This window comes from Dysidea avara, chromosome 6, assembly GCF_963678975.1.
Source record: "Dysidea avara chromosome 6, odDysAvar1.4, whole genome shotgun sequence".
NCBI lineage: Eukaryota > Metazoa > Porifera > Demospongiae > Dictyoceratida > Dysideidae > Dysidea > Dysidea avara.
The window spans coordinates 17758665-17902843 of NC_089277.1; the positions used below are offsets into that span (position 1 = coordinate 17758665).

Genomic DNA, 144179 nt, shown 5'->3' on the forward strand with positions numbered 1-144179 from the left:
TAGTCATCTATCATTTTTATTATTATTATTATTTGTTAATTGGTACAAGGAAGACAAAGTCTTATAAAAACCAATCTCAAATACATCTAAATAAAATCAAACCGGCGGTCATATAAAAATACATCTACTTTAGTCTTAAAGATCAGTACATTAGGTGCAGATACAATTTCGTGGGGTAAGGTGTTCCAATCATTGACGATTCTCTGTGAAAAACTATGACCTCTAATAGCAGTGTTGAAGCGATTTTTGTAAAGTTTGAGTCCATTTGATCGGGTGGGGGTTGGTATTAACAGTAAAAAAATAGTCTTTGTCCACAGATACTAAATTGTTCAGGATTTTGTAAGTCATAATCAGATCCATTCTGGTTCGACGGTAAAGTAAGCTGGGTAGATTAAGTTCTTGGAGTCTTTCAGAGTATGTCAAATTATAGAAGGAGGGTATAAGTTTTGTGGCTCTTCTTTGAACTGCTTCTAATTTACGAATGTTTTTCATAAGATGAGGGTTCCAGACAGTTGACTCATAGTCCAAAATTGGGCGAACAAGAGTAACGTATAATAATCTTATTGTGTTGGCATCCCTGGAGGCAAAGGTACGTTTAATAATTCCCAATACCCTGTTAGCTTTCATCACAATTTGATTAACATGAGATGTAAACTTCAAATCTTTATCAAATACTACACCCAGATCTTTTCCTCCACAACCATGGAGATCATATTTGCTTCATTTTCGGATGGGAAATAATACTCTGTGTTTGGTGAAGAATGTCCAATTGTGCTGTAGTGACATTTAGGAAGGATAGCCATGTGTCACACCATTGCAAAGCAGAATCAATGTCTTCTTGCAGAATGGAGGAATCTTCAGATGAGCAGATGGGGCGATAAAGTTTTGTGTCGTCAGCAAAGATACCCAAATAGCTCTGTATACAGTCAGGTAGGTCGTTGACATATATAATAAATAAGATGGGACCGAGCACACTACCCTGCGGGACACCACTAGAGACAGTAGACCACTCAGAGAGTGCTCCACGAACAACTACTCGTTGCTTCCTGTTTGATAAAAAAGCTTTAATCCAATGAAGTATCGAGCCATTAACACCATATGCTTAATTTGCACGCTTACAAGGTTTTATATAGGGGGGTAGTGCATCATAACCTGAGATTATATCTAATCATTTTTGGGTACCTGAGAAGGCACCAGAAGCAGTTTGTCAAACATTTCCTGGAGAAGAATACCCACACAGATCTGCAGAGGAGGTATGACACTCTTTAAGTGTCTTCAATAAGAATTTGTGTTAATTGTATAATTATTTTTGACTTTTAAACTACTGCTGCTTAGTCTAGGTATACTGGATTGTGGAGACCTTGAATACAATTGCTTTCTTTACCTTTTCAAACATACTTTGTTGGTAGGATCAGGAATCCTATAGGCCTTCTTCAACACTTGTATTGTAAAGCTTTAATAAATAAAATTGACAGTGCTGATCCCTTCCATTGTTGCCATTTCATGCAGTAAGCTCTTTATCACTTGATGACGTCTCCAATTTCCTGGGGTTCAGCGAGGTCAACCAGTTTTTATTGAAACCCTTCTAAAGTAGCTTTATTACTCTGTACAAATCCTATGAGCTCACATGAGTGTGTTGTACATCCTCTGGTTCACTTATATGTCAATGAAAGTATGTGAAATTTTTATAAACAGTTCATATTTAAAATAATACTTGGAAAGTACTGCTTCTACCTTTTGCTACCCTGTCAGTACTCAGCAGCAGGCTGCAACAATTTTCAAAGTCAATGGCAATAAATCATCAGTTTTTTTCCAGTTTTAAGAGTCAACAATTTGCAAACACCTCAGAACATGAGACATATTGTGTGTAAATCAACAGCTGTAATTTCAAACAGCTATACTGTATTTTTTTACATCTGTACAGCAAACTGAAAAACACACATGTGCATTGTGTGATGTCACTAAAGTCTAGCCTCACTATATTATGTTTTTTTGTTTTCTTTCCTTTTTAGTTGTCTCCTGGTATACACTCACAAACTTGATGTGGACATTCTGACAAATCACAAAAGAAACCCAAAACAGTACGTTTCTGAGCTCTGACTGTGGATCATCGATAGCGAGTTGATGAGCAACTGCGTACTAGGTAGACCTACATACGAAGCAAATACAGTGGAGTAGAATCTTACACTGACACTGCACCTTTTAGTATTATGCTTAATTCTTTGTTCCACTACTTGAGAAACTTTGGCAATGGTGAAATTGATTGTCACCAAAGATCTGCTGTAGTGATTTCAATGGTTGCATACTTCATACTATTTAATTAATAAAAGGTTAAACATTTTAATGTTTAATATCAGTACAAAATACATAAGTACTGTACACATGTGTAACTCTGTAGCTGCCAAGCACAGATAAGATGTGCTTTATTACAAAAGGCCATCTAAGAATAGATGTAGGGGTGCTCGAACACTTTCTTTTTACTGTGTAGTAACTACAATAGGAAGGTACTGCTATAAGCTACAGGTGCACTTGTATTTTATAAACGCTAATATCTTTTAAAAATTAATGTGCTTGTGCCAATTATGTTGGCATGATTGTATATTAACAGGCTAGCAAAAGCATCAAGTATTATGCCAGCAAATAATACAAGATTTTAAAGCAATGTGAATGTAAGAAATACGTGCAGCAAAACATGAACATACTATGCATAATGCTGCATTTGATATCAAATGCACAGTACTCTTATTTTTACAGTTTTGGGCTGATTTGATATACTCTAATACAGCAGTCGCTTACTCTAATACAGCAGTCACAATTCTAATAAAACAGTCAGCTCTCAAGCACATTATTTAATTGCATGTGATGGGGCATTTAGAGTGTAACAATATCCTCTCAACCAATCAGTTTGGTTTCCACCAAAAACATTCTGCTGATCTTCAACTACTATTAACTGTCCATGACTTAGCATCCAGTTTAAATGACAAAGCACAAACTGATTGCATACTGCTGGATTTCAGCAAGGCATTCGACAAGGTTTCCCATAAACTCTTACTGTTAAAGTTAAGGTACTATGGAATTACCAGAGAGACAATTAGCTGTATTTGGTCTTTTTTAACCAACCGTAAATAGTAAGTTTTTTTTGTGATGGTTCTATTTCAGAAGCTGTCAACGTTACCAGTGGAGTACCTCAGTGCTCTGTATTGGGCCCCTTACTGTTCTTGTTTTTATAAATGACTTTCCCAGCTGTATTAAATCTACTTGTTGCCTAATTTGCAGATGACTGTCTGTTGTAATGTATTAAGACACGTACAGATAGGTATCTTTGGAATAAGAAGGCCAATAGCTAGCTAGCATTCACAGTACATTAGTCATCTTGCATACCGTATGCAAGGAAATTTTGACAATAGAAAAATTTAACAAAATTGACGAATCAATTAAATTCATCAAACTTAAGTTCGTCAAATGTCTTTAAAAATGCAGGTTTTGTCTATAATTTTTTGATTTCGTCAACATTTTATTTATCAAATCTGCTGAAATGTGAATTTGTCAAATTTTTCTTGCGTCAAAATTTCCTTGTGTATGGTACAGCAGTGTAGGTAAAGTACACGAAGTGATGCATACACATTTTTAAAAGTCGGTATATAAAAGTGTAAAAACAAAATACAAGAATGGGGTATGGTATCAATGAGACAGCAACTCATTTGCAGCCATATACATATAGTGCATTTTTGAGCTAGGTTTTGAAAATATGTTAGGTAGTTATTCACCTGGGTCAGTCAAGCCCATGAAACAGCTAATTTAAATTGCCATGTAATAACAGTACATGTAAATGGTATAGTGTCAAGACCAGTATAAACCAAGATTTGAACTGTACTAGATCCCTTCTTCTCCCTACCCAATTGGTCTGGCCACACAAGGCAACCCAACATACACCACGCATGCACAAATTAAAGTATGTAGCTGTCATTGTGCACAAATCCTGTATGCTATAGAGTCTCTAGACCCTCGTTCACGTGAGAGTCTGTTTCTGCCAGACTGAGTTCTGTCACTGGAACATTGAAAAGCGAAAAACGTGCAGTGTACATGCTGTCACATTTACAGCTTTAGAGGCTAACCCCATACCTCGTATCCTCACAGATGAGTTCCTTCCTCTCAGTCCAACTCGTCGCCAACACAGCAACATTAACCTTAACAGATGCGCAGCATTAAAGGAGGTCCGAATGCCTAATGAGTCACGTAGTACCACAGATGATTCATCTACAGTCGCAAGCAGCTAATCAGCAATTATTAGTATTGTACGCGCCTATAATATTATTATAGTAAAGGATCCGCAGAAAATTAAAACGCGAAAGCAGCTGAGTTGCTGAATATCGTCGATGTTTAGCTAATGTCATCAATGTTTAGCAAATGTCGTCGATGTTTAGTAAATGTCATCAATGTTTAGCAAATGTCGTCGATGTTTAGTAAATGTCGTCGATGTTTAGCAAATGCCATCGATATTTAGCTAAATGTCGTCGATGTTTAGTAAATATCGACGATATTTGGTTTAGATCTCAATTTTTGGGATTTTGAGACAAATGGCACCCCATTTTATTTAACATCGATGTTTTGAATTCTATAAAAACCGTCGCATCGATCTTCTGTAATCGATGTTTTGTAATCGAAGTTACAGCATCGATGTTTCGCATCGATCTAAAAACATCGATGATTTTGCATCGATGCAGAAATCGAGGTGTCAAATTATTGCAAATTTTTTTAAATCGCGAATCTTAAAGTATCACTTTAAGCGCTCTTAAAATAATTCTGGAATACGAACATGTGTGAGGCGTAGGCAGGGGCGGATCCAGAGTCTGGAAAGAGGGGGGGCACCTTGCTGAAAAAAGTTGAAGAGCAAAAAAAAAAAAAAAAAAAGGTCACAACAATAATAGCTAGTTATCCTTTACCAAATATATTATATCACGTATGTTATGTAAAATAAAATCCTATTTATACCTTCCTAAGTAAGCTACACTTCCCAATGAACACTGTGACTGCTTTATTAGAGTGATTGACTGCTCTATTAGAGTATCTCGATCTTATATACATTTTTTTAAGGGGGGGGGGGGGGGGGGGCACGTGCCCCCTGTGCCCCCCCCTGGATCCGCCCCTGGTAGGCAACCATAAACTCAACCAGAGTGTGCGAAAGATTGCACAAACAGGTACAAGAGTAGCTTAAGGCCCCTATTTGGTGATTATTAGTTTCTCATCCAGCCTTTCTAATTATTATGATGCGGCCGGGAGGGTATTACTATTATGCCATTATTTTATAATATTAACACACTGATGTACAGACCTTGTCCAAATTGTCTTTCTTTCTTACTACAAACATTTCCTTCAGCAGCTGCTTCTACTTTTCGTGATCGCCAACTGTTTTTCGACAGTCAACTGAAAGCCTGCTCAGTTGATGAAGTCGATAGAACACGTGCAGCAATTTGCTAAGGAAAACAACAGTATATAGCGCATTGTAGCGTTCATCAACAAAAAATTATAACAGTTTGGTATCACGTGTTCTTCTAAGCATGCACAGAGTAAATAATGGCTTACCATGCGGTAGCTTAAGAAGGATGCGGGCGGTGGATGAGAAACTAATAATCACCAAATAGGGGCCTAATGTCGTTATCAGGGTTGTGATATATTGGCTGGTGGAATATTTCTAAATAAAGAGCTCCCAGTCCTCACCATGTAAATTCGATTACAAGGGACCATTAGTTGGTCCAGGTTGCTTAATATCATTTGGGTACTTATGACCATTTGTTGTTATATGAGTAGTATTAAGTAGGCTTTGTAATAATAACCTGGAACAGATTGTTAGCTGCAACCCGGGTCTTTTCTCTTTCATTCTCCGTGCTGCTTCTGACACTCTTCCCACTGCTGTAAATTTACAATGTTGGAATATACAATGTGGTACAAATGTACATTGTGTGGCAGTTTTCAGCCTACCACAGCACATGTATTGGGTGGCTGCCCTGTTGCATAGACACAGGGCCGCTTTACGTATTGTCATGACCAAGTTTTACACTGCTTAAGTAGTGAACTTTCTAAACTTTTAACTGATGGTCTTAATTTATGCTGACTTACCTGGATTGTGAGCTAGTGACTCCCTACAGGCTACAGTTTCCTTATCACCCCATATCGCCCTGACGTTGTCCTTTACAATTGGAGAAGTAATTCAGTTGCCCTGTTAGAACTGACATGTCCCTTGGACTTGGTTGAATACCTTGAATTTGCAAAGGATCACATGCAGGGAAAACAGAATACCAAGAATAGTTGTCTGAATTTGACTGCCAAATTTTTATAGCACCATTGAATTATGTGTTTTAGGCCACTCCTGCCATCCCCTTTATCTTCTTTCCAAAACTGTGGCACCTCTTTATTCAGAATGAGCTCAATATAACTAAATCCAGCTACAGACGTGTCTTTGATTTGGCAGCTGGAGTAGCAGTTTCTTCTAGAGTAATCTTCTTGACAAGAGATAGCCCAGAATAGTTAGGGGAATGTTAATGTTGATCTCTATTTAACTATTATTTTGTGTGTAGTTAAATTTCTTTTAGTTTTATCTTTAACTGTATTTCCTTGCCATGTCCACTTCTGGGGTAATTTGCTGGGGTAATTAGCTACACCCATCTGTGGCTGTGTGTGTCCAAGGACTCACTCACCATACTTATGTACATTTTATTCAACACTAATAATGTTGGTTTTCTCTCTATGCTTTGTAATCAGCTTGTTATGTGCATGTCTTGTTTAGCTTTGTTTTTCATTGTAGCTGTAATTGTATATTTATTTCTTTGTTGGTTTTTGTAATGTAGATGTATGTGTTTTCACTCCGGTAAGGAAGAACGGCTGTGCCAGTTACCGTGAGGTTAAATCAATAATCAATCATTCAATTCAAATACCGTAAAGTCGGGTTGTTAGGTGCATGCGCTTATAATTTTTGGAGAAAATTTTTTGTAAAAATCACACTATCTGTTAGGCGCATACGCCTAATAAATAATTGTGGTGAGTGTAACACGGAGTTGCTACATTGTAATAGAGTAGTTAGTTTGTTCCATTCACCAGCCAGAATTTGACTCTATTTCTGGGTGAAATCCCTCGTGATAAACAAGATTATCACTATCCAGATGGCTGATTTGCTGTATACATAGCAAAGGGAGACTTCAGGGAAGACATAAACGCTTGAGAAGACATTAATTTTTTAGTACTTTCAGCTTTTCTTGCTGTGTATAGCTCTATCGTCACATTTAGCCATTTGTGCTTATCATCCATGGTTAATTACAAGAAATGTGTATGTGCTTAACAAATAATATGCGCTTAATAGATACATGCACTTAACAACCCGACTCTATAACTGCTGCTCATTAAATGACCTAATGAGCAGCAGTTATACTGGAGTGAAGAAGCTGAAACCTCCGGTATGCATACATGTGGTAGTCTCGTGTGGCCAGACTCTAGACATCATGGATAATATAATCAAAAACAGCCAAGCTGTAAAAAAAGGTGCGGCCCCCAAAAAGGCCATGGTGAAAAAAGATGTGAAATCCAAGGTGGCGGCCAAGAAATGGCTGTGATGGTAGGTTAATGGTTACATTTTAATAACGACAATTCAGGTGAATTTGGTACCAAGACCAAGCGGCACAAAATTCACCTGAATTGTCGTTATTAAAATGTAACCATTAACCTACCATCACAGCCATTTCTTGGCCGCCACCTTGGATTTCACATCTTTTTTCACCATGGCCTTTTTTGGGGCCCGCACCTTTTTTTACAGCTTGGCTGTTTTTGATTAGATATCACTTCTTTTTGTATTTGTATACTGCAAAGCCGGCCTATGGCTGGCTTTGGGGCTTTTTTAACCCATGTGTTTTTTTCTTTAACACAGGAAGAAGAAAAGAACTTAAAGAAAAATTTTAGTACTTCAATTATTTTTGATTTTATTAGTAATTATACAAATTATATACATATATTTATTACATGCCCATTATTCCCCACAGGATTTTTTTTGCAGCTGATCTCTCTACTGGGTGACTTGAAATGTAGCTGAACTATATACAGGATGGTTTCTTTGTAGCTGAACTCTCTACAAGGTAACCTCTTCTAGCTGATCTCTCTACAGGGTATTTTGTTTCTAGCTGAACTCTCTACAGGTGATTTGTTTGCAGCTAAACTCTCTACATGGTGGTTTCTTTGTAGCCGAACTCTCTACATGATGGTTTCTTTGTAGCTGAACTCTCTATAAGGTGACTTCGTCTAGCTGAACTCTCTACAGGGTGATTTTTTTGTAGCTGAACTCTCTGCAGGGTGATTTGTTTGCAGCTGAACTCTCTACATGATGGTTTCTTTGTAACTGAACACTCTACAAGGTGACTTCTTCTAGCTGATCTTTCTACAGGGTGAATTGTTGTAGCTGAACTATCTACAAGGTAACTTCTTCTAGCTGATCTCTATACAGGGTGATTTGTTTGTAGTTGAATTCTGTACAGGTGGTTTCTTTGTAGCTGAACTCTGTACATGATGGTTTCTTTGTAGCTAAACTCTTTACAAGGTGACTTCTTCTAGCTGAACTCTCTACGGGGTAATTTCTTTGTAGCTGAACTCTCTATATGATGGTTTCTTTGTAACTGAACTCTCTACAAGGTAACTTCTTCTAGCTGATCTTTCTACTGGGTGATTTGTTTGCAGCTGAACTCTCTACATGGTGGTTTCTTTGTTGCTGAACTCTCTACAAGGTGAATTCTTCTACCTGATCTCTCTACAGGGTGATTTGTTTGTAACTGAACTCTGTACAAGTGCGTTTTTGTGGGTGATCTCACTGCAGGTTGATTTGTTTGTAGCTGAACTCACTAAAGGGTGATTTTGCTTGTAGCTGAACTCCTTGCATTGTATCTAGTTTCTAGCTGATCTCTCTACAGGGTGATTTGTTTGTAGCTGATCTCTCTACAAGTTGATTTGTGTGTAGCTGATCTCTCTGCAGGTTGATTAATTTGCAGCCGATCTCTCTACAAGGTAATTTGTTTGTAGCTGAACTGTCTATAAAGTGATTTATTTGTAGCTGATCTCTCTGCAGGTTGATTTGTTTTAGCTGAACTCTCTACAGGGTGATATACTTGTAGCTGAACTCCTTACATTGTGTCTAGTTTCTAGCTGATCTCTCTACAGGGTGATTTGTTTGTAGCTGATCTCTCTACAAGTTGATTTGTGTGTAGCTGATCTTTCAACTGGTTGATTTGTTTGTAGCCGATCTCTCTACAGGGTAATTTGTTTGTAGCTGAACTCAGTACAAGGTGCTTTTTTGTAGGTGATCTCACTACAGGTTGATTTGTTTGTAGCTGAACTTACTAAAGGGTGATTTGCTTGTAGCTGAACTCCTTACATTGTGTCCCGTTTTTAGCTGATCTCTCTACAGAGTGATTTGTTTGTAGCTGAACTCTCTATAAGGTGATTTGTTTGCAGCTGAACTCTCTACATGGTGGTTTCTTTGTTGCTGAACTCTCTACAGGGTGTTTTGCTTGTAGCTGAACTCTCTGCAGGGTGATTTGTTTCTAGCTTATCTCTCTACAGGTTGATTTGTGTGTAACTGATCTCTCTACAAGCTGATTTGTTTGTAGCTGAATTCTCTGCAAAGTGTTTTGTTTGTAGCTGACCTCTCTTCAGGGTGATTGTTTATAGTTGATCTCTCTACAGGGTGATTTTTTTGTAGCTGACCTTTCTTCAGGGTGATTTGTTTCTAGCTGATTGCTCTGCAGGTTGATTTACTTGTAGATGAACTCTCTACAGGGTAACTTGCTTGTAGCTGAACTCCTTACTTTGTGTCTAGTTTGTAGCTGATCTCTCTACAGGGTGATTTGTTTGTAGCTGATCTCTATACAAGTTGATTTGTGTGTAGCTGATCTTTCAACTGGTTGATTTGTTTGTAGCCGATCTCTCTACAGGGTAATTTGTTTGTAGCTGAACTCTGTACAAGGTGCTTTTTTGTAGGTGATCTCACTGCAGGTTGATTTGTTTGTAGCTGAACTTACTAAAGGGTGATTTGCTTGTAGCTGAACTCCTTACATTGTGTCCAGTTTCTAGCTGATCTCTGTACAGAGTGATTTGTTTGTAGCTGAACTCTCTATAAGGTGATTTGTTTGCAGCTGAACTCTCTACATGGTGGTTTCTTTGTTGCTGAACTCTCTACAGGGTGTTTTGCTTGTAGCTGAACTCTCTGCAGGGTGATTTGTTTCTAGCTTATCTCTCTACAGGTTGATTTGTGTGTAACTGATCACTCTACAAGCTGATTTGTTTGTAGCTGAATTCTCTGCAAAGTGTTTTGTTTGTAGCTGACCTCTCTTCAGGGTGATTGTTTATAGTTGATCTCTCTACAGGGTGATTTTTTTGTAGCTGACCTTTCTTCAGGGTGATTTGTTTCTAGCTGATCTCTCTACAGGGTGATTTTTTGTAGCTGACCTCTTTTCAGGGTGATTTGTTTCTAGCTGATTGCTCTGCAGGTTGATTTGCTTGTAGATGAACTCTCTACAGGGTAACTTGCTTGTAGCTGAACTCCTTACTTTGTGTCTAGTTTGTAGCTGATCTCTCTACAGGGTGATTTGTTTGTAGCTGATCTCTATACAAGTTGATTGTGTGTAGCTGATCTCTCTGCAGGGTGATTTGTTTGTGGCCGATCTCTCTACAAGGTAATTTGTTTGTAGCTGAACTATCTATAAGGTGATTTGTATGTAGCTAATCTCTCTGCAGATTGATTTGTTTTAGCTGAACTCTGATTTGTTTTTAGCTTATCTCTGTACAGGTTGATTTGTGTGTAACTGATCTCTCTACAAGCTGATTTGTTTGTAGCTGATCACTCTGCAGGTTGATTTGTTTCTAGATGATCTCTCTGCAGGTTGATTTGTTTGTTGCTGATCTCTCTAAAGGTTGATTTGTTTGTAGCTGAACTCTCTGCAAAATGTTTTGTTTGTAGTTGATCTCTCTACAAGGTGATTTTTTGTAGTTGACCTCTCTTCAGGGTGATTTGTTTCTAGCTGATATCTCTACAGGGTGATTTTTGTAGCTGACCCCTCTTCAGGGTGATTTGTTTCTAGCTGATCGCTCTACAGGTTGGTTTGTTTGTAGCTGAACTCTCTACACGGTGATTAGCTTGTAGCTGAACTCCTTACATTGTGTCTAGTTTCTAGCTGATCTCTCTACAGGGTGATTTGTTTGTAGCTGATCTCTCTGCAGGTTGATTTGTTTGTAGCCGATCTCTCTACAAGGTAATTTATTTGTAGCTGAGCTGTCTAAAAGGTGATTTATTTGTAGCTGATCTCGCTGCAGGTTGATTTGTTTTAGCTGAACTCTCTACAGGGTGATTTATTTGTACTGAACTCCTTACATTGTGTGTAGTTTCTAGCTGATCTCTCTACAGGGTGATTTGTTTGTAGCTGATCTCTCTACAAGTTGATTTGTGTGTAGCTGGTCTGTCTGCAGGTTGATTTGTTTGTAGCCGATCTCTCTACAGGTAATCTGTTTGTAGCTGAGCTCTCTATAAGGTGATTTGTTTGTAGCTGATCTCTCTGCAAGTTGATTTGTTTTAGCTGAACTCTCTACAGGGTGATTGCTTGTAGCTGAACTCCTTACATTGTGTCTAGTTTCTAGCTGATGTCTCTACAGGGTGATTTTTTGTAGCTGAACTCTCTTCAGGGTGATTTGTTTCTAGCTGATCTCTCTACAGGTAGATTTGTGTTGATTTGTTCATTGCTGATCGCTCTAAAGGTTGATTTGTTGCAGCTGAACACCCTGCAAAGTGTTTTGTTTGTAGCTGATCACTATAAAGGGTAATTTGTTTGTAGCTGAACTCTCTCCACAGTGACTTGTGTGTAGCTGAATTCTGTGTAACTGAATTCTCTAGAGAGTGACTTAATTGTAGCTGAATTCTCTACACAGTGCATGACTTGTTTATAGCTGAACTTTCTTCAGTGTGACTTGTAATGTTCTGAATCTCTATAGTGATATATTTGCTTAACTCTCCTCATGGTGACTGTCTTCTTGCTGAACTGTCTATAAGATTAACTGTTTGCAGCTGAACTCCCTACAGAATAACTTGTGATGTAATAAAATTCTATAATGGACTAAATAAATTAGCCGAATGCTCTATTAGGGTGACTGTTCTATTAGAGTATCTCGATCTCGCATTTGCTACACGGAGTTGGCTTTCGAATCTGAACTCAGTGGTTTGTAATCCGATTCTTCTGTACTACTGCAAGGACTTTCTATGAAGATTATTCCAGCTATACACCGATTTTCAGCTCATTGCTCTAAGCGGTTTGCCTAGTAGGCGTGAAAACTAATACTTTTTTATTCATAAAAATCGATCGCGTAATTGTGACACAGGTTGGGTTTTGTGTCATATCTCCGTGGTCTTTATCTCGATTCCTTTCAAACCACCAAAAGGCACTCCTACGATGGTTACTCCATCTACATAGCAATTTTCAACTCATTCCATGAAGCGGTTTACCCTGTAGGCGTGACAACAAATCGATCTTGTTTTACGCGAATAATCGGTCATAACTCCTGAACCATTCATCGGATTTGTACCAAATTTGATGCTAGGATTCGCCTTTGGACTCCCTTTCTGTGTGCCAAATTTCAAGGCGATCGGAGTACGCGTTTGCTTGTTATAGCAATTTTTGCAAGTGTGCGAAAAGACGAAGAAGAAGAAAAAACGAAGAAAAAAAAACGAAACTTTGGCAGCTCGTATCTCGGAAATGGCTGGAGCGATTTCCTTCAAATTTGGAATGTAGACTCCCTTGGCTGGCGGGCAACTGTGTAGCAAATTTGGTTCCAATCAAATAAGTGATCACCGAGATACAAAGGTGTGAAAATGACGTTTTCGTTCTTCCTGTCAATATACTCACGGTGTGGCGCGCCGGCTTCTTGGGCCGCACGACACACTACCGTGTGTCTTGATGTTGCACATGGATTGGAAATTCGCGTATAAAATGTATTACCAATAGTATACGGTCCTTACAATACGTCACAATATTTTACAGACTGTAGTGGAGAATAACATGATTCTTTCACAGTTTCAGAACATTTTTGAAATGTATAGGACCTTTTCATCAAGTAGTAATGTCTTGTTATCATCTCTAAAGTTGTTTGGTTGTTGGGCATTGCGTAGTTTAACAGATTAATATGCTGTTTGTGGTTAATATGTTGCTCTGGTATGTTTGTGTAGGGTAATCTCTGACTAGGTAATGGCGAAAGAAAGGATAGCCACTCAAGTTAAGAGCATAACTGTGTTTTATTTCTTTAGCTATTGAAACCCAATGTGGGATAAGTCAATACTGAATTATCGAGTGGATGAAGCACAAATGTAACAGAAGGTTTGTGTAGACAAATCATGACAGTCGGTGGGAGCGGGTACTTACACATGCTTGGCACACACATGAAAGAGCAGTATCTGTTCTTTCTGTTTCTTTTTCAGCACAATGCGGTGAGTTAGCATTGTGTGAAGCTATACCACAGTGAAACATTTGCACCTGGCAACGGAAACTATCAGTACGCACTCACAGAAACTCAAGTGGGGCTCTTCATTGCATTGCTCACTAAAAGAATAAGTACTAGAATCAGTTTCATATAAAACAATGTCTTCCTATGTGTAAATGGTTATTTCACCATGAATTAAGTTTTCCCCGTAAACTTTATTACAAGGAATGTTTACTGTTTTGTGGAGTTGTACAATACTTGTGCAACATATATATTATCCGTGCTATAGATATTGCACTCCTATAGCCAGACTATGTTATTCATTGGGCAGAGGAAAAAAAGATCTGGCCCACCGTTGCATTTAGTGGTTACATCACAAGTGCAGTTAGTCACTACCTTCTTGGGGTACAAAACAATGTGAGTATTTACATAATCCAAGATTATGACTTATAGTTCTCAGTAGCCTTGGTACTTTATCACAATATATAATCATGATATAAACACTTGATGTCTTGTGCAGTGTTATTAACAGTCTCTATATTTATCCCTGTTTTTGGTCCTATTTCGCGTTTACCCTTATGGTTAGAAATGTTCAAATTTAATATACTGCTGTGACTGATTCAGCCATAATATTGGCTGGCCAATCAGAATCAAGGAGTTGCACAATCACATGAATGTATTGGAAATAGATAATAAAAGAAAGCAGACAATTTAAAGCCATTTATTAGAAGTTATTGACCCCAAGAGGTTAGTTGTCACATTATGCTTTCCGATGTTACTTTAAAGACTGAAGAATCATGACTCAACTTTTCACCAGAAATGAAATTCTACCCTCTATAGAAGAGAATGCATCTACTAAACGCCCTGTTCTGAGTTTTACTTTATTCCTAGCCATTTTAGAGTGGTTTTCACTATTTTGTAAATGATTATACAACTCCTCAATTCTGGCAAATACCATCTGGTAACAATGCTTGAATTGTTTGGGCCCCGGAAGTGCAATCCATGCTGGGCACGGGCCCATGATTGCTTCTATAGCTCACCACTATGATTCATTTGTTGTATGGTTAGAAATGTCATGTACTCACACACTTCTATGACTTCTTGTGTACATAGCCTTGATTGCTGTATAACAGAGAGCATATGGTGGGTCAATCATGGCGAAATATTATTTGTTAGATCTTAAGTCAGTTTGTGTATCTATATTATGGATTTTCATTTATGGAGATCAAACAAATAATAGCCAAAACTTTCTTACACCACAGTAGTAGTCAGTCACTCATCAACAAAGAAGTCGCATACAAAGTATGGCTAAATGTGAACATCTGGGTGTGCATGAAATAGGGCAAAAATCACACCTTGACTACCACTCAAATGGTTAATATAGAAATTTATGGTGTAACCATAAGTATAGCTAGCAGCAAGGTCAGGAGCTTAGCTAAAACAGAGCTGTACTGATAAACCAATACATATCGTATCAGTGGAAATTTTGGCAATATAAGTGGGTCCTGATATTGTTACCAAAAACCAGTATGATGTACCATCAAGTGTGCTCTCATGAGGAAATCTACCTTGCCAACCAAACTACCAATGCTCACACAAGAAGGTTGAACTCCAGTACAGTGGAACACTTCATTTATCCAGATTCTTGGTTAACTGAACTAGAAAATGACTGCTCTATTAGAGTAGTGACTGTTCTATTAGGGTAGTTGATAATACCAATATTTTTGAAAGTTTCTTTAACATAATTTATATGCAGTTTCAGAGATATGAACTTTTCAGACTTATGGACTACCCCTGGTCCCAAGGGGTTCGGGTAACTGAGGTTCCACTATATTGTGATTTGTGATAAAAGATCAAGGCTATTGAGAGTTACAGCTTGTAGTCTCACATATTGCAGATATTTTGATCAATTTCTACAAAAGGATTTATCGCCACTGCAGTTGTATTCAAGTGAGAGTTAGTCTGACATGTAACATCAGTTAGCAAATTATTTTGAAGATTTTTTACATTGGAAACCCTATCCATTGTCTCGAATAGTGGCCTGTCATGCAAGAAACCAAATAGCATCCTAGGCAAAAAGCCATTTACACATTTATTTCTTTGAACTATTATTATTATTATTATTATTATTATTAGCACTTTACAGTGACCAGCACTGAAGGTCTGACAGCAACATGTGCAGCAGCCTTAGGATTACCTAACCTACAAGGACTTAGACCTAGTGACTTAACTTACTGACTGAATAAGGTGTAACAGAAAAGGGGCCAAAGTAAGGAAAAAAAATCCCTCCAGCCCCAGGATTCGAACTGCAGGTCACCCAATGGTCAACTATCTTAATCCCAGGCTAGTGGGTCTTGGTTAGAGTTGTTTGAAAGCATACAGTAATACTATTTTGCTGGCGGATGAACTAGAATGTACATAGTATGACCCAGAAACCTGCCCATCATTGACAACCCACATTGCAGCAATTTTATTCAAAGTGTCTCTTCAATCCTTTTAATGCAAAAACTGCAAGCAATGATCACAAAATGAAATTATTACAGAAGTGCATAATCATGAAACCAAACAATAAACTCTTCTTGCCATGGGGAATGATGACACAAGGGTTTTGTCATTCGCACTTTCCCTCACAAGTACTCTAATATTTTGCTCATTGTGGTTAATGCACTTTATATACTGTGAAGTGCTCAAAAAATCTAGTAGCCACCTTGTTATAGTGGCCAGGTCCAGAAAGATCTCCGTAGTATTCTATTGATTTAACTTTTGTTAATAGGGCCACCTCATTAATAAGGCCAGTGGCCACATACTGCAGGACCAAACTGGTAAAACTAACACAATATTCCCTCAATAAAGGGACCAGCTGAGCAGACAGTCAAGGTGTCACTGCAAAAGTTGCTGCTCCTAAGTACCTACCAAAAGCTATGTCAACAGTTTTAGTAATGTGCTTCATGCTTTAGCAGCCATTATACCTGATATTGAATAAATCTGTGTAATGATGAAACCTGTAGTAAACAGCAGTATGTGACTGATCACGTGATCAACTTGTTAGCATTGCGTGGGCTTGCTTGCTGCTATAGGTGTTTTTCCTTGCTGTGCCTGTAAATAAAGAATGATAAAATAGTGAACAGCCTATCAATCAACAATACACAATTGTTATAATTTCAGCGCGACAAAACTTTCATGTAAAAATATTTTCATGGGTCCAGGAACCCATGAAAAATTATTTGCACGAAAATCTAACTCGTGAATATTTTCATACACAAAAATAACCCGATTTACAGTATAACTGTTATAGCAACTATAGCCAGGTGTTGATTCATTGAAAATCTTGATAATAAGGCCACTTTGTTTATGGCTGAATTAATGAGGTTTTCGTTAATAAGGCCACCTCACTAATATGGCCACTTATTGTGGGTCCCAAAGGTGGCCCTATTAATGAGGTTTCACTATAAGCTCTTTTTGTAATCATGTGGAATTCTCGTAGATCCAGTAACCTGTAATGGATATCGTAACTCCACAAAATTATATTATTTCGAATGTTTTGTATTTCCTATGTCTATTCCATCCAAAATTATTATTTTACACAGGTCACCAAGGCGTTCATGATGAGTGAAGAAATCCAATAAGCAGGTGATGATTTTGGATCGGGTGGAACATGGATTTGACTCAGCAAGGGGCAACAGGATGATATGAAGTAGTCATACGTGACACACAACATTAATTTTGATGTGTTTCTGAATGTTCATATTGACTCAACCATTAAGCTAGATTTTAAATCAGTCACTTGAAAAATGTGCAATTAACAATAATAATCATCATTAGCACTATAGTGGGGAGAGTATCCTACTCTAGTACAGTGGAACCTCAGCTATCCAAACTCCTTGGGACCAGGGGTGGTCCATAAGTCTGAAAAGTCCATGTCTCTGAAACTGTGTATTAATAACCTTAAAATAGCATAAAGAATTTTTTTTGAAATATCAGTATTTTAAACTACTCTAATAGAACAGTCACTACTCTAATAGAGCAGTCATTTCTGTAGTTCAGTTGACCGAGAATCTGGATAAGTGGGGTCCAGATAGCTGAAGTTCCATTGTATAATCTATACTGGTGCAAATGTGCAGTATGGTGCAATCTATACACATTGATTTTTTGACATTTTGATAGTCTTAAGCTACTGTGGATATGGTTTTAATAAGCAGCATCAGACAGATCTCCTTGCAACACTTGTCTGCAGTCAAAGTCGAGTTGAAGGGTTAACTAGTGTTTTTATTTACTGAAACGCTTCATGCTACTTAAATATGCTACTATAATTCCAGTAAAAAAAGATAGCTTGGATTCAGGGGCTAAAAAGGGCTATAGTTGTGGCCAGAAAGCTAGTTGTAAATGACTTGGCTAATTTTCTTTTTAAATGGTGATTGCACTAGCTGTAAAACTTAGACAAAACAGTCTGGTGCACCACAGAGAAGTAGCTATTAATTATTAAGACTTTACAGCACAAGTGCTGAAGGTCTGTAGGACTCCTGGTCCTATAGCCTATAAAGTTGTATGTTTGAAACGGTGGAGAAAGGAGAAAAAATCCATGGTTGGAACTGGGCAGCCTCGAACCTGCAGCCATCTGATTAATGCTCAAATGCTTACAGGAGTATGCCAGGTAGTCAGGATGTCTTCTTGTGAATTTTAAGTATATGTATTCATAGGAAGCTTAGAGAGTGACTTTCTTATCTCAAGGTACCCCAAGTGGAACTAAGTGAACATTATTTTATTTATTAAGACTTTACAGCACAAGTGCTGAAGGTCTGTAGGACTCATGGTCCTACAGCCTGTTTAAGGTTGTCACAGAAAGTTTATGTTTGAAAAGGTGGAGAAATGAGAAAAAATCCCTGACAGCCTCAAACCAGCAGCCATCTGATTAATGCTTGAATGCGTACAGGAGTTTCAGTCTGCCAGGCGGTCAGGATGTCTTCTCCTTGTTAATTTCAAGTATATAAACTCAAAGTTGGTATACCCAGCTATGTGTTGTGCATCGTAACTCTTGCAATTCACTAAAGGGCCCAGGGATTTGACTAAAAGCATCTCAAAATCCAATCTTGAGATAGCCATTTTCACCATTTTTTGACTTTGTCTTACAATCCAACTACGTAGTTAATTTTCTTTTTTACAGCCAAATATAAAATTGAATTGCTTTAAATTGCAATAAACAAGGCTTGCATTGTGTACATAATTATTTACATAGTTCTTAATTTTAAACATTAATCATTTAATAGTTATACCATGGTCATGAGGGATTTGCCTGATATATATGCCCAAGCCCGAGGGTGCAGGCATATATATCAGGCAAATCCCGAGTGGCCATGGTATAAGTAATATATACCACTCTGGTATGCTCAACTAATAAGTGAAGGAAGACAAACCTGCATTCACCACATTACTTTTATAAAGAGGTTTGCAACATCAACTGTGGGCACAAAAATGAAATGATTGTGAGTTTCACTGGTTGTAGTGATGCCATTTTAAACCAAATAACCACTTTGTGGATGAATAAAGCAACTTAAGGTGCTCAAAAAACACCTAGACATATAGGTGTGAATGTTTGAGGCATCTTTTCATGCAGTTAAAATGTACTCTGTAGAAAAACAATCCCAACGTTACAAAAATGATTATTTAGTGATGCTTAGTAACTGAGCTATGCAATACTGACTCACTCAATTCTTTTTGCTCACAACAATGCCCCTAACTAAACCAACATGTTTAACTCAAACCCACAATACAAAACTTTAAGTAGCTGTAATTCAAGCCTACAATGCAAAACTTTTAGCATCTCTATATAAACAACCGAAGGGAACTAATGCTTTGTAGCTGTCTCAGCATCAAAGGCAGTTGTGGTCAGGGCTATTGCCCTAACTACATGGCGATATCTAGATATCGCCCTATGGTCAGGGGAAATATGTGATATATAATCCTGTGGTTTCCTTTGATCTGAGGTGTCAAAGTGGTATATAGCAATATACACCCCCCACTGCCTAGTTTAGCTGAGATATCGGAGAGTATAAAAAGCTGTATGGCTTCATATGACCCTGTATTAAATGGGTAAGGCCATTATGAAATCTCTGCCCTTCATCTAGTACTCAGTTTGTGGAGATCATGTGATTACAAGGGTTGGTGGGGATAATCCTGTAATTAGTGAATTTTAAGTGTTTGGCGTAAAATATTCCCTTTATGTGTAGTGCATATAGTGACTTCATAATGCTTTTTACGCCAATGACTTTAGCGTAAAAGCTTGTCATTAAGTACTTAATGGGAAGATTGGCGTAAAATCTTCTCTTTAGGTATAAAGAAGTGATCGGCGTAAAATCTTCTCATTAAGCATAAAGACAATATTTATCAAAATACGCCAATGTCTGCATAACCGATGCATAGCTTAGAACGAGGCGTGGAAGCCGTGGATGAAATAATAATTGACAACCGCTGCTACCAAACGTTCAGGGACATCTTTTGCCATAGTGTTAGTTTATAATTGATGATTGTTGTGGCTGCAGAAGCGCTCGAAATGGCTAGAAAGCGCGACACAATTCTTTGATGCTGCAGAAAATTTTGACGCTCGTCACCCAGATGGTCAGATCTTTTCCAAACTAACAGCATAGACAGACTATGCACCCAACCGTATCGAAATACTATGAGGAAGAGTTGGCTTCTCTTGCCCTGGGTGATAGGGCAATTTGAATTCAAAACTTCGTATCTCTTTGTCTGTTTTTTCAGCAACCCTGTGCCGGGCACCCGGCAAATCATTTACTTATTTCTGTGCGTACTTTTCAACTACAACAACTCTGGATACGATTTGGCTAAGTAGCAAGTTTCATCCGGTCCTTTGTGTGGAGCACGAAATTTTAAAAATAAATTTTGCATCTTGCGAGATACTGAAAACAATATTTCTGTGAAGACAACGATCGTGCCTCCGGTTTCATGGTGGATCAAGCAATGGGATACTACAATGAACATCCCACAATGGTAGGGGGATTGATGTGTAGAAGTTGATTTTTCGGATTGCGGACCCTAAATTAGTTGCCCCCCCCCCGTAATTTGCTCTCTAAGAATTTTACTCGGAATTTAAAGAATAACGCAGAGCACAACTGCGGTCACTGGGTATTGATGAACTGGCACTCTATGTAGTTAATCAGTGCATATAGCCACAAAGAAGTGTGTTGCCATAGATTATAGTCCACAGATAGCTATAATCTATCATCTCTGAATCTATGGTGCTGCATACCATCGTTCGTTTTTAAATTTGAAATGAGTCGCCCCCACCGTTACGTAATTTGTCCTCAGGGCGCGGCTTAAAGAGTACAACTGCGGTTACCAGTTGTTGACACAAGCTGCGAGTAATTAGCACATGTAGCTAGCCAATTGTCACCATGCATTATTGCATTTTATACAGGCCTACCAACCTAGGAAACAGAAAAACCTTGAGACTCAGTCTTGACATCCAGAATGGACTGCTGTATCTGCACATTATTATAGGCAGACACAGCAAATCGCAACAGCCTGTGTTGAAACAGTTACTCTTTTATTGCTGTGAAGTTGTAACACGTGACCGGACTATGGAACGTTCTTGATATAAGCCACTAGGTGCTTATAATATCACGTGATGAATTAGAAATGTGTCAATTTCATCCTAGAGGCTGAAAGCAAATAAAATACTCCAAACACATAGAACATACCATTTGTATATGCTACAAACCCAGGAAAGCAGGTGCTCTTGTGTGACGTGCAAACCAAGCGCTTCAGAGTTGGTATTCTGATCAGAGTTCTGACCAACTCCAGATCTTGCTCCAAATACTCTCCAATGTATTGGTATTAAATAGAAGGCCGAAGGCGAATCCATGCCTTTATAATCACGTGATCTTGCTTAGTTGTACCACAATTACGTACCTAGGGAAATCACCTGAGAACTTCAAAAGGCCAGGTAAAGGGCATTCTGAGAGCTTTGACTCTGGCCTGAGCTTGAAAGAAATCGTGAGTTTTACGGTGATGATCCGTGAAAATTGGTAGGCTGAACTAAAAATCCGTGAGTTTAGGGCTACTGCTTGTGAGACCTTGAGCTTGGTAGTGAAATCGTGAGTCTCACGGTAAATCCGTGAGGGTTGGAAGGCCTGTTTATAGCACCTCCACACAATAACATGTTAAATGAACTAAATTGGCCATCTTTACAAGAACGCAGAAAGCAAGCACGCCTCATCCTATTGTACAAGATAGTTAATCATTTATTATTGGTCCCAAATCGCTGCCGGTCTGCCATCATTAAATCAAACTGCTACCAGAGCCCATCATGATCAGAAATTTAATCATATACAGTCTTCAGTAAACACGTATCTCTATTCATTCCTACCCAGAACTATTCCCCATTGGAACGATCTATGTATCCCTAATCTATCTACCATTGATCTTGAAACATTTAAACAATCAACTACTCCTACTTTGTAACTGTAACTTAGCACTTATTGTATTTATTGTAACTTAGCCCTCACTGTAATTTAGTATTCATTGTAATTCTAGCACTTATTGTAACTTACCACTTACTGTAATTTAGCACTAGTTGTAACCTAGCACCTATTGTAACTTAGCACTCATTGTAACTTAGTACTAATCATTATTGTAACCTAAATTATAGGCACTTATGTTATTGTAACTTAAACTAGGCACTTATGTGTACGTACCTTGTACATTAGCGTAAAAACCCTGTTGGGTGTTTGCTAATCAATAAATAAATAAATAAATAAATAAAATAATTACACATGTAATTACAACATACAGAGGACACATGAATACCAAACACTTTTCACAACAATAATGTAAGAATTGTACAATAATGACTGTAATATAACTGCTATGAAAATGTTTTCCAGTGGCCCGCCATGGTAGCAAGTCTCACATGACAGCATGTATATTCATCCAAGCACAATGGGAGTAACAAGTAAGTACGATGACCAGTTGGTATGACTCCATTTGTAGAATCCAGATGAGTGGGTGTGGCTCCAGTATGTCTAAACAGTTAACAAACATTCCTGTTATAAATACGTACTAGACTTGTAATATAATAGTATAGTATTTAAATGCAACAATACATAGTTTCCATTACATCACTATCAAACGACACTAAGTGGAGGATATTGTTGCATCATTCTCTAGTATGTACACTCTATCAATACAACCTGTCTTAATGGCCACCAGTATAGAAAGACAACCTCTCTTGAAAAGCAATTCCAATTGAGAATTTATACCCTGTTACCTGCTTATTGAGTGAAGGTGGCAATAAACAAGTTCCACCGTAATTTATACGCGTGATCTGATCTGTTTATTCTGTCAGTGGATGAGATCCACTTGGCCAGGACAAAATGTGACTCAAATGTCCTGGATGATCCATACTCAACCCACTTATGACCCAGTGGCACAATGGAACTGAGTATAGAGAATACAATTATATTTATTTCTAAGAAGTGTGGATGTGTGGACACATTACATGTACATACAAGACATGCTACGTACTGTTTTAACATTTCAAGTCACCACATTATGTACGGACCAGTCAACAATGCTTCATAGTGCCCATCAGTAAACCTGAAGAAAAGTTACGAAAAATAAAAATTCACATAAGCACAATGAAACCTCATTACTATGGCCAGCTGTGGAACCAAAAAATTTGCCCTGAATAACAAGGTGGCCTTATTAATGAGGTTATAAAGTACTGCTTAGCTATATTTGGGATCTACTAGAGGTGGCCAATATAATGAGGTGGTCTTATTAAAGAGGTGGCCGTTAAGTGAGGTTTCACTGTGCATACAGTTCACAATGGTGAACAATATTAATGGTTAACAATATACACTGAAACCTGAAGGTCACTTCTTGTGAAAGATTGCTCTCTACACAAAATAACACATTCAGAGATTGTATTTAGATGGATGATACAGTAACGCATTGTGACTTCAATACTCGCGATGTGTCACTGCTAGGCAGCAACCTTATACACGGCACTGCCAATGCACAACAGTGCACTTGCTCACACACACAATTTTGCTCAAGGTTTTAAAAATTGATAATTAAGGGGTGTAGAAACTAGCTGTTCACTCGAAAGACTGTGTGGCAGCTGTTTACAAGTGGCCACCAAGACAGATCCACTGTGGATGAAAGCCAGGCATTAGATATTTGGTATTTCATGTGTCGAAGGCATTCCAGGGCTTCCGGTAGTCTCAAATCTCACCACAGTTTAACTCAGGCAGTGTTGTGGTCACCACTAAACCACTGGAATGCTGTGATATGTTCATCTTATGCTTGGCTACTATATTGTAAAACTGAAATGGATACTCTGAAAAATATATCCTATGGATAATCACTTCATCACTTTCTTCATCAGGAGCTTATAAGGACCAATAGTGAAACCCCAACTGTCTAAGTCTGAAGCAGTGCCTTTGGTGCTCTAACAGATTGCCTGCCCCCTTGCTGCCAGCACTTACTGTCTCATACGCTGTCACACACTAAATCCATCTCTATAGCCAGTTAGAACAGCATGCTTCTTACCTTTTTTTAAGGCCGCAAAATGCAGCCACCTCTTTAAAAAGCTAGGTCAGAAAATTTTGTCCCTACGGCCTGATGACCAGTTTTCACTGTACTATTAGTGATTAGTGATCATGGAGGATTATTTATTAAGATACTAAGATATACAAACGCTACAACCTCTAAATATAGCAGTAAATATTTTACCCTGGTCCAATGTCTAATAATCGCGAGAGACTCTACTGTGACAAATACATGTCGGTTTATCATGATATGTGCTAATCGCCTTTTTACAATTAAGTTTTACAATACAAATACCGAGAAATACATGTATAGTTAAACTCACCAATTGTGACTAAATCCTTTCAACACGAAAAGACAAGTAATGAGACAACCTTGGAGACAACAGCCTCACAAGCCTATTTTGGTGCGCTTATTTAGTAGTAATATAAATTTTAAAGGCGTTTATTTACATGTACAACAGGACATAATTACGCGCCCCTCTATTGTCTCTGTACATACTTGCCTTTTCTTTACTACCGTAGATTCCCTAAAAATTCGGAAGAAATAAATTAATTCCGTTCGTGTCTGGCCAAACAATTAGGAAAAAAATGTACCAACACGGTATTATTGTCGAATTTTTAGGGATCTATCCCTAATACAGTCTGCACGCTTCATGGCTATGTTATTTGCGATCTGCTTACTGGTTACTTTCTGGATTTCTTTCTACAGGGACTAACAGGAACGCCTTGTGGCGGAACTGATGATACTGGCCGCAACACTCACTTCGCTTCAGCACTAACTTATATACCGTGATTACCTACATTATCACCACAGACATGACTAAATACCAACGAGAGAAACATAGGAAACTGGTACAAGAACTAAAACAAAGGAGAGGAAAAGGTGAAAAGGGTCTGATGATATTAAATGGTGAAATTGTACTTAGAAGATACAATAGCCAAGGTGCTGCAAGTAATGCTCCCTCTACGGAAGCATTACAGAGTTCCTGATGGTAAAGATAAGATTAGTCATTCTTGTGAAAATACTGATATTTTAACTACCCCAGATGTCCATGCTACTCAAACAAGTGATTCCAAGCTAAAAATTTTAAGTCTTAACTGTTGCAGTTTGAGAAGTGACACCAAAAAGGCAATGTTCTTGGCACTGGTGGATGAACATAATCCAGATGTGATAGGAGGAAGTGAATCTCACCTTGATCAATCTTTTTTCACACCTGAGATATTTCCTGATTATTATAATGTGTTTAGGAAAGATCGTACTATGGGTGGTGGTGGTGTCTTTTTGTGTATAAAGAAATGTTTAAATGTTGTAGAAGAACCATCGCTGGATACAGAAGCTGAACTAATTTGGGCCAAAATTACACTGTTGAACCGATGTCCTATTCATGTATGTATATTCTATCGCCCACCAAATACTGATTCATATCCCATAGAACAACTCCGTTTATCTATAACCAACTTACTGAACCGATCAAACTCTCCACCGAACATCCTACTAATAGGAGATTTTAATTTTCCAGGTATTTCCTGGAGTACTGGTTATGGCCAAATTAGTGTACCAACTTATGGAAGTGGACTGAATAACTTGTTCATAGATGTAATTAATGACGCTGGTCTTGAGCAGTTTGTACAGTTTCCAACACGTCAGAATAGTGTATTGGACTTAGTATTTTCTTCTTACCCAAGAATTTCTGATCTTGACATTGTACCTGGTATTTCTGATCATGATGCTATAATATTTGATTTAGACATAATTCATAAACCAACATCAAGTAGAAACCAACACAAAGTTGCTTTATACCATAAAGGAGATATTCAATCAATAAAAGATGATCTCATAACCTTTAGAAATGCTTTCCTGCTCAGTAACCCTCAGTCTAGATCTGTTGATCAGCTATGGCAAGAGTTTAAGCAAACAGTTCACAAGGCTGTTCTTGATCATGTTCCACACAAAGTAAATAAATCAAGTAATAGACTGCCATGGATAAATAGACAAATGAAAAAGGATATGAAAGTTCGAAAACGTTTGTACAACAAAGCTAAAAGAACCGCTTTACAATCTGATTGGGATGCTTATCGTAAATTAAAGAATTCTATAAATTCGAAAGTGAGAGCAGCACACAATAACTATTACAGCAGATTATTTAATAACTCCTTCAGTGGAAATCGTCGACAATTTTGGAAATACATCAGAACCAAAAAACAAGATAAACATGATATTCCGACATTACTTATAGGTGACCAAACAATCCATCATGCAAAAGACAAAGCAAATGCTTTGAATAATCACTTTAAATCTGTGTTTACAAAGGAAAACTTGTTAACAATGCCTACTATGGATAGTAATACTGAAGTACCCAACATGCCTGATATATCTATCTCACAATCTGGAATACATAAGTTACTTATAACACTTGATACAAATAAAGCTAGTGGTCCAGACCGTATATCCCCTTACATCTTGAAGCATTGCGCAGATGAAATAACACCAATATTACACATAATTTTCAATCATTCTCTGTCAACTAACTCATTGCCATCTGATTGGTTAAAAGCCAATATATGTCCAGTATTCAAGAAAGGTAACCACAGTAGTGTTAGTAATTATCGCCCCATATCTTTGACCTCCATTTGTGCAAAGGTTATGGAACACATTATATATCACTCCATCATCAACCATCTAAACGAAAACAACATATTAATTGAAAATCAACATGGGTTCAGATCTAATCATTCATGCATAACTCAACTAATTACTCTTACAGAAGACATATCCTTTGCTCTAGACCATCAGAAACAAATAGATATCATCCTATTGGATTTTTCTAAAGCATTCGATACAGTACCACACCAACGCTTAATGACCAAACTAAGATATTATGGAATTAATGGCAGTACTTATAACTGGATCCAAACTTGGCTTACCCAACGTACTCAGTGTGTTGTTTTAAATAGTGAATCCTCTAGTCCAGTGTCGGTAATGTCTGGGGTACCACAAGGCACAGTTCTTGGACCTCTAATGTTCTTATTGTATATAAATGACATAACTAAAGACATCAACTCACCACTCCGCCTGTTCGCTGATGATTGCTTGCTTTATAGAGTTATCAATAGTGTAGAAGACATCAACAGACTTCAAGAAGATTTAAATAAACTGTCAGAATGGGCCGATACTTGGCAACTTAAGTTCAATATTAGTAAATGTACAGTTATACGTTGCACGAGATCCTTATCACCACTCACTTACGACTACACACTTCACAGTCACATACTAGATATATCTGATCAACATATGTACCTAGGAGTCTTAATTCATAAATCACTGTCTTGGTCACCTCACATATCAAATGTTGTCAATAAAGCATCTAGAACACTCAATTTCTTAAAACGCAATCTAAACAAATGTTCAAAACAAGTTAAAGAATCAGCTTACCTAACAATGGTGAGACCACAACTAGAGTATGCATCTGCTGTCTGGGATCCCTACCACATTGGAGATATTTCAGAGTTAGAGAAAGTACAACGAAGAGCAGCGCGCTGGGTGTTGAATGACTATGGCAGATTCAGTTCAGTTTCTCTAATGTTGGATCAGCTGAAATGGCCTACATTACAAATTCGTCGGAAATTATTTAGGTTACAAATATTGCATAAGATATACTACCAACAGTTATCACTCCAAATTCCTCATTATTACCAAAAACACGACCAACAAGACAATACCACCATCTTCACTATATTTTACCTACCTCATCCACCACGGCATACCAAAACAGCTATTTCTCAAGAACAATAAACGAGTGGAACATACTACCAACTGACACAATTGAAATTGCAGATACTGATCTATTTACAGCTAGACTCCAATCATATTATTGTACCTAATGTATTTGTTTGTGTGATTCCTGAGCACACCAGCAGGGCTGACTGCTCAGTAAACAATAATAATAATAATAATAATATCCAGAAGAGATGATCAATGTTATTACTGCATTGCTTTTGTTACTCGACACTAATAATAATAGAAACCACAATCAATACTATTAAACTAGCTATCTCGTGATAATTAATTAAATCTCGCTAGCTCCCAGTTGCTGCATGAAGTGTTCCATGACTTAACAGAGCGTTATATCTGAGGATGTATCATGTTTTTTTGTTGTTTTTTTTTACAAATTAATGACATAAGATAAAACAGTACATAATAAACAAAAACAAATTATCTTACATATGGGCCTCAGCGACCTACACAGCAATCGGTGCCTCAGCAATGGGACAGCGCAAACTGGACCTGGCACCGCGAATGTACATAATTGCAGACCTGAACAAAGAGAAACTCAATTTACATCTCAGCCATCCCATCACTATTCTATAGGAAAGACTGTGCTTTGCACTCAAAAGGTTGGCCAATCTCTTATAAAACTGAGTAGCAGCATCACCCATTCCACCAGTAGTAGTAAAAATTAAGGGAGTAAATGAGGCATTCTCTACTTCATGAACCCGTTGTTGGTATTCACGTCTCTTTTCCTTGTCATGACGTCGGTATGCAGAGTGTAGGGGTTGAATTGAGGGTGCACTAGGGTTAAAAATTCTGACATCAAAGTATGACCTCTCAAATCGTCCTCCCCAAAAACCATTAGCTGCAATGCCAGCCTTGCGTTATCATCACGATTAGCTGTTTTGTATTGAAGGGTCTCACCAGAAAGAGGCTGAAGGTGGGGTTCAGTGACAACATTGTTACAGACCTCGGAAAGTAAATTGGCAGTTAGATCACGCACTTCATTATGTCTCAGAGAAGGAAACCCACCCTTTGGGCAAGACAGAGCATGTTCTATGGTAAAAGAGTGACCACAGGCACAGGAAGTAGGGCAGGCAGATGGTAGCCAATGATAGCGAAGCGCAATTGCATCACGAAAAGCAGTTTTATGAAGCACAAAATTATGCAACTTCAATGGAAGACAAGAGAGCCAATTCGATGCACCCTTCTCCTGAGCCAACATGACTGAGGAATGCATGCTAGGAGGAAGTTCATCGAACAAATGATTGGCAGATTGAAGTTGCTCTTGATGGCTCCTAGAGTGAAACTTGGATCGCAACTGAACCTGTGCATCAAGACAGTCACCTAGTTGATGTACCTGAGAGATAATCAAGCCAACGAGACCAGCATTTACTTCTACAGAGCAGGAACGCTGCTGTGACACAACAATCGAAGGATCAAACACACCAAGGCCTCCTAGCCGCACAGGCAAGGCAAATAGCTTTCTCTCAACATCACCAGGGACAGTTCGACCCAATAGACTAGGAAGGAAAACAGATTTAACAAAATTTTCAAGAGGAAGGAAAAGGTCTGTAGAACAAGAAGAAACACGAAAAAAATAGTTCCATCGGAAAGAGAGACCATGACGAAAAGCAGCATAGGAAGCATGAGGTTGTGTTTCGGCAAAGAGGCTCAAGGTCTTAAGATCATCAATCCAGCCATCCACTTTACGTCTCAAAAATAGCTGTTCAAAGGCACAAGTGCCAATTACACCTCCCAGATAATGGTGTCCTTCAGCAGTAACCTGAATGTCACAGTCTCCAAAAATTGTTCTAGCATCAGTTAAAACAGTTTCCTTGACTATCAAGATAGTTTTAGTAGCATTTGGAAAATAGCCATAACGGGGCCCTACGGAAGATAACAAGTCCCACCACTGCTTAAGCTTGGAAAGCTTTCCACCAGCAGCAGAGTCATCAGCATACCAGCACTGCTTTACTAGACCAGTAAGACGAGAAATCAAGGGCAAAGTACCGATAGTGTACATAGCCATAGTTAAGCATTCCAGTATCCGAGATTTTTTAATAAAAAAATTCTCCGTATATTCCCCAATAGAACTCTGGCACAAAATAACAACTCATGTTTAACTTGGGATTGCTCCGTCGTCCGAGCTCCAATCAGGATGAAAATCACTGTGGGGTTTGTCCACACGCTGATCATCATGAAAATCTTAGTTTTATCGTGCGCGTTACGTATAAGTAAGTTTTGTGTTGTTTTGTAATCTTTTCAAACCATGCAATGTATGTAGAATACTTTAAAACTTTTAAAAACGTACTGTTGGGTGGAAGGTAGTCACTGGTGCTTACTTTAAAGTGCGTAGTTACTTCGCTCGGGTTAGCGGTTTTCAGCTCCAGAGCAACTTTCTGATGGCTGTGTCATCAGCTCAAAAGTATAAACCACTTCAAAGTCAGCATAACTATGCCATAATTGAAACCACAACTCCACCTTAAGTATTGTTGCATCATTGTGGTACCTCCACTTTAGTTGTTTACCTTTATAAGTTGTTAACTTGATGTTTTTACTTACTTGAGATACTATGGGTATACACTGTTGTATTGAGAAGTGTGCAGTGGGTGAAACATATTTGCTCACCACAAAGCATACAAAGATCACTGAGATCCGATACGATCTGAAGTTACTCTCATTACATGTACAAACTTGCAGCTAGAAGCAACTGTAGTTTCAAGATAGTCCAGATTGCTAGATGGCTTCTTGATTCAATTGTGCCATTTTCCCCTTTAAAATGTATGGGGAGCCCTGGAGAAAAAATGTACCTTTTTTCAATTTTTAAGCACTGTGCATGCCAAAGTAGCTAATTCCAACCCAACAAACTATATATTTCTGAGATCAACAATCAATACTCTATCTATTGAGCATATAAAAAGCCCATTTTTCCAAAATTAAAAATCGGGCTGGAATGCCTACCATAGTGTAGGCCTGAGCCTATTATGCTTTTAAAATTGCCTATTATGCTTTTGAGCATTGCTCCAAAAATTCCCCTATTATGCTCCAATTATGTACCATTATGCTCATATAAAATTGTGTTTTGACTGCTCTATTAGAGTACCTAATGCATCTGTGAACGTTCTATTAGGATATTTCATTATGCGATGACTGTTCTATTAGAGTATATCGATCTTCAACTAATCTTTTCTTCACAACGTAGCTGTAAATCTGATTTTTACCATGTTTGCACACTATCCTATTCTGCATCATGCAAAATAGGCAGAGTTTCAGCTTCTCATATAACCAATGCACTAAAATTTTGCCTAATATGCTGATGCTTTTGGCTTCCCATTATGCGCCAAATTATGCTGGCATAATCGGCGCAGGCCTACCATAGTGAGAGGTAGTCTCGCGTAGCCAGACCACTATTTCTCCCCACGGCGCTTATCGATTAGAAATTATAAGCGCCTGCTCGAAATAGGGTCTGGTGCACTTCCAATAGGCCAGTTGTGACAGCACCTCATTTAACACTTCGAGACTGTGGACAGATTCAAGCACGTTTTAAGTCGCCAGTGCGCTTATAATTAAGAGATGTCCTTTTCTCTTGCCGAGCAATCACTGATAGGATGGAATACTGTTAGGGATGCGTCGATTTCGCCAGCAAAATTATTGGAATAATAGGAATACAAGAGCAACAAGCAAAATGCTGGCAAAATAGGAGCAAAATCGAGCAAAATAGGAGCAAAATCGAGCAAAATAGGCGCAAAATAAGCAAAATTTGTTAATCTCAGATCTGTTTCAGACAGTGTGAATGTAACTGCATAACTAACACAAGTAACAACTTACCATAGCTACGTTTAACACTCGTACGTTTAATGAGTATGGCTCTAGCTGAACTTTGACCCGAAGGCGAACCCACAATACATGTTAGCGAATAATCACGTGTGAAATAGTGTCTACAATGGATGTGATAGAACGCATTGACTACAGTTCAAGTGCTGAAAGCGATGTTAGTGAAGTAGATGACAGTCTTAGCATTGTTAGTAATGATGATGACCGTGAATCGTCTCGCGAGTCAGATGTTACAACAACTTCGACTAGTACAACTTCGAGGACTCGTTCTACCGGAAGTGCCAGCAACTCAACGACGCCAACGTCTAGTGGAGTGTCCTTGCTTAGTGTGCTAAAGGCACCAAGTGCATCTGACTTCTCTCGTAAGAGAAAAATTGCCAAAAATCCACCAGCTGGCAGGAAGAGAGCATTACATTCGAATTCGCAGAGCAACCCAAAAACGATCAAGCCCCAGCAAAGAGTAACCGAATATTCCAAGGAACCCTTTACTGTAGCTACTGGAAAGCTTTTTTGCCAAGGATGCCGGGAAGAGTTACCCCTCAAAAAGAGCAGTATTGAGTATCACTTAAAATCTACTAAACATGCTAATGGAAAGAAAAAGCTGCAACAAAGGAATGTTAAAGACTCAGACATTGCACAATCTCTGCAAAGGTATAATGCAGAAGCTCATGGGCGAGGTGAGACTCTTCCGGAACAACAGCAGGTTTTCCGAGTCAAAGTGGTCAAAACATTTCTTCAAGCGGGTGTACCACTAAGTAAGGTTGACCAGTTTCGTAGTCTTTTTGAGGAGACAGGCTATCGCCTTACAGATCGCAGATTTATGTTTGACCTTATTCCTTTTATTTTAGAAGAAGAAAAGGCACGTATTAAGCAATCACTCCAGGGTCAGTTCTTGAGTGTCATTTTTGATGGTACCTCTCATAGTGGAGAGGCATTAGCAGTCTTAGTGCGCTTTGTAAATGATTCTTTTGAAATTCAACAGCAGCTTCTAGCCATCCAACTGCTTTCAAAATCTCTCACTGGGGAAGAAATTGCACACGAATTGGTACAAGTGCTTTCAGTGTTCTACAGCATTTCTTCCAGCCATCTTATTGCTGCTATGCGAGATAGAGCATCTGTTAACAGTGTAGCAATGAGGACATTGAAGATTGTTTACCCTAATGTAATAGATATTGGATGCTTCAGCCATGCTTTTGATCGTGTTGGAGAGCACTTCAAAGTACCAACCCTGACTGAGTTTATTGGTAATTGGCTAGCACTTTTTTCACATAGCATTAAAGCCAAATTTCTATGGAAACAACAAACAGGAAAGGCAATGGCATCGTATAGTGCTACCAGGTGGTGGAGCAAATGGGAAATTTTTAAGCAAATAATGCTCCAGTTTGGTGATATCGAACCATTCCTAAGTGAAAATACAGACTTAGGCCCTGCATCTCGTCCAAAGTTACTAGCTATTTTAACTGACCGTGAAAAGCTTGAACACTTAAAGCTTGAGCTTGCTGCTGTTATTGATTGGGGGGAGGTGTTTGTTAAGGCTACATATAACCTTGAAGGAGATGGGCCACTGAGTTTCACAACTTATGAAATAGTACAGACTGTTGTTGCAGCAGTCAGGGCAGCTCATACTCCAAACACTGAAGCTGTTATTCGCAGTATCACTACTCAATCAACTGCACAGCAGAGGCATCGCAGCTATGCTCGAAGCTGTATGCAACCAGCTCTAGATTACTTTCAAGAACTGCTAGATTCTTCCTTAAAGGAGCAAATTTTAGTTTTTAAGGCTGTGAGAGTTTTCAATCCGCACAAGATAGTAATGCTTAAGCCAGATGTTTCTCATGTAAATGCATTGCAGGTTGTTCCCTTCTTTAAGGATGACGAGCTTGAAAATTTGAAGGCTGAACTTCCTTCTTATGTAGCTAAGGCGGATGGTATTAGTGATGAACTTGCTGCTCTGGAATGGTGGAAGCTCAATGCAACTGATTTGCCTTTATGGTCAAATGCTGTAAAGAAGGTCTTGACCATACAGCCCTCCTCGGCTGCTGCAGAAAGGGTGTTCTCACTATTGAATTCAGGATTTGGTGACCTACAAGGAAATTCACTAAAGGATTATATGGAGGCATCAATCATGCTAAGATACAATCACTAATATCTAAACACCATAGTGTATGTAAACAGTGCTTATTGATTATTACATGTAATTATTATTATTACATTGTACACCAACTATGGAGCAAAATAGATTGTTGACAAGCAAAATATTGAGCAAAATAGGTAGGTAAAAAAAGAATTGCTGGAAAGAAAAATAGGTGAGAAAAAAAGCAAAATAGACTCATCCCTAAATACTGTGGATTGTGTCGAAAGCCAGTACCTTCAAGTAAAGACCGAAGACTGCTTCATTGAGGAACCTGCGATAAAGAGGTAGCCATCCTGAACTTTTTGATTTCTGCTACATGGCCAGGGCATTCGTTAAGATCATCGTTCGAGCTGAGCAGAGAGAGAACGTTTATTTGTTCAACTTGCAAAGGAACTTGAAGAGATACAACGACGCCTGTGACAAGATTTCTGAATTGTCTTCACAGATTGTTTCCAAGATAAACATCTGTGTTCCATCTCAGGCAACTTCAAGCACTTGTGTGCCACAGACAAGGTTTGTAATGTGATTATGTCTTAATTCAGTTAAGGTATGCACCACATCTTCATGGTCAAGCTCCAGAGTATGTACTGGTGAGAAGCGATCTGCTGAAGCTGCTACGCTAGACAATGATGAAGAGGAATCGGTGTCATGCAATGAAACGGTAAGATATTGTAATTATTTAATTGGTTATTAATTTGTTTCTTTAATCAGAATTCTGTTGCTGCTGCTACGCCATTTTCACCAGAAGTATCTGTAAGGATTGTGTTTGAATTCTGTATTTATGTGTAAATTTTTTTTTTTTTTTTTTGCGTTATAGATATTAGTCAAAGGCCGTGATCGAACAAGGAGGCATTTGATGACTCCAGTACGAAAACCTTTTGCTTTGTCTCTTTCAAGAAGGAGTTATAATGCCTGCTCTGAGAAGGCAGTTAATTCAAATAGTTTTCAAGAGCCCATAATTGACTCATTGGCCTTCAAAGCCAAAAAAGAAATGGAATGCTTGAATTCTCAGCCATCACAGCTCAAAGATTCCCCAAAGGCATTGGAAAAGTTTAGCTGGAATTTATTAAGTTTAGAGTTAAAGGAAACTGTCCCTACATTATGGTCTTTCTTGGAATCATTGTTACCAAAGGCTAAACAGAAGTTTATTTGTTTTTTAATTTCCATGCTATTAAAGATGCAATGCAAGCAGCTTTGCCAAGTGCAGAAGGCAGTATCAATGCTATTGTATGGAAATGGTGTTCACAAACAGGTACTTTTATCATTCTATGCATGTGTTAACTCATATGAAAACTTTATAACAGGTCTTTCATTGTTTGCAACCATTTATGGTTACTTTATCTGTGTCAGTAACTGCGCAAGCAGTGAAGCAAATATCAGATAGACATGACGCAGATGTGATAAGTTGGGCTAATGATATCTTGGAAAACAGAGAGGTTATTTTATGGAAATATGATTATTATCATTTATCGTGTACCTTAATGCACAGGTTACTAGTGATATGTTGCCAGCCAACAGCACTTCACCAATATTTTTCATGGATGAAAATCACGTTTTCTTTAGTAGCTCAGATGATGTTGAAGTTAGCTCCGATGTTGTTAGCAGCTGTTCTAATGATGATTCCTCTGTTGGTGATGTTTCTGAGTTTACTGAAGAAGATGAAGAAGATGACGATGATTATGACTTGAATGATTTTGTAGATATCCAGGATGATGAAAGTTGTGGCGAATTACTGTGTGATTCTATTTGCCAACAAGTGTCTTTGCCTGAGCAAAGTAGCCCCCTTCCTATAGATATGGAACAATGTTCTGCTGTACAGAATTCTTCTCCGCTCTTGGTTGCAGCCAGCAATCAAGTTATAAACAATCAGACACACACAACTCAATCTGCTTCACTTAATGTGTCAAATAATTGCTCTGGATATGTGATCGTAGGAGATAACATTGACAAAAATATACGTCCATCATACCAGCGTCAAGATCGTACTACCCAATCCTTACATTATTTCCATTCATATGCTGTCTTGAACAGATTGGATACTTCTGGATTGTCGGACAATCGCCCCTCACATATTACCATATCTCCAGAGAAGATTATACCAGATTTTTCTGAACGTCAAAAATTACTTGGGGATTTTGAGACTTTAGTTACCAGGTATGTATGTATAAGTGTATGTTTATATCTATCAATGATTGCACAGGATTTTGGTGGAACATATGGATGAGTTTAAAGCTCAGAAATGTGAAGTTCAGTGGCACGTTAAGAGTGACTATTCTGAAGAAATGGCCAGTAAATCTAGAGTGGTATGTGTAGCAATAGAATATCCAGTGTATTCCTGCTTGTGTTGTCTTTCCATTATTAAAAATTCTTCTGTTTATAGGTGCCACTTGGACTGGTTCTCAAGAATGAAGCAAAGCTAAAAGATATGACTGAGATCTTAGACGACCTAAGTAAATATGTACCAGTTCATGTGGCATCAAGGACTGAAACCATTGAAGGCAAGTCATTTGATATAGATGATTCCAGATTGTTCCAAATACTGCTGTTTGGAGATCAACTTACTGTGGCACGTGCTAGAGGTGCTATAGGATTAAGGGATGATGACACCGATGCACTTCACCGTTTAGAGGGTTTTGTCCCAGCTGTAGCAGACTGGCATACTAGGATGTGTTTACTTCAGGTATAGTACATACACAATACTTATGAAGTGACTGTATGATAATTCACAAACCTTGTAGGAAATGTGGAAAAGGCTGTATTCCAAAAAAGGATCAAGGGATAGGGGTACCCTATATCAACTTAAAAACCTTTTGAATCGGACTGCGGTGAAACAAGACCCTTCAAAAGCAATGAAGGCTACTGAAGATTTTTTGACGGTTCTTTTTGCCTATGTTATAACTGCTGCAAAGAAGCTCATCGAAGAAAGACCAATGCATTCTCACCAATGCAATGATATTGCCAGACAAATTGTTAGCAGGTGGGTAAAGATCAACTTGTCCTCCGATGTAACCGACATGCCACCTAAAGGAACAGATTGTAGTTACGCTATTGATTTTATAACTTTGGGACTACTGTGGCATGGATTTCATGATGCTGTGAGAGAAGGGGAAGGAAATCGCATAATCAGATACTGGCGTTTCCTGCTTCCTGTATTCAAGCAGTGTGGTCGTAGAAACTATGCCATAGAAGCATTCAATTTGCTTGCACAGATGCTTTTATTGTCACCACGAAAAGTAGCTGAATTAAAGTGGTGCAGAACTGTAAATACAATTGGAAGAGTAGGCCACAATATCCCTTGTGATCTCCACATGGAGCACCTAAACAAACGATTAAAGTTTATGATTGGAAATCTGGGATCAAATACAATGCCACAATGCATGAAGTCAATTGGAATGTCCCTTGGCATTATTGCTAAGGTTTGCTCAACTTTTGAACATGGGGCTGAGGTGCATGAAAACAAAGCGTTTCACACCTATCCGAAGTTTACAAAGGATCTTAAATCCATTGTCGACCAGCTTGTTTCAGACAAAATATTTGATGGACAAGGTCATTTGTTTCTCTCATATAAGAAGCACCCACTACTGCAAACTATAAATTGGTCTTCCCTCACTAAGTGGGTTGTAGAAAAAATTGTTGATTTAGATTTGTAATATTTTTAGTTAACTGATGTTTCTTGAACAATCAACACACACACACAATGGTGTACACAAATCACAACATTTACATGCAACTATGGACTGTTTATCTAAGTCACTAAATAGAAAATTTTTGAATAATAGTGTTCTTCTACAATTGGTTTTGTTCTCTCCATACTGCTTAACTTGATTGCAGATATGTTGATGTGCTCCTTTACCGTAATAAAGTATGGCTTCAGATTGACTCCCATTTCTATCAGCTCTTCCCGTTTCTTGGACCAGTTCTTCCAATGAATTTGGTACACCCCAGTTGATGACACGTGTAATGTCACGACAGTCTACGCCAAGACCAAATGCAGTGGTGGCAATGATCAGTCTCAAGTTGGTTTCCTCACGACAAAATTCCTTCAATACTTCTGCCCGTATTACTGCTCTAGATGCAGATGTAAACAATGATATCATCCGAAATGGAATGACACACGGGGCTCCTGGTGGCTCCGTTAAATTTATTCCCAACTTTCTCTTCATTTTTGCATTAAATTCAGAGCACTGCAGTAACGTTTGACAAAATACAACAGTTTTGGGTGTATTGGCACGATGTTCTATCAGCTCCAAGGCTAGAGTAGAGCAAAGTTCAGTCATAGTAGGCATTGGAACAACACAGTACTTGATATTAGGCCTTTCTGGTGCCAGTCCTATTATATTCACATCAACCATTGATAATCTTTCAAATATAATTTTAGCTGTTTCACTGCTGGCTGTTGCTGTCAAGGCAAGAATGTTTATGTCTTTATTAATCAAACTTCGCACAGTTCCAATCTCAGCAAATGCTTTACGGAAATTGTCCCCCCTATGTGTTGCATACCAGTAAATGCATATGTGGTCAAATACTATAACTTACCACATCCTGACACAGTGAGCTTCATCAACAACAAATCCAGCTAAATTATTTGTATACACAGAACTGAGCAACATTCGTCTGATCCTCTCATTACGTAATAAGCTTTCTGGACTCAAAAAAACAAGTTGAACTTTCCCCTTCATTATTACATCCAAACAATCCTCATGTCCTTCTCCATAATATTCCACAGTAAGACCTTTTAATGATAAATTAGTTTTCTGGTCCATCATTAAAGCCGTTAAAGGGCTTATGACCACAACAATGCATCCTTCACGGCCTACAAAAAGGACAAATCAGTATATCACTGGCAATCAAAAAAGTGACGGATCTACACGTTCAGTGGAAACTACAATCTGTTATCTATCTATAATCTCAATACGATTATTACCTCTAAGCTTATCAAAAATGATTGGAAGAGCTGCATACACTACAGATTTGCCGTATCCAGTTGGCAGCACAACAAAAGTGTCATTTCCTGAAATGTAGCTCTCTATTGCGTCACGCTGTTTTGGTTTCAACGATTCTAAACCCAGTTGATGTATGGCACATTCGATAGCTTCACTCTGGTCCGTAGATAGCAAGTGTTCCTCACTGTTGCTGGCACCGCTCTGCTCGAAACTTGACATGTTACTCTAAGAACGTTAACGCAATAAATACTACAGGCGCTATGGTTTGGTTAGGCAGCCTATCAACACCTCAAGTTCCTACCGGGTGCTGTCACAACTGGCCTATTGGAAGTGCACCAGACCCTATTTCGAGCAAGCGCTTATAATTTCTAATCGATAAGCGCCGTGGGGAGAAATAGTGGTCTGGCTACGCGAGACTAAGTGAGAGGATCACCCTGGGTAGTCCCTTCTGAGGTCCCTTCACTAGAAAAGATGGTACGACCTCCAGTAAACAAAAAAGCATCAGTACGATAAGTGTTAATTAAAATGGAAGCAAGAGAAGGGCAGAGGACCTCAACGTTTCGGAGTGTTACTTGACGATTTAACTCATTGAAGGCATTCTTAGCATCAACAAGGAGAACACCATCAACCTCAGGCAAGTCAAATATTTGTTTCATTGCATGGACAGCAGCTTCACAACCACCCATTTGACCAGCACATAATTGAGAGGATCCTGCAGCCTGCTGTAAATCACGCCCTATAATTCTCGTCACAGCCTTTCCAATAATTCTTCGCAAAACTTCACCCACACCAATAGGGCGAACACCAGGACGCTTGTCAAGAGGAATTAGGCGACAAGCACAGTAAGCAGGTAAATATTTTGGATTAACATAAGAGGTGGAAATACGATGGGCAAAAGCAGAAACAGCTGCACACAAGTCATTAGAAGCATCACCAAACGCTGTACAAAGATGTCTCCAAGCATGAGCATCAAGACCAGAAGGGACTGCAGAGCCACTTATCTGCATGACCACTGATTTAATTAAAGCAGCATCTAAGCCATCAAATAGAACTGGATGAAACGATTGTTTGTGGGCTCCAGGAGAGATGTTATTCTGTGAACAGAAACGAAGATCGTTTTGCGGTAGCCGTGATGTCACACGATGATATCGTTGGACACGTTCCGTGAACAATTTCACACTTGGTGCTTCATCCAGCATCGAGGTAGCATATTATGTGAGGTCACTGGGAATCCTCAGTACTAAAGAAACCTTCGTCAACTAGTACTCCAAGTGCCGAAAAATTAGCGCGTTTATAATAGAAACTTTCCGTTTGCCGAAATTTAGAGCAAATTGCGTTCAAAGCACGGGGAGCGAATATTTAGAGATGCCGAAATTTTAGGGAATCTCCGGTATTCTCATTTCATTTCACAAGATCTCTTAGCACGGGCGTAGCTTCTTCGCTTGAATTAGTCAATGCTTGAAGTAGATCGAGATACTCTAATAGAACAGTCACATTTCTACAAGTGCCATATTTTTATATTGTAAAGTCTGTAAGTAGCTACTATCTAATCCAAAACAGCCAAGCTGTAAAAAAAGTGTGTGGCCCTCAAAAAGGCTATGGTAAAAAAAGATGTGAAATCCAAGGTGGCGGCCAAGAAATGGCTGTGATGGTAGGTTAATGGTAAAAATTTTAATAATGACAATTCAGGTGAATTTGGTGCTGCTTGGTCAATTGGCACAAAATTCACCTGAATTGTCATTATTAAATTGACCTACCATCACAGCCATTTCTTGGCCGCCACGTTGGATTTCACATCTTTTTTTCACCATAGCCTTTTTGAGGGCTGCACACTTTTTTTACAGCTTGGCTGTTTTGGATTAGATTTCATTTCTTTTTGTATTTGTATACCTCAAATAGGCCGGCTTTGGGACTTTTTTAACCTATCTTTTTTTTACCACAGGAAGAAGAAAAGATGAAGTAGATGTACTTTAAATATTTTATCAGTAAATGTACAAATTATATATATAATACATATATTGATTACAGAAATCTCCATGGTGGTTTCTTTGTAACTGAACACTCTACAAGGTAGATGCTCTCTCTACAGGGTGAATTGTTTGTAGCTGAACGATCTACAAGATAACTTCTTCTAGCTGATCTCTCTACAGGGTGATTTGTTTGTAGCTGAATTCTGTACAGGCGATTTGTTTGCAGCTGAGCTCTTTACAGAATGGTTTCTTTGTAGCTGAACTCTTTACAAGGTAACTTCTTCTAACTGATCTTTCTACAGGGCAATTTGTTTGTGGCAGAATTTTATACAGGGTGATTTCTTTGCAGCTGAACTCTCTACATGGTGGTTTCTTTGTAGCTGAACTCTCTACAAGATAATTTCTTCTAGCTGATCTCTCTACAGGGTGATTTTGTTTGTAGCTGAACGATCTACAAGGTAACTTCTTCTAGCTGATCTCTCTACAGGGTGGTTTGTTTGTAGCCGAATTCCGTACAGGTGATTTGTTTGCAGCTGAGCTCTTTACAGAATGGTTTCTCTGTAGCTGAACTCTCTAAAAGGTAACTTCTTCTAACTGATCTTTCTACAGGGCAATTTTTTTGTGGCTGAATTTTCTACAGGGTGATTTCTTTGCAGCTGAACTCTCTACATGGTGGTTTCTTTGTAGCTGAACTCTCTACAAGGTAATTTCTTCTAGCTAATCTCTCTACAGGGAGATCTGTTTGTAGCTGAACTATCTACAAGGTAACTTCTTCTAGCTGATCTCTCTACAGGGTGATTTGTTCGTAGCTGACTTCTGTACAGGTGATTTGTTTGCAGCTGAGCTCTTTACAAAATGGTTTCTTTGTAGCTGAACTCTCTACAAGGTAACTTCTTCTAAATGATCTTTCTGCAGGGTGATTTGTTTGTAGCTGAACTATCTACAAGGTAATTTCTTCTAGCAGATCTCTCTACAGGGTGATTTGTTTGTAGCTGAATTTTGTACAGGTGATTTGTTTGCAGCTGAGCTCTTTACAGAATGGTTTCTTTGTAGCTGAACTCTCTACAAGGTAATTTCTTCTAGCTGATCTCTCTACAGGGAGATCTGTTTGTAGCTGAACTATCTACAAGGTAACTTCTTCTAGCTGATCTCTCTACAGGGTGATTTGTTCGTAGCTGACTTCTGTACAGGTAATTTGTTTGCAGCTGAGCTCTTTACAAAATGGTTTCTTTGTAGCTGAACTCTCTACAAGGTAACTTCTTCTAACTGATCTTTCTACAGGGTGATTTGTTTGTAGCTGAACTCTCTACAGGTGATTTGTTTGCAGCTGAACTCTCTACATGATGTAGTTGAACTCTCTACAAGGTAACTTCTTCTAGTTGATCTTTCTATAGGGTGATTTGTTTGTAACTGAACTCTCTACAAGAAATCATCTTCTAGCTGAACTTTCTACAGGTGATTTGTTTGCAGCTGAACTATCTACATGATGGTTTCTTTGTAGCTGAACTCTCTACAAGGTAACTTCTTCTAGCTGATCTTTCCACAGGGTGATTTGTTTGTAGCTGAACTCTCTACAAGGTAACTTCTTCTAGCTGATCTCTCTACAGGGAGATTTGTTTGTAGCTGAACTCTCTACAGATGATTTGTTTGAAGCTGAACTCTCTAAATGATGGTTTCTTTGTAGCTGAACTCTCTACAAGTTAACTTCTTCTAGCTGATCTCTCTACATGGTGATTTGTTTGTAGCTGAATTCTGTATAGGTGATTTGTTTGCAGCTGAGCTCTTTAAATAATGGTTTCTTTGTAGCTGAACTATCTCAAGGTAACTTCTTCTAGCTGATGTCTTTACAGGGTCACTAGTTTGTAGCTGATCTTTCTACAGGGTGATTTGTTTGTAACTGAACTCTCTACAAGGTAACTTTCTCTAGCTGATCTTTCTACAGGGTGATTTGTTTGTAGCTGAATTCTGTACAGGTGATTTGTTTGCAGCTGAGCTCTTTAAAGAATGGTTTCTTTGTAGCTGAACTCTCTACAAGGTAACGTCTTCTAGCTGATGTCTCTACAAGGTCAATAGTTTGTAGCTGAGCTCTCTACATGGTGGTTTCTTTGTAGCTGAACTCTCTACAAGGTGACGTCTTCTAGCTGATCTTTCTACAGGGTGATTTGTTTGAAGCTGAACTCTCTACAAGGTAACTTCTTCTAGCTGATCTCTCTACAGGGAAATTTGTTTGTAGCTGAACTCTCTACATGATGGTTTCTTTGTAGCTGAACTCTCTACAAGGTAACTTCTTCTAGCTAATCTCTCTACAGGGAGATTTGTTTGTAGCTGAACTCTCTACATGATGGTTTCTTTTTAGCTGAACTCTCTGCAAGGTAACTTTTTCTATTGATCTCTCCACAGGGCGATTTGTTTGTAGCTGAACTCTCTACATGGTGGTTTGTTTGTAGCTGAACTCTACAAGGTGATTTCTTCTAGCTGAACTATCCCTTTCCATAGTTGCATGAACTCCCTACAAGGTAACTTCTTCTAGCTGATCTCTCTACAGGGTGAATTGTGTGTAGCTGATCTCTATACAGGTTTCTTGTTTCTAGCTGATCTCTTGAATTCTCTTCAGGTTGACTGCTCTATTAGAATGACTGCTCTATTAGAGTGTCTCGATCTCGCACTTGCTGCACCAAGTTGGATTTCGTGTTATAACTCCGTGGCTTTAAGTCTGATTCTTCTACACCATTGATGAGCCTTTCTAAGATGATTACTCCATCTGTTCAACGATTTTCAAAGTATTACCCCAAGCGGTTCATCTGGTAGGCGTGGCAAGCAGTCGCTTTTTTATTAGCTAATCTCGATTGCATAATTGTTACACACTGTTGGTTTTTTCGTTGTATCTTCCTGTTTTTTAGCTCGATTTCTTTCAAACCACAAAAGATTTGAGGTTCAATAGTTAACCTATTCACCCACCGATTTTCAGCTTCTTCCCATACGCGGTTTACCCTGTAGGCGTGACAACATATTGGTGTTATATTTCGTGAATAATCACTCATAACTCTTTGCCTGTTTATCGTATTCCAGCCAAAGTTGGAACCGAGATGCGCCTTTATATCCCCCTTCAGTGTGCCAAATTTCAAGGCAATCGGATGTGGCGTTCGCGTTTTATAGCAGTTTTTGTAAGTGTGCGACAAGAGGAAGAAAAATAAGAAGAAAACGAAGAAACTGAGCCAATTTTTGAAGTCGCATATCTCGGGAACGCGTGAAGCGATTTCGCTCAAATTTGGAATGTAGAGTGCTGCAGTTGGAGGGCATGTCCACAGCAAAAATCGTCTTGTTTCATCAAGGAAACACAGAGCTACGGAGGTGCGAAAATTTAGTTTTCTTTCTTCCTGTCAATATACTCACGGGTGTTACGTGCCGGCTTCTTGGGCCACACGACACACTACCGTGTGTCTTGATACAATCCGATGTTAAGCAGAAGTTGAAAAAAAAAAAGTTGTAACTATGCTAAATATTGATTGCTGTGTTAGCTGTTTTGTGACTGCTCTAATAGAGTATCTTGATCGTTTTAATGCAGTACAAGATGAAAGGAAAAGTGTTATGATTATGATTATATACTGGGGGAATTAGTAAAACGTGGAATACGGAATTGCGGAAATAAAATAACGGAATTGCGGAATAACGAAATAAGCAAAATTAATATTTTGCAGATTGTACAATTATTATATGCTATATAATAATTATGCTTTATTTACCTTGTAACAGCTTGGCATGGCGCACCACGGCGATGGATAGAACAGCAGCCGGCGAGCATTAAATGGGACAAGCACACAACCAATCACCCTAGCACGATCTACCTTCGCTAACTTTACTTAGCTACACTCTTGATTCAAACCTGAAGAGTTTTGAAATCCATTTAAAGACACACAACCACTGGACTTCCCTACTGAACTCTAGCGTGACTCTAATAAATTCGGTCGTATGCACATGAAGGGCAGCTAGTTTAACCTAAGAATAGAACTAGGTCTTGGCGTTTTGTAGCTATATCAACTAAGGAGTGTAGATAAGTAAGTTTAGCGAAGGTAGATCGTTCTAGGGTGATTGGTTGTGTGCTCGCTCGTCCCATTTAATGCTCGCCCAGCTGCTGTTTAGCTATCCATCGCCGTGGCGTGCCATGCAGAGCTGTTGCAAGGTGTAAATAAAGTATGATAGCTATAGAGCATGTAACTATTTGTACAATCTTCAAATGATAAGTTTTGCTTATTTCGTTATTCCGCAATTCCGTTATTCAGTATTCCGCGTTTTACTAATTCCCTATATACTGGGTCGAGACAGCACAGCTGATAATTGACCCAGGTAATTACAAACAAAAAAGCATTTAACACATACATGCATACATAAAATTATTTATTGTGTGATGACAAGGTGGTTGGTAAAAATTTCTGTGGATTGCTCTTCAATAAAGTTGTTAGGTAAAGTGTTCCATTCTCTTAAAGTATTCGGAAAGAAGCTCTTCTGATACGATATAGTGGTACTGACTGGGATAATAAATCGATGTTGACAGAGCTGTCTAGTTGGATACTGAGTTGGTGAGAAATAAGATGGTAGCTGTATGGAAGGAGTAAGCTGATGAACAATTTTGTGAAATTGTTATTAAGGGTTTACTAGTTAAAATGGGTGTTAGTTGACTGCAGTTGGATGCCACTAACAGGGCCACCGAGAGAAATTAGGGGGCCCAGGGAAATGAGTTAAAGAGGGGCCCAGGGGCAAGGAAGAGTCTAGATCCTGACTGCTCTATTAGAGTATATTGATTTTTCTCAGGTATTCAAAGGGGCCCTTTCGGGCTGGGGCAGGGGGAAAAGTACCCCAGTTGCCCCCCCCCCCCCCCCCATGTGGGGGGCCCTTGTCTCGTAGATTCGCCTTATTTGCTTGCTTTACGGGTGACTGAGTATTTTCATTTAAAAAGTTGAATTTATATACAACAAGCTCTATATAGTGCACCACATATTACATCATTAGCTCATTATATGACACTGGCGAGACAGAAAAATAGTATAATAATAAAAATAGAGTCTAATTAAATATTATAGTCAAAGCATTAGTCTTTAGAAGCTCATTGATTCTTTTCCTTGCAGTGATAGCTGCCTTTCTAATTGATATTTCACGCCCAGCGTGTTGCGAATGTTCACCCACTCTGTCAGACACTTGATTGTCTTCCTCAGGAGTTTGTAAATGTTTAGTGACTTCTAATGGATGAAGTTGATTGATAGCTTTTTGCACATAATGACCATTGGACAAGCAAATAGTTACTGCTCTAACATTACCACTGGCCATCTTTTCCTCTGTTTAGCTTATCAATTTTTCCTAGTTTCCACATCCCTCGAGGGATTTTATCTTCTTTAATGAGAACAACTTCACCTTTTCTGGGTTCCACCTAGATTTGATTTTTCAAAGTTTTATGATAAGGTGAGGCTTCCCTTAAACTAGCAAGGTATTCGTTCCTCCACATGTCCCAAAACATATTCAGTTGTTTTTGACCTTTCTTCCATTTGTTAAGTAAAGTTGTCATTGAATCTTCAGAAGGACAGTAGTCAATTTCGGAGTCCATCAGAGGAAAGCATCTCAAATTGGAATTCAAAAAGTGTGCAGGGATTAAACTAAACCCAGATTTAAATTCCTCGTACACATATGTGAGTGGTCGGGTATTTACAACTGCTTCTACTTCAGATAATGTAACAATGAATTGGTCCAAAGTAAGTCTTCTCAATCCAATTCCTTTCCTAAGACATTGTTTCACCAACCTGACAAGTCGCTCATAAAAACCCCCTTGCCAGGGTGCTAACGCCGTAGTAAACTGCCACTTGATTCCATTACTTGAAAGGTAAGTGACCACCTCGTCATGTAAAGCTATCTGCCTCCATTGTTCATCAATCACTGTCTTCACCAATTTAAATTGAGCAGCGTTGTCAGAGATAATTGTCTCTGGTCTCCCCCTCCTTGCCATAAATCTCCTTAAGCATTGTAAAAAATGTTCACCAGAAAGACTTCTAACCCATTCCAGGTGAATTGCACGAATGGCAAGGCAGGTGAATAAGTAAATCCACATCTTCATTATCACTGCTCCATCTTTCACAAATACTGGTCCCAAATAATCTAACCCAGTAAATTGGAAAGGTAAAGATTCAGATACTCTTTGTTTGGGCCAGGGTGGCATCCTTGGTAAAGTAAATGATGGTCCTTCATGACGTCGACAAACTAAGCAATGGGACAGACAAGCTCTGACCTCCACTCTCCCTTGATGTAGCCAGTACTCCTGTCGCAAAGTAGAGAGTGTATGGGAGATGCCAGCATGTATCAGCCGCTCATGTATCTCTTTAATCACCAATCTAGTGAAATTCTCTCGCCGTGGTAGTAGCTTAGGATACTTAGCATCTTCAGACATCTCAGCATTCAAAAATCTGCCATGGCATGTCAGTATTCCAAATTCATTTGGTGCTAAGCCAAGTTGCTTCTGTAAACCATTTCTCTGTTTCTTAACAATAGCTTGAAACACATCTGAAAATCTTCTATGTTGAATTACATACACCCAAAACTAACCGATAGCTCTTATATCCTGAGAATAAACACCATAGTCTGTCAGGTTATCAATAATTTCAAAATCTTATGTTTGCTGTACATTCTCTTTTTCAACTCATCAGAACATTTATCCCACACTCTCTTTTTAATGAACTCAAACAGAACACTGTTACTCGAAGCAATTTCCTCAAAGAAGAGTATTTTGTTTCATCAATTGTACACACTGATCCTTGATCACTATTCTCTTGAACAACATTAGCTGCTTCAAGAAATACATCACCTGCACTCCTTGCCTGATGAAACAGTTGATCAAGATCATCTGATGAAATCTCAGGTAAATTCCAGCTTGGCCAATTTCTTTCAGCAGATTGCAACCAGGATGGACCATGCCACCATAACTTTGACTGTTTAATTTCTAAAACTGTAAGTCCTCTAGTCGCAAAATCTGCAGGATTATCTTGAGAGGGAATAAACCCAAAACTGACATTCTTCAATTGTCGTATTTCATCAACTCTGTTTTGCACAAACACTGGTAGTTGCTTATCACTCTTTATCCAATGTAAAACACACTGTGAATCTGTTAGGATCACTTTCTTAGAAATGCACAAATTCAATTCATCAACAACAAATTTAGTAGCACGAGTCCCTATCAACACAGCCAACAATTCTAGTCTAGGGAGGCTTAAAGGTTTCACTGTAACACCCTTCTTCCTCTTATTACCCAATGGTGAAAGCCTCATATTAGAAAATATCAGGTTCACCTTAACTGAATGTTGACAAACAACTCTTAGATAAACTGCTGTAGCATACGACTTAGCAGAAGCGTCACAAAAGGTCAAAATCTGGTAAACAACACCTTGACCATTATCACAAACATATCGAGGAATTCTCAGTTCTGACAACTGTAAGTTGTAATACCTCAACAATCCTTTTCCACTCTTGAAATAAACATGGGGTCAAACAATCATCCCAACCCAATTCATTAGTCCAAAGTGTTTGTAGAAATACTTTACCAAAAAGGGTAACTGGTGTCACAAAACCTAACGGATCATAAACCTTGGCTACAATGCTAACAACACATCTCTTAGTAACATTAACCATACACTTCACAGTATCTTCCTTAAACCCACATATTTGTAAATAGTCTTCTACACTGTTCCATAACAGCCCAAACACCTTCATTACAATTCCTGTTGACCTTTCCTTTATAGGTAAATAATCTAAAAACTGTTTACAATTGGAAGACCATTCTCTTAAATTCATTGATGCCCTTTTAAAAATGATTTCGGCCTCCTCATAAATCTGACAAGCCTCTTGAACTGAGTCAACCCCCACTGACAAATTGTCAACATAGATATCATCACACTCAATGAGGCAATATCAGAACCATCTTGTTTTAAATGATACTGTAATGTTGCCTCCAATAAGAAGGGACTGCATATAATGCCAAATGGCACTCGACAAAAACGATACACACATAAATTTCCATTTACCTTATCAGGTCTGGTGGGATCCTTGAACCACAAAAATCTAGTCACGTCCCTCTCACTTTCTTGTATTCCCACCTGTAGGAAGGCCTTTTCAATGTCTGATAGAATTGCTATGTAATAAGTACGGAACCTCAACAACACACCACACATGTCTGGTAAATTAACTGGGCCTCTATATTAGTGTTGTTTCAGTTAACTGTAACTAAAACTAAAAGTACTTTTAGTAAGGTGAATATGTTTAAGTTAACTAAAACTAAAACTATAACTAAAAACAAATGTATATAATCACTAAAACTATAACTAAAACTAAAACAAACGTATAAAGTCACTGAGACTATAACTATAACTAAAATCAAATCTATATTATTACTAAAACTAAAACTATAACTAAAACAAACGTATATAATCACTGAAACTATAACTATAACTAAAATCAAATCTATATTATTACTAAAACTAAAACTGCTTACAATATAGCAAGTTGATCTTATAATTACTGAAACTGAAACTGCTTGTTAAATGCATTTGATACTACTTCTAAAACTATATGCAACTAAAATATCTATATCATATAGTTACGTACATACTATTAAATCTATAACTAATAAAAACTGTTTGACCAAAATTCACGAACTTAGTAATGTAGGTACTAGGTAGTAGTGATGGCCTATAGTATGCTAACCATTTTTGTTAATGGTCACTGTAATTTAATGCTTTTAGCTAATGGCTACATTTATGTATACCTGCATGCTTCAACAGCCCCTATTGAAAGAGTATTTATCTACAAGTGGGGAATCAACATCTGGCAAATGCAACAGACTTACTAATAGTAACTTGGAAAGGAAAGTTCTGCTAAGAAAGAATAAGGAATACCTGTGACAGAGATTGCGTCAAATGCACTGTATTAAGTGTTGTATTAATCTATATTATAAAAAAATTGACAGGTCTTGTAATACAAAGATTTTGTATTACTAAGCTGGAAAAATGGTACTGAAATTATAACAAGAGTTTCATTCACATAAAATATAGCTTACTATTAAAGCTAAACAAGGTTTTCTTATGCACAACTAAAACTATAACTAAAAGGTTTTCAGATACATAACTAAAACTGTGTCTAAAACTAAAAGGTTTTCAAGTTTTTAACTAGAACTAGAACTAGAACTAAAACATTTTCATGTACATAACTAAAACTGTAAAAGGTTTTCATGTTTTTAACAATAACTATAACTAAAACTAAAAGGTTTTCATGTTTCTAACTATAACTAGAACTAGAACTAAAAGATTTCAATGTACATAACTAAAACTGTAACTAAAACTAAAAGTTTTCATGTTTTTAACTGTAACTATAACTAAAACATCAAAGAGTGAATAATCATAACTAAATCAATAACTAAAAAGAATTAAGAAAGATTACTATATCTAAAACTAAAACTAAAATTATTGATGAAACTAGCTACAACTATAACTAAAACTAAACTCCATACTAAAACAAAACTACTCTATATAGACATTCATTAAGACTCTTCTCGTGTTGACTAGCTTTCACAGAGGCATCATAGACTATTCTGATCTTAGTTGTAGATTTAGATGGTGTAATTACTGGATGGTGTGGAAGATAATGTTTCTTACTTTCAGTTTCACTTCTCCCATTAATGATTTCAATTATCCCACCATGAAGCTGTGACTCAATGACATCACAATACTGCCTAAGTAAACCGTGGTTATTTTGAAGCCTTCTAGGCAATGACTTCATTCTGCCATAGGCAATATCAAAATTTTCAGGTAAGATAGAATTAGCTTCCAAGGCCACGTGACAAAATAACGCCCTTCCTTGTAACAAACAGTACTATTAAATTGTTCTAGAGCCTTGTCATCATCCTTCACATCAAATGATTCAGTAATCCCTATCTGGTCCAGAGTCCAAAGGTCACTCAAACCATGGTCATCTGTAACAGTAGCAATTGCACATGAAGACACTATCTGTTTATCATGTTCAGTATGATCGTGATACCTTCCTGTAATTATATAACCCAGCCTAGAAGACAACAACAACAATCCTGAAGGTAACACCACTCTATCCTTTCCTACTATATCCCAGAAATAGTCGGACCCAATTAAAAGGTCTATTGTAAATGTATTTCCCCTCTCTGGGATACTGTCAGCCAACCTTTCAGGAGCAATGGTATGAAGGAAGTCCAGATCACTCCGTAACAATGGCCCACGCTGAATTGCTCCAGTTATCTGAGGAAGTACATTAGCATTCAAAACAATAGGTGGATTATCCTTAGCAAGAATAGTAAAACAGACCATGCACACGTGTATTCAAATTTTGAGGCCTTGTCCCACCAAAGGTTGACACTAATAATGATTCATTTCGTAATGATGGCAATTTCAATTTTCTAGCAAGCTGTTCTGTCATAAACGTTCGTTGGCTGGCACTATCCAACAGTAAGTATGCTGAAGCCTTACAGCCATCACTACCACAAATAGTTACCCTAGCTGTCTGCAACAATACCCTTTCACTAGTTGTTAGTAATGTATGGGACAGGCTCACATTATTACTTGTTGACACCAGAGAGTCACCTTCTGTTTCACTAGTAGCAGGGCTAGTTGACAAATTAGTAAACGACTGATTAGTCTCTAAACCAAAGCTCTCTGTTATCTGATTATCACTGTCGTAAGAGACCTTAAACCGTTTAGGACATATACTGCGGTGGTGATGGCCAATCCTTTTACAATGATAACAAGATCTTGACTGTGCACTAGGGCACTGCTTGTAAGTGTGACCTGCCCTCAAGCATATAAAACATCTTCCCTCACTCACCAACTGACTCTTTCTATTATTAACTGTAACATACCTGTCACAGCTGTCACTAAAATGACTTCCCCTACAAAACACACATGGTCTTGATGGCTCACCCTTTTGATAGTTGTTTCTCACACCCTTTGAATGACCCTGTTTACTGTTTACAACTAGGGCTTCAGCTGACAAGTTGCCCTCTACAGGTGATACTGGTACAGGTTTAAAACTACCAAAATTTCTATGACCTTTAAAATTGGGTGGTTTAGACATAGCTTCATAGCGTTGAGCATTGGAATGAATAGACACATATTTCTTTAAAGATTTTCGCAAGGAAGCAACAGCCCAAACCTCATTTATTTCCTTAGATTCTTCAAGTTTCACTTGACATCCATGGGAAACTTTGACAATATCTGCTGTACAACACTCCGCTGGTGACCAACGTCTTCCCCTTGAGACTCGAGCTGTCGAATTATTTTCTCTATGGCTTCATGAGTGTTCTTGACTTCATTAAATCGATTTGAAGCAGTCACCAGGTGCTGCAGCTGAGAATATAGAGCTTCCACCTCGGCTTCCACAATATGTTCCCTTTTACCAAACCTTTCCTTTAACAATTCTATAACAACAGGATAATTATCATTTAATACTGATATCCCATAAATAACTGAAGCCGCTGCCCCTCTGACTGAACCCTTTAAATGACTAAACTTAGTGACATTAGAAATGGCTGTTTGTTGATGAACAGATGTACTAAATACCAGGGGCGGATCTAGGATTTATAAAAGGGGGGGGGCTAACTCAAGGTACTAATCTCTTGGGTAGAGGTAGTGAAGCATGCTGGAACTAGGGGGTCTGGGGGCATGCCCCCCAAGGAAAATTTTGAAAAATAGATGCTAAAACACTGCAATTTGGAGACATTTCCACATAAAATTCATAATATTTTCTGCCTGTAGATATTTTATATACTGCCTTTAGATTATAGGTTTGGCTCTCTGAAGCATTTTGCTAATGGAAACGTTTGGGTAGGTACAGACAACCAAGTACATGATGCACCCCTCTCACAATTGCACAACACTGAATAGGTGCATGTTAGAATAATAATGTTGAAAGTGGAAAATTTTGAAATTTGAACAATACAAGATTGAATCTGAGAGCATTTTCAATGGAAATTGTGAACCTGAATTAAGTATTGTCATACATATTAACTACACAAGTAGATGAGTGAAGCCCTTTAAACAGACCAATTCATTTCATTGCATGTATAGGTGCAGGCAGATTTGGAAAAATTCCATAACAGAACCAACTACATGTTTCCAGTGAATGTTCTATTAGAGTAGTTAGCTGACTGCTCTATTAGAGTATCTCGATCTTGTAAACCTCCAATGCTGATTCGGGTCCTTGTTGCATAAATTTTAGCATAAATCCACTGATAATACCTTGGAAAGACGTTTATAAGGTGGTTTTATGAGTATTTGTATTATTAGTGATCATATAATTATGCTAAGACAAAATTTCATTATAATACTCAGCATATTGATCAAGTAAAGCCTAAATATGAAGGGGGGGGGCTTCAGCCCCCAAAGCCCCCCCCCTGGATCCGCCCCTGAATACATCCCAGAATTCTTGCCAGCGTAAAACGTTACCATCAAAAGTCGGTAGAGTGAGTTTTGGCAGCTTCATCGGTAGATTAGGTGGCTGTTGTTCCTCAACCAAAGGTTCCTTCGGTAAAGGTCGCCGTTCTGCCCTTTCTTGCAGTCTCAATACTTTCTTCAGGCGAGCCTGCAGGCGAGCACTCGTCTCTCTTGAATCAAGCAGCAATTCAACAAACCCGTCATCACCTTCCGCTGCCCAGAGGTATTCTTTCTCCTCTGCTTCGACCGCTGCTTTGGAGTCACCCTTGAGTTCCTTTAGTAGCGCTTTCCACTCGTCATTACATCTCTCCAACAAAGCCGTATTCGTGTCCATTCGATGAACCAAGTCTTCTATCTCCGTTTCCTCCTTCTCCAGGTCCCTGTCGTTGATAGGCGTCATGAAAATGACTCTCGCGTTCTTTATGTAGCCTTGTAAGTGAGCCCTAGGCGGCCCCAAGAACTTGCGAATCGGTCCTGACATCGTTACCCTGCTCACTGCGCCACTTTCTGTCTCGTAGGTTCGCCTTATTTGCTTGCTTTACGGGTGACTGCGAGGGGTCCGTCACGGGCTGGAATCCCGTACAAGTCATTGGAATCCCTCGGAATCTAGCACAAAATCTGGAATCTTGCCTTGGAATCTGGAATCTTTTGGTTGATTAAAGTCCGTGAATTTCCGAATAATTCCGGATATTCTAATAGCGTGCAACTCGTGGTATGCAGCTCGAGATGCAGCTATAAGCTTGTTGGCCTGTTATAACTTGCCTTGAGCTGTTAATTTCACTTCGCTTTAAACTTACTGTGTCTATATAGGTGTTTAAGAGCTTTTATGGATTCAACAGAGCACGAGTGTAGAATCGAACTGCTGAATAGTCGAGCCTCGAGTTTTGCCGAGTCTGTAGTTGTGTCTCCGATTAACAGCGAACCACAAGGCGAATCCAGAGCCTATCCCAGGTACAGCGAAGTCTACAATGAGTAGCTAATGAAGTTTAGGTGCGAGTTGAACACGAAGTTGAGCAGCATTGTCTGAGCTCGCCGGCATTCGAGGAGAGCGTCCGAGGCACTGATCGTCTATCCAAGAGAGTAGCTCGAGGTAGCTGTTACTTTTCCACGCATTGCTGTAGGGCTAGCGTGTCATTAATTTTGTTTGAGTACAGGATTTTAATTTTGTTATTTGGATTTCAGTAATTTAAATATTTCTTGGAATCCGGAATCTTGCCTGAAATTTCGTGGGATTCGGAATCTCGTACAGGATTTTAAAGTTGTGGCGGACCCCTCGGGTGACTGAGTATTTTCATTTAAAAAGTTGAATTTATATACAACAAGCTCTATATAGTGCACCACATATTACATCATTAGCTCATTATATGACAGCCCTGGTCACTAAAATTACAGTTATATTTTAATATTCTGTCACTGTAATCTGGGGTTTCTGTCAAAACCATGGAAACTCACCTACTGTTATCAACAGTGCATTGCTTATTCTAACAAAAAGTATTGAAATCCCATCCAAAAACAGCTTATAGCTGTAAAAAAAGTGCGCATCCAAGAGTTAACTGCGACAAAAAGTAATGATATCATAATGCGGCCATGTGCGAGGTGTGCAAGTTGTAAAATTAATATTAGCTAATCAGATAATACAATGTTATTGTTAAAGTGTTAATGAGAACTATGTGATGCTGCTAGTTTTTAAGTGTGTGAGCATCTTCATAAATGCTACACAAATTTAATTCTCAATAAAGCAATGTGTATAGATTCTCTGATAGCAATAAATAGTTTGAGTTTGGCCGCCTTTCCTGTATACGGCAATGCTACGAACAAAGGAAAGGTGGCCAAACTCAAGCTATTTATTGCTATCAGAGAATCTATACACATTGCTTTATTGAGAATTAAATTTGTGTGGCATTTATGAAGATGCTCACACACTTAAAAACTAGCAGCATCACATAGTTCTCATTAACACTTTAACAATAACATTGTATTATCTGATTAGCTAATATTAATTTTACAACTTGCACACCTCGCACATGGCCGCATTATGATATCATTACTTTTTGTCGCAGTTAACTCTGCTTTACTTGGACGCGCACTTTTTCTTACAGCTATAAGCTGTTTTTGGATGGGATGTATATATACCAACAGCATGCATGCATGCACAGATTTCACACAATCACCTTCGCTGCATATTTCTCTCGATTGTTCGCAGTTAACAACGAGGCTCTATAGCTATGATGCAGCTTGTTGTCATCCAGAACTAGAACAGTGCTTGTGCTCCATGGCAGACTTACCTGCAGGTATATATATAGCTATAAAGGCTGTCACAGCATTTATGATCGTTCGTAGATATCGCTTCTTCCTTCCTTTTCCGCCAGTTTCTAGTGACGCCACAATTGTACCTTTGCTACAGTAGCTAGCTACAGTGCTACACGCATTTGGCAACTACAAAATCACATGTTGCTTGCTGGCAAAAGGAGTACAGGATAACACCCCCCCGGGGTTGAGAGTCAACTGGGTGCATTCCACAAGCACTCATCATCTTTAGTACAACTACCTCACAGTGAATTGGTTAAGTCTACTTTATAGATGACTGCAAGCTACTCTGACATAGGGAACTTTGTAGAAAAACATATAGGAATTGAAGAGCTGCATTTGTAGCAATTGTGAGGTAAGAAGATGTGGCTAATTCATGATTCGCTATTAATTTGCTATCTATATCATTGCATGGCAGTGGAATCCACCATCAACATCACCTAGCTACATAAAGCTGTCAAAGGAAGTGACAAAAAGTAGTTACTGATGCTTTCAAAACTTGGACTGCTGATGATGTCTTGCATGTGGTAGTACTGTAAATGCAAGAAATCACATAGTAAGTTCTGCTATAGTTCTTGGAAATGAGTATTTTGTGGTCTATTGAAGTTTGGCAGTGGAGAAACTTGTGATCATGGCTGGATCTTGTGAAAGCTATGAATGACACTGTATCGGGAATAGTATACATTAATTCAAGGTTTGCCACAGAAAAAAATTGCCATAGCAATATTTTATTGTAACAAAATTTTTACAGATGCTACCTATAAGAACTATTGATGAAACAGATTATGAGAAGAAAGCTGCACTCAACAGACAGAAGCAAAAGAGCCAATCTATATTAATTTTAAGTGATGTAACATCTCTCAGAAAAAAAGAATCCTGAAGGTGTCAAGAACTTCAATTTGTGAACTGAAAATTATAGTTGCTGTACAAATGATGTGCTTTTTTACTTATTAATGAAATACGTATTGTGGGTAGTAAATACAACACAGGAGCGAGACATTGCTAGCTATATTACTAGTGCAGTATAAAGCAGATGCACAATATAGAAAATGTTGATTTCAGCTACAGGATTTTTTACATCCTGTATGCATTTCACAGTGTTAAAATGTACATTTCTTCACTGCCTCATTTCCAGCACCATTCTAGATGCAGTAAATCTTTCTCTATCCTCTGTATGAAACTTTACTGAAATCTACTAATTTTCTACTTATGAAATGTGGTTGAAATGACAAATTTCATGCACATTTTATACTCATTACCTACAAGCTGACATGGAACTCTTCGCCCAGTGGAAACTCTGAACAGAATAATGCAAAGAATTATGAGCATAATTACCTCAGCCCTAAATGGAATGTGTTGAACGTTCCCTTCTAGTCTTGTTACATTTTATGTGAATTGACTATTATGTGTACTTAGATGTTTGCTGGCATTTTCAAGGGATTTTGATATTCTTTCTTCAAGTATGTTTTCTTCAATTTCATCAAAAAACTTCAGAGCTAGTCTGACCTTAGGTTCACAACAAGAGCATAACCACATAACACTACCTGGTGAACCAGAAAGAACTTTATACAAACTTTTAGACAGGCCAGCGCAATCTCTGTATTTCCAATTATAGCACCATTCACATTGACTAACTTACCACATTTGGCACAAACATCATCCTTCTGCTTGTTTGAAGGTACGGTGTCAACAGTCGACTCACTAGTGGCTATCTTTGTGTGTGCGTGTGTGTGTGTGTGAGTGATTGTCTGGCATGGCGGATGACTTCACCAACAGGTAGCTCGGGTGACACAAGTACTAGTAACATATAGTGACACAATTGACACATGTAAATCACAAGAAATGCGGATCCTGGATACAAATGACATGTGCACATGGATGAGTGTATATATATATAAAATATTAGACAAAGTACTCATAAACATATACATGCATAACAGTATTATAACTTTCACTTATAGTAATTTACACAAATTGCACAATTCTTTACACATAAACAAGTAAAGCTTAAGTCACATATACTTGCTGTAATTTTATATCATCTAGGCTTCCTGTATCATGTTTCTTTAATGTCATATTTCCAAGCTTTGTAAATGGAAATTTTACTCCTCTGCCATTAGCGATCGTGCGTTGCATAAGCTTGTATCTACAATGATGACATAATTTCTGTATTTTGCGAACATATCTTTCCCCTTGATGTATTTTATCACGACATTGTCCACATGTATTGTCTAATAGGTCAGCATTAATCAGATTGTGCCCATAGTGATTGTCAGTGTAATACAAGTCTCCTTGTTCTTTAAATCCTCCTGAATTTTGGAATCTATAAAATAAAAATCTGCAAGCTGAAAGTCTGTTCCATGTTATTGGAGTTTGGTGAACTTTTAACTTTCTTCTAATACAATCATTTCTAAACTGTGTCATGATGTAGTTGTAATCTGTATACCAGCCTAGTATTTTTTGTAGAATCAACACTCTTGTTGAGGTCTACAATAATCCTCATTTCATGCAAGGTATATTCTTGAGGAAAACATTTCATATAACCTCTATGTTGGTCGTCTATATTTATAAAATCTTTTACATCATAACATTGACTTTGTGTCCTATTGCTCCAATCAGGGTGGTGTAAGTAGTCATTCAAAGCTACCATGGCTAATGCAAAATCAAGACGATTATATTGATATTTAGGTTTATCCGGTGGAGGAATCCAGTGCAAGCTGTCAATTTCCCACCTAGTTGTATTAGTTTTATCGCTCCACATATTCATACAACCATCGTTAGTTTCACAATTCTGAAAAAAATTATACCAATTATTAGGTAGTTCTCCCTTACAAGGATATGGTCCTCGAGTATTCAGGAAGTGTGATTTAAATATAAACATAGACTTTGCATTTTTGATATACCCATCACAGGTTATGCTATAAATGTCATCACTGGAGTCATACCAGACTGAAACAGTAGGAAAACGCATAAAATCAAAGAACCTTGTACATGCTAGAATCTGAAATTTATAAAAAATTTCACCAGGTTCCACAAACCTCACAAAATGATGCTCACAGAGAAGAGCATAACACACACAGCATAATTTGTATTTGTGTAAATGATCGCTTCCCAATTTGTCATCACTCGGTTTATCACACTCACCCATCATTTCCATCAGGTGGAAAGTGGCCCATTCTCTGATGACAGTTAAAGTGTTCTTACCCCAGTAGCCACGTAACATTGCAAGAAGAAATTGCAAATGATCTACGTCGTTCCATGATGATGGATCACCAGTTTTGATGAGATCCAGTTGCTCATCGTACAACTTTAACAACCTAAGCTCCAAGATGAATGGAACAAGTTCGTGCAATCTATGTTTTCTGATTTCTGATATACAATTTCTATCCAATTCTTCAATTGTTGTTTGTGATAGCAATTTTTTTATAACAGATTTCATTGAAATGTCAATTGGATGCATATCAGAATTCACTACTACATGGTGATACATTGATAATTGTAACAAAGACAGTGGTATTCTTCCACCTCTATCTATTGTAGTTTCAATGAAGATTTCAATGAGGTTTTGGTTGCAGTCATTTACAAACACTGTTGGATCATGTGCACTCTCTAGACTAAGCTTTGCACATGCAAAGGCTTGTATAGCAGTATGTCTTTTGTATTTTTCAACTTCTTGAGTTGCTTGATTTGCAGACTTGGATTTAATATGCTGTAAGTACATGTAGTTCCGCAGTCCAATTACTAAACTTGTTTTACAAAGTTCTTCAACATAAACTCTTCGTTGATAAAACCCAATGAGACACTGTGGTAACAAGTGTGACATCTTGTAAATAGGACCATACCTGTTGTTGCCTCCACAACAACTTAGAAAGGCAATGACAGTAGGCTTTAGTTTAGTAGTAAGAGCTACCAGTAGTTCTTCTGTGTCAAATGGACCACAACTGAACACACTGGAGTGTCCAAGAATCACTACTACATCAGCAGAACTTGCCGCAGCACTGGTATCTGGTATCTGTACTTTCTGCACAGTTGTGAAGTCACTTGAAAGTTCTGATTCTTCCTTGAGAGTAACTCTAGACAGTTCAGCTTGAAGTTCTTCCGCATACTCTTCAAGAAGCTGAGGTGGCTTGGCAGAAAGTTCTTTATAATAATGCTCAGGAAGTTGTTGTAACTTGGTAGAAAGTTTCTCCTGACATTCTTTAGTAAGTTGATCCAGCTTGGTATAAAGTTCTTTTTGACACTTCTCAGAAAGTTGTTGTAGTTTGACAGAAAGTTTCAGAACAGAAAGTTGATGTGGCTTAGCAGATATTTCCTTTTCCAAAAGTTGTTTAAGTTCCATCTGATATTCCTCAAAAAGTTGACAAAGCTTGACACAAAATTCTTTCTGACACTCTTCAGAAAATTGACCTAGCTTGGCAGAGATTTCCTTTTGATACCCATCAGAAAATTGATGTAGCGCAGAAAGTTTCTTTTCAGATAGTTGTAGCTTAGAAAGTTTCTGCTGATTCTCTTCAGAGAGTTGGCGTAGCTTTACAGAAAATTTTGTCTGATATTCTTCTGAAATTTGAGACAGTTTTGCAGGTAGTTCCTCCTCAAACTCTTCAGAGTGACTGAATTCAGAAAATGATTGTGGCATTAATTTCACAAGATCACTAAATGGTCTAATGTCCACCATGTCAGTCATGTTAGAAACTGGATGATGCACCTTTGAACACTGAGCATAGTGTTGATAAGCTGCTGAAATTGAAATGTTCCTTACAACAGTTTGGTCTAGAGTGTGTGGACACATCTGTATCATGTAGTCACTTTCCAGAAACTTTTTAATGTTCTCTGCTTCTTTTATCAAAGAATCATCCAACATGTACACAGTGACTATATCACCCTGGGGATCCTCTTTTGCAAGTTGCTCAAACTCTTCACAATTCCTACGTAGGTTGAAGTACTGGTGGGTAACGATACAAGCTTTAACAGGGTCTTTTCTGTCAATTTTGCGCACTGCCCGGCCCAAAAAGTGAACAAATTTTACCTGTGATACTGGATTGACTTTACGTATTACTCCCAATACACTGACAAAATTGTGATCAAAACCCTCCAAAAGCCTACGAACAACAACAAGTGTTCGAATCTTTTTATCTATAAAGTCTTGATAGACTCTTTTAGGAGCATCAAAGACAAACACTTTACACTTGCCATCAGGATAGTCTTTTTCATCTTTATGGTACTTATTATATATACCACAAAATCTATCTGCCTCTATTATATTTGGTGCAAGGACCATTCCTTGATGCTTCACCTCCTTTTTAGTTTGATGCCTTGCATGTCTCTCCTCATTATCATGTTCATCAAGGTATCTTTCCATTTTATCAGCAATGAGCTATGTATACAAATAAGTCTACATTCACGTGTGTGCACATAACAAAGGGTGCAGCCTTTAAAAGCCTGGGTGAAAAAGTTGTAAAATCAAAGATGGTGGTTAAGAAATGGCAGCAATAATGTTAATGCCAATCAATTTTACAAAGGAAGTTGTCTATACCTGCAGATATACTAGTGAACATTTAATCCCTACTTCAGTTTACAGCATACCCATGATTGGATTAAGGATTAAATTTCTGCTAGTATATATCTACAGTTTTACCTTGTTTCCCCACTTTTTTTATAATCCTTAATCAAACTTAAAATCCTTTGTTTACTTAATGTGTAATATTATTATGACTAGTGAACCCACATATACCACATCAAAAGAAAGGATGGCGCTAGAGATAATGTTTTCATCTGAATGCATGCCCCAGCTATCAATTACTGACTAGAAAGTAAAGTGGCTATTACACTTCACTTTCAACCATTACACAGTGCTATACAAACGAAGAACAGTAGGAGAAGTTCCTCTGCCAGTCACCATGAAAAATATGGACGATTCCCATTTACAAATGTAGGAAAGCCATTGCACCACTGGAAATCGACACCTTGGGCTGTCAGCCAAAGAAATGTGACACAAAGGAGGACAAAGGTAAGTCTATGATACATGCCATACTGTGGTATGACAAAAGCACGTCTTGGGATGAAGCAACATCGAACAGCGACCGTATAGCCTAGCCGTTATCAAGTTATGCTTGCTTGAAGGCATCAGACAGTTAGTTAGTAAAATTCCATTGAATAAATTAATTTTGTTACAATCTATTGGAAGCATTTATAGGGTCGTACTGAAGCATAGGGGAATCCAGGCTTTTGGAAAGGAGGTGTGTGGTCGGTAATGTGCAACGGTGGTTGATAGATAATACATACTTTACATGGTCTCAGTCTAGCATGCAGAGCGTTAAAACAAATTGTCTACAAAAATGGGCCCACACTTAGGTTATAGCTGAGAGACAGCCAGATCAGATGGAAGTTTTTAGGACCTTCCTTTACTAAGTTAGAAGTTAAGGTACCAGGTATGGTTGATAATTGGTTGCTTATGCTATACATGCAGTACTACCATAGCTAGATGATAGACCACAACTAATTTATAGCTGGTGACAACTGGGAATTCATAGCCATAGGACCTTCAGTCCTTCAACAAGTTGGGAATAGAGGATATGCGTGATATATTATTCGAAAGAAAAATGATCAATTACAGTAGTGCGGCGGCACTTTCCAAAAAAAGTTGACGGTGAACGACTATCGAAATTTTGTGAAAATCCCATACAAAAGTATGGGTAGCTAATGCGGCTCAGACTATAACTCACCACTAATGCTACAGGCAGGCTTTCTCTCACCAGGTACACTACCTCCTAGATACAAGAAATCACCTCTCTGTAAGAAACGCTGATAACTTCGCTAGGACTATAACTCACCACTAACGCTACGGGCAGCCTTTCGCTTGCCAGTTATACTATCTCCTGGGTAGAAGAAGTCACCGCTCTGTAAGAATCGCTGATACTGCCACGCTATGAATCAATTCGCACTTCATTCACCGTAAAAGATCACGTGCTTATTAGAATGTTTTCGGTATGCATATATCCTCTATTAAGAGGACAAAATTTGGTTAATAATTACTATAGGCAGAAACTTTTGAGGTATGAAATTTTCATCAAAAAGTATTTTGACATCTTTTTATTCATGAAAATCCAGAAAACAAGACGTTCGCATGCTGCCTCCAAAACTGATAAAATGAAACCACAAGCCTACTTTTTCATGAAGGTGCTACTGCTAGCAAAATACACAACAAATCATCCCCTGCATGGCCACCATAGCTAGCTACAGTAATCAATCAACAAACCAATTAATTATTCATTCATTCAATTCAATGCAATCAATTCCCCCGAATAGTGTGACAGGCACATAATTATGTGGCATAAGCCATTTGATGTACTTACCTTATAAATATCTGACAAATTTTTCTTATCATAAGTATGAGGGACTTCATCAAATTGAATGTCTCTAATTATTCCACCTTCAACAGCTTTTTGACGTTCAAGAGAATAACACGGCTTCATATTTGCAAAAATTGGTTCCTTCTTATTGTCATGTGGTGTGGATGTTAAGAAAAGACACCGCCGGCGCTTGCGACTGAGGTGATGTTCTTGAAAATGATTAACAAAGCTTCTCCATCTTCCCTTTGGGTAACGATGAGCCTCATCTACTATCACTAAATCGTACTTGTCTGCATCAATTTCATTAACTGTAACATTTGAACTCCCACCAACTTTGTGAATATTGGCGATTACGACATGTGCCGATTTTAAAGTTCCGGCGTCACGTAGTTGAGTGGATCTTGAAATCATTGTTATTGATGGTAGAAAATCGTCTTCGTCTTCTTTTTTTATGATTCCACGATCCAGCAAGAAGGTTTTGTAATGATCGTGAACTTGTTGTGAGACAATGGCGTCGGGTGTTATTACCAAAACGCGAGAAGCACACAGAACGTAACTGGCCAGCACCGCCACACCAGTTTTACCACATCCAGAAGGTAATACTACTAGTGCTGTATTGGAGGCGATGGATTTAAAATATTTCTGTAATGCTAACGCAGCTTCGACTTGGTGAGGCCAAACTGGTTCAGCCTCGGGCTCAGCATCGGCATGTGATGGGGCGGCATGCTTCACAGTGTCACGTTGAAGGGAGTCCAAAATTATCTGGCTTTTACTTTGGAATGGCGTTTTTGCTTCTTCGCTGGACTGCTTTTTACCAGCCTGCATGGACATTGCTATGATCAATGGTCCAGGCAGCACAAATGACGGTAGCTTGCTACTTCCGACTGTTGCGAAGGTTCTTATAGCTATAGTAGCTACGTAGCTGCGGCTAGAATATCTTGGCTGACCCAGAACTTCAAAGACTAAAGAAGGTCTTCATTTAGAGACCTTCGTGAAATTAACTTACTACGTAGCTAGCAGCACCGTTTATACGTGCATTGCACGCTGCACACTGACAACTGCATGCACGTACTGGCGCGGCCGCCCCTTCAATTCCAATAATATAATTTAAAAAACTTAACAACCAATAAAAAATCAGTGGCGTATCTACAGCAGGGCTTTTTATTATTATTATTTAAATTTTATCACAGCAAGATATACGTACAAATACGTACATTGCTGATATACAAAAGAACCTGACTCTAACCAAGAGTGTAGGTTAATGTAAAAAGTTGCCAGCTAGCTATGAGACACACAAAGTACAATAAACAAAACATCAGTCAAATTGTTAAATAACGCCGTAACAGTGATGTGGTAGAATATAACACAGTCTATTGAAATGTCCGAATTAAAGATGTTGGCAAGTTGACCTTCTCTAAATGAAATGATAAATCCTTTGGTATGGATCCTAACGCCCCAATAATTATAGGAATGGTGGATACTTTTCTACATTTCCACACTCTGACAACTTCAATTTTTAAATCCACATATTTTATTTGCTTTTCAACAACCTTTTGAGAAAGTCTGGAATCCCCAGGAATAGCAAATTATTATTATTATTATTATTACTAGGACCGCGTCACATACAACCAAGTAGATACACCAACGTTGCAACCTACCCATTGGGCAAGTATAAACAGTGCCATAGGAAACACTCAGAGCAGTGTGTGTGTACCTGTGGAAATGATACATATGCATACGTACACAGGCAAGGGAGTTTAACTGGCATCAGAAAACCACAATACTAAAACACAACCTACACAAAAAACCAAGTTAAGTTAGCTATATTGAAAGTAACTATATATTGTAGGTGTGACGTGTCTCTGAAGATGACTCAGCAGTGAAGTGAGGCTATGCAGAATAAGGGATATGGTGAAGGCACAATTAGCAATTGATCCCAATCAAGCCAATATGGCACAACAGACTCTGTTGTAACTAGAGGCCACTGGTGATGTACCTGTATATCAGCGGTGTGGCATTGGCACAGTGATCACAGTCTATAATATTATGCATACAGCCATGCACAACATACAGGAGATAGTTACACATTGTTGTATATGCAGCACTGCATCGGCTTCTTGTTTAGCTATTACAGACTCACAGTAGACTAGTAGTTAAGCCGAGTGGAAAATAATTCCAGCCGCCAGCAAGCCAGATGAAGGTGCTGGTATAAGTATTAGTATTAGTATTAGTATTAGTGATTTAGGATACATAGGCAATGCCTGTATATGATCCTATTCTATAGCTAGCAAAATAAAATCAAACATAATTTAAATTAGCTACCAGTCATGATCGATAGTAAACATTTGTGAGGAGAAGTGTTGATCCAGTAGGTTTTTAAAATATAATGAAAATAATTCCAGCCGCTAGCAAGCCAGATGAAGGATGAGGATGTAGACCTATACTGAATACAACTACCGGTACAAGTATTACATTACTCATTACCTTGCTGTTCCAGCTGGTTGTTTATGAACGCATCAGCTGGTATCCCAACTGGTCATCAGCCGGTCATTCACTGCATGACGCCTGGAGCGCATATCCTGCACACAAAATACACAGTTACAAACATTTAAATATACTTGTAATGTTGTTGCTTACCAGTAAAGTGGCGCCTGGCCTCTCCGCGGACGTTTACTAATCTTCTCGTTCGAGCAATCTGTAATTAAACAAGGGCGTGGTGCCGGGCGTTATATAGAATTACACGTGGTCATCAGCACGAATAGGCATACTTATTATACGGTTGTGCCTTCATTCACAGGCGAATCTATCCCCGCTTAGTTCATGTCTCTAAGCCTCGTAGTTTTCTCAAACATTATTTATTTATTCATTTATTATTTATTTATTTATCCATTCATTATTAATGACGTAATTTTAACCGCATTTCGTATTATTCTTACTACTTGGTTGTATAATTATTATTAATAACACCTTATATACTTTAAAGCATACATACAGGAGATTCAAATCAATGTCACTCGAGTTCAACTTGAACTTCAGAGTGAGAGATGTTTCCTCAGCATTATATCAGTCTTAAGCAGCACTGTCTTCTGTAATTGGTGAACACTAATTAGTTTACTGGAGCAGTTCAAAATTTTTGGCTGTCTTCAGTTTCATGTAGTGCACCCAGAGCACCAAAAACTAATGGTACTACCTCAACATTGGAGTTCCACAATACCTGCAGCTCAATTGCCAAGTCTAAATACTTTTCAATTTTCTCCTTATGCTTATCAATCACATGGTGATGCAATATCAATAATTTTGGTACACCTGGCCATCTTATCTACCAAAACTAAATCAGGTCGTCTAGCAGCAATACCACGATCAGTATAAATGTTAAAATCATAAAGCAGTTTATAACTAGTATTGTCCAAGACAGCTTCTGGGTGGTGGCACCACCACTGACCTGAGCATTCAAAGCCACACACACCATACAAGTACCAATGCACAGCAGAAGCCACCGCATTGTGTCTCTCTAGGTAAACAGTCTGTGCTACTGATAGGCAACCAGCTACTATATGTTCAATTGTTTCAGGATACTGGTGACATCTTCTACAGAGATCAGTACTACTTGTACCAAGGATGTGGTACCCAAGCCAGTGAGTGTTCAATGCCTCGTCCTGGGCTGCAATGATCATTGACTCTGTAACTGGTTTGAGGTGTGCACGCTGAAGCCAGCTGGAAGAGTCTGCCTGCAACTGGTTCATCAGGTTTGGCCATTGGCCATGGATGGATTTGCCATACCACTGGTCCCTGTGGGTTGCGATCACAGTTGATCTTGATGTGTTGGTAGAGGACCTATCATGAATTAAAGAGAATTCCTTTATTATAGCCATAATTGGCTCTTGGCACTTACTTACATACAAACCCAGTGAATGCTTCTCTAGACATACTACATCAACAACAGAGAGTAAACCTCTACCACCATCCCCACGGGGCACATACAGCCGGTCTACATCTGCACGTGGATGCAGAGCCTTGTACAAAGTCATTTGCTTTTGGGTCACTCTATCCAGCTCAGCACATTCACTTACTGTCCAATTTATGATACCGGCTGTGTACCGAATCACAGGCACAGCAAAGCTGTTTATAGCTCTGATTTGGTTGGAACCACTAAGCTTAGATTTCAATAGTAAACGCAACCTCTGTTGTAAACTTCCTTGACTTTACTTTTCACTTCATCATGCTGAAATCCATCTGATTCCAGCACACCAAGGTATTTGTAAGACATGCCAATTGGCAATGCTTTGATAGTTCCAGTGGGTAACACAATTCCTTCACTCTCCACCATCACTCCTCTCTTGATTATCAAGGAAGAACATTTATCAAACCCAAATTCCATTTGAATGTCAGACGAAAATACTCCTACTGTATTTACCAAAGCTAACATCTCCTCGGTTGATTCACTGTACGAAAAGTAAGATGTCCTGCTTGTGTCAACATGTAGGAAATTTTTTTAATGATTTCCTTTAGAATTTCCTATTTGAGTTATCATGCAGGAAATGTCTCTAAAAAAGAAGCTATGGCATACAGTGATGATACTCAACTGTTTAGGCTTTCAACATGACAATTAAACAGTCAACACATGGAGCTAGATATAGTTGCATACTGTATGCCGGGGTAAATATTGCATGAATTTATGGCCATAATTGTGTGTTACACTTTGTGTCTTTGTACAATATAGATGTTAGAATTTGTCATGAATAGTGACAGACAGCTGGGGAGTATGGCATTGTGACAAAGTGTTTATTTTAGTAAATATCTGGTGATGGCTTTACTTACTGTTTCAGCAGTTCACCATCTTCGTGCTATATACTTTAATGTATACTACAATGATATACCTGGATTTGTGGAAAGGATTACTACAATAAAATAACCTGTACTTGGTTGCCAGGAGACAAGAAAGCAATAGTGCATTTCATGAATATAATAATAAAGTGCATGGCTATGAATATTATACATGTACACCATAAAAATTTCCCCTACATAAGGAATGGGAATATCAAGACACACGGTAGTGTGTCGTGCGGCCCAAGAAGCCGGCGCGTACGCGTAACACCCGTGAGTATATCAAGACACATGGTAGTGTGTCGTACGGCCCAAGAAGCCGGCGCGTAACACCCGTGAGTATATTGACAGGAAGAAAGAAAACGCAATTTTCGCATCTCCGTAGCTCTGTGCTTCCTTGATGAAACAAGACGATTTTTGCTGTGGACATTTTATTTTTTATTTATTTATTTATTGATTAGCAAACACCCAACAGGGTTTTTACGCTAATGTACAAGGTACGTACACATAAGTGCCTAGTTTAAGTTACAATAACATAAGTGCCTATAATTTAAGTTACAATAATGATTAGTACTAAGTTACAATAAGTGCTAAGTTACAATAGGTGCTAGGTTACAACTAGTGCTAAATTACAGTAAGTGGTAAGTTACCTGACAATAAGTGCTAGAATTACAATGAGTACTAAATTACAGTGAGTGCTAAGTTACAATAAATACAATAAGTGCTAAGCTACAGTTTATAAAGTAGGAGTAGTTGATTGTTTAAATGTTTCAAGATCAATGGTAGATAGATTTGGGATACATAGATCGTTCCAATGGGGAATAGTTCTGGGTAGGAATGAATAGAGATATGTGTTTACTGAAGATTGTATGTGATTAAATTTCTGATCATGATGGGCTCTGGTAGCAGTTTGATTTAATGATGGCAGACAGCGATTTGGGACCAATAATAAATGATTAACTATCTTGTACAATAGGATGAGGCGTGCTTGCTTTCTGCGTTCTTGTAAAGATGGCCAATTTAGTTCATTTAACATGTCTGTGATACTGTCACGGTGGTGTCTGTTCCAAGGCTTATTTAAGACGAAACGAGCAGCTCGATGTTGAATCATTTCAAGTTTAGAAATGTCATTTTGGTGGTGTGGGTCCCAGATGGCACAACAATTCCCCCAACTGCAGCACTCTACATTCCAAATTTGAGCGAAATCGCTTCGCGCGTTCCCGAGATATGCGACTTCAAAAATTGGCTCAGTTTCTTCGTTTTTTCTTCTTCTTCTTCTTATTTTTCTTTTTCTTGTCGCACACTTACAAAAACTGCTATAAAACTCGAACGCCATATCCGATTGCCTTGAAATTTGGCACACAGAAGGGGGATATAAAGGCGCATCTCGGTACCAACTTAGGCTGGAATACGATAAACAGGCAAAGAGTTATGAGCGATTATTCACGAAAAATAACACCAATATGTTGTCACGCCTACAGGGTAAACCGCGTATGGGAAGAAGCTGAAAATCGGTGGGTGAATAGGTTAACTATTGAACCTCAAACCTTTTGTGGTTTGAAAGAAATCGAGTTAAAAAACAGGAAGATACAACGAAAAAAACCAACAGTGTGTAACAATTACGCAATCGAGATCAGCTAATAAAAAACGACTGCTTGCCACGCCTACCAGATAAACCGCTTGGGGTAATGCTTCGAAAATCGTTATACAGATGGAGTATTCATCTTAGAAAGGCTCATCAATGGTGTAGAAGAATCAGACTTAAAGCAACGGAGTTATAACACGAAATCCAACTTGGTGCAGCAAGTGCGAGATTGAGATACTCTAATAGAGCAGTCATCCTAATAGAGCAGTCACCCTGAAGAGAATTCAAGAGATCAGCTAGAAATAAGAAACCTGTATAGAGATCAGCTACACACAAGTCACCCTGTAGAGAGATCAGCTAGAAGAAGTTACCTTGTAGGGAGTTCATGCAACTATGGAAAGAAATAGTTCAGCTAGAAAAAAAATCACCTTGTAGAGTTCAGCTACAAAGAAACCACCATGTAGAGAGTTCAGCTACAAACAAATCGCCCTGTGGAGAGATCAATAGAAGAAGTTACCTTGCAGAGAGTTCAGCTACAAACAAATCTCCCTGTAGAGAGATTAGCTAGAAGAAGTTACCTTGTAGAGAGTTCAGCTACAAAGAAACCATCATGTAGAGAGTTCAGCTACAAACAAATCTCCCTGTAGAGAGATCAGCTAGAAGAGGTCACCTTGTAGAGAGTTCAGTTACAAAGAAACCACCATGTAGAGAGCTCAGCTACAATTATGGAACCAACTAGATTATCATATTATCCAAGCTCCATCTCTTGATTTGTTTAACAATTATATAAATTTGTAAATAAGTAGCTAACTACATATGTACGAATATACTCATGATTGAGTTTGTACATTAACAAATATATACATATATATATATATAAACTAGTGACCTTGTAGAGACATCAGCTAGAAGAAGTTACCTTGTAGAGAGTTCAGCTACAAAGAAACCATTCTTTAAAGAGCTCAGCTGCAAACAAATCACCTGTACAGAATTCAGATACAAATAAATCACCCTGTAGAAAGATGAGCTAGAAAAAGTTACCTTGTAGAGAGTTAAGTTACAAAGAAACCACCATGTAGAGAATTCAGCTACAAACTAGTGGCCCTGTAAAGACATCAGCTAGAAGAAGTTACCTTGAGAGAGTTCAGCTACAAAGAAACCATTATTTAAAGAGCTCAGCTGCAAACAAATCACCTATACAGAATTCAGCTACAAACAAATCACCATGTAGAGAGATCAGCTAGAAGAAGTTATCTTGTAGATAGTTCAGCTACAAAGAAACCATCATTTAGAGAGTTCAGCTTCAAACAAATCACCTGTAGAGAGTTCAGCTACAAACAAATCTCCCTGTAGAGAGATCAGCTAGAAGAAGTTACCTTGTAGAGAGTTCAGCTACAAACAAATCACCCTGTAGAAAGATCAGCTAGAAGAAGTCACCTTGTAGAAAGTTCAGTTACAAAGAAACCACCATGTAGAGAGTTCAGCTACAAACTAGTCACCTTGTAGAGACATCAGCTAGAAAAGTTACCTTGTAGAGAGTTCAGCTACAAAGAAACCATTCTGTTTAGAGCTCAGCTGCAAACAAATCACTTGTACAGAATTCAGTTACAAACAAATAACCCTGTAGAGAGGTCAGCTAGAAGAAATTACCTTGTACATAGTTCAGCTACAAAGAAACCACCAAGTAAAGAGTTCAGCAGCAAAGAAATCACCCTGTAGAAAATTCAGCCACAAACAAATTGCCCTGTAGAAAGATCAGTTAGAAGAAGTTACCTTTTAGAGAGTTCAGCTACAAAGAAACCATTCTTTAAAGAGCTCAACTGCAAACAAATCATCTGTACAGAATTCAGCTACAAACAATTCACCCTGTAGAGAGATCAGCTAGAAGAAGTTAACTTGTAGAGAGTTCAGCTACAAAGAAACCATCATTTAGAAAGTTCAGCTTCAAACAAATCTCCCTGTAGGGAGATCAGTTAGAAGAAGTCACCTTGTAGAAAGTTCAGTTACAAAGAAACCACCATGTAGAGAGTTCAGCTACAAACTAGTCACCTTGTAGAGACATCAGCTAGAAAAGTTATCTTGTAGAGAGTTCAGCTACAAAGAAACCATTCTGTAAAGAGCTCAGCTGCAAACAAATCACCTGTACAGAATTCAGCTACAAACAAATCACCCTGTAGAGAGATCAGCTAGAAGAAATTACCTTGTAGATAGTTCAGCTACAAACAAATCACCCTGTAGAAAGATCAGTTAGAAGAAGTTACTTTGTAGAGAGTTCAGCTACAAAGAAACCATTTTGTAAAGAGCTCAGCTGCAAACAAATCACCTGTACAGAATTCAGCTACAAACAAATCACCCTGTAGAGAGATCAGCTAGAAGAAATTACCTTGTAGATAGTTCAGCTACAAACAAATCACCCTGTAGAAAGATCAGTTAGAAGAAGTTACTTTGTAGAGAGTTCAGCTACAAAGAAACCATTTTGTAAAGAGCTCAGCTGCAAACAAATCACCTGTACAGAATTCAGCTACAAACAAATCACCCTGTAGAGAGATCAGCTAGAAGAAATTACCTTGTAGATAGTTCAGCTACAAACAAATCACCCTGTAGAAAGATCAGTTAGAAGAAGTTACTTTGCAGAGAGTTCAGCTACAAAGAAACCATTCTGTAAAGAGCTCAGCTGCAAACAAATCACCTGTACAGAATTCAGCTACAAACAAATCACCCTGTAGAGAGATCAGCTAGAAGAAATTACCTTGTAGATAGTTCAGCTACAAACAAATCACCCTGTAGAAAGATCAGTTAGAAGAAGTTACTTTGAAGAGAGTTCAGCTACAAAGAAACCATTTTGTAAAGAGCTCAGCTGCAAACAAATCACCTGTACAGAATTCAGCTACAAACAAATCACCCTGTAGAGAGATCAGCTAGAAGAAATTACCTTGTAGATAGTTCAGCTACAAACAAATCACCCTGTAGAAAGATCAGTTAGAAGAAGTTACTTTGCAGAGAGTTCAGCTACAAAGAAACCATTCTGTAAAGAGCTCAGCTGCAAACAAATCACCTGTACAGAATTTAGCTACGAACAAATCACCCTGTAGAGAGATCAGCTAGAAGAAGTTACCTTGTAGATAGTTCAGCTACAAACAAATCTCCCTGTAGAGAGATCAGCTAGAAGAAATTACCTTGTAGAGAGTTCAGCTACAAAGAAACCATCATGTAGAGAGTTCAGCTGCAAAGAAATCACCACTGCCCAAATTTCAAGGCAATAGCTCTTTCCAATCTGAAGTTATCAATTGTCAAAGTTGGCAAATTGGATATGTGGAAGGCCCCTTTTCGCAAATCCGGTCACATATGTATTATATGTGACCGGATTTACGAAAAAGGGTCTTCCACACACATCCAATTCTATGAACTTGAATGACCATACCTTTATGCTCAAAGAAGATACTAACCTGAAACTTTGTTCATGTATTAACCTATGTTGTTACTCATCACTGTCCAAATTTCAAGGCAATACTATTTTCCTATCTGACATTATGAACTGCCAAAGTTCGCAAATTGGATGTGTGTGGAAGACCCCTTTTCGCAAATCCGGTCACATATATATAATTTGTACATTTCCTGATAAAATATTTAAAGTACATCTACTTCATCTTTTCTTCTTCCTGTAGTAAAGAAAAAAAAACATAGGTTAAAAAAGTCCCAAAGCTGGCCATAGGCCAGCTTTGGGGTATACAAATACAAAAAGAAATGAAATCTAATCCAAAACAGCCAAGCTGTAAAAAAGTGTGCGGCCCTCAGAAAGGCTATGGTGAAAAAAGATGTGAAATCCAAGGTGGCGGCCAAGAAATGGCTGTGATGGTAGGTTAATGGTAAAAATTTTAATAATGACAATTCAGGTAAATTTTGTGAAGCGGCACAAAAATTCACCTGAATTGTCGTTATTAAAATTTTTACCATTAACCTACCATCACAGCCATTTCTTGGCCGCCACCTTGGATTTCACATCTTTTTTCACCATAGCCTTTCTGAGGGCCGCACACTTTTTTACAGCTTGGCTGTTTTGGATTAGATATATATATATATATATTCCTTTACTGTTATGTGGGTGATTATGTGTAACATAGCTGCAGTGCAGTGGCTAAGTTAATGCCATCCTAGCATTCCACGGTTATCGCTCGGGTGACATATTATTGTAATGTTGCTTTACATTAATTTTATAACTGAAGCAAGCAATCAACTTAGCTATGACGATATCACATCATTTTACATATAACTAGTTTCTGTGTGCATTAGCTGCATCATGTTGTTTACAACCTGATACATGATGCACGCAAGTCTACATTGGCAATATACAATATGGCAACTCCAAACATCCAGTAAATAATCTCAACTCTTTGGTCTGTCACAAGGTCTGTTATGGATTAAGTAAACACAGCCTAGTATACTGTAATGTTGTGACCTCCCTAGTCTCTGTTGAGGCACCACGGCCAACTGTGATTATAGTCTCTCCCACAATCCTATGGTGGATGGTTGTCAAATGTAGTCTTTGTGTCACTGCCACTGGGCACTTTCTGACAAGTGTATATAATGTATAACAATAAATCACAGATTTTTGATTGTCTATGTGTACTATCAATAGTTCATAATAAAGAGGTCTTATAGTATGGACTCTTGGTACAAGAGGTTATTGGTAGACTTTTACTGCAGGAAAAAACACTTATGGCACTTAGATGGTTACTTAATTGAAATGTTGGTTTACAGTTAAATGGCTTCTACCCATGCAAGAATTATATATGATGTAGTAAGAAAGCAAAATGTTTGGATTACAGCACTCTCATATGGTGGTCTATAGCTACGTAGTATCACATTAAAACTTTTTAGTTCACAGATTTACTATAGAGATTTGAAGACCTGTATGCCTTAATGACATTATGAGACCAACTAGATGTGATCATCATTCACATGTAGCTAGTAGTTGGTAATGTGCAAGGACTTGCATGAGGAGTGAAGTTCTCCTAAAATTAGATATTTGCTAAGAAACTGCATGAGTGAGAAGGGTGGTGGCAGCTAATTGGTCATATTCATAGAGTTAAAGAATTACACATAACTATATTCAAATGTTTTGGTAGACCTTTTGGTTTATGAAGGGTGATTAGTGCCATAATTATGCCATATATTTACATTATTGATCATGGTGTGGTGGGCTGTAGGGTAATGCTGATGTTGCTTATAATTACAACCTTGTTATTATTAATAGTGTGATGCTTCCATTGCATGTGATATACACAGTAGTTGTCATCATGATAAGTATGTATACTTAGATATAGACTATATGATACCATAATCATGCAGCATTGCCATTATGACATTGTGATATAGACATTTACCATAATGACATAGACATTTGCCATTGTGATATAGACTTTTCCATAATGACATAGACCTTTGCCATTGTGATATAGACTTTTACCATTATGACATAGACCTTTGCCATTGTGATATAGACTTTTACCATTATGACATAGACCTTTGCCCTTGTGATATAGACTTTTACCATTATGACATAACCCTTTGCCATTGTGATATAGACTTTTCCATTATGACATAGACCTTTGCCATTGTGATATAGACTTTTACCATTATGACATAGACCTTTGCCCTTGTGATATAGACTTTTACCATTATGACATAACCCTTTGCCATTGTGATATAGACTTTTACCATTATGACATAGACCTTTGCCATTGTGATATAGACTTTTTCATTATGACATAGACCTTTGCCATTATGATATAGACTTGTAATAATGTGATATAGTTAGCTACAGTGGTAGATCTTGGGGGAGGTACTCCAGCAACCAATTATTTACATACTTGATAATACTATCTAATAGAGCAGTCAGATGTATATTCTTCTATCACAATTAAGACTATTTTAACCAACATCTATTTTAATTATACCTAATAGCAGATCTAGAATTTTACAGAGGGGTGCTAACAAGTGCATTTAAAGTAGGGAGAAGAGGTGGTAACTGGTTGATACATCTGCTAGTATATGCATTATGCAAAGCACAAGGTCCCGAGCATGCATGTATGCTCTATCTCAAGGGGGCCTGAACCCTCACTCCCACAACATTTTTTGCAAACTTAGACTTCTAAGATACATGCAATTTGGTAACAATTTGACTGAATTAGTATAAGCATATTGAGCTATCTGATCCTGCCTGATACATGGGAAATACTTTGTAAAAGGCTGCCTGAGCACGACTGGCTGTGGTGTAAAATTTGCAGTGTAGCTATTGGTGTGGCTAGCTATATCCATACACAGTGATAAGTTAGTTTCAAACTTTCAGTGTCATGTACATGCAGATTGAGACTGACCTTTTTATTTTAATCTTCACATGCATGAATTTGAAGTAATACATGATTTATGATATCAAGAGTTAGCTAATAATAGTAGAGGGAGAGTACTGTTCTCTCAGTGTACAATCATCACATTTACTTGTAAACATTTTACACCTCTGAAGATCATTTCAGTTATTCAGGCCTATACAGTGTTAGATAATTAAAACAATCTTCACCTATAGAGAATACTACAAATTAGCAGAAAGGATTTCTTTGAATTTCTCAGGATGCAGTGTTACACACTCTCACCACCATCAGAGTGTCTAACTACAGTATGGGAGTGAGTCACTCTCTCAGGATCATTTTATAAGGCCTATACAGTGTTATACCTTCTCTCTTCACTATTATTAACTCTTGATGATTTATACTATAATACTATCAAGAGTAAACAATAAAGAGAGTGTTTAACTTCATTGTCTCACTTTTATTATTTACTCTTGTTAAGTTATTATTGATTTGCATATAATATTACTGAGTAAAGGCTTCACTGCAATTGCAAATAACACCACAGGCTTCTCTTAGAAGGAAGGCTGACCTCATCAACAGTTCTTTGGAAGCAGGATAGTGGTGTACATATGTTCAAGAGTATTTTACTCTTGATATGATCAGAACTTGCAGCAGTGCTTTTGTACAGACCATATAATTATACCACCATGTAGTCACTCTCCCCTATGAATATATTAACTCCCGATATTACCTGTATTGATCATGTCGCAGTCTAGTAGGAAGAGTTCACTAAATGAAGATTATATAAATAACTATAAAATACAATTAATAAAGAAATTTGCTGTGTAACACCATAAATTTGTTATCCTAAGTATATATCATACTCATACTTCTGAACTCTGATTTGCTGTGATCTTGCATTATATAATAATATTATAACATAAGTATCTTAACTTCTATCATTAACATAACATTGATTTTTAGGTTATGAGTGTACATAATGCTACTATGCAATAGTTACAGGCAGGATTGCATTTATGTACTCATTTTTGAAAAGGACTTAAGATATGTCAACCTAAAAGCTTTACCTAGCACTAAAGGATAGCTACGTAGCCTTGTAGGCATACATTTATTTTGCACATCCTTACATGCATGACTTTATTGTCGTGTACTGCAGAAGTCCCTATAACATAGCTAAGGTGTACACAATAATAAAGCCACCTCATTGTTGACAATGTTGAGGCCATTTCTTCTTGATCTCATGCATGACTGTAGTATTCTAGTACCATGTATCAGTACTATCGTTACACAGTGGAAGAGTAAAGGAGAATAGTTTTATATATGAGATTAAGTTGGAGCTGCACCAAGCAGCCACATAGTAGTACATATGTTTAAAATTTTCAGGCCATATTCTACATTTAATTGGCTTCATTATACAAGATTCAGAATCAAGATATCAGTTCTATTGATAAGACCTGCTATGTGATAGGGGTGTAGTTTTTGCCATTCTTACAGGCCACAATGGTTACATATAGTTAAAGGATGTGCTGATAACAACACAATTTAGCATTACCCCAGAACACTACCCTATAAGCATGGAATGATCACTCAGGAACATACACGTACTGTAATGTGTGAATTGCAATATACATGTAACTCATTCTACTATTACTTTAACTATAAATATTCTCTGTATACATTTTAAGTAGTTAAATTACACGTAGGCATCTCTTATGACTATCAATAATGTTAGTTGTTAGTCCATAATCAGTTCTTCATCTTTAAAGTCAGACAGTTGGTTGTAAAAACTGTTGAGAAACATACGAATTGTCAACATATGTGCATATGTGACTGTCTCAGCAAATTGCAGTCTAGTTTGCAACTAAAGCATGCAGATAAATAGCTTAAAGGATCATGTACAATGCAGTAGGTGTAATCAAAATCATCATTTCTTCATTTAAAATTCCTTAATACTTTGTTTGCACAAGTATAAATGCAGGTCTAAAACTGTATATAACTTGGTTGACTTGTCAATTCATAGTGAGCATTATAGGCCTATATATGCAAATGAAAGTTATGGCTACAAATTCAGTTTTCAGGGCAGTTGCTGTACAAATAAATTTTTTCTATGTCTATTGTATCTAGCACTATAATTCCAAATCTACCTACCTCAATAGGTCTTGTGGAGGAGGCACCTTTTTAGTAGGATTTTAGGTGTTTTAGGGAACTACTTTATTAGGGTATATTGATCTCCTTTATATTAGTATCAAGAATCTGTAATAGAGAGGACTCTTCTTTATTATGGACTCTTGTTAGTATCAAGTAGATGGAGATGTACATAGGAGGATCCCTCCTTCTAAGAAATCTTTGATCAGTAGTGACCACTAACACAAGTGTGACTGTCGTATTAGGATGACTCCTCTATTGGGGTATATTGATCTTGATACATTTATAGTCAGGTGGTGTGAACAAAGGGTAGGGACGTAATCAGTGCAAGCTGATAACTTGGAATTCCTCTTTGAATAGCAATAATTGCAAGTAGAATCTGGTGGAATTGTAGGCATAGCTAAGGATTTGTACACTCAGCCATTAGCTGTAATAAATCAGGACAACTATTGCCCATGTTTGATGACAGATATTCCCTCCATAATCTGTTTGACAAGGGCTACAGTCTCCTTCCCACTCCTCCATAATCTGTTTGACAAGGGCTACAGTCTCCTTCCCACTGCCCAAGCAATGGCTGAAACTTTGATAACCTATTTTGGACACTGTATACAATGCTGAGACCAAAAAAAAGTGTGAATTACATAGGTGGATCATCTTTGTTGAGATGGTCACAAATATGAAGCAACTTACAAGCAACCATCTGAGATGTACTTGTGTAAAGATGGTCAGTGATAAAAGGTAATACACCATGCATTATGTACTCATCAGTGGCTAATGCAATAGACAAATTTCAAAACAATGAAAATTCGACCGTTGCCCCTAGCAACCTAAATTTTACATTATTTATAGGTGTCAATGTCTTAAATCACTTCTCCAAGTTTTAAAAAGATAGCATAAATAAGTCATGGCAATCACAAAAATGAGGTATTTCAACGTATGCAAATTCTAAAATTAAAAAGTACATATATCTCAACATTACATAATTTGTAGGTGTGAATGTCAACAATAATCTCTCCAAGTTTATATGGATAGTGTATATAGGTCATAAGATATGACATTACTTGAATCCCCTGATTTGTGTGATTACTGAGAAGGGGCAACTGTTGCCCCTCTCATTGACAATGTTTGGGAAAATTGCAACTTCAAAATGTAATATCTCATCATTCTCATAGATATTACATTTTGAAGTTGCAATTTTCCCAAACATTGTCAATGAGAGGGGCAACAGTTGCCCCTTCTCAGTAATCACACAAATCAGGGGATTCAAGTAATGTCATATCTTATGACCTATATACACTATCCATATAAACTTGGAGAGATTATTGTTGACATTCACACCTACAAATTATGTAATGTTGAGATATATGTACTTTTTAATTTTAGAATTTGCATACGTTGAAATACCTCATTTTTGTGATTGCCCAGAAGGGGCAACTGTAGCCCTCTCACATAGATATGTATGGGAAAACCACAAATTTCAAAATGTCATATCTTATGACATATATGTGCTATCCTTTCAAAATTTGGAGAAGCTACTTTAGGCATCATCACCTAATAATACTGGGAAATTCAGGTTGCTAGGGGCAATGGTTATTTCTGTATGCTATAAAGCCTTATTATGGAATTTGTCTATTAACAACTGCAATGTAACTATTAAACCACAAGAGTTAATTATACAATCTCTTCCTTCCCAGCGATGTTGCATGTCCCTTGGATCAGAGTTCAAAATAATTAAAGGGTAGTCACTTCTACAGGTTTTGTGCCAGTGCTTGAACCTAGGATAAAAATGCAATTAAGTGATCAAGGGTCTAGTTAAAGCTACATATAAAGCAGCCAAGTACTGCCAATAACAGGTGATCAAGGAACTTTATAATTTCCAGATCATTATAAGACATTCTGCTTAAAATATCAAGCACAGATTTTAGCTGAAATCAAGTGATCAAAGTGAATATTAACAATCAAATGTCTTGATTCCAGTTGCATGCCTTATGATGATGAATACCCCTTGTAAGCCTATGCAAAGATAACAACACACTATTATATAGTTTAATGTTCATTATTTTGATCATAAAATTAAAAGTACGGATATAAGTAATCCATAACTGAATTTGGAATTAAATGTCCACAGGTATATCTTCATGTGCTTAGGTGATCTCCTTGTTTCAATTCTTTGTATTTCTATGATCCCTGATCGACCTCGTTTTCTTTGCACATACTTGTTTGCTTACTTTTGAATAATGTGATTATAACTGGTACATCTACTTATACCATATCAAAATAAACAATAGCACCATATGCAGACTGTATGTTTTCAACTGAACACACACACTCCCTCCAACTATCAATTACTACTGAAGAGTAAAGCGGTCATTATGCTTCAATTTCAGCTATGTGTCAGCCTGTTAAACTGCATTACAAATGAAGAATAGTGTAAGGAGCTCTGCAGCTACTATAAAAATACCCATTACAAATGTAGGAAACCATCACAAGCTATCACAAATTGACACCTTGTGCAGTCAGCAAAAATTAAATGGGACAAGGAAGACAAAGGTAATTAATCCCACCATGCATAGTGCAGTAAGGCACCTGTCAAGCTGAAGTGATGCCTATACTCACAGCAGAGAAAAAGTCAGACCAAAGCCTTAGCTGTAATTTAATTACAATTGTCTGAAGCATCGGATAGTTAATCAGTAGAAAATTTCTGTTAAAATGTACCAAAAATTGTAGCAACTTATAGGAAGTGTTTAGGTTGTGCTGAAGGTACGTTTAGGCTTATTAATACAGGACTATTACAGGTACCTAACTGATAGTCAAGATGCCATGAAATTATTGTGTTGCTGGTTTCTGACCATGGTCAAGTGTTTTTTGTAAACCTCCTTGATCCCTAATAGCTATACTGCACTTATATTGTTGTGTATGCTCCAACCCAGCGGATGAGTTTGGGTGACCAGACTTTTATTAAAAGCACTTGCAAACCATTTGACTAAAATGCCTAATGTCATTAATGATAGATATTTTATTTATTTTTTCTCTGCGATTCACCATTTGACTAAAAGTCACTTCCATACTTAATCTCATAAATAATTGTCAGTTTTATATCTGAAGTATTCTTTTTACACAACAATAGCTTCCAAAGTCCCACTTGAACCTCACCTGTAATGTGTGAGGGCATTGAGACATGGACACCAATTACCACCAGGTCTAGCTAGCCTTTGACAGCACAGCTAGGTGGGCTGCTTTTCCTTTCCTAGTTAACACCAACTCCCCATTATAACAGCTGGGTAGAACAGAGCAATGTGATATGTGAGTATAAAATGTCTTGTTCAAGGAAACAACAAGCAATCACAAAACATCAAACGTAAAACCTTTTGATTACAAAATTTAGCACTCAGATCATGCTGCTTCTCTCTCTCTCTCTCTCTCTCTCTCTCTCACACACACACACACACACACACACACACACACACACACACACACACACACACACACACACACACACACACACACACACACACACACACACACGCACACACGCACACACACACACACACACACACACAATCAAACATCAAAGCAAAGCCTTTGATTACTATAAAAATTAGCAGTCACACCTACCCAGTGAACCAGCACTGGGACACACATATAAGTATGCACATACACTACCAGATACAGTACATGAAATTGCCATGAAAATAACCATGAAATACCCATGAAAATACCTATGGTTTATCCCATGAATTTTAACATTTCATGGGTACTGCACCCATGAAATCTCTGCAATGCCATAAAAGTACCATGATAATCTGATCTGGAAACGCATTTCATGGCCCATGAAACAACCCATTGTATACCATGAATTGACTTTCATGGTACATTTCATAGGGGAGATTTAACATTTCATGAAAAAACCATAGATGTTTCATGGCATACTTCTCTGGTAGTGATATGATACTTATAGCTACTCACACAAACACATACATACACACACTACTTGTACACATCTTACTTAGAAAGTTGGACTGCCAATGCTGTCGCTGCTGCTAGTGGTATTGTCACCATTACTGCTCATGCATCTTCCATTCAGGTTACTGTCAGGAGGATGGATTACATATATATACACACTACACCACACACAGAAGTTTTGTATGACTTAAATTAGTTTGCAACTGTGAAGTCAAGAGTTCTTTTTTAACTACTGCATGTAAGGTATGCATGCACTATTAGGTTACTTTAATGCTAATATATATTATAGCAATATTAATGAATCTGAATTTCCAAAATGGAAATGATTTACATACATACATGCATAACCTACAGTTGTCATATATATGCAATAATTGCATGGATGGTGCTATGGTGCCATGCACAAATTTGTTATAAAAGCATCATGGCTAGACAAGTAGTAGGGTTATGTCTTGTATATATCTGTTAGATCACACACTTTTAGGCCTGCGCCTATTATGCCGGCATAATCTTGAGAATAATAGGTCACCAATTTCGTGAGAATAATTCCGGAATAATAGGATGGTTACAGGCATAATTTCAGAATAATCGAACGACCACGGGAATAATCGGTGGAATTAGGGGGCGTGTCTCTTCTTGATTACCTAGAAGAAAGAGTTAAGCTACTACAAATGATATAAAGTTGACAGGAGTGTTGGCTGAAAGGAGCTGAAAAGCCTTTAAAAGATCGATATATTCTAATTGAACGCTCAAATACTCTAATAGAGCAGTCAGCTCGTTTCATGCTAAAAATCTGCAGCCAGCATCAGGGATTTAACTGCATGATTATCTGCAATTCTGAAACTTGTACATCTTATACCAGTGTATCTTCTTCAAGTATTTGAGCATTATTATCTACCTAACTTAGTAGCTATACAATAGTTAAAGCATATTATATAATACACAAATAATTAAATACACTTGAACTATTACTGTAAATAGCTATTCTAAGTCTGCTGTAACTATTATGGATAGAAAAATGATGTGTAAGGTGGAATGCTTCATATATGGCTATTAATAATTCGGACAAAACTACTTATAGCAGCATCTTGAAAACTAAGCGACTAGACACAGATATATTGAATGAGAATAATTATGGAATAATAGGCTGGATACAAGAATAACAAAAAGAATAATAGGAGAATTTTTTGGGAAATTCTGGAAAGAATATTAGGTAAAATTTTGAGCATAATAGTAGGCATTCCAGCCCAATTTTTAAATTTTGGAAAAATGGACTTTTTATATGCTCAACAGATAGAGTATTGATTGCCGATCTCAGAAATATATAGTTTGTTGGGTTGGAATTAACTACTTTGGCATGCACAGTGTTTTAAAACTGAAAAAAGGTACATTTTTTCTCCGGGGCTCCCCATACATTTTAAAGGGAAAAAAGACACAATTGAATCAGGAAGCCATCTAGCAATCTGGACTGTCTTGAAACTGCAGTTGCTTCTAGCTGCAAGTTTGTATATATAATGAGAGTAACTTCAGATGTTATCGGATCTCAGCGATCTTTGTATGCTGTGTAATGAGCAAATATGTTTCACCTACTGCACACTTCTCAATACAATGGTGCATACCCATAGGCAAGAGGCTATCTCAAGTAAGTAAAAACATCAAGTTAACAACTTATAAAGGTAAACAACTAAAGTGGAGGTGCCACAAAGATGCAACAATACCTAAGGTGGAGTTGTGGTTTCAATTACAGCATTGTTATGCTGACTTTGAAGTGGTTTGTATTTTTGAGGCTGATGACACAGCCATCAGAAAATTGCTCTGGAGCTGAAAATCGCTAACCCGAGCAAAGTAACTACGTACTTTAAAGTAAGCAACAGTCACTACCTTCCACCCGACACTACGTTTTTTTAAGTTTTAAAGTATTCTACATACATTACAAGGCTTGAATAGATTACAAAACAACACAAAACGTACTTATATGAAACGCGCACGACAAAACTAAGATTTTCATGATGATCAGCGTGTGGACAAATCCCATAGTGATTTTCATCCCCATTGGAGCTTGGACTACGGAGCAATCCCAAGTTAAACGCGAGTTGTTGTTTTGTGCCAGGGTTCTATTGGGGAATATACGGAGAATTTTTTTATTAAAAAATCTCGGATACTGGAATACCTAATAATAGGCTCAGGCTTACACACTTTTATAAACGAATGTCAGAACTATGAAAACATGATTTGCTGAAGCCTGATGTAGTGTGGACTCATCAGATTTTCCTTCAACAAAGGTGTTGTACAGTAGCTGCATCATGTAGGTTGGTGACTTACTAAGGTGGTCGGACAGGTTGGTATATAGTTGGACAGACATCAAGACAAGCTCCACTGTACTGCCATGACTTTGGGTCAGCCATTCACATCAGTATAGTTGAGTACTGCTCTTTTCACCATTTATAAAATATATAGGACCACCTACTTAATTCGGTCTAGAAATGTGTTTGTCTGTAAAGAAAAGTCTTAACAATATTGTATATCTTGTGAAGCAATCTTAATTGATATGGAGCATTACTTAGAACACAATAAAGATGTTTTGGTAGACTGTCACCAGTAATAGAGATGGCAATAAGGAACAATGTAATAGCATAAGGAATAAAGTGAATTCTAGTTACACAAAAGTATACAACTGACATAAGAGGTGTTCATGAGTCTAATTGGTAACCAATAAATGCCTCGTCATAGTAGTCACTAAGATCTTGTATTTACATGTCATCAGATCCCTTGTGGTCTTAGGCAAAACTACGGCACCCCTGGAACAATGACATGTACAGTTCAAAATAATTCTATAGGCTGATCAGATTCCTTATAGAAATACTTCTTAGGAGGCAGAAACATAGTGGAGATTAGATAAGTTTCTTTACTCTAGTACTGGGGAGTTTGCCTTTAGTGTCCCATATGATTCTGGGGAGGAAGTATGGCTGGGTATAACATACATAGAAAATAGACACCTATTATCTATGGTGTCCAGAACAGTACAAGCGTGAAGTATCTGATGATAGCAAAGGCAAGCAACTTGAGGAGGAGCAAGGAAGCTAGGGCCAAGATCACTGAGTATAATGTGGGAACACATACCTAATTAAAAAGAATGTATACATAGGCTAATGTATACATAGAGCTTATGGTTGTCATGGTTACAAGCATCAGGAGTTTTTGCTTTGCATACTTACTGTACTACCCAGGAGCATTAACCAGCTACCACTCCTTCCTCTCTATTTTAGTTGCCATTGTGAGCACCCATTTATAAAACCCTAGATCTGATCTGCTCTTGCTATGGCATAGATAATTTAGGTAGATTTTGGTTAAATAGTCTTAATTGTGATAGAAGAATATACACTTGACTGCTCTATTAGATAGTATTTCAAGTGTGTATAAATAATTGGTTGCTGGAGTACCTCTCCCAAGATCTACCACTGTAGCTAACTATATCACATTATTACAAGTCTATATCATTATGGAAAAAGTCTGTGTCATAATGAAAAAGTCTATATCATAATGGCAAAGATCTATGTCATAATGAAAAAGTCTATATCATAATGGCAAAGATCTAAGTCATAATGAAAAAGTCTATATCATAATGAAAAAAGTCTATATCACAATGGCAAAGGTCTATGTCATTATGGAAAAGTCTATATCACAAGGGCAAAGGTCTATGTCATAATGGTAAAAGTCTATATCACAATGGCAAAGGTCTATGTCATAATGGAAAAGTCTATATCACAATGGCAAAGGTCTATGTCATAATGGTAAAAGTCTATATCACAATGGCAAAGGTCTATGTCATAATGGAAAAGTCTATATCACAATGGCAAAGGTCTATGTCATAATGAAAAGAGTATTATCATAATGGCAAAGATCTATGTCATAATGGTAAAAGTCTATATCACAATGGCAAAGGTCTATGTCATAATGAAAAAAAGTCTATATCACAATGGCAAAGGTCTATGTCATAATGGTAAAAGTCTATATCACAATGGCAAAGGGTTATGTCATAATGGTAAAAGTCTATATCACAAGGGCAAAGGTCTATGTCATAATGGTAAAAGTCTATATCACAATGGCAAAGGTCTATGTCATAATGGTAAAGTCTATATCACAATGGCAAAGGTCTATGTCAAATGGAAAAGTCTAATATCACAATGGCAAAGGTCTATGTCATATGGAAAAGTCTATATCACAATGGCAAATGTCTATGTCATTATGGTAAATGTCTATATCAAAATGTCATAATGGCAATGCTGCATGATTATGGTATCATATAGTCTATATCTAAGTATACATACTTATCATGATGACAACTACTGTGTATATCACATGCAATGGAAGCATCACACTATTAATAATAACAAGGTTGTAATTATAAGCAACATCAGCATTACCCTGCAGCCCACCACACCATGATCAATAATGTAAATATATGGCATAATTATGGCACTAATCACCCTTCATATTGGTTAAATACATAAACTATTATACCTGCCACATTTCTTTGTTCTGTTGTAAATGAGTTTCTGGTCACCTCTTAGCAGTAATGTGTGAACAAAACTCTATCATGTCAGCAAGGTAAGAGTTGTTTTAATCTCAGAGGCTCATAAGATGGAATGCAATCCATCTATGTACATGTGTCCTACTCAACTGTGTTACCTGATCCTGCATGGTGGTAGCTGCAGCTTTATGTGTTTAAAGTGCCCAGTGTTCACAATTTTTTCACAGTAATAATTATGTGAAACACATTGCTCTTCAAAGCAGGCAGTGAAGTGTAGCTTAGTAATCTACTCTATGAATTTCCATACTGGGCATCCACCACAGCACATTATTTCATTAGTGGTTATATCCATTTAGTGGCTTGAAGTAACAGCTGTTAGTGTCTTTGTGTCGCCTATGCTTGGAAGGACTTATATACTTTGCTATTCATGCATGTAAGCATGGCCTATAGACATTTCGAATCTCAAAAAAACTTCTATAGCTGCTAACAGTCTGGCACTATCAAATGCATGACTTTTAGTGGCACAATCAAAGCTTGGTAATTGTAAGGTTTCAGCCAGGGTTGATGCTCAGTTGCTGTTGTTGCTTCCTTGAGCAAGAAAGTTTATTCACATCGCTCCAGTTGTTAAATAGGGACCTTTCTTAAATGGTGACTTTTTTGGTAGACCTACTTTTAAATGCTTTTGGTTGAATACATATTAAACTATAACTTTACTTTGTTCTGTTGTAATGAATTTCTGGTTACCTGTTAGCAACTATTATGTGCACAGCAAAACTCTACAACACATATCTGCATGTCAGGAACATGCATTAAGCATGTAGCAAGGTAAGTTTCAATCACAGAGGCTCTTAAGATGGAATGCAATCCATCTATGTACATGTGTCCTGCTAATGGTGGTAGCTAGCAAGTGCCAAGTGTTCACAATAATCGGTACAGCGATGTGTGAAGCATATTGGGTAAAAGCTCTTTGAAGCAGGCAGTGATGTGTAGTGCAGAAATCTACTCTATGAATTTGCATACTGGGAATCTACCACAGCACATTATTTCGTTAGTGTTAATGGTTATATCCATTTAGTGGCTTGAAGCAACAGCTGTTAGTCTGTGTGCCAATAGTTGAAAGGACTTATACTTTGCTATTGCTTTTGACTCATGCATGCATGCAAGCATGGCCTATACAGACATTACAAATCACAAAAAAAACAATTCTGTAGCTGCTAACAGTCTGTCACTATCAAATCCATTACATTTAGTAGGCACAATCAGCGCTTTGCATACATGGAAAAATTTATGTTGTGTGGTAGCTAGTGTGTGCATGTGTGTGTATTGTGTGTGTTTGTGTGTGTGTGTGTGTGTGTGTTTGTGTGTGTGTGTGTGTGTGTGTGTGTGTGTGTGTGTGTGTGTGTGTGTGTGTGTGTGTGTGTGTGTGTGTGTGTGTGTGTGTGTGTGTGTGTGTGTGTGTGTGTGTGTGTGTGTGTGTGTGTGTGTGTGTGTGTGTGTGTGTGTGTGTGTGTGTGTGTGTGTGTGAGAGAGAGAGAGAGAGAGAGAGAGAGAGAGAGAGAGAGAGAGAGAGAGAGAGAGAGAGAGAGAGAGAGAGAGAGAGAGAGAGAGAGAGATGCACTTAAGACAAGTGGTCTGAGTTTGGTAATTGAAAGGTTTCAGTCAGGTTTGATGCCCAGACTAGTTTGCCCAGGTGTTAAATGGCAACCTGGTGACAACTGGGGAGGCAGACCATCCATAGCTTTAGTATAACATATGTAGTGAGTGAAGGTACAGGTGAGACTTAATTGGGCTGCCATGCCCACACATTCACATGAGATGCTGTATGGTACACCTTTCTGTGAGTTGCATATAATACTAGTCCTGCCCTCGAAGGATTCTGCTTACGATGACTCTTAGCACCAGCCTACATGAGTAGCTAGCACACAGATGTCCCAGTCAGGTAGGCAAATGGTAGCTGAAGGTATTGCCTTTTGTGGGTTTGTTTGTGTGTGTGTGTGTGTGTGTGTGTGTTTGTATGTGTGTGTGTTGGGCTCTGCTTTGTTGGTGTAGCCTAAGGTTAACGGCTGACTAAGAAGTTGACAGGAATGCATTTAAGTACATGAATATTTTTACTAATTCAGTGTGAACAATCTAATTAGCCACAGTGCATCCACCGCACTAGCTATATGGCTGCACATGGATTAGGTCACTGCTCTTTCAACAGCATGCATGCATGCACAGATTGCACACAATCACCTTCGCTGCATATTTCTCCCGATTGTTTGCAGTTAACAACGAGGCTCTATAACTATGATGCAGCTTGTTGTCATCCAGAACTAGAGCAGTGCTTGTGCTCCATGGCAGACTTACCTGCAGGTATATATAGAGCATTTATGATCGTTCGTAGATATCGCTTCTTCCATCCTTTTCCGCCAGTTTCTAGTGACGCCACAATTGTACCTTTGCTACAGTAGCTAGCTACAGTGCTACACGCATTTGGCAACTATAAAATCACATGTTGCTTGCTGGCAAAAGGAGTACAGGATAACACTCCCCTGGTTGAGGGTGCATTCCACAAGCACTCATCATCTTTAGTACAACTACCTCACAGTGAATTGGTTAAGTCTACTTTATAGATGACTGCAAGCTACCCTGACATAGGGAACTTTGCAGAAAGACATATAGGAAGAGCTGCATTTGTAGCAATTGTGAGGTAAGAAGATGTGGCTAATTCATGATTCGCTATTAATTTGCTATCTATATCATTGCATGGCAATGGGATCCACCATCAACATCACCTAGCTACGTAAAGTTGTCAAAGGAAGTGACAAAAGTAGTTGCTGATGCTTTCAAAACTTGGACTGCTGATGATGTCTTGTGGTAGTACTGTAGATGCAAGAAATCACATAGTAAGTTCTGCTATAGTTCTTGGAAATGAGTATTTTGTGGTCTATTGAAGTTTGGCAGTGAAGAAACTTGTGATCATGGCTGGATCTTGTGAAAGCTATGAATGACACTGTATCAGGAATAGCATACAAGGTTTGCCACAGAAAAAATTGCCATAGCAATATTTTATTGTAACAAAATTTTTACAGATGCTACCTATAAGAACTATTGATGAAACAGATTATGAGAAGAAAGCTGCACTCAACGGACAGAAGTAAAAGAGCCAATCTACATTAATTTTAAGTGATGTAACATCCCTCAGAAAAACAGAATCCTGAAGGTGTCAAGAGCTTCAATTTGTGAACTGAAAATTATAGTTGCTGTACAAATGATGTGCTTTTTTACTTATTAATGAAATACGTATTGTGGGTAGTAAATACAACACAGGAGCGAGACATTGCTAGCTATATTACTAGTGCAGTATAAAGCAGATGCACAGTATAGAAAATGTTGATTTCAGCTACAGGATTTTTTACATCCTGTATGCATTTCACAGTGTTAAAATGTACATTTCTTCACTGCCTCATTTCCAGCGCCATTATAGATGCAGTAAATCTTTCTCTATCCTCTGTATGAAACTTTACTGAAATCTACTAATTTTCTACTTATGAAATGTGGCTGAAATGACAAATTTCATACACATTTTATACTCATTACCTACAAGCTGACATGGAACTTTTCACCCAGTGTGAGATGACCATTCTGCTTCATTTTCAACTATATTCTACAACATTACAATTAAAGAACTGTACAAGAAGTCCTTCTGCAATCAATCCAGTCACTACAGAAATCACGGACAATTCTTGTGATAGCCAGCACTAAAGCCATAATGCATTAATACATAGCTACATGTGCGGTAATGGAGAAAGAAATGGGACATAAAGGAGGTATCTCCATGATGCAGGGGCGGAGAAATGGCCCCCACTTTCAACAGTGGAGGTCAGTGCCGGCCCCCTCACTTTTTCCAATGCCCAGTTGTCAAAGTAAAGCATCTACTCTAGTCATTATCCAACTTACTTTGCCTTGATATACTGAGATTTGTACTAGCTAAAGGTTACACATAAATGGAATACTACATGAATCTGTGCTGGGAATGCAGAAGATCGATATATTCTAATAGAGCAGTCACCTAACTACTCTAATAGAACATTCAGCGGAATCATATGAGTTGATCCTGCTTTGCAATTAATTCAATTATGTTTTCATTAACATATATATCTATACGTAATCAAAAGCATGAGTCAATCTGAAATGCCTTCAATTACTGGTGTATCTAGGATCTTAATGATAGTCATTGCCATAATATTATAGGAATATCCTATTCAAATACACATGTACGTACCACTGAAAATGCTCTCAGATTCAATCTCAAAGCATTCAAATTCCTGTGGGGGCATGCCCCAGATCCCCTTAGTATTGACATGATTCACATGCTAGTGTGCTTTGCACACTAAGGTACAGTTAATGATTTTAAAACACTTCGTAACTTACATGACTTCCCCCCCCCCCCCCCCCCCCCACCCACTTTTGAGTACTGTTCTCTGCCCCTGCCATGATGCATTCATTGTAGCTGCTGCTGCTGTTGCAGTTGATATTTTTTTACTGATGCCTCCAGGAAAGTATAACTGGGCTATGGTTAAGGCCATGGGCTTAATTTCTTCGCTGTTCTAGGCCCAATTGCTATTACTATACAGTACTACTGTACTGCATGATATAACCAGCATACATATAAAGGAAACATATTTGTGTCAAGTTTCTAATGAATCAAAATAAATTGAAGTGCATATTTCAGCCTTAACAAGGAATAATTTTTTGGTATGGCTTTACAAGTTATAAATCAGTTTGGTTTGTAAGCAGTCAGCATGTGAAAATCGGCACACGTAGCTTCAACCATTGGCAAGCTCCGACATTTCTCAATACTTTCAAATAGACGATAAGACCTACATTTACACTATATAGAATTACAGCTGCTTTGTAAACTTACTTCATTTGTTTGATTTATATTAGCTCCTCTTGATATCAGTATTAGTACTACTTGTAAGTGATTGTATTTCACCGCGATAAGCAATGCTGTGTTGCCTGCCCACTATACCATAATGATGATGATAATACACATGATAATACAACAAACATTGCATACATTCATTATGTGCATACATACACACACACACACACACACATACATACATTCATGCATGCATGCATGATATGCATACATACATACAGTCATACGTTCACATACATGCACGTACGTACATACACACAACTTTTAATGTTGCAGACACTGTCCATTTGTTTGCATTAAAGATGTTTGGCTGTGTAACCACTGCATGCAGTAACAGATGAACCGATTCAATTTTTGTGATTCCAACTGTATAAAGCCGCTAACCGTATATATATTCATAAAGACTTTGGAAGCTATACCATGAAAGATATTATAGTTGCTTCACGTTTAAATTTGAATTCTGTGAATAATTGCTCCTATCCAATGCAACAATTTATCATCTAAAGGCAGTTGATGTATTGAATCATACAAACCAGTTTAGGTAGATACTTCCTACATGGGAAGCTCAAATGATTAAATGCAATGTTGGTAGTAACTGCAGCAACAGTGCTAGTGCCATACAAATATCTTATATAGTAGTAGTAGTTAAGCACCACCGTGAGTGCAATATGGAAAAAATAGCATGAGGTCATGGGTGAGAGACTAATACAGCACAAAGCAAAGCCGAGTGCTATTTTTGGCTCAACACCACGCTAGAGTGCTATTTTTTCACAAGTGTCGTGGTGGTTTAAAGTGCTTTCTGGTCATTCTTGTTGGAAGCATTCATTTTGTAGACTCGAACTGTGTCGGTTGTATCAGTAAGTGTCTATACATAGTACAAGTTTTATCATAAAACCAACGGATGGCATTGCTTTGGCTATTTCTGGCGATTTAAAATGTTACACACATGATTAATAGTGCTATATTTTCCATATGCAGTACTGTATTTACTTTCAGTGCTGTATGGAACAAAAGCACTCTAATTTGTTTGATTTTTGCCCACACAATTTCTTTAGGTTAAATACAATACCAGCATATATGCAGTGTTAATGAATTTAGAATTAGATTATAGTTATGGACATATACAGTATCAATACTGCTGGTAGGTACTGTGCATCATTACTGATAGCATAGCTGTAAAAATTTCCTAATTTCAAAACAAACAATGGCTTTGAGACATCAAATACAAATGATGATGTAAACTAATCTCCAAGTATCAAGTGTCACAATTTATTATAATGCATCTTCAAGCCAACCAACATGCCTCAATGTACAGGTCACCTATTCATATATCTGGTATGGGTTTTGTATTTGTGGATGAATAAATGCCAATGCTTTAGTCAAATAAATTATGTTCTCAAAATTTTTCAGAAATTTCCCAAAAATTTCACCTTTTATGTTCTTCAGTGTTCCCATTATGCTTGCAATATGCTCTTTGTTAGCAATTTTTTTACAATTATCTTGAAACACATGCTCTATTAAAGTATATAGTTCACTACAGAGTGACTGTTCTATTAGAGAGTATCAATCTAAGGAGCTGTGCACAATGCATTTGAGTTTGCAGTTTCCACTGACTGCTCTATTAGGGAATATAAAAATCTGTTTTTATGGAAATAAGCTCCATAGTTGGAAATATCCACCTAATATTCTAACATCACACTAGTATTGCACATATTATGCTTTTATGTTGGCATATTTGATGCAGGCCTACCAATGGCGATTTGCTTGCATGTACCAATAGGTGTGGCATGGCCAAGTGTGTGCATGGGTGGGCCTTTGCTAGGGTCCGCAATCCGAAAAATCAACTTTCACAAATCGATCCCCCTACCATTTTGGGATGTTCATTGTAGTATCCCATTGCTAGATCCACCATAAAACCGGAGGCACAGTTGTTGTCTTCACAGAAATATCGATTTTAGTATTTCGTGAGATGCAAAAATTATTTTTAAAATTTCGGGCTCCACACAAAGAACAGGATAGAACTTGCTGCTTAGCTAGATATTATCTAGAGTTAAAGTAGTTAAAAAGTACGCACAGTAATAAGCAAATGATTCACTGGGTTCCCGGTACAGGGTTGCTTTCTCTCAAAAAGCAGAAAACGAAACACAAATTTTCGAATTCAAACTGCCCTACCAGCCAAGACAAGAAAAGCCAACTCTTCCTCATAGTGATGTGATAAGGTTGGATGCATAGTCTGTCTATGCTGTTAGTTTGGAAAGGATCTGAGACTTCTCACCATCTGGGTGAAGAACGTCAAAATTTTCGTGCGTCATTTCAAGAGATTCTCTCAATGGTACCAAAGTGCTTTCCGGTACTTCTGATGCCACAATGGTCACTTAATTTTGTTTAGAATGATGATAAATGATGGTTCAAAACGTTTGGTAGTAGTAGTAGTTGGTAATTCTGTGATTTCATATGATGCAGTATACCAGCAGCTCACCAGGAGCTCCACCCAGCTCAAATAAAAAATGAAAGATTTTGTGCATTTTTCGGGGTTTTTGGGATGTTTTGCAGCATAATGGTGATGTAGGGTGATCTAGTGAAGATTTGAAGCTGCTGTGGAACGTGAGAGGTGAAGTCAAATTTGGACGATTTTGCTGCCTCCCTTGATGCATAGCTTAGAGCGAGGCGTGGAAGCTGTGGATGAAATAATAATTGACAACCGCTGTTACCAAACGATCAGGGACATCTTTTGCCATAGTTTTAGTCTATAATTGATGATTGTTGTGGCTGCAGAAGCGCTGGAAATGGGTAGAATTCGCAACACAGTTCTTTGATGCTGTAAAAAATTTTGACGCTCGTCACCCAGACGGTGAGAAGTCTCAGATCTTTTTCAAACTAACAGCATAGACAGACTATGCACCCAACCGTATCGAAATACTATGAGGAAGAGTTGGCTTCTCTTGCCCTGGGTGGTAGGGCAGTTTGAATTCGAAACTTCGTATTTCTTTGTCTGTTTTTACAAAGAAAGCAACCCTGTACCGGGCACCCAGCAAACCATTTACTTATTTCTGTGTGTAGTTTTCAACTACAACAACTCTGGATATGATTTGGCTAAGTAGCAAGTTTCATCCGGTACTTTGTGTTGAGCACGAAATTTTAAAAATAAATCTTGCATCTTGTGAGATACTGAAAATGATATTTCTGTGAAGACAACAATCGTGCCTCCGGTTTCATGGTGGATCAAGCAATGGGATACTACAATGAACATCCCACAATGATAGGGGGATTGATTTGTAAAAGTTGATTTTTCGGATTGCGGACCCTACCTTTGCCCAACCATTACTCAACTTTTGCCCAATCATCACAATACAAATATAGCTACATAGCTTAAGCTACAGATTCATGACAGTTCACAAACAGCCCTACCATAGTAGTACTGGCACATCAGGGGTGGGGAGGCAAGACGGGCTGCAGCTCCTGTGAAAAAAGTATGGTGGCTTAGCCCCCTAAAATTATCTGTACCGTATTTGACTGGTTAATAGCCACGGCTTGTATAATATCCACCTTCTGATAGTAGCCACTCCACAGCCTAGAATTATTATCATAAGAGCCGCCCCCGGATAATGGAGCCATGGCTTGTATCTGAACATACTGGCAAGTGTTGACTAGACACGTTTGAAGCAGCAACCAGGCAAAGGAGTTGTGTTAAGCCAGGAAATATCGTTTTTGACAAGGTTTTTGAGAGAAGTTAGAATGAATGACAGTATTTACCGATGATTAAACAAGGTCAGCCACTCCTGAATCTGTATAAACGCTGCAGGCTACTTCCACACCAGCGTTGAAACCGGGTCGGGTCATCCGGGTCATCCGGGTCACATTTTCTCCGGGTCATCCGGGTCTGACCCGGTTTACAATTTATCCGGGTCTGACCCGGATTGGATCACGTGGGAAACAAAATTGTTCGTTTTACGACATGGAAACTTATAAACGCTATCGCGTAGCTCTTTCGTGCGCCACGCCCACTCATCGCATTACCAACATACGCTCAGCCACGCCCATTTGTTAGTAAGCGTAGTATGTAGCACGAAACTGAGGGTATCTATGGTGAGGGGTAGCTATTGTCAGTAGGTGAAGGCCTTTTTTTTTTTTTTTTTTTTTTTGGTCTTCAACCTACAGCTAGCCTGAAGTTGCAATACTTACTCAACACGAATCGAACGCTCAAAATGTAGACTCGTTCGCTCGCTCGAGACTAGCCGAAACACGTCTCGGCTCTAATTAATCCGGGTCAGTGGGTCATCCGGGTCAGCAGTAGTGACCCGGTTTCAACGTTGTTCCACACAAGTTCATAGTAGCCGCCCTCGGATAGTAGCTGCCTTCGCATAGTAGCCACATGGTTTTACTTGCTGAAAGTTATAGTAGCCGCGGCTATTAATCGGTCAAATACGGTAGCGGCTGTAATTTGAGATACTTTAATAAAGCAGTCAAGATTGAGATATTCTAATAGAGCAGTCACAGTATTTTTAGAGGAGCAGTGTAGCAAGCTACATATGTGGTTATAGGAGATATAGTCTAGTTGGTGGAGGGAAACTATTGACAGCAGGTAGTGACCTTTCTTTTTTTTTGGTCTTCAACTTACAACTAGGCCAAGGTATCACTAAGCTCAGTAGACCCCAGCCTCTCCTAAATAAAGGTGTTTCCGCCGCCTCTGGAACACATACTGAATTTGTTGACAAGTACAACCAAGGTCTGAGCTCAGACAGATATCACATGATCTATTTGGTGGAAAATCTCTTGGAAAGTCCATATACAAGAGATCATGAAAGAAGTTTTTACCATATACCAAAAGGTATACACTTTATGGTAGGACAGCTTGACAGTTGACCAAGTTGACAGGCTATGAAATCATGAGTGGAGTTTCAATTAGATATAAACTCTCAAATTTTTCCATAGTTGCTCTCATATTCTTGCACAGTTGCCCTCAGGTTTAAACAATACAGGTGGGACTATTATGTGTCAAACCAGTATGGGTCAATATCTAACTGGAATAACATGTTACTGCCACATATCAATTCAATACAGGTACTATAAGTAGGCTAGTACCAGTTACGTACCTTAACACAATATTACACCAGTTTACAAAGCAACATGAAAATACTGTTATAAACCATGAGCTTTATAAAGTAGAAAGACAAAACTGCAGATCTGGCAAGCACAGAAAACTTCGTACTTCTTGCAACATAAAGGATTAGAGTGTGCTTCTCTAACTAGCCACCAACATGCATTAGATAATGGCATTTGAAGAATCCTGCAAAGTGTCCAGGACTTTTGTATGAATTCTTTTTATTAGGTATGACACCTAACCACAAACTTTGACAAGTGAATTGATACTTTGTGGGTTACTAGCTAACAAAATTCCAGTCACACAGGCCATTCTATACATGACTAAGGCATGCTTTGCTAGGATATTTTGTGGATAAATACCTCACAGAAATGATGTAATAATCACCTTGGCTCATTCCCTGGGGTTGTTTATGGTTTATTTCCAGTTGGTTGACTAGGGAAACAACATATTAAAAGAAAGTCACGTGCTTAAAAGTAACCAATGAGATCAGCAACCTTCAGTTTAAACTAGTGCCGTCTGCCTGGCATGCAATTTCATGGTTATTTCATTTCACATGATATTGTTGCATTTGGCCACATGGACAACCAACCTCTCTATCCACTAAAAATTGTTCACTGTCTGGAGGACAAAATTATTACTATTGAAGAAGCGAAATAGTGTTATGCGCCTTTTAGATTCTGTCTCTTGTGTTGCAAGAAGCTGTAAAAGTGTTGTACATGTACAAGAGGGTTAACTCAATAGCACCTACTATCCATGTGTTATACCTTCAGGCATATCATATATCAAGTACCCTCAAGCTATAAAGTAAGCTATAAAGGAGACAGACCTTAGGGTATTGGCATTTATATTAGTTATGCATCAATTCAATGAATCAATGAATGTTTATAGTGATGGCCACAAGTAGTGGACTGGCGTTTGTACTAACTTCAAGCTGAGATACATACATACATATGTAGGTTGCCACAGCATACAAAATTGCCTCATTCTTGTAAAACATAAATTTTGATACAGATCTAGTCACTGCATGCATGTTTAAAATCAAACTTTCAGTCTTAGCTTTGGAGTAGCTAAAACAATTATAAAGTTGTCAGTGAAATTGGTTTATTGTGAGAATAATAATACAGAGTTTTTACACATGCAATTATTGCTATAATTATCACAATGGATTGTATGCTAACCCCATCTGTTGAATTGACATCCACTCCACAGTCAATGTGCTTTCTCAAATCCTCCAGTTGACCACATTCAGCAGCCCAAAACAAGCCTCTAACAGTATACTATAGAATACATAAACTAAACATCTGGGTATTAAGTAGTTAGAATAAATATTATGTTCTATAGCCAGCTATGTATATGGTCAGAAACTTCTTCGATGTAGATACATCATAACCAGAATAACTTTGTGGATCATGAGAATGGACACCATGATAAAGTTCAAAACACTGACACAACTACGAATTCCTTATAATAGAGTCATGCAGTGTCAGCTTTAACTCTCTTCCTCCCCCACTATAGTTGCAAAATTGGTTGTTCAGAACAAGTTGGGAAAAGAATAGCTACTTAATTTTCATACTTGATAACACTGGGGAAAGCCTTGCCATGCAGACTGCTGGCATGCATCATACTTCATTGGTACTTATACTTGAATCCCTGCCGGGGTATTTTTTGTGATCACAGCTACACAGGGCTTCCTCCCAAAGCACAAGCATACTGTGAATGCATACACTTCACAGGAATGTACACAGGAATTTCTGAAGGGGTTTCCGCAGCAGCTAAATGACTGTCGATTGAAGCAGTTAATATTGCCTGACTACTTCAGTAGAGTGTCTTGATATTTTTTCACTGAATAACAATAAATTGATGTTATACTATGTATCATGTCATAAATTATTTTAACTAAGTCTATTAAAGGTTAGAGTACGTCCTGTTTCATGATGAATTACTAATTTTGGAAACCTGAATCCTCCTTTAGCAAGACAAAGATTAATAGTATCACAGTTTATTGTCATCGCCTGCACAAGACATTGCTCATTGTTTTATCAAGTGATGTCTAGTGGCAACGTGACAGACCTTCAGCACTTGTGCTGTATGTAAAGGAAAAAAAACATTGTGCAATGGTAATAAAAGAAATTTGAAGCCAGTATACAACAGATATGGGTGCCATGCTTAGGTGGTGACTATAGTACTATTCTGTGATACTGTGACACAGCTATATACTTGCTACCAAATTATACTTGAAGTCACTTTCAAACTAGCTTTTGGCCATACGTAGCTAGATCTTTTTTTTTTCAGTCTCTGGCTTGTTTTCCAAACTCGATCATATTAATCATTTGATACTAGCTAGCTATTATATCATTATTATATATTTTATAATTGTAAGACTCATATGCATGAGCATAGTACAATGATTAGTTACAAATTAAATTAGAATGTAAGTAAATAAGTAAGTAAATTAATTAAGTATAAGTAATTAAGTAAGTAAATTAATTAAGGATAAGTAATTAAGTAATTGAAGAGATCACTAGTGTACAAGTGTAGAGAATTGTTGTAGAGTTGGTGCATTGACAGTGACACTTGGTAAAGCATTCCACTGTCATGCGGTGTAGTAGCTATGCGTGATATTTAGTACAACTATAGCCACACCAGGGGCGGATCCAGGAGCTGGCAAGGGGAGGGGCACAAACAAGTTCAGATTCACACCATTAAAAAGGGGAATCAACGACTTTTTTTCACCCCTTCTAGGTATTTGTCCCGTTTCACTTTAGGATATTAAGCTCAAAGATTTTCGCTTAGGCTATGGGTAAACACCTCGAACAGGCTCTGCCTTCTGTGTACACCCTCCAGTGCCTAACTGGTAAAGTAGATAATAATAACAATAACAATAACTAGCTGCAATCGGTTGTAGTTGATATACACATAGCACCAAATAATCACCTCTCAGCAGTGTTTCACTGTTGATTTGTGCCATTTAGGCCATTGCAGAAAGTTGTAAAGTCTTAAAAGGTGCTACAAAAGCTAAAACATCTGTACACGATAATTATTTCTAGAGGCGCTTAATACACACGAAGGTACTGGGTGACAAGTTGGAGTTTAATTTCAGGTTAAATATGTAGTAAAAAGAGGTAATATGTCTGCCTTTTAAGCTAAAAAGTATTCATTTCTTAAGTAATAAACTGATATTGGCCTAGCTGGCATTATCAAAGTGATAGCTATAGCTAGCTATTCTTTCTAAAAGGAGGGGGGGGGGATTTGCCCCAAATGCCCCATCCAGGATCCGCCATTGCACACTCACATATTCTGCCATTATAACCTGCAGGTGATAGCCACCAGTTAACAAGATGTTCAGTCACCCCAGGGCACTGAAAGATGGGGACTGGAATGATGTTTTCTAGTATACAATGCCAATGACGTAACGATAATCTCAAGGGAATTCTCGGTGCACGTGACTCATAATCAAGTTTCACACTGGTATGGTTCGGTAGCCTATAGTAGGGTCCGCAACGCGAAAAATCGATATCCTCCAATCAACTGCCTAACTATTGTCATGTGTTAGGCTAAGTGTAACTTAAATAACACCAGCGTGGCAACCAAGTTTGTCACTTTCTTCTGGTAGAAAACGGTACAAGTGTCTTAAAATCACGTGATTTTTCGTTGCAGCGATCCGTAGGGTTCTTGGTATGCCACGATATTCACTCTCAACATTGTTCAAGTAGTCTATCATCAACTCAAAGTATTGGTGGTTTGATTTTATTGGTCAGTTTCTGGTGGCAGCACGATCTGTGCAGCTTTTTGGCGACAGACAAAATGTTTCTTCCTCTGGAGCACAGGACAAGCAGAGCAGCAACTGCGCCGTGGGTCAGCAATGACCAGTACTAGGTAAAGTACCTGCATGCGTAGTATGGTTATAATTGAAGCTTGTTAGCCATCTGGCTGAACCATCTATATGTTGAAATTCGGCCAAAGCGACGCGATTTTTGCAAACAAATACCAGAATTGTTGACACATCAGTGAGATAGTCTCCAACAGCAAGGATACGAAGCTTATAAGCACCTAACAATACGGCTATCTCGCCCAGTAAACGCATAGAGCAATCCAATGCATGAAATGAAGATATAAAGAAAATGAGTTAGAACATACATACAAATAACAGTTAAACAATTAAATCAAAAACTGAGTCTCTGATTGCACCAAGGCCACAGGAGCACTTTTGATGTAACGACCTTGTGAAGATCGTGCTCCTCTAATGCATTGGATTGCTGAATGCAGTAAACAAAATGACAATCTACATCTAATCCATCCTAGTACTGTGGCATAAGGGTCATTCCATTTGTCAGACAATAAACTCGCCAATCGCTTGTAAAAAACACTGGCTTCATGGCCCATTCCCCCGGAAGCAGAGAACACTAGAGGGGTAAAAGAACTGTGTTCCACTTCACGGATTCGCAACTCATAAGCTCTCTTCTTTGTTATTTCGTGTTTCCTGTAACATGACTGAAGGGTGGTTCCACTGTTGGATGGTGCAAGTGGGTTAAAAACTCTGACGTCCGTATAACATTTTTCATAACGACCACCCCAAAATCCATTCATGGCAATGTCCAAGCGTGCGCCATCCTGAGTGTTGGCTGTCTTCTGTTGAAATCTTTCATCACTTAGAGGCTGCAGATGAGGCTCAACCTCCAATATGATCAAGTTTGAAAAAAAAAAAAAAAAAAAAAAAAAAAAAAAAAAAAAATCACGTGATGCGAGTTGTTAGTGACTTTTTTGCTCTCTTGTATTCTTCAGTTAATTATTATCAGAATTTGCCGTCCATTAACGAACAGACGCCATTGAACACTTAGACTCTGGTTTTACAGATGTCTCAGACGAGGAATAGATTGCCTAAGCGCGGACGACCTCTTGACTCTTCGCCATTGAACAAAACGGAGAAAAAACACAAAGATACTGAAGCAGAGACTTATTGTACTATTTGTCAAGAAGTTATTTTGGAAGGAGAAGAAGGTCAAGATGCTGTCTTTTGCGAAGGTCAATGTCAATCGTGGATTCATCGAAAATGTTCTGGTCTAACTAGCCAAGCGTTTGAGAAAATCTGTGAGTCCGATGATAAGTACATGTGTCCATATTGTCTGTTATCAATGCAAAATTGTGAATTAAAAGAGCTCAGAAATATAGTAAAGTCTCTTAGTGAAAAGTTAGACCAACTTACAGGCAGTCCTCCTCCAGCCAATGCTTCTAAGAAAGACACAGTCCAAACTGTTTCAACTCCAGAGTCTAATACTGATATTGTCATGAACGATACCTCAAATGATATTGCTGCCACTGTCACATCATTGATAAATGAAGAAAGAGAGAAAGAAAAGCGTAAGCTAAATGTTATAGTCCACAATTTACCAGAATGTGATGATCCAGGCCCTTCCAACAGAAAGTCTCATGACATTTCAAAAACATCATCCATTGTTGATAAATATCTTAGTGTTCCAACAACAATTACCCAGGCAATAAGAATTGGTAAAAAGAGAGAAAAACCTAGACTGCTCAAAATCACTTTCAATTCTAGTCAAGAAAAAGCTGCTGTCCTTCGCAGCTGCACAAAGCTTAGAAAATCAGATGTCCCTGAGGATGTCAGAAGAATCTATATTACTCCAGATCTCACACCTAAGGAACAAGAGTTGAATAAAACTTTAAGGTCCCAACTAGCTGAGAAAAACAAAAATGGTAACCAGTATCGAATAAAAAACGGGAAGATAGTGCGGAGGTCGGAGGCTTGAACACCCACCTCCGCACTGTGGACCCTTTTATCAACCATACTAATGAAACTCATTTTCTCAAATTATTGAACATTAATTGTCGTAGCCTACGAAGTTTATGTAAAAGAAATCAACTTGCTAGTATCCTATCACATCACAATATAGACATTATTCTTGGGTGTGAATCCCACATTGATGAGTCCTTTTTATCTGCTGAGATTTTGCCAAATACATACAAAATTATTAGAAAAGATAGATCTCTTGGTGGTGGTGGTGTATTTATCGGGTTTAAAAACTCCTTACAATTGTCTGAAGTAACAACTCTTACTTCTTGTGAGTCTGATGCCGAAATGATTTGGGGGAAACTCCACATTCATAACCAAAAGCCATTGCATATATGCTCTCTTTACCGGCCCCCTTATAACTCTTGTAGTTCAATTATAAGTTTAAAGAATTGTTTATCACAACTGCACACTGAAGATCCTGAAAAATCTCCATGTTTGCTAGTTGGTGGTGATTTCAATTTCCCAGACATCTCATGGCAGGATGGCTATGCCCACATCAATCCCAGCCCAACATATGGCACTGACACTAACAAACTTTTTGTAGATACTATCAATGATCATGGTCTAGAACAACTTATTAGTGTACCTACTCGAGGTAACAATATACTGGACTTGATATTGTGTTCTCATCCTAGTCTCATATCAAATGTAGAAATAACTCCAGGAATTTCTGACCATGATGCAATTCTCTATTGCTTTGAATTACCAAATAAACCTCTGTCTGATAAAATAGACCATCCCATCTATCTGTACCACAAAGGAAATATGGAGGGTGTTAAATCAGATATATTAGACTTCCAGCTGCAATTTCTTTCAAGCAGTCCCTACTCCAATGATGTTGAAAGTAATTGGAACAACTTTAAACAAGCTATAAACAATGCAATTACTTCACATATCCCTCAAAAACCACCACAATCTAGAAACAACCTCCCATGGATTACCCCTTCTATAAAAAGATTAATGAACCGTCGAACTCGTTTATATCGCAAAGCTAAATCTCTTCAAACTGAAAAGGCTTGGAATGACTACCGTATTCTAAGAAATAAAATCACAAACTGTATTAGAAATGCTCACACCAAATATCAAACTAACCTATTCAACGAAAATGAAAAGACAAATCACAAGAATTTCTGGAAATACATAAAGAATATTCGTAAAGACCAACATGGTATACCTCCTTTAAATGAAAATGGTAATACTATCAACAGCTCTAAAGAAAAAGCTACTGTTCTAAACAACAAATTTCAGTCTGTATTTACTCAAGAGAATACCACTGACATACCAAACTGCGACGGCACTCCACATCCTATAATTCCAGATATTGCAGTTTCATGTGATGGTGTACAAAACCTCCTCCAAACTCTAGATCCAAGTAAGGCATCTGGTCCTGACAACATCCCTACCAGGATTCTAAAATTTTGTGCAAAAGAGATTGCTCCAATTCTAACTGTTATCTTTATCCAGTCCCTAACATCTAGACATATACCAAATGATTGGCTAAAAGCCAACATAACACCTGTGTTTAAAAAGGGGGATAGAAGCAACACCAACAATTACCGGCCAATTTCACTAATTTCAGTTTGTTGCAAGATATTAGAACATATTATGTATCACCACATTGCAGAGCACCTCAACACCAACAACATATTAATTGACGAGCAATTTGGTTTTAGAGCAGGTCATTCATGTGAGGCTCAGCTCATATCTGTTGTTGAAGACGTACAATTGGCCATGGATAATACTTCCCAAGTAGACATGATTTTCATTGACTTTAGGAAAGCATTTGATACAGTTCCGCATTGTAGACTCTTAAACAAGCTTTCTCACTATGGGATTCAAGGTACAACTTATGACTGGATAAAGATTTGGCTGACTCAGCGAACACAGCGTGTTGTTGTGAATGGACATGATTCAAATTTTGTGCAAGTTCAGTCAGGTGTTCCCCAAGGAACTGTTCTTGGCCCATTGATGTTTTTGCTCTACATTAATGACATCAAGTGTGGCATCTCATCCCATTTGAAACTTTTTGCAGATGATTGCATATTATATCGAACTATCAATAGTCAGCAAGATCAATTATTATTACAACATGACCTCAACATTATATTAAAGTGGACTGAAACTTGGTTAATGGAATTAAACACTTCCAAGTGTGTGGTACTTACCTGTAGTAGACTAACATCCTCCTCTACTTTCAACTATACTATCAGAAATTGCTTTTTGCAGCGAGTTACCCAACACCCTTATTTAGGAATTCTCTTAGACTCAAAAATGTCATTTACACCTCATATCAATCAAGTTATCTCTAAAGCAACAAGGATGCTAAACTTTGTTAAACGTAACCTTTATAGATGTTCTGCAGAAACTAAATGTTTAGCCTACACCAGTATAGTGAGACCACTGTTGGAGTATGGATCGGCAGTATGGGACCCCTACTTGCAGAAGGAGATACAAAGTATAGAAATGGTACAACGACGTGCTGCTCGTTGGGTCAAGTCAGACTACCGATATAACAGTAGTGTTACATCTATGTTAGCAGATCTACAATGGCCATCACTTCAACACCGACGATATGTGACTAGATTAAAAGTATTCTACAACATTGTTTACTCCTCATCAGTCTTAACAGTCCCAAATTATTTCACCAACACCACATATCCCACCCGCCACCACCACCCCTTCCATTTTGAGATTCCGTTTGCTAGAACAGATCATTATAAATTCAGCTATTACCCCAAATCTATCCGCGATTGGAACAATTTACCAACTGACACAATAGAATCCCAATCTCTACAAGTATTTTTAGATAAATTATAACTGACTCTCATCTATGTGATTTGTAATGTTTTTTCCTTACCTGAACATATCAGTTTGTAACTGTGTTTTCAGTAATCATAATCATAATCATAATAATCCACATCATGGCACACTTCAGATAACAATTCAGCTGTGATATCCCTCACTTCGTTGTGGCGTATTGAAGGGAATCCACCCTTTGGACAAGATAGGGCATGATCGACAGAAAAGTTGGTACCACACGCACAGTGGGAAGGTGTACGAGAGGGTATCCAGCCATATCTCAAAGCAAGGGCATCTTGAAAGGCAGTCTTGTGTAGGGAGAAACCATGTTCCTGCACAGGTAGGGCAGTAAGCCAGCTAGAAGCACCCTTTTCCTGTGCTAAAGTAACAGCCCTCTGAAGAGTGGGAGTAAGCTTTTAGAGAGCAGTTCCTTAGAAAGAGTGGACAAATTGATAGTCTTGGATTGATTAATTTCAAGCTTACGGGAGTACAGACTACAACGAGTATCAGCAGTATAGCCAAAATTCTGTGATAAAATGAGTGATCGTAAGGGTGCTGTGACATACATTGAAGCAGAAAACTCAATAGATGATAAAGAATCAGGTGCAAAAAATAGGCACTCACGTGATTGAAATTTAAATCGCCAGAGATACACATGGAATCGCTTTCATTTCTGAATAGGAACCATGCAGTGTGCTCCTTTTGTAAATATTTCTGCTAATTGTTTGCTCGGGCGTGGTCTGGGCCAGTGCAAGGTGTGTTCGGCTGTGATGGTATCATATAGGGAGAGTCTTAGACTGCTGCGCTAATCGAGATGCTGAACGTAATGAACACAAACTGATTGTCACTTGATTCCAAGTGATTTTACAGTCATTGGAATAGATTATGGTTTTTTTATTTATTTATTATTTATTTATTTTAACCCGGGCTTGATGGACTGCCCTTTCCTACCACCCCCAGCAAAGATTGCAAGTGCTGGCCAACTGAACAAATCAGTGTATTCGTGGGGCACGGTCTTCCATTGGTGTTTACACCAGGACTCCACAGTCAGTGGACTTAGTGACTGTGGAATCCCATTTGTCTGCTTAATTTTGTTCAGTTGGCCAGCACTTGCAATCTGTGCTGGGGATGGTAGGAAAGGGCAGTCCATCAAGCCCGGGTTAAAAAAATAAAATAAATAAAAAAGAATAGATTATGGTTGTATTTTCCGAGATTCGAATATCGATCACGTGAGTGCCTATTTCATGCATTGGATTGCTCTATGCGTTTACTGGGCGAGATAGCCGTATTGTTAGGTGCTTATAAGCTTCGTATCCTTGCTGTTGGAGACTATCCCACTGATGTGTCAACAATTCTGGTATTTGTTTGCAAAAATTGCGTCGCTTTGGCCGAATTTCAGCATATAGATGGCTCAGCCAGATGGCTAACCAGCTTCAATTATAACCATACTACGCATGCAGGTACTTTACCTAGTACTGGTCATTGCTGACCCACGGCGCAGTTGCTGCTCTGCTTGTCCTGTGCTCCAGAGGAAGAAACATTTTGTCTGTCGCCAAAAAGCTGCACAGATCGTGCTGCCACCAGAAACTGACCAATAAAATCAAACCACCAATACTTTGAGTTGATGATAGACTAGAGTAAGCCACCGATATTCGGCCACCAGGAATTATCGGACGCTCGTACGCAGAAACTATGCAACGTATTCCCTTGCATTTTGCATTGCTATTACCTTAGACCCTCACTATTTAGCCCACCAAGTTTCGTAGGACTTCTTCAAGGACTGTGTGTTTGGCGAGCCAATAAGCATGTGTCCGAATCACATGACGTTTTGGCCAAAAGTATGGATTTTCGGACTGTAGCTCGCAAAGCACAATAAATGCACGGATTTGAATGAAATTTGGCATGCAGCTAGGGTAATCACTCAAGGTTCAGCCCACCAAGTTTCAGCTTATAAATCAATTCTATGCCTCAGTAATTATTAAATCTATAAGCGCATGTAGGCGTATCAAATATCGGACATTTATTGCCGCGAAAAACTACAACTGCTGATCAGATTTTTGAGCAAATTCAGATGATTTCAGCTTTTACACACTATAAAAAGCAAACAAATCACAACTGATTGTTATTTGAGAGCTCATATATCTTGTGACAGTCTGCAACTGCTCAGCTGACAAACTAGCTATGCACTGAGAGCCACAAACACCTGCTGCATAGCCACAGCAAACTGTAAAATCTTTATTGGAATATTCTCATGAGAAATGATAGAGCATACAAGAATTGTGAAAAGATTCTTACTGTATCTAAGTGACTGTTCTATTAGAGTAGTTCATTTTGCCTGACTGCCTTATTAGAGTATCTTGTGTTTTATTCACATTATGGGAAGCCACTAAATATAACTGATACTATATCATGTGAGAAACCATTGCTTACAACTAAAATAAAATTTGTAGTGTGTTCTGTTTATGTTAGATCCTTGATTTTGGAACCAGAAGTCTTGATACTGTCTTGCTCCTTGCAAGTAGCTATAATAACTTAAAATAAACTTAAAAGGGGTACTGAAGCCACTTAAAACTGCGTGGTATAGCATGCCCTGACTGATGAATTTATACATGCCACTCTTCCTTATAAAATCAGGCAACTACAATAGATGTGCATCTAAGTAATTTGGTATATGCCTTTCTTCAGTCCAACACCTATAAAATCTGTGGCATTTCCAGATTTTATAGACACTTTGCAATTGCAAGATTAGATCTCATAAAATAAATATAGCTTGACAATAACACAGTGAAGAGATACATTGCCATAACATATGTATAGCTCTATTGCTACCCACATGTATTCAACTATTCTGATTTTGGTTTTCCTTATCCATTTATTTTAAATAGGATAAGTTTGCATATGTATACAAGTGCAGAAATGCAATGAATACATTCACACCAACTATTTAGCTACAAAATTTGATTGAGATGTAATGTGAAGTGTATAGCTTGAAGAGCATGCAATGTAGCCCGGATTGTTGCTAGTGCTGAACTACATCCCGCAGTAAGTAGTTCCAAGATAGCTCTGGGGATGATGTATGTATTTGATATGCATGGTCATGCACTCAAGGTCATTGATTAAGTTATTATTGGAAGGAGTTCAGTTAGACCATGGATGGCTTTACCATTGTAAGGATTGAAGAGTGATCAACATACTGGAACTCTGTATGATGACAGCAAGTAAACCTTGAGTAATTGCTTAGCATAATAATAGTGTTTCATATTATAACAGTATACTTTTAATAAGGGAAAATACATGTACAGGCATGTAAAATTGCATGGATGATGCATACGATTTTAGGAAAACAATTACATAGACTCTAAATTGATCCATTTACTATAATGTATTATCATGAGTTTCCAGCTCTTGGATCATAGCAGAGATTATTGATAGCCATATATATGTATACAAATCTTCATCAAACCTGATTGCAGCCACTGTCCTACACAATTAATCTTTGCAGGATATATGCAATGGAAGATTGAAAATGGCAACATGCTAGGGATGGTTCAGTTTCCAAGCTTTCATGAGAGAATCAATTTATACAATATTTATTTTTTTCCTCCACTATGTGTCCATTAAACAAATTGTGCAGTCATTTATGTTTGTCACACTTATTACACAAGTAAAGCCTTACAGTGCAGCTTTGTTATAATTACATCGTGCATATATTATGGCATGATGAAAGCAGCTTTATTGGTTACTTGAATGACAAATGATTCTCACTTTCCAATAATGATTTTGCCTTCAGGGAGGCACAAATATACACATGCATTTATAAAAGATTTACACAATAGCAATTCAATGCAAAAATTTGCACAATATTGGCTATATGTATAGCGATCCATAATTAGATCTTTAACAGGGTAAAAATGCTTAAAATCATTCAATCACTTTAAAATAAAGGTTGCACATGGCTTCATGAAAGTTATAGCATAAAGGGCATGAAATGGTTCCTTCATATCAGTAGGATTCAGGACTGGGAGATGGTATCAAATTATTTTGCCTTGATATCTAACAAAACTTATAAGATTACAAGCAATTCCATTTTACTTAGAAAAGAGAAGAGCTAATTCAGAGTGTGAACTTCTTATACTTAGTTTCAAGGGTTACATTTTCAGGAAACTTCTTCGCACTATAGGTATAGCCAAGAGTTCATACATATATAGGGAGGGATTATTATGAACTCTTGGTATAGCTATGTATTGGCGGTTAAACAATGTATGGCTTCTTACATGACATTTATTAGCATTATCTGATCATATTGTAAGTATAAAGACAAGATATACCCTAAAGCAGTCAGACAAAATGAACTACCCTAATAGAACAGTCACTTAGATACAGAAAAAATCTCTTCACAATTCTTGTATGCTGTATCATTTCTCATGTGAGAATATTACCAATAAAGATTTTACAGTTTGTTATGGCTATGCAGCAGGTGTTTGTGGCTCTCTGTGCATAGCTAGTTTGTCAGCTGAGCAGTTGCAGACTGTCACAAGACATGTAAGCTCTCAAATAGCAATCAGTTGTGATTTGTTTGCTCTTTATAGTGTGTAAAAGCTGAAATCATCCAACTTTGCTCAAAAATTTAATCAGCAACTGTAGTTTTCGCGGCAATAAATGTCCGATATTTGATACGCCTACATGCGCTTACAGATTTAATAATTACTGAGGCATAGAATTGATTTATAAGCTGAAACTTGGTGGGCTGAACCTTGAATGATTACCCTAGCTGCATGCCAAATTTCATTCAAATCCGTGCTTGTATTGTGCTTTGCGAGCTACAGTCCGAAAATCCATACTTTTGGCCAAAACGTCATGTGATTCGGACACATGCTTATTGGCTCGCCAAACACACAGTCCTTGAAGAAATCCTACGAAACTTGGTGGGCTAAATAGTGAGGGTTTAAGGTAATAGCAATGCAAAATGCAAGGGAATACGTTGCATAGTTTCTGCGTACGAGTGTCCGAAAATTCCTGGTGGCCGAACATCGGTGGCTTACTCTACTTGAACAATGTTGAGAGTGAATATCGTGGCATACCAAGAACCCTACGGATCGCTGCAACGAAAAATCACGTGATTTTAAGACACTTGTACCGTTTTCTACCAGAAGAAAGTGACAAACTTGGTTGCCACGCTGGTGTTATTTAAGTTACACTTAGCCTAACACATGACAATAGTTAGGCAGTTGATTGGAGGATATCGATTTTTCGCGTTGCGTACCCTACCTATAGGAGTACTCTTGCGTGGCTTCGATGCACGCTTTCTTTTTCTTTGTTGTAATCAGCAACAATGTGCATCCGGGTAAGCCGCTCTATGATCTCTTACAGGTAGTCATCTGATCATGATGCTTCCCCCGGAATTGGGTCTTGTAAGTGAGCCTGGGGACTTCTAGTCTGGCCCCTAACACTTGTTTCATTCATCTTTCTATATTGCCCCATGCCACTGATATCCCAGACGACCAAAATTTTCACTCTCTTTTAATTCGTTGTATGGGTGCTAACATCATATAATAACAACAACATTTCCCTACTTAGGTGTCCTCCCGCCCAAAGTTGGCTAGGGTTTTACTCTTTTCACCACCTTTCATAACCCTTACGTAATATTAAGCTCAAAAGCATCCAGACTTCCTACTGTAGTTGTTGCTCTCTCTCTCTCTTTGACTTTAGGGCACGCATCTAGTAGTTTCTGCGAGTAGTCGACTTTAGGGGATGCGTCCAGTAGTTGCCGCGAGTAGTAGACTTTAGGGGAAGCATCCAGTAGTTGCCACGAGTAGTAGACTTTAGGGGAAGCGTCTAGTAGTGTTAGCGTTAGGGTTAGGATTAGAGTTCAGCTTTGGTTTCTTCTTCACCTTTAGGGTTAGGTTCTTCTTACTATATACAGCTTATTTCGTTAGTCACATTTATAAGATACAAAAGAAAGGAATCAAGGAAGCTAGCAGCGGTAGCATAATTGGTAGCACACTGGGATCCTGGGTTCGATTCCCCTTCAATACTGCACTTTTTTTTTCGGCTTTTCGGTTCACCGTTTTTTGTCTAAGTTCTTTAGGGTTATGAAATAGGGTGAAAAGAGTGATACCCAAGTTGGCTCCGAGCGTGGCGCTTGGTCGGAATCTGGGTGGCCTGCGGATCAAGTCACGATGTAGTTGGCTTTTTTTTCAGCCCTTCTAGGTATTTGTCCCGTTTCACTTTAGGTTATTTAGCTCAAAGATTTTCGCTTAGGCTCCTAGGCTATGGGTAAACACCTCGAACAGGTTCTGCCTTCTGTGTACACCCTCCAGTGCCTAACTGGTAAAGTAGATCCAGACACACGGTAGTGTGTCGTGCGGCCCAAGAAGCCGGCGCGTAACACCCGTGAGTATATTGACAGGAAGAAAGAAAACGAAATTTTCACACCTCCGTAGCTCTGTGCTTCCTTGATGAAACAAGACGATTTTTGCTGTGGACATGCCCTCTAACTTCAGCACTCAACATTCCAAATTTGAGCGAAATCGCTTCACGCGTTCCCGAGATATGCGACTTCAACAATTGGCTCAGTTTCTTGGTTTTTTTTTCTTATTATTTTTCTTCCTCTTGTCGCACACTTACAAAAACTGCTATAAAACGCGAACGCCACATCCGATTGCCTTGAAATGTGGCACACAGAAGGGGGGTATAAAGGTGCATCTCAGTACCAGCTTTGGCTGGAATACGATAAACAGGCAAAGAGTTATTAGCGACTATTCACGAAAAATAACACCAATATGTTATCACACCTACAGGGTAAACCGCGTATGGGAAGAAGCTGAAAATCGGTGGGTGAATACGTTAACTATTGAACCTCAAACCTTTTGTGGTTTGAAAGAAATCGAGCTAAAAAACAGGAAGATACAACGAAAAAACCAACAGTGTGTAACAATTATGCAATCAAGATTAGCTAATAAAAAAAACCACTGCTTGCCACGCCTACCAGATAAACCGCTTGGGGTAATGCTTTGAAAATCGTTGTACAGATAGAGTAATCATCTTAGAAAGGCTCATCAATGGTGTAGAAGAATCAGACTTAAAGCCACGGAGTTATAACACGAAATCCAACTTGGTGCAGCAAGTACGAGATTGAGATACTCTAATAGAGCAGTCATTCTAATAGAGCAGTCACCCCGAAGAGAATTCAAGAGATCAGCTAGAAACAAAAAACCTGTATAGAGATCAGCTACACACAAGTCACCCTGTAGAGAGATCAGCTAGAAAAAGTTGCCTTGTAGGGAGTTCATGCAACTATGGAAAGAGATAGTTCAGCTATAAGAAGAAATCACCTTGTAGAGTTCAGCTACAAAGAAACTACCATGTAGAGAGTTCAGCTACAAACAAATCGCCCTGTAGAGAGATCAATAGAAGAAGTTACCTTGCAGAGAGTTCAGCTACAAAGAAACCCATCATGTAGAGAGTTCAGCTACAAACAAATCTCCCTGTAGAGAGATTAGCTAGAAGAAGTTACCTTGTAGAGAGTTCAGCTACAAAGAAACCATCATGTAGAGAGTTCAGCTACAAACAAATCTCCCTGTAGAGAGATCAGCTAGAAGAAGTTACCTTGTAGAGAGTTCAGCTACAAAGAAACCATTCTTTTAAGAGTTCAGCTGCAAACAAATCACCTGTACAGAATTCAGCTACAAACAAATCACCCTTTAGAAAGATCAGCTAGAAAAAATTACCTTGTAGAGAGTTCAGTTACTAAGAAACCACCATGTAGAGAATTCAGCTACAAACTAGTGACCCTGTTAAAACATCAGCTAGAAGACGTTACCTTGTAGAGAGTTCAGCTACAAAGAAACCATTTTGTAAAGAGTTCAGCTGCAAACAAATCACCTGTTCAGAAGTCAGCTACGAACAAATCACCCTGTAGAGAGATCAGCTAGAAGAAGTTACCTTGTAGATAGTTCAGCTACAAACAGATCTCCCTGTAGAGAGATCAGCTAGAAGAAATTACCTTGTAGAGAGTTCAGCTACAAAGAAACCACCCTGTAGAAAATTCAGCCACAAACAAATTGCCCTGTAGAAAGACCAGTTAGAAGAAGTTACCTTTTAGAGGGTTCAGCTACAAAGAAACCATTCTGTAAAGAGCTCAGCTGCAAACGATCACCTGTACAGAATTCAGCTACAAACAAACCACCCTGTAGAGAGATCAGCTAGAAGAAGTTACCTTGTAGATCATTCAGCTACAAACAAATCACGCTGTAGAGAGATCAGCTAGAAGAAGTTGCCTTGTAGAGAGTTCAGCTACAAAGAAACCACCATGTAGAGAGTTCAGCTGCAAAGAAATCACCCTGTAGAAAATTCTGCCACAAACAAATTGCCCTATAGAAAGATCAGTTAGAAGAAGTTACCTTGTAGAGAGTTCAGCTACAAAGAAACTATTCTGTAAAGAGCTCAGCTGCAAACAAATCACCTGTACAGAATTCAGCTACAAACAAATCACCCTGTAGAGAGATCAGCTAGAAGAAGTTACCTTGTAGATCGTTCAGCTACAAACAATTCACCCTGTAGAGAAGTCACCTTGTAGAGTGTTTAATTACAAAGAAACCACCATGGAGATTTCTGTAATCAATATATGTATTATATATATAATTTGTACATTTACTGATAAAATATTTAAAGTACATCTACTTCATCTTTTCTTCTTCCTGTGGTAAAGAAAAAAAGATAGGTTAAAAAAGTCCCAAAGCCGGCCTATGGCCGGCTTTGGGGTATACAAATACAAAAAGAAATGAAATCTAATCCAAAACAGCGAAGCTGTAAAAAAAGTGTGCAGCCCTCAAAAAGGCTATGGTGAAAAAAGATGTGAAATCCAAGGTGGCGGCCAAGAAATGGCTGTGATGGTAGGTTAATGGTAAAAATTTTAATAACGACAATTTAGTTGAATTTTTGTGCCGCTTGGTCTTGGCACAAAATTCACCTGAATTGTCATTATTAAAATTTTTACCATTAACCTACCATCACAGCCATTTCTTGGCCGCCACCTTGGATTTCACATCTTTTTTCACCATAGCCTTTTTGAGGGCCGCACACTTTTTTACAGGTTGGCTGTTTTGGATTAGATAATAATAACATAACATAACAACAACATCCATGCAGCACTAGATGCTAGCACGCCTTCAGTATACAACTGACCAATTCATCAAGCAGACAGAAAATTTACAAGTAGTCAGGGAAAAGTTGAGGAATAGTCCACATTTCATCAACTTTGGTGAATCAAGCCAGTGTTGCCAAAATCTCAAAATCATATAAACACTAATTTTAAAATGCTTATTGACATCAGTTCAGTTTACAAATTTAACTGATTTGTCAAATTTGTCAACTTTTTCTTTTATCAAAATTCCTGTTGTATATGGTAGCTAGCTATTAATCTGGCATGAGCCTTCTGGGGTTGCAACCCCCAGGCTAGGCACCCGCCTATTATGCTCAAAATTTTTACCTATTATGCTATGCTGCACTGCTCAAATTTTTACCTATTATGCTCAAATTATGCTCAAGCTTTATGCCTCATTTCCCATGTTTTGCTAATAAATTTGCAGTTATGGGCACATAATAAGTGGCTGAATCAGGGGCGGATCCAGGAGCTGGCAAGGGGAGGGGCACAAACAGTAGGTAGTTAGGAACTCTTATTAGTTGTTGCATATTTGAAGCAGCAAATAATCACTTCTTACTAGTGTCTCACTGTTGATTTTGGCCTTTGCAAATAGCTATGAAATGTTAAAAGGCTCCAAATGTCTTTAAACAACAGCAACACGATAATTATTTTTAGAGGCGCTTAGTACGCATGAAGGTGCTGGGTGACAATTTCACAGCTAGTTTGACTTTGTTTGCTTTGGTTTCAGGTGAATTTGTAATAAATACTATTAAAATGTGCATATTTCATGAGTTTTATAGCTAAACTGATCTTGGCCTGACATATAAAGTTTAGCTAGTATTTTACTCAGAAGTATGGCAGGCTCCTCCACAAGGTGAGGGGGGGGGGGGGGGGGGCATTTGCCCCAAATTTCCCATCCTAGATCCGCCATTGTGAAGCATATATTTGCTCTTCAACACTGCAGAAAAGATCGATATACTCTAATAGAACAGTCAGGTGCCTGGTTGTTCTATTAGAGTTATTGACTGTTCTATTAGAGTATATCGATCTTTTTCTGTGATATGTAGTTTGACCATCAAGGATTTGTAGTATGGCTGAAATATTCTTCCTATTATTATTATTGTTACTGAGCAGACAGCACAGCTGATATGCTCAGGAAAAAAAACAATCATAAAAATTTAATGAATTTAGCTACGTAGTTACAAAGATTACAGTTATTGAGTTCTATTACGCTATAGCATTATGCTCAATGCTTTCAGGCACCTATTACGCTCATAATTATGCCAGCATAATCGGCGGATCCCTACCCCAGGCCACCTGAAATCTAATACTACAGCCATACAACATCTCACCACCTCTGGGTATAGTGATGGTAACACTTCTCTGTCAACTCTGATTTATAATACATACAAGCAGCCTATAAATCAGAGTTAAAGATGACTATGCTATATGCATTAATTCAGAGTTAAAGTTAGCAGAAAAGCTATAATATAGTGTTACCGTCAGTGAAGATTCTCAAATAATGTATGTGCAACCTATAAACGTATAGCTATAGTAGTTATCATATATTGCTATTGTTGCAGGGAGCTGTACCTCAGAGTTGTACGTTAAGTTTTTACTTATTGTATACTGACTTGCTGGATCTTTTTGACATTGTGATTGATTGACTAATAAGCACTAACCTTGAAAACAAATTGGTAGCAGAGGATGGTTGAAGAAACACAGAAAGAGTTTGGGATGAAGTGAGAATTACAGTACTTAGACAAAGGAAAGCTAAAACAAAGATGCTCCTCGTTGGTATATCAGAATTGAACAGGGGCGGATCCTGACTTTTAAAAAAGGGGGTTCCACTCTGGAATTGCAACTTCAGCCTAGCTGTAAGTTGAAGACCAAAAAAAAAAGATAAGGTCATCACCTGCTGACAATAGCTGCCCCCCACCCAGAGAAGGTCGGAAGCGTGCACGTGAGCACAATGGCTTTGTATTGAAAAGCGTACTGGACGTGTTTTGGTACTGAAATACCTCCCGATTGATGAAATATGACGAGTACATGGCATTGGCACAATGAGCCCCGTTAAGCCCCACTGAATACGTTAGTTTTTTAAACTTGGGCTACGATATAATGCACCTATCAATGTGTTACCCCACTACCCCCCCTCGGGCATATATGGGGCTATAGTGGGGATTTGACACAGCCGAATGTCAAATGCCCCATAGTAGGGCAAATCTATCGTGTCAAATCCCCACCGTTGGCCCCAGTTGCAAAGCGGGATTTACTCGGGATTTGACAAAGCGAAGGAAGTTACAACAAAAAATATTTGGGTGCTTAGTACTGCTTACTGAACGATCGTCAAATGCCCCATAGTGGGGCAGCAGTTTTGTGTCAATTCCCCCTGTAAAGCCCCACTTACGCCCGAGGGGGGGAGGGGGTGGTGGGGCAATACATTGATAGGTGCATAAATCAAGCGAGATCTCGCGCCATGCCACGGATGCTGTAAATGTCTTTGTTGACGAGCTAGAAAGATGGAGAGAGGAGTCCCACTCGAGAAAACAGTATAAATAAACCCCCAAGAAGTCATCCTATGCAGCCTACTTCACTAATACACTAGTGGCGTGCGCCCTAGTCGAGACTAGAAAGATGAAGAAAGCCTCCAGACGAACGATAGCAACAACTGGCCACCACAAAGAAGGTTAGAAATGATATTCTAACGGCCAACATTCAATGTTGCTGCCCTTCTTCAAGCTGTACAATCTCAAAAATGCGATTAACACGAATAATTTTTCGTAGCGCTTATTATACTTTCCCCCCTACCATAGATGCCCTCACCAACTATATTTCCTTATTTATAACTACATACATAGCTTGCTACACTGCTATTCAAAAGACTCATCTACACAAGTTCCTGATTTTTTGGCCAGAATATTAGACTGCAGCAGCACATCAATTGTGTATTGTATATGCACATGCAGGGGCTATAAAAAGTTGTATATTTAGCTACTGGCTTTGATATACTAGCTCTTTGTCAGTACATGTGCAATTGTGCACATATAATGGTGTACAATACTGTAAGTACATAGACAAATTCTTTTTAAGGCTAACTTTTCTTTGTTGTAAAGTGCATAGACAGATTTGTGATATGTACAATAATTCCTAATTAACATTATTAATTTTGCTAAGTGACTGTTATTTAGTTTCACTGGCTTTGTGTTTTCATGTGCAGTGGATTGTAAAAGGCCCCAAAATTTATAATGATATGTTTCTGGCTGGTGTTTTATGGAGAAGGAATTCTGCAATCATTATGCAATGCTGCAGCTATCTTGAAAACACCCTTTGTGCTCAGATTTTGTACATTACTCTGTGTACTACAATATCATGCAGTAATCATAAGCTGGTAACATGCAGGTAAATTACGAGGATCTAGACCCTAACCAGGGGCGGATTTAGGCTTTACTTTATCAATATGCTGAGTACTACAATGAAATTTTGTCTTAGCATAATTATATGATCACTAATAATACAAATACTTATAAAACCACCTTATAAACATCTTTCCAAGGTATTATCAGTGGATTTATGTTAAAGTTTGTGCGACAAGGACCCAGATCAGCATTGGAAGTGTACAGGATTGAGATACTCTAATAGAGCAATCAGCTAACTACTCTAATAGAACATTCACTGGAAACATGTAGCTAGTTGGTTCTGTTATGGAATTTTTCCAAATCTGCCTGCACCTATACATACAATGAAGTGCATTGGTCTGTTTAAAGGGCTTCATTCATCTACTTGTGTAGTTAATATGTATAGTAATACTTAATTCAGGTACACAATTTCCAATGAAAATGCTCTCAGATTCAATCTTGTATTGTTCAAATTTCAAAATTTTCCACTTTCAACATTATTATTCTAACATGCACCTATTCAGTGTTGTGCAATTGTGAGAGGGGTGCATCATGTACTTGGTTGTCTGTACCTACCCAAACTTTTCCATTAACAAAATGCTTCAGAGAGCCATACCTATAATCTAAAGGCAGTATATAAAATATCTACAGGCAGAAAATATTATGAATTTTATGTGGAAATGTCTCCAAATTGCAGTATTTTAGCATCTACTTTTCAAAATTTTCCTGGGGGGCATGCCCCCAGACTCCCCTAGTTCCAGCATGGGAAGTGTGCTTCATGCATCTCTACCCAAGAGATTAATAGCTTGAGTTAGCCCCCCCCCCCCCCTCCCCCCCTTTTATAAATCCTAGATCCGCCCCTGCTAACCTTTCAGATATATGTATATATAGATTCAAGCACATTATTTACTTTTGAGTTATTTAAGTATAGTAAAGTACAAGTACATTCTGAAGTACTTTTCATGGTATCAATTGTACATAAGTGTTCTTTAAATAAACGGGGAGGCATATGATTTAATTCACAAAACCATTATGGTGCGTAAACATAAGCAATTTGTTCAAATAAATTATTTCAATTTAAGTCTACAGCATTCTTGTTTAAAAAACAAGAACTTACACAGCATCTCTTCTAATGATATCCTATATCAGGCTTTATCAACAATTGTTGTTTATTCTTTTTTAGTGAGATCCTGGATATTATCAACAGGGCCAATATTTTTTTCAAAATACAAAGCTCAGTCAGTACACACTTTGCATCATGATTGAGAGTAAACTTATAACTGATTTGTGTTTGATAAGGACATTATATACTTCTCATACATTCAGTTGTATTATATTTATACAGCTAAGTTTAAAATGTATAATGTATAACTTGAATGGTGTACTTATACCAATGATTAATATTGAAGAAAAAGAAAATGATGCAAGAATGAAGAAATGCATGACCACATAATAAATGTGCAAAAATGACTACATAATGTATAGATATAACTGCAGCACTATAACATTTGTTAGCAGAGCACACTGTTTTAGTGCTTATACATTGCTAAAGTGAACAATACAAATGTACGATATTAAGTAAATGACTATGCACACATTAAGTAAGGAGCTGTACATGTAAATTTGGTCTATTTGGTAACTTTAAATAGTGTTGAAATGCATCGGGTGTCTTAATAGCAACCATGTGGTTGCTGTTGTTCTGATACGTTATCAGGAAACTTCCGTTCACTTGACCTTCCACTGCTATCTTGCTCAACACACTCTTCAAAGTAAAAGGGGGCTCACAAGTCAACTGTAACCAATGTCTATTGGCTATCTCAACCAATAGTTGCTCTACCAGGCTGTCCAATTTGCTGAACTCGCTGCTGATGGTACTGTCACTATTCAGAAGACTATTAACACATTCCTCTTGTAGATATCTAGTATGTTGATCTCCAACTTCATCATAGGTACTGGTTGTATATGCTTTATTATCAGTGGCTGTATCTGGTGACATGGTGATGTAGTCATTTATTGACTCAGTAAATCCAGCTTTTTTCATGGTTTTCTCAAGTCTAGGAAAACTCTTCCATGAGGTGCCATCACGGATCAAATGCACCTGTCGCATGTATTTTGATGTAAGTACCTCCCATAATATAACAACTCCTGAGGTCGCCAGAGAATGGCTTTTCTTATATCTTTGGAAATGTTCTGATATTCTAATGACACCATCATCAAGGTGGTGTATTTTCCCTCCACTCAACATCATACACTCCTTCTTCCCACAAGGACCAAGGTAGTTTGCAGCAGACAGAAAACGTACATAACTGTGGTAAGGTCTGAAATATGTTAGTACTTCACCTGGAGGGTTCATACCAAACACAATGATGTGTCCACTGGCTAGACCAATCCATACAGTATCAAGACTAGTACACATGGCAGTGATTATTTGACCTCTGGGATCACAAACATGACACTTCACCTCAGCTATAACACCCACATCAACATCACATAAGTGTACACGTTGGTGAGCATTCCATGATGACATTATCACACCTCCAAGGTGAGCACTCCACACCTCATCCCCATTATCACACAACATCATCTTTCCTACATAAGCATGTTTGTTCTTTGTCCTCTTCTCCACACCCTCTACTTCAAGAGTGTTGGGGTTCAAGAAATAAATTTGATCACAACTGGATACCCACAGGGTAGTCTGAGTCAGTAAAACTCCATCAATACAATATTCTGATACACACTTGTGATCATGTGACCATATGTCATTATGAATTGCCTGTATATTCATATCCATGGGAATAACAAAACAGTAACCCTCCTCTGTACCAATGTAAACAAAATGGTCAGAATTAGCTGTTATGCAAGATACAATACATAAAAAGGTTTGTATTTTGTGTATTTGTTTCTTCTTCTGTATGTCAAAGACATAAATGACACCATCATCCCAATCACTTTGAAAAGCCATCCAAATATAGTCACCACACTGTTGCATGCAACTAAATTGAACATTTGTTAGTTGCACGTTATTAATCCCTCCCATTTCAAAGATGCTTAATTCAAATACTCTTGCTATATTACCACTAATCCACACATTGATGGTGGGCTTTAAAACAGATTCAGTTCTGCTAGTAAATGCAGGGACAATGCAACCACCACAGACTGTGTGGATACCCCTGATAGGAATGATACTCATGATTAACTGCTGAACAGGAGCACTTAACCATTCAATAATTTGTTGATAATTGTCAATAGTTGTACATGACTGATGCAGTCTCAACAAGCAGAACAAGTCAGTATTTGGCATTGGATCAACATGGTAAAGTTGTATGTAGTTCCTAAGAATTAACAACTGGTTAAGAAATTTCATATAAGAATTTTCTAAGTAAAAGTCATTGAGAAAGTGGTCACTTTGTGCTCTTAAACTACCAGCAAGGTTAAAAGCAATGATTTTACAATTAATCAAGCAATCTGGTGATATTGACCACAACAATACATTGTCTGTACTTAATTTTAAATGAATGATATTTGTATCATGAAGAAAAGAAAGTGCAGATGCTACCTGAATAGCAATGCGATAAACAACAATCCTCTGCATGAACCTTTGTTCATTCAACAAGAAACTCTCATAATGAGGATACTTCAACACAAGTGATGTCATTGGCTGAGTAATGACCCCAAACAAATGTGCCACACAAGGATGGTGTAGCTGCTTGATGATATTTCCTTCTTCATGTAGCCTTTTCAAATATTCTTTGATCTTGTTTTTATCTTCAGAAGTACAGATTTTTATGGCTACAGGTTGACCCTTGTAATGTCCTTGATATGCTTCTTCAGTCCCAGCAAACAAATTTTCAGACTTAAGGTCATTTTCATTAAGGAAGAATGAAGGATAAACAGCAGTTAACAACTCAACAAGATCAATTTTTTTAGCAAATTGCTGTTCATGATAAGAATGGTAATTTGAAGGGCACCACTTCATGGACTCAGTAAAGCCAGTCTCTATCATGGTTTCCTCAAGTCTAGAATAATTAATATATGATGTACCCTCACTGAGGTAATGAACCTGTCGCACGTACTTTGCTGGAAGCACCTCCCACAAAATAGCAACACCGGCTGAGTCCACAGGTTCCCCATTCTCATTGCCATGAACATAGTCTGGCAATTCCTTGAAGCTGTCATCAGGTTGGTATGTTTTCCCGCCACTTATCATCATGCACTCCTCCTTCTGACAAGGACCAGGGTAGTTAGCAGCAGCAAGGAAACGTATGAAACTTTTGTAAGGCTTGAAATATGTCAATAATTCACCTGGAGGGTTACATGAAGAAGCATTGCTGTAAGGGTTCATGCCAAACACAATGATGTATCCACTGGCTATACCAATCCATACTGTATCAAGGCCAGTGCACATGGCAGTGATTATTTGACCTCCAGGATCACCAACATGACACTTCTCCTCAGCTATGACACTCACATCAACATCACACAAATGTACTCTTTGATGGGCATTCCATGCTGACATCATTACACCTCCAAGGTGAGCACTCCATACCTGATCCTCATTATCTGATAATTGCATCAGTCCAACAAAAGCTTGGGTATTTTTTGTTCTCTTTTCCACACCTTCTAAGTCAATACTGTCAGGGTTTAGGAAGTGAATACAATTTCTGCTGGATACCCACAAACAGGTCTTGGTAATCACCACTCCATCAACAGAGTATTCTGATACATACTTGCAATTTAGCTTAATCTCATGCTGTATGGCATGCACGTCCATTGGAAAAGCAAAGCAGTAACCCTCCATTGTACCCATGTACACTAGCTGTTCAGAATTGGTGATACAAGATATGGTATGCTCTGTCAATGTGATGCTGTGAACCAAGTCCTTAGTATAATTGCTGAAGATATTTATCCTTCCATACTCCAAACCAGCTCTAGAAGCCACCCAAATGTAGTCACCGCATTGCTTCATACAGAGCACCTGGTTTCCACTCATGAAGTGTGTACTAACCTTTACCATAGTGTGCATGTTGAATATCCTCAATTCGCTTCCTTTGATTCCATTACAACAAATCCACAGTTCACTGGAAACTGGTATAACCTGATTGCTAAGAAGTGGTGTAACAATGCACCCATTCCAAAAGTGATATTTGCTACCAATAGGTATAACACTTATGATAAGCTGTAGTGCAGGTGCACAAAGCCACTCAACAATTGCTTGAGTTTTCGGACGCTTATCAGCACAACCTTCCCAACACAGTTTCATGATACGTGTCATATAGAAAAGACCAGTCTCAGCTTCTGGAATATCTTCTAATTGTGGTCTCTGGCCTGCTTCTATAGATGCGTTAATTTTAAATGGTGATACATTGTGGAAAGGATGACGACGAGCTATCAACTGGTAAAGAAACATTCCAAAGGAAAATATATCTGCTCTGTGATCATAGACCGACCTCTCCTTTAAATGGTTGACACGAGCAACTTCAGGGGCAATAAAACCTTTCGTACCATGAAGACCTAGTGATCCTCCAGGGTCAGCATGGGTAGATATGTTGAAATCTGTCACTTTACAATTTATCAAATGATCTGGTGACAATGACCACAACAATACATTATCTGCCTTTAGGTCACGGAAAATTATGTTGATGCTGTGAAGGAAATGTAGTGCAGATGCCACTTGAGTAGCAATTCGGTACATAACAATTCTTGAAAGGTATCTTTTTTCTTTTAGCAATGGAGCCTGAAGTGTTCCTTGAGGTGCCTTCTCTAGTACTAGTGACATTGTAGGGTGTACAGTTACTCCAACCATACAAACTAGACATGGATGGTGAAGTTGTTGCAATACTTTGCTCTCTGATCGCAAGTCCTTGAATCCTTCTTCCACTTTGTTACCCTCCTTTGCAGTATATAACTTTACAGCCACTGACTGGCCCTTGTACTTGCCACGATAAACCTCTCCAAATGCTCCGATTCCTAGTAAATTCTCTTTTTCTTTCTTGTAAATAACTTCACTAGCATCCAACAGAAATGCTTTATCAAGGTCAGCCAACAACAAATCTGGGACAAGGTTTATTAGATGCAGCACTTTATTGCAAACAACACACACTGTGGACAACCTGTGCTCAGCAACCAAAGGCAGCAGAGTATCTACTCTAAATTCAAATGGATTAGGAACACCAGATTTGGCACACTTGTAGCAGGGTACCTTGTGGTCAAGTTCACCAGCTAGTCCAGGATACCATTCAGAAATCAGCTGCTCAACAAGGTCAATCAGCTGGCCCAATACTTTGCGACCTTCAGCTGTTGGTGAACACATTATTAAGACACCATCTCTGTCCTGGTGTTTGACAGTATCTGCCATTGACTCAATGATAAAAAACAGTTTTTCCGCATTGTAGAAGACCCCTGTATGCCAGTACACCAATCTTCCACCATCTTCTGTAGAAAACACATCAACTGATTCTTGGTGTTCTGATTGTTGAGGCTCATTAGTCAGCAATTCAGTGGATGCTGGCATTTATGTTGCTGCTGGTTTGTCACACTCTAAAACTTCTTCCTCTGAATTAGCAGACTTATTAGAGGAACTATTTAAAATAGTTGAGACTGTATCAAAATGGAAACTATTTTCAACTAGTTCTGGTTTATCTAAAGACTCTTCAGAAACGCTGGTAAGGGTACAAATTTCACACTTTAAATGAACATTTGTTAGATTGACAAGATCATCCTTTTCAACTGGTACTTGCTCACTTAGTATATGGTTTATTTCTTTGACATTGTTCATGATATGAGAGAGAAGGCGACTCCACAAACCAGGAGGATTTGTGTGACGATAGAATTGGCCTCCAGAAACTGAAGGGCGAAAAATAATGAACCGCCTGTAGCAATTATTGGCACCTGGTAACTGCTCATTCACAATGGCAGGACGAGACTCAGGTAGCATTGATGGGATCAATACCCTTTCATTGTCTTTGTCTAGAGGCAGAGCAATTTCAAACCTGCCGAGCAGTGTGAGACACTGTTGAAAGTATTTGGTAGGAAAATGCTTATCTTTGAATAAGAGAGAGGTGTTCTTGATCTGCAAAATTCCTTGCCTCACATACTGTTTTACAGTGACAACAGTAGAGATGAAATTACAAAGCCATCTAGGGTCAACAAAGTACAAATCATTAAGGTGATGCTTATGGTCATCATAATGCAACAGAGCACCAACTTCATGCAAAAAGTGAGTAGCTGTACATAGCTCCTCATTATCCTGGATGTCTATAAGGTTAAGATCCCTCACCATCTTCTTAAACTCTGCAGCATGCATGATTGGTTCATGTTGTCCATCTTTCACCCTGCGATGGATAGTAGACAGGTTGGCATCCAATACATGATAGCTAAATGGAATTTCGGCACCCATTACATACTGATTCTTTATTCTGTACTCTGATGCAGCATTGTAAATGTAATCCTTTAGCTTTTGCACATTCTCAATTCGGCCTTGCAATCCAACCACAGTGATGTTGGTGACAACAAGACGTCGATACTGTGCAGTGAGCTCCTGAACTTTTCTTAGAAGATCATCAATCTTTCCTGACTGCCGGACTTCTTCAGACACTTTGTCAAGAAAAGTGCCTACAACAATCACAACGGAATCAGGAGCCCGCACAGAAACATTGTTAAGCCATGGCTTTAGGTCAGCAACTCCAGCATCTCCTTCAGTGATATTCCATACCAGCAGATACAGGGATCTCTTGGACAGGAAACAATGGTAAGTAGCATAGTACTCTTCTTGACCTGCAAAATCCCAAATTCTGAATTGAAAAGTTTTTCTATTGGGTGTTGGAGAATATTTCCATTCACTAATATTTACACCAACTGTGGATTCATTACCAACTTCCCGGCCTTGCAAACGAGCTACCATTGTAGACTTTCCCATTCCATACTTACCTAAAAGCAATAGTTTCATGTGAAAAAAACCACGAGCACTACGTAACCGACTCCATAGATAGCGGATACAATCAGCTGTGGTAGCACGGGCACTTTTTGGAGGATAGATCAAGTTATTAAGACCATTTAAGTTTAGATGAAGAAGTTTCTTTAGTCGACCTAGTTCAGATGGAAGATTATGTATTTTTGAGTTATGTGCAATGTTGAGTGTGCTAAGAGCAACAAATGAACAAACACAATGGGGAACTTTGTCAAACTGATTGTTGCTAATATTCAGATGCTTTAGAGTGAGAGAACATGCAGAGTTAGGCAAGCAGTTTAGACAATTATAAGACAAGTCAAGCACAGACAAAGAAGCAGACCACTCTGGAACATCAGGAATCTCTCGAATATTATTGTGTGATAAATTTACTTCAGTTATGCTAGGTAGTATTAATAAACAGTGAGGAATTTCACATATCTTGTTCCACTGTAAATCAAGCTTGCTGCACTGTTTCAAATATTTATCCATATTTGATGGTAGAGAAGTAAACTCATTACTGGCTAAGCTTATCTTTTTCACCCAGTAAATTTTTTGCAACCATGAAATCTCCAACTGTGTCAGATGTAGACCACACCACAACACGGTGCCGCTCTCCTTGTCAACATCTGTTCTTAGCAGTAGCTCCTCTCTTACTGCAGATGCACTGCAACGTCGTGATATTTCAATAGGTATTACTGTCTTAACAGTGTTGTTACACATAGCATGTTGAAGTTCAGCAAGGTCATCTTCTTTGGTTAGTGGTATTTTAGTATCTAATCCTTGTACAACCTCACAATATAACTTCAGGACAAGAATCCTGTCATTCTCCATGGCTGCCATGACAAGGAGAAGAGTTGCGGTTACTACATATTTTCTACGCTTGCGACTCTCCTCCAAAGCTTTGTCAATATTTGATGCTCCACAAAGGATCAACTTTCCAACACTGTTATGATTACCAACCTCCACAGCAGCTAACAGGGCATGGTCCAAGCAGTTTTCTTCCAATTGGTTAAGAGGTGTCTTCAGTAATTTATCGAGATTAGAACCATTGATCTTTACTTCCTTTATGATTTCTATGAAATGATATAACGATATATTATATATATATATATATATATATATAGGCACTATAGATTGCAAACATTTATAGCCATGAGGAGGCAATCCTCTAGCATCATACAGTGATACACTATATAAGAATACTGCACCATGTCCAAGTGTATGAGAAATCTATGTCTCACACATTTGGCACTACTGTGATTTAATTTAAAAATTTTGATATCATAATAAAGAGATTTACAGTGGCAATAAAGTGTGTGTCGTGCATGCGAGTGTGTAGTGTGTGTGTGCATGTGTGTGTGTGTGTGTGTGTGTGTGTGTGTGTGTGTGTGTGTGTGTGTGTGTGTGTGTGTGTGTGTGTGTGTGTGTGTGTGTGTGTGTGTGTGTGTGTGTGTGTGTGTGTGTGTGTGTGTGTGTGTGTGTGTGTGTGTGTGTGTGTGTGTGTGTGTGTGTGATGAATAACAGTGTTTGTTGCCTACCTTGACTTATTGTGATCATTTAAAATGGGAATCAGAACTGCATATGTGTGATTTCAGGTTATGGTGCTTCTGTTATTCTGTTTTATCAGTACTTGTGTGATGTTTGTATAATGTGTGTGTGCATGAGTAGTGTATATGTTTACATGCCCGTGAACTTGTGTAAAGGAGGTTAGCTATAACCCATTCACTATAAGGTTAGAAATTATACTTGTGTGTGCATGAAAATTTGTTGCTCTATAATAACAAATTTGGAAACACTATGATAATTGATATTGTTATCAGTGCCAGACACGTGAACAATTACAAATTTGCTAATTTGATTTTGTGCAAACCATGATAGATACTATAATAGTTGCTGTGAAGTTTCTGTTGACAACAGAGGTAGGCTAAAAATAGGTAATGAATTAAAGGATCAGAGGAACATTAATACTTAAACTTACTCACTTCACACAAGTATGGCTAAGTTGACTTACAAGAAAAAACCCAGCCTCAGCAATAGATGTTACTGTATTTATAGTAAGGAAAGCATATGGTTTTTATTCCCCAATAGGTGCTGAGATTTTATTGAAAACTAACAAAAAAAGTGGCAAATTACATTTTCTAAAAATGTGCATTTATTGGTTTATTTACCTCCATACTCACTAGCGGACCCGGCTAGAATTATGTTCTAAGACGTCAAGAATGTTTTACACTAAACATACTTAAGACACAGTTTATTATAATTATTAGCTGTGTAATTACATGTATCTTATGGCTTATGATCATTACTTTTCTGCAAAGTGTTCACATGTATAATGTAAGTACACACACATGCACACACACATGCACAAACACATGCGCACACACATAGGAACTGACCAGCACTCTTTAGTACTTTCACAACATCATGTTTGAAACAGTATATTGCTACTTGCATTGGTGTCCTGTTATATTCATCAACTCTGCCAATATCTGCATTATTAGCCACCAACACTCGTACACAATTCACGTGACCACTAGACGCTGCTATATGTAGTGGAGTACAACCACTATAGCTTCTTGTGCGGCAATTGACTTTAGCACCATACTGTATTAACAACTCTAACACTTCTGGATGACCATTGCTTGCTGCTTCATGCATGGGTGTATAGCCCAACAATCCCCGACTATGTGACAGTCTCACTGGAAGATCCTGACAAGTATTAATAAACTCTTTAATCTTTGTAAACTTTCCTTGTTTACACAACTTATGAAGGTGACCATCCATTGATGTGCTGTGGTGTGTTATAAGATGGTTTTGTTAGCTGTCGAGAAAATACATCAGCAGTAATACTACAGGTCTATAAGCTACAGTAACTGTACAATTCCATTAGTTATAACATAATTATATGTACACATACTAGTCAAATGGCTATGCATCACTAAGAAGCATCACCATACGTAGTTACGGTAGTATTAATGGAACAAATTCAGCAAAACAAATGCTTACAATTATACAATCAGATTCCTGGATGTGTATATCTTCACAGCTCAGCATTTAGATGTACTGTAGCATGCACATACATACACCAAGTTAGGCTTGACTCTGAACACACTGTCTATAGAAGCCATGAAAGGTGTGCATATATACAGCTACAGCAAAATAGATCAATTGCATTGTTAACGATGATTATTGTTGGTCATACAACCTATACCTGTGTCTTTCAGTTTCAGTTATGCTTTGTCACATGTACAGCAGGTAAACACCTTCTGAATGCAAGACCATAATTCCTTTATATAATCGCACAAAACAAACAGCCATGCTGTGAAAAAGATGTGCAACCCCTTCAAAGCTTGGGTGAAACGAAGTTGTGAAATCAACGGTGGTGGCCAAGAAATGGCTGAAATGATGTTAATGTTAATAATGCTTTTGAAGGTCGCACCCCTTTTACATATAGCTTGGCTGAATAGTATGAACAGGACCCATGGTTTTTATTAACTATTGTTTTCCATAAAGCATATTATGCAGTTGAGGTGTGAACTGTGCTTATGGCCCACCAACTGTACTAGCTTAATAAAGTATAGGTATAACAATACTTTAAATGCAGGCACCAGTGGTTTGTTATTAACAACCCTTATCATGCAGGGGTGTAGCCAAGGGTGGGCATGGGCAGGCATTTGCCCAACCATCCCAGTTTCTTGCCTATTTAAACCATCATAAACTTTTGCCCAACCATCACCATATATAAGGCTATAGTATCTATGGCCTAACCTTACTGCTGATGAAAGAAAACGGGAAACGTACCTTCTAGATAACAATAATGGCATATGATTAAATACGGGTAAAGACAAAGCCTGTATACCCGATCAATGCGTTATACAAAAGTAAATCTAAAATCTAAAAAATAATTATCTAACAGCGATTTAAAAGTGTTAATTGAAGAGCTTTCTACAACAGAGGTAGGTAAACTGTTCCACTCATTAATCGCTCTGTTCATAAAATAATTAGATCTGCATAACAATCTTGAATGTTGCTTGAACAATTTAAACTGGTGTCCCCTGGTAGTAGTAGTGGAGTAGGTGTATAGATTAGTAAAGTCAGAGCTGAAGTAGTTGTTGTATATATGCAAATGGAGCTGGAAATGGAGAAAAGGTCAAGTCATTAGAAAGTGTCACGTATACACTATTTGTACTGATTCACCAGATTCATGCAAAATGTACATTGGCTGTTATAAGTCTGGGACGAAGCTTTCTTGGCATGCTGATATTTGTGATAAGACTCATTATAGTTCATAAATTAGCGCCCCCGGCCTTCATTTGGGATGTGGCATTTACTTGAAAAAGCATTACATATTGCCGTGATGGTTAATTGGTCTGTAAGCTATACTGCCAGTTGATCGTAGTAAATATGTGATAAACTGTTTACATTGTTTCTTGTAGGTTCAGCAGTTTGTTGTCACGTGATGCTCGGTTACGATGATCGCCGGTGGATGCTAGTCTGGCGCGGCCGCCCCTTCGCAAATAGGAAGGGTCTGGGGACTCTAGCATTGTGTACTTGTGCGAACTTACCGAAAACTGGTGCGTCCAATCAAATCACTTGCCTGCTCATTTAGTGACGTGGATATCCGTTTTGGCTAACTCGATAGGCGGCAAACTATGGCTTCTGTTTTGCTTGCCTCGAGTCTTGTTCAATTAGAACAACTTATCGTGAAGGAATAAGGATGGCATATTAAAAAAGTACAAAGAGTATGTTAAGTATAGTCTAGTCTTGTAAGTTAGAAGCGGTGAGTTTTTTTAGCGTTCCACTGGATATGCGGAATATCACAATGACTAACGATAATGGTGCAATCTAATTACGGAAAACCACGTCTCTCCGACTAATTACATTTCATTCGCACAAGTACACTATGCTAGAGTCTCCAGACCATTCCTATTTGCGAAGGGGCTGCCGCACCAGACTAGGTGGATGCCTGCCCTACAAGTTTAATAGATAACATATAGCTAGTAAATGTTTGCATGCATGCAAGCAGCATTTGTTTACACTATAGCATAGGTAGCTGTAGGCCTTGTGTGCATACACGTTTCATATTTTTCTTTGATAATGTCTCGCATGAAAGTGAACGTGTTTCTTGTGTGTGTAGTTATTATTATCAATTTACCACAAGGGAAGGAACAGTACAAAAGGCGAGCCTGTACAAGGTACTGTCCAAAATACAAAAAACGTTAAACAATACAATACAAAAAATTACAACAATAACAAAAATTACACTTAGAAAGTACAACAGAGATGCTTATAAGCAGTAGTGGCGTATCTACACCCGGGCCTAGGCCCTGGTTAATTTGACTTGTGCCCTGGTAAATGCTTTTCACCATCAGTGTTGAATAACCACAAAACATTAATGATTGTAAAGAGTGCCTACGCTACGCTGATCCACGTAAAACCAAGCTTTTCTTTCAGTGCAGAGGAGAAACGGCGATCTTGAATTGGTTTCGATTGTGGTATTCCCAATGTAAGGCACTTAATAGAAAGAAGATCACGTGACTACCAACTGCAGCATCGTGACAAGGACTGAATGAATGTTTCATGGTGTGGTGAATAGCGCCATACAAGATTAATTCAATTTCAAAATTCAGATGTGAACAGACGCGAGCAAGTTTTGAGACATGCACCCCGTATAGCTGTGTGATGCCTTGGTATAGATGATAGCTAGCAGTAAGCTACTGACTAGTCCAAAAGGTATGGAGTACTTGTTTAGTCAATGTTTTCATTTATTCTATTTGTAGGTTGACTACTTTAGTCCACAGTTGTCACGCGATCATATAAGCGCCTGGTGCTCTAAATCCAAGTCTCGAGTATTATGCATTGCTGTATTGTATGTGTGAAGAAGACGATAGTAGTCAACGTTTGTGTATAGTGATATTAGCTATTGTGCATGTAGTTAGTGTAGGTATAGCACATAGATAGTGATGCACAACACATTTTAGATGTTATATTGATGTCCGTATGAAGATGGGCATGTGTATGCTCATGTGGTTGAGTGGCTTGCCCACCCAGTGCCCGGGTGAAGCAAGAAGTCTAAATACACCACTGTTTATAAGCAGCATGGCGAAATGAATGACGGCTTTCAATTCCCAAGATGTCATGGGAACCTGGTTCCAGACAAAACAAACACGCACAAAGTAGGAATATCGCCTAGCATTGATTGTTGATGGTGGGGGTACAAGAGAATGGCTACATCAGTGTAGGCACAATGTTGTATGTACAATATAGTTTGAAAAAGGAATGGAACCATTATGACAAATATCCTGAAGAGCACAGACTGATAAGTAGTCACGTCTGGCACGTAAGGTAGTTAAGTTGTTATGCCTAACTATCAAATATTGGCTGGCTACACCCCTAGCAGCCCTTATGCAGGACATGGGTGCATGCTGCTAACATAGTACCGGAATGCAGTAACCATGCAGCAGCCCACAGTCCATCATCTTGCTTGTTCTATACAAAATAATAACAAAGCACTCGGCTGTACATGCCATGCTTTGTTACCCTTGCTATGTTTTAACCATCAAAGTTGAGCTAGTCAGCTTGTGCCCAAATGCAGTTTTGCAAAGGCATTAGGTCACCTAATATATTTGAGTAAAATATTGTGGAAGTTGTAAACATTGATTTAGAAGTTTAAGTCTTGAAATGAAGCTAGCTATATAAAGGTAGGGATTAAAATGTGCATGCAAGTCTCATTTTAGCTATAGCCATCTAATAAAGTGTTAATATTAATAATAATAATAATAATAATCTTGTTCGACTTGTTTCCTCACTTTTTGTTGCATGAATCAATCTCATTTCAGCTGTATAACATTTTAAGCTTGTTTCCTTACTTTTTATAGTATGTGTATTATTATATCGATCCCTACTTCCTTTTAAATTTTTATTTTTTTTCAATAGCTAGTTTGTTCATATTCTATAGCTACCTTGCTAGCTATACATCTTTTCACAAGAATTTCAATACTAGAATAGAACTCATGACCTCATGGCTCTAGCTTCTCTAACTCCTATAAATATTTTTCCTTCTTTTTGCTAGCTATCTTCTCTTTGTTTTCCACGTCACACCGGGTAGCTAGTAGTTACTTTGTTGTTGGTTTTTTCCTTCGCTCCTTCCAAAGGCATGGCTGCGTAGTAATATAGAGGAGTCGTTATTTCTAGCGTTCATTTACGCTGTGTAGTTGCTATATGATCTTATTAGCAGGGGCGGCGGAGAAGGGGGGCTGCAACCCCTGTGAAAACATTATTGGGAAGGGGCTTAGCCCCTCTAAAAGTATCTGTAGCTGTGATGGAGAGCCTAGCTTAATCAGTGGCGTAGCCAAGGGTGGGCATGGGCGGGCATTTGCCCAACCATCACAGTTTCTTGCCCAACCATCACAAACTTTTGCCCAACCATCACAAGTAGCTTAAGATTCACGCGAGGATTCACAGCAGCACACAAAACCACCCTACTTTGATACTGTAAGGCGTAAACATGTACTTCATTTGTTGAACCATGACTTCAGAAGAGATCGAGATAGATAGTATATCACGTGATCCATTACGCGGAAAATCCCTTGGGAAGTCCCTATAAAAGACGCACGTGCCACGCTCCTTGGCGCGGTTTAAATTCCAAATTTAAAATGGAGTCAAAGCGTGGTACACTACAGTTGTGGTACTGTATCTCTGAGTCACAGTGAGTGATAATCGTAGGATTCAGTGTGGATGGTGCTGGCAGCAAAATATTTCATTTCAGTGGATTTGTCAAGCGTATTTTTTCGATAAGGAAAGTACCGTATAGCCTACCTTACTGCTGATGAAAGAAAACAGGAAAACGTGACTCTTCTAGATAACAATAATAGCATATGCAAATGGAGCTGGAAATGGAGAAAAGGTCAAGTCATTATAAAGCGTCATGTACACAAATTGTACTGATTAACCGAGTTGTGGTTTGCAAAATGTAGCTACATTGGCTGCTGTAAGTCTGGGACGAAGCTTTCTTGGCATGCTAATATTTGTGTTATAGTTCATAAATTAGCGCCCCGGCCTTCATTTGGGACCATGTGGCGTTTACTTGAAAAAACATTTCATATCGCTGTGGTGGTTGGTCTGTAAAGTATACTGCTAGTTGATTGTGGTAAATATGTGATGAACTGTTTACATTGTTGGTTCTTGTACGTTCAGCAGTTTGATGTCACGTGATACTCAGCTACGGCGATCGTCGGTGGATGCCTGCCCTACAAGTTTAATAGATAGCATATAGCTAGTAAATGTTTGCATGCATGCAAGCAGCATTTATTTACACTATAGTATAGGTAGCTGTAGGCCTAGTGTGCATACCCTTTTTTATATTTTTCTTTGATAATGTCTCACATGAAAGTGAGCGTGTTTCTTGTGTGTGTAGTTAAGTTGATGTTATGCCCAACCATCAAATATTGGCTGGCTACGCCCCTGAGCTTAATAGCATCATTCGAGATGCAGTCAAGATCGAGATACTCTAATAGAGCAGTCACAGTATTCTTTGGGGAGCAGTGCAGCAAGCTACGTATGTAGTTACAAAATAAGGAGATATAGTCTAGTTCGTTGAGGGCAACTATTGCCAGAAGGTAATGACCTTTTTTTTATTGGTCTTTGACTTACAACTAGGCCATGGCATCACTAAGCTAGACCCCTAGTCCCCCTAAATATAGGTGTTTCCACCGCCTCTGCTTACCAGTTTAGTTTTGGCGAGGGTTCACTCTCGTCTTACGAGGGCACACATGTTTACACTTCGTTAAATCACGTGCGAAATGTGTTTAGGCAGTGACGCGCGCCGCGATATCAATTATCTTCCGGGAGTCTGTAATTTGGCGTTTTACTCGTCGTTTAGTCTTTAGTTTAACTTTGCATGCTTTGTATGCTGATCCGTGTAGTAGACGATCAGTAAATAGGCAAATAAATGCCATAAATAAAACGAGCTAGCTATTTAGCTACCCTATAGCATATACTTTTTTTAGGCCTACTTTACATATACTGCAGTTTTTCAAGGCCTACTTTATTCCACGGACTGGACTGGACTGGTGGACTGAGCTGGAAACAGCTTTTAAACAATAATCCAGGAATTATCCATCTCTTGCAACACTGGAGACGCAACTATCGAGCTACAACTGCTGCTGCTGGCTCTTCCTTACAAATCAAGACACTAGCGCGTGCACTAATTAATTAGAATACACTTACGATAAACGCCGTACTATCAATGATACAGCGTGATAAAGGCTATTCTTGTAGCGTAGATGTTTTCCTTTGTTGTTTTAGCACTAGTGTTACAGCTGTAGAGATGAGCCAGTAATTATTCTTAGCAGGTAGCTAGCTAGGTGGCACCACCAGGCAAGGTGATGGAGCTATGCAAATAATCTGGCTCATCACTACAACCCCAACGCTAGTGTTAAGTACTGAAGCAACAAAGGAAAACATGTACGCTACAACAATAGCCTCTGTCACGCTTTATCACTGCGAGTACACGTGTATCGTAAGTGTATTCTAATTGATTAGTGCATGCGCTAGTGTCATCTGACTTGTAAGGAAGAGCAGTGCCAGCAGTTATAGCTCGATAGTGGTGTCTCCAGTGTTGCAAGAGATGGATAATGCCTGGATTATTGTTTAAAGCTGTTTCCAGCTCAGTCCACCAGTCCAGTCCAGTCCGCGAGTCCAGTCCAGTCCGCGAGTCCAGTCCAGTCCGCGAGTCCAGTCCAGTCCGTGGAATAAAGTAGGCCGTTTTTCAACGGTGAACTTGTTGCACTTATATAATTGACCACTACCGGCCTCACTCTCGACCACATGCACGGCTTGAAGCCGACATCATTTCCATCCCAAGTACTAGTTTGCCTTCTTCGTCGAGTTCTTCGTTGCCAACACGTTCACAAAGACTGAATCGACTCTCAATATGTTTGATATTTTACCAGTTGAGCTGATAATCATTATACTATCGCTTCTCTCCGATGTTCGTGACAAAATAAGGCTGAGATGTGTCTCGAGGAGATTTCGGAGCGCTTGTGAAACGCCATGGTTGTGGAGCGAGTTTAAATGGCCTTGCTACGAGGATCGGGATTGTGAAGAGTTTTGTGTACAGAGTGCGCTAAAGTCGTGTGGTGAACATGTAAAACTGCTGTCCTTTCCGGATCACGTGCCGCCTTCAAAACTAATTATGTTACTAGACTGTTGCAGAAATGTGATGCAGTTAAATATACCAACAACTGAATTAGATGTTAGACAATTAAGGAGTGTTTTGGACAACATGAAGTATCTACAAAGGCTAGACACAGAATGGAACCGTGAGGTATGGTGTCTTCTGAAATTAATCTTTAATACAAATTTAAAAGCTTACAGTGCGAATAAAAATGCATATAAAGGGTGATCATGATAGCTTGTTTTATAATGTAGACGTAAATGCTCCCCCGTTTCTAACTGCAACATATGCTTGGGTGAAAGAATGGATGGGTAAACGATTTACTCTGCAGTATATCAATTTTATTACTTTAAGCTTAAGTTATGAATTTTCTTCTCTGGCAAACGAAATGTTTAGAGTGTGGCTAATATTAAATGGTAGCTCACCAAGTGTGCATAATGGTCACCTCACATTCTATAGTACGAAGTCTCTTGACCTCTTTCCCCATCTTCCAGAATTTCAGATTGAGTTTGGTCAAACAGCTGTACTTCCCATTGTAAAAACAAGTGACTTTGGAGTATTAGGCATTAGAAGAGATTGGGTTTTTCTTACCAAGTGTGCTAACAGTCATGAGACTATGTATAAGGCAGCATGTATACGACCATGTGGCGAAAATGCATTAAAATTTGTCAGCGATCTTCCTAACTTTAATTTTGTAGTTCAGTTTGATTTATCATGTTGTAATAGATTGCTTTCTGATCACTTGGAACAAGTAGCCATTGTGTGTCCTAACCTTCAACGTCTCAGTTTGCAGTCCAGTGAGAATTGTTTGACAAGTTTGCAAGGTTTGCAATCAATTGCTACCAATTGTAGCAACTTACAAGGGCTACATTTAGTTGGTATTGGTGTGCCAAAAAATCAAGTGCAGTTTTGGGAGGTATTGAGCTGTATGAGACTAACCCACTTGGCATTGGATTTATGTGTGACAGAGACATTTGACGAGACTCTGATTGCAATTGAATTGGTTTCTAATTGCATATCATGTTATAACGTAAAAGTTAAGGTTGAAGAGTCCATTTTAGTTACTCACTTTCCATCTCTTGAATCCTGCATCTTATCTGATATTCACCTTAAAGGTATACAGGACATTCTTAACAACTGCAAGAAATTAAAGTACTTTAAATGCAACTATGTTGGAAAGGAATTGTGCTCATCATTTAATTGCTGTAGTTTACAAGAGCTATGCATCCACTTTAAATATATTCACCTTACTGAAAGGTTTATGAATATAATATCAAGTCACAGTGGACTGGTACATGTATTTGTGGAGGTAAGCTCAGTGTCTGGTGAAGGAATTACTATACTTGTGACGAATTCTCCTAATCTGCTGACATTTCATATTTATTTGAAGTGTTTTGACCTTTTAGGTGGACTTGATCAAGAAAATTTTCAAGTTGCTCTAAGAGAAAAGTTTTCTAGTAGGAAATTGTTTACTATGGGAGGTTTCAAACTAGAGCAAAAACATTACATTGCGTATGAACAGCACGCAAACCTACAATCCTTGTGGAATTTTCCGTTTTGGTTTGATGTTGAAGTAGTTAATATTCCCATGGCAACTGATACTAACACCTTAGCTGATTTTGACAAATATCCAGATCCATCTGGCCATAATAATGTTGATCTAATGGATATATGAACTCTGCACCTTATAGCTCTACAAGCATGTTACTGGCTTTTGTTTTCCTGTATAGTAGTAGCTAGTAGTTGCGTATTTGTGCATGTATCTATCTCAGTGTACATGCATGTTCTGAATTATTAGCTGTACAACACACAATCACCATTTCCCTATATAATGGGTATACCACAAGTACATGTACAAGTGCATGTATATATATATATATATATATATATATATTATGCTTGTTGTTTATATTATGTACCACAACTAATACACTGTTTGTATAATTATTATTTGTTTTATAGTTTATATAGTTGTGAATTAGCTCCTTAGCTCTCATGTACATTTACAAACATGTGTATGCCACATCAGTTAATCAACTACATGTGTGGGAAACTGCTGGTATGTTTCATGAGTGGCCGGGCCGTGTGAATATCAATAAGAAATAACAAGAAGCCAGCTATTAGCCATTTACCCACGTATCAACTAACAAGATTGTGCCATTTCCTTCTTTATAATATATGTGACAGGTCATGAGGTACATATAGGCTGCGGTTCTAACCTGCATAGTTGAATGTTCTGTTGCTAGGCAATTAATATAACTACAACTAGGTGCAGGCCACTGTACACTATGGTATTTTGATACAAATAATGTTGTTGGCTGAGTGGCTGGCCATGGCTCACATGTCAAATCAACCGTAAATTAAAGTCGGTCTGACACATGACCACAGGACAACTAAATGAAGCTGGCTTGATGGATACATTTTCACCAGTGATGACTCAATCTATTAAGTGCTCACTTCAGATCATCAAGCCAGGTGTCTATAGAATTATCACTACATTAAAATATAAAGCTCTATTACATACTTCAGTCAAAGGACTTCCTCTGAATACTTTCACAATTCTTAATCCCACAATTGATCTTGACCTCAAGAAGTGTAACCATATTATAGCTGAAAAGGATATCAAGATATCTGATGATTTCTTGGAACGAATTAAAGTGATCCAGAGTTGGGGCAGTTGCTTCAGAAAAGTAACTAGTTACTTGTTGCTTTATCCCATGCAACTTACATTTTAATTAAGTATTAACTTTTTACTTTCATAAATTATGCTTGTTAGTTAATTAGTTTTTAGTATATAACATAATTTTGTGATTTACTCAGATATAGCTACATCAGCAAGGGAACATAAAAGCAGGAACACTTCAATTTTTGTGCCATATACCCCATATTATCTGCCAAATTCTATCTCAAGTTAAACCGCCAAAATTTTGTATCATGGCTATACAGCCACATTATTATTCTGTGTACTGTTCTTCATGAGTCAGCTCGAGTAACAGACATAGTAATATATATAACTGAGTTGAAATGGCCACAGAATGGAACATTGTATTGTGTATTCAAGGCTCATTGGAGCCTGCCAAAGCTCATTACAGTATTTATTTGGCTTCTCTTCATATAGAAGCGAAACTAGGCGCTTTTGATCTTGAGAATGAGCACATGTACGATATACTGCAGATGGTGAGATACTGAGAATTTGGCAGATAATATGGGGTGTATGGCACAAAAATCGAAGTGTTCCTGCTTTTACAACATGATTAGTATAGTTTACATTGTAACTATATAGTTATCATATTATTATTGTAAGTTACTTTTCAGACAGTTACATTTTAGTAGGTACAAAGAATGTAACTATATCACGGTACTAGTTATGTAACTTAGTTACAAAAATAACAAGTTACCTCCACTCTGTGCATACTTACTATCTTGACACATCACTGCATGGCCATAGTGTGCTATATACTATATCCACGCAAGACAGATCAAAGCTGGTAACTCAATTAAAGGGCACAAAAGAACATTGAGATACTCTAATAGAGAAGTCATGCACTTACTCCAATGCAGCAGTCCAGAAGGTTGATATGCTCTAATAAAACAGCCAACTCTAGAGCATAATCTTTTTAAAAAATATAATTTTTAGCATATGATGATAGGGTGGATTTTTGAATTCTGCTCAAAAGCATTATATAATAGGCTATTTCAATTCAATAACTTTAACATAGCTATAATTCATGATGATTAATATTAAGCACCACTGAAATCTTCATTTTGTAACCATTATCATGTACATATTCTCAACTTTTATAAAAGTACATAAGCTAGTCAAGGGCAGATGGTGGGGAGTGTTCAGCACCCCCTCAAAAAAAAAATTTTACTATGTGCAAGCTAGGAAGATGCATTACAGGTGCAATTGTACCTTATGCATATGTAAACAATGAAAGACAGAGAAATTGGAAGAATCAGCAGAAGGGTTCAAAATTGCTCTCAGTGAGGTATGCTGGAAATCAAAATACTCTAATAGAACAGTCAACTACTCTAATAGAGCATCCATCATTAAGTGTGCATTTTCATTTGTAGCTAAAATCTGGATACTTACATTAAAATATGATCCCTCTTACAATCATAATAGTATATAAAGTTAACAGGGCTACAGCCACTGCTGCAGCACCCTTACTTGATAAGTTCTTTATCAACATAAGCAATGGATAATACACTGTGTACCATTCCTTTAAAAATCCAAAAAAGGTGCTCTATACAATATGCATAAGTTAACCTAACCATAGTATATGAATCAAATATTTTCCAAAAGTGATTCTAAAAGGGACATTATACCCTTCCTGCTGGAAATCAATTTTAAAATCTTTGAAACAATTGCAACATTATAAATTCATTGAGCCTGTGACTATAGTTTAGTGCTATTTGAAACTAGTCCACTCACCTTGACCCACCATGTAGTGCATGGTAGGTCAAGGTGGGTGGACTAGGAGTTACAGAAATGCCACTCTAATGGAAAAATCAGGTGACTAGGGGTTACAGAAATAGCTGAATTCTTATATGGATTAGTAATGTACTATATATAGCTATTTAATGCAAGAGAAATTAATGTAATATGTATCTTTTAGAGTGATTATAGGAGTAACTATAAGCTAGCTTATATTACTTTCATCCTTCATTATACTACTACACATATATATAGATATACCGGTGGCTATAGGGATCTCACTGTTTTATCAGAAATCTTCATGTTTGGGATATGTGTTGTACTTTTGGATAATAGTGAATAATAACTGCCCACCCACATCAAATTTTCATAAATCTGAGTGAAATCAAGTTTCATTGGCCTTATAGTGAAGATGAGGCTTGGTTGATATAAAGTGTCAGTGGAGGGGTTAAGTATAGACTCACCAGTGTGTAACTACATAATACACTTAGCATACATGTTAAAGGGGTCTGTGGTATGCTTCCCTAGGAAATTTTTGAAAAAAAGCTATCACAAGATTAAATGTGGAAGCGAATAATTATTGAACTGAAAGGTTGAGAGCTGGAAGAAATTCTAAATAAAAGATTGGGTCAGATGAAGCAATAATATTTTAAATGAAACACAGAACTACATAGTGTATTGTGTTATGTGATTTTAAGATAAGGTACAATATAAGATACTGCATACCAATCATTATGTAGTTATAACTTTGATTTGTAAGAAAATTTTGGGTATCACAAGATTGGATCTTGATGAGGTCATTTTAGTCATATGGCAGCTATAGAGGTTTAAAATGCACATGTTGCTACACAACTTTTATTTCATAGTTATACTGTTCTGTGGTGTGGGTTACTATTTCAATCGCTGTGGTACCATCACCATTTACAAGTAACTTCTATATACAGTATACAACTACGTATAATTTTTTTGGCTAAAACTAACCGCTTTTTATAGCACATGAGCACAGTATAAATACTCTATATTATTTTGAGTTTAGTTTAGAGTTGAAGTTAAGGGTCTGGGAGTGCTAACTCCAGAAGCTGCGTAATTGTTTATTTGGTGGACACAGCCACAAACCATGCAGTGCATGTATGGTTATAGACTGTTTGAATGTCATATCTATAATATATGGTCATGGGTGTCGATTTTCTTGCAGTGCAATGGCTATAGTGAAGAAAATAATAATAATAATAGCTAGCAAACTATTCATTTAATTTGTGCAATAGGAAGAGAATGATCATTGGAAAATGAGAAATACATTATACACTTATAATAGCTATTAGCCCTCAGTCTCATGCCACCATGCATTCCATGGGCGGCTCCAGGAATTTTGGTGACTGCATGGTTTCTAATGATTCCTGTTGCATGCTCACTTAAATCTTTAGGAGGGTCTGCATGGGAGCATGTTGCCTCAGGAAATTATTTATTCTGAGATGAATCTGGTAACAATTTTTACCAAAAACTCATGCAGTCTTTAAGCTAATATTGTAAACATAATATGTTGGGGGGGGGGGGTGTCAATGACCCCCTCCAAACATTTTTAGCACACCAAGATCAAGACTTTAATAGAACAGTCACTCTAACAAAACAGTCACAATAATATTATTAGAGCAGTGTGTAGCAAGCTATGTAAGGATTTTTATGTACTTTATATCAGTGATAAATGCGTAGTTGGTGAAGTGGGTAGCTATTGTCATTCTTTTTGGTCTCACCTTACCAAACCAGACAATGTATAGTGCCTCAGTTCATTTTGACATAGATCGTTTATTCTTCAAATATACGATCTGTGATTTTGACCCGCCCCTGGCTGCTTGTCGCGGCTTGCTTTTGCTGGCACATGCAGTATCACTGTATCAGCTAGAGGAACAGGCCAAAAAGTAAAGAGATTATATAGTGTAAAGTTTGAAGAACATGCACTGCAGCATGGATACCATTCTGCATGGGGGTCTGAAAAGCATGCATAGCTAGCTACCAGTCCTCAGGAAATTTTTAAGGTTTTAAACACTCTGTGATAAGATTTTAGACTATTTTTTACTGTGTTGGTATAGGTAGCTAAACTAAGTAACTGCAGTTCAAATCCTGGGGTTGGAGGGATTTTTTTTTTCCTTACTTTGGCCCCTTTTCTGTTACACCTTATTCAGTCAGTAAAGTCAAGTCACAAGGTCTAAGTCCTTGTAGGTTAGGTAATCCTAAGGCTGCAGCACATGTTGCTGTCAGACCTTCAGTGCTGGTCACTGTAAAGTGCTAATAATAATAATAATAACTAGCTAGACTAGCTACTTACAGTTTTTAAGAAGTAGAATGAGTGATCTGCTAAGTGTCACGTGACCACAGAGTTACTAAATTTTTGCATTGTTTCTATATGGATATTCATAATTATTTATGAGTTCACCGATAGTCAGGTTAAAAAAAAACTGCTTACGTACGGAGCTATCGCGCCAATTTAAAATGGACAGCTGCTTCCTGGGCTGTTCTGATTCAGAGCAGTGGCAAAATTACAGAAGTTTGGAGGTACTCCCAATAGAGTTGTTGGTCTACATTTTATCGTTGTTGCCTACCTTGCGAGATAAATTGAAATTTCGATATGTGTCAAGGAGGTTGAGAACAGTAACCAAAACTCCGTCATTATGGAGTGAATTTACTTGGCCACATTTCGACCGCCGAGAAGAACTGTCGCTGATGAGTATACTGAAAGCTTGTGGACACCATGTTAAACGATTGATTTTTCCTGATCACGTAACCCCATCGAAACTAATCACCATGGTGAGTTTGTGTAAGAACGTTACACAAATTAGTCTACCTCCCAAAACTAAGATAAACCCTGGAGAACTGAGAAAGGCTGTACAACAAATGCAGTACTTAGAGAAGCTGGACGTTCAGATAAAAGATGATAACATTGAGCCACTTCTGTTAGATGGATTGAAGGAACTCACATTGCATAATACCACCACAGCGTCAGATGACACAACACTATTGTCATGGATACAGCAGTGGGTGGGCAAAGGTTTTGTTCCATCCAATCTTAACGTAGTCAAACAATGTGGTATACTTATACTTTATGATTTAGTTCATGAGTGGCCAAAGTGGAATGCTAATCCATCTAATAGTTACATGGCAAATTTCAGGTTATATGATAGTTGTAAGGTACCATTGAACATTTCATACAAATTTCCTGTAATTCAGTTGGAGTTTGGTCAAAAGGCTTCCTTACCATTTGCGACAGCTAGTGGAGTTGGGATTCTCGGTTTAGGAATTGATGTGTTACTATTAACCAACCATAACTTGGGTGACAAGGTGATGCATAAGGTTGCTGTAAGAGATATTCGCACTAGCATCAATCTACTAAAAGACATGAGTTTTGTGACAGATTTTGACATTGGAGGTTCCAATTATTGTTATCCTGGGCATTTGGAGCAAATAGCTATAGCGTGTCCCAATCTCCAGCGTTTAAACTTGTCTGGTAATCAACACTGTTTAGAAAATATGGACGGCGTGCAAAAGCTTGTTCAATGTTGTCAAGACTTAAGAGGCCTGAATTTGTTGGACATACCATTTGACAATGTTCATTATAGTGTACGGATGTTTGAAGTATTAAGTGGTCTAAGGCTGACCCACTTGGCTGTGGAAATGTGTGTTTTGAAGCCATCTTACCACCTCATGCGTGGCAATGGCAATGAGATGTACCTTCTGTACGTTTTCAATAAGTTTTCAAGCCTGCAAGCAATTGAATACCATCAAAATGTTAAAGCTTGCACTGCATGTGAATTTCTAATGGAGTGTGAGTTTGTATTTCTACCAGAGTTCACTTCACTCAAGTACTGTAATGTTTCAGAAGAAGATCCATATACTCTGATGAATATACTAACGAGATGTGAGGAGGTTACTTGTTTAAGGTGTGAAGTCCCTTTCCTTGATCTACCGTCAACATGCATTTGCTCCTTACAACAACTGTGCATCGTATCACGAGAGACTGAAATTACTGATACTTTTGTTGATGCAGTATCTGGTCGTGGTACATTGGTTCATGTAGTCCTTGGCATCTGTGACATTGAAACAACAGGAATTACTCACCTCATTGCGAACTCTCACAGCTTAATAACCTTGTGTATATATGCTTCCA

The 144179-nt window shown here is 38.1% G+C and overlaps 5 protein-coding genes, 3 long non-coding RNA genes and 1 pseudogene across 9 annotated transcripts in view; 3 read left to right on the forward strand and 6 right to left on the reverse strand.

Annotated features, from left to right (window-relative positions):
- Window positions 1–2434, forward strand: part of LOC136258656 (uncharacterized) — a 5582-nt gene extending 3148 nt beyond the window's left edge. The window contains exon 2 of the long non-coding RNA XR_010702907.1: window positions 2013–2434. This is a non-coding gene — a long non-coding RNA (uncharacterized lncRNA). The remainder of the gene's footprint in view (window positions 1–2012) is intronic.
- A 31578-nt stretch (window positions 2435–34012) lies between these two features.
- On the forward strand, window positions 34013–35595 carry LOC136259303 (uncharacterized). The gene is made up of 7 exons (XM_066052794.1): window positions 34013–34315; window positions 34376–34463; window positions 34514–34555; window positions 34620–35054; window positions 35107–35238; window positions 35292–35498; window positions 35560–35595. Exons 1-7 carry the CDS (start codon window positions 34119–34121, stop codon window positions 35593–35595), a joined length of 1137 nt encoding a protein of 378 aa, XP_065908866.1. The 5' UTR covers window positions 34013–34118.
- Window positions 35468–37699, forward strand: LOC136258638 (uncharacterized). Of its 2 annotated transcripts, XM_066051977.1 has the most exons (5): window positions 35468–35956; window positions 36003–36105; window positions 36183–36482; window positions 36541–36779; window positions 36830–36973. In XM_066051977.1, the coding sequence occupies exons 1-5, from the start codon at window positions 35598–35600 to the stop codon at window positions 36840–36842; spliced, it is 1014 nt and encodes a 337-aa protein (XP_065908049.1). In that variant the 5' UTR covers window positions 35468–35597; the 3' UTR covers window positions 36843–36973. The 2 variants fall into 2 exon arrangements, with proteins under 2 accessions (XP_065908049.1, XP_065908048.1); XM_066051976.1 differs by having other exon boundaries at window positions 36541–37699.
- LOC136258639 (uncharacterized) lies at window positions 37369–39061 on the reverse strand. Its single transcript, XM_066051978.1, has 3 exons — window positions 38727–39061; window positions 38339–38615; window positions 37369–38287 (listed from the first exon to the last, which is right to left on the reverse strand). Exons 1-3 carry the CDS (start codon window positions 38962–38964, stop codon window positions 37462–37464), a joined length of 1341 nt encoding a protein of 446 aa, XP_065908050.1. The 5' UTR covers window positions 38965–39061; the 3' UTR covers window positions 37369–37461.
- A 7076-nt stretch (window positions 39062–46137) lies between these two features.
- LOC136259304 (uncharacterized) lies at window positions 46138–48019 on the reverse strand. The gene is made up of 3 exons (XM_066052795.1): window positions 47453–48019; window positions 47301–47316; window positions 46138–47258 (listed from the first exon to the last, which is right to left on the reverse strand). Exons 1-3 carry the CDS (start codon window positions 48017–48019, stop codon window positions 46138–46140), a joined length of 1704 nt encoding a protein of 567 aa, XP_065908867.1.
- A 9400-nt stretch (window positions 48020–57419) lies between these two features.
- LOC136258720 (uncharacterized) lies at window positions 57420–63841 on the reverse strand. The gene is made up of 2 exons (XM_066052061.1): window positions 62860–63841; window positions 57420–60881 (listed from the first exon to the last, which is right to left on the reverse strand). The coding sequence occupies exons 1-2, from the start codon at window positions 63685–63687 to the stop codon at window positions 57918–57920; spliced, it is 3792 nt and encodes a 1263-aa protein (XP_065908133.1). The 5' UTR covers window positions 63688–63841; the 3' UTR covers window positions 57420–57917.
- A 1242-nt stretch (window positions 63842–65083) lies between these two features.
- Window positions 65084–65574, reverse strand: LOC136258587 (uncharacterized). Its single transcript, XR_010702863.1, has 3 exons — window positions 65494–65574; window positions 65341–65435; window positions 65084–65294 (listed from the first exon to the last, which is right to left on the reverse strand). It is a non-coding gene; the product is annotated as an uncharacterized lncRNA (long non-coding RNA).
- A 13585-nt stretch (window positions 65575–79159) lies between these two features.
- LOC136258797 (uncharacterized) lies at window positions 79160–81867 on the reverse strand. The gene is made up of 3 exons (XR_010703007.1): window positions 81785–81867; window positions 80932–81055; window positions 79160–79974 (listed from the first exon to the last, which is right to left on the reverse strand). It is a non-coding gene; the product is annotated as an uncharacterized lncRNA (long non-coding RNA).
- Window positions 81868–97177: 15310 nt separating this feature from the next.
- Window positions 97178–105482, reverse strand: LOC136259305 (uncharacterized; annotated as a pseudogene).
- Between the last annotated feature and the right edge of the window lie 38697 nt (window positions 105483–144179).

Excerpts from the sequence above, each read along its gene's own strand:
- LOC136259303 (XM_066052794.1), top strand. The coding sequence starts at position 34,119 with ATGGCCAGGGCATTCGTTAAGATCATCGTTCGAGCTGAGCAGAGAGAG. Across the intron at positions 35,239-35,291 it reads ATATCTTGGAAAACAGAGAG|GTTACTAGTGATATGTTGCC; the intron begins GTTATTTTATGG and ends CTTAATGCACAG. Across the intron at positions 35,499-35,559 it reads ATTATGACTTGAATGATTTT|TGTCTTTGCCTGAGCAAAGT; the intron begins GTAGATATCCAG and ends TTTGCCAACAAG.
- LOC136258638 (XM_066051976.1), top strand. The coding sequence starts at position 35,598 with ATGGAACAATGTTCTGCTGTACAGAATTCTTCTCCGCTCTTGGTTGCA. Across the intron at positions 36,106-36,182 it reads TGGCCAGTAAATCTAGAGTG|GTGCCACTTGGACTGGTTCT; the intron begins GTATGTGTAGCA and ends TTCTGTTTATAG. Across the intron at positions 36,483-36,540 it reads CTAGGATGTGTTTACTTCAG|GAAATGTGGAAAAGGCTGTA; the intron begins GTATAGTACATA and ends CAAACCTTGTAG.
- LOC136258639 (XM_066051978.1), bottom strand. The coding sequence starts at position 38,964 with ATGTCAAGTTTCGAGCAGAGCGGTGCCAGCAACAGTGAGGAACACTTG. Across the intron at positions 38,616-38,726 it reads CATTTTTGATAAGCTTAGAG|GCCGTGAAGGATGCATTGTT; the intron begins GTAATAATCGTA and ends TCCTTTTTGTAG. Across the intron at positions 38,288-38,338 it reads GCTCACTGTGTCAGGATGTG|GGGGGACAATTTCCGTAAAG; the intron begins GTAAGTTATAGT and ends TGCAACACATAG.
- LOC136259304 (XM_066052795.1), bottom strand. The coding sequence starts at position 48,019 with ATGAGGCTTTCACCATTGGGTAATAAGAGGAAGAAGGGTGTTACAGTG.
- LOC136258720 (XM_066052061.1), bottom strand. The coding sequence starts at position 63,687 with ATGTCCATGCAGGCTGGTAAAAAGCAGTCCAGCGAAGAAGCAAAAACG. Across the intron at positions 60,882-62,859 it reads ATTTGTCAGATATTTATAAG|CTCATTGCTGATAAAATGGA; the intron begins GTAAGTACATCA and ends TTGTATACATAG.